Raw genomic sequence first — 144,179 nt, 5'->3', positions numbered from 1 at the left:
ATTTCTGTCACTGGTAATTTTAAAATAAAGGTGAGATTTTTTTTCCCAAACACATGCTATAATTCAAACAGGAATTAATTCATGGAAATCCTATACTTTGATTTATACAGGTGGTCATACTAGACAATCACAAAGGGTCCCTTCTGGTCTTGTAATCTGTGAACATTTAAAGGATCTCAAGAGATTTAAACCAACCTATTTCCAACATTGCTGCTCCATTTATGATCCATATACAAGTGAAAGTAATCCAGCCCAGGACAACACTTTGGGAATTGGAAGCCACAGCACTTTAATCAGAGGGTCCCAGACAGGGAAGTACCTTTCTGGAAGACAGAAGAACCAATTTAACCCAAGAACAACAAGAAGCCCTGTGGCACCTTATAGACTAACAGATATTTTAGAGCATAAGCTTTTGTGGGCAAAGACCCACTTCATCAGAAACCCCCTCAACTCATGAATCTGATGAAGTGGGTCTTTGCTCACGAGAGCTTATGCTCCAAAATATCTGTTAGTCTATAAGGTGCCAAAGGATTTCTTGTTGTTCTCGAAGATACAGACTAACACGGCTACCTCTCTGATACAATTTAAGCCTAACCATTTTTGGTGTCCAATGCAAAACCCACTACATCACAGTCTTTTGTGCATTATGGAAACATGAATAACATATAATACAAAACATAATTATTAATAATAATTGTGCTTTTAAATTTTTGATCAATACAAACCATCTTCATTAGGAAAGGTGTCTTGAAAAACCTCTACAAAGTTTCCCCAACTATATTAAAATAAATCCTCCAGTGGTGCAATAGGAATTTCTTCATGAAAGTCAGTGGCGTACACCAATTTAAATTAACTGAGGGTATCACCCACTAACTACTATTCTGCTTTAATTTATGAGAAGACCACCTCTAAGCAATTAAATAATTGATTTTTGTCATTCTCTTGACTTGTCATTTATGACTGCTTTCCTTGCATACAGATATGATTGATTTGTATACTGTCGTTTTGGCTCTAAATGTTTTGCAAGACTGCTAAGCTTCTTTCAGATCTAAAGCACAAGAAATGTGAACACATAGTTGCTGTTAGGATAGGCATGGGGCAATTCTCCAAAAACAGCCATATGTTTGAAATTTAGTGTAACAACACTACACAAACCCAATTTGATATCAATTTAGATGAGAAAGATGGAAAACTGTCAAGTGGGGCTGTAAGACTATAGGCCTGATGAAACAATAGTACTTAAAACTGAATAGTATGTTTTTTCATGGTTCCAGAAACACTGCCATAATGAGTGATTACAGTTTTAATTTTTTAAATTAATTTCAGCACTTGAATGTGGTCAGAGGAGCTACCAAGGAGCAACATGTTAAAAGATTTTTATTGGTTTTGCATGCAATGCTGGGTGTTTTTGTTTTTCCTAGAAATGGGGCAATAGCTAAACACGTGACAAAAATGCCAAACATAAACATTTTGCAGTATTATACCAACATGAAGTTACTGACATCAAGTATTCTTAATTGTCAAAATACTTCATAAGTGATTACAATAGTTTTATGCATTTTCAATTGACATTTGCTGACCTGATCAGCCTCATGCTAAAAGATGGGCACAGTAGCAATACATTGTGCACAAGTTTGTACAATTTGCACCTCCCTGGTCCGGCGTGGTCAGAACCTGACCAGCCCCAAACAAGAGAATTTGCAGGACCGGGGAGGTCACAGCAGGCACCCTGCCCTGCCCCCCACCCACTGGGCTACTCAGCCAGATATTGTGGAGAGGGCAGCCAAACTCCTGCTCTGGCCTGTGCTGCTGCAGGGAGCCCTGGCCATAGCCCCATGCTGCCCTGCTTTTTGCTTGCCTAGGACACTGGCTCCAGCCCTGGCCTTGGGTGCCCCACAGGGCTGCTGGGAAATACCAGCCCTGGATCTGGCCTGGCCCCGGCCTCAGACTGCTCCCTCAGGAGCCTGACGCGGAGCATTGGCCCCAACCCCATGCTGCTCCCGACAGGGCAGCTGTGGATATCAGCCCGGGTCATGGGCTGCCTCCTGCAGGACCATTGGGGAACACCAGCTCTAGCTCTGGCTCTGGCCTGGCCCCAGCCCCAGGCTGCCCTCCATAGGGCTGTTGGGGGACACAAGCTTTAGCTCTAGTCCCACAGTGCCCCCTCACCAAGGTTCTGGGGAAAGCTGGCTACAGCCTCACACTACCCCTAGCCAGGCTGCTTAGGCTGTTGCCCACAGCTTCAGCTGCCCCTCCTGTCCAGACTCTCTGCTCCAGAAGCATCTGTGGTTGCCAGACCAGAGAGTGCTGGGTTTAGGAGGCACACTCTGTACTGCATCGTGGGTACATGTGAACTTATGTGAGTTCCTAACGTAATGCTTCTCTATTTGTAAGCTTTTGTCCATACAATGTAGCATCCCATCTGCCTGGTAGAAAATTTTCATTTATAAATGCCTCTACATACAGAACTTAGTTTTTTATTTCAGTGACACTTATATTCATGTCAGCATTATTGTAAGAAAACACACTTTTATATTGGTCATCAATGAAAGTGCTCACTAAATAAAATATGGCAATTTTGATACAAACATAATTTATATCTAATTTAGAATCAGGCTGTACACATGCAAAATGAAAAATTGTGGTAGTGCAGGTAGTAAAGCTAACAATATATTTTTTAGAAATCTGACCTCTATGGGGAAATTTTGATATCTGGAGATGGAGCATAAAAGCTCCTCAAAGCTTACAGAAAAGAGAAAAAGACTGCTTACAAACTTTGAAAAAATGTGTTATTTGTCATGAAAATCAATGGAATACAAAGAAGTCAAAAGCTATCGGTGCTAGACAGAATTCGATGATGTTGACAACAGAAGCCAGAAGAGATTAATTGTACTGGCAGATACTGCATGATTTTTCTAGTTTAGAGGATGTGCCACCAATACACTATTGCAAAGGTTGCTTCAGAAATACACAAACTAATGGAATTTGGTGCATGTCAGAGTTGTATTGAATGCAGGAAAGAAAACTCACTGAATTTGATAAAGCATCATGCTCACCTGTTTCTATGTACATGAGAACAAGCATAACCTTCAGTGATTGGTCCTTTCACAAATGTTTGCTTGAGGAAAAAATGCTTGAGAAAGATAGACAAAAAACTTCATGAAACAGAAGCATCTGATAGAGCAACCAATCTAAAGGAGGCAGCACTTAAACGAGGAGGTTACATATTGCACTGAATATCTGTGAAAAACTTGATTGCTAAGGATTCAATTTATTACACAACATGTATTTCTTCCTATTTGAGTTAAAAAGAATCTTATGGCAAAACCATCTGGTTACACTGCAACACTATAGTCACCTTATGACACTGTATTTTATCAACTGATTGAAAAGATAGACAATTATCTTATGTCTTATCCTCTTTAAGCTGCTACAAAGATATAAAGTTCCATTTTCCTGAAATGTAGCAATTGCAAGTCCTTCCAGCAATAAATTACAGCCAAGATGGGAAGGAAAAAAAAAACAACATGATGGGTCTGCAGTTTCATTCTGTGCTCAGCAAGGACAAGGCTTTTTATGCAGTGCCATAATATTAGCTGATGCTATTCAAGCTGCTAGTATTATGAAGCAGGAATTTAAGTCACCCAAATATTTTGTGAATGATCATCTGGCGCATAAGCCTGATTAACAGCTCAGGCCCTGAATCACATCGAGAGTTGCTTATCAACTTATCTGCTGGACTGCCTGCCACATCAAATGCACAAGAATCTCTACTGAAAATAGCAGATGTTGATAAAGAACAAATGGAAAGATTTCTGAGAGGCACACTTGATTCTGATAGCACATGTGACTTCTTCAGCCCAGTCAAGAAATTTTGCATCAAACGTATGCTGATTTGGACAAAAGGACAAAATTTACTCTGGTAAGGAAAACCACAGCAGCTGGCAGATAGGGTTAATGTCAGGCCCAGAGTTTGCCACAGAGCCGTCTCCTGAGCAAGGTGCAGAGATTATGCTTTAATGACAATTATTCTCAGTCACTCAGTAAGATATATTAACATGCCCGTCTTCCCTGCTGCTGAAACTGAGAACAAACTACTGAATTACATCATCAACTGGATGCTCAAACTGGAAGAATCCATGACCTAGAAGAGAAGTAGAGGAACCAGAGAATTCACCAGAGACAGCATGGCTGTCATACAAATGATGGCTGGAAACAATTCCACATATTTGATTAATTGAATGAGACAGGTCCTAAAAGGATTTGATAAAGCTAATTTTATAATCAAATTTGTTTGACAGATATGCCAACAGTAACTGTGAAAACTGCACAAAGACAGCAGCAGACAGAATCTAATGTTCAGTGAAAAAATGCCAGGCGATTATGGACAAGCCATAATTTCTGCATCAAGGAAGCTGAGGGACAAGGATACCCAAAGAGACCTGACTCTGAAGAAGCTGCCTTGCACCGGTCCTTCTTACCCCACTTTTAACTTGACACAAATCTCCTAACAAAAAAATATCATTCTCTGTTTTCAGAAGGCTCCTTGTCTCACACTGCCTCTTTGGATCCATTAATTGCACCTTGTTTTCATCACAGCGGCTTTTGCTTCTTGACACCTTGCGCAATCAGTCATGCTCCCACTGCTCAATTTTGCAGGAGATCCAGAACTCCTGTATTCAAAGAACCAATCCCAATCATAATTGACAGACCACAAATGGCATTGCTCACTACTTCCCTGTCCCCAAAACATGTCCTATATGAGGCTTACTAAGTGGTCATTAATTTCTTAATCCATCCTGAAGTGCAGTCTTCAGAAAAAAAGAAAAAGAAAAAGAAAAAGAAAACAAAACAAAAAGAACACCCCTCTTTCTCATCTTGAAGCATCCCTGGCTCTTTGGGTTTGGTGGGTGTACCTGATAGTAGCCAGGAACTGACTTTGCCCAGGGTAATATTCTAATGCACAGTGTACATTAAAAGAAAGGCCAGGGCGATGATCACTACCTAATCAATTACTATTTTATGTTGAATAGTAACAGACAGGGAGCCATGCTAGTCTATATACTATCAAAACAAAAAGCAGTCAAGTAGCACTTTAAAGACTAGCAAAATAATTTATTAGGTGAGCTTTCATGGGACAGACCCAAGTGGGTCTGTACTACTTGACTGCTTTTTGTTTTGATACTATTTTATGTGTTAGGGTTCTATGACAGGGAATCTGCCCTGTACTAGCCCTTCAAGGTCTAACCCCACCCCTGAGAGAGGGATAAGATTGGTGAACCGTGCCACTGTGGTCAGTATCAGCAGGGAAGGGGATGCTTGGGAGGCTGGGGTAACCAGTTCCCAGTGACCAGCAGGAGGCACCGTGGTACTGAGTCACGTCCCATTACACATTCCCATCTAGCAAAGCAATTAAGCATTTGCTTAATTTTCAGCACATAAGTTGTCCCATCCAATGCATATAGTTCAGTGTTTCCATTTGTTACACTACAAACTATGATTTTGCATGATATACTACCATGAGTTCCATGTGCATAAGAAAAGGCAGTGTCAGATTCAAACTGTGATGGGTTAGCATGAGTCCCCTGTTTCAGCATGCAGCTGACCTAACCATTGTCAAGGTTTTGAAGGCAGCCCTAGAAAGGAGACTCTTAAGCAGAATTTTAAAGGAGGATTTTGCATTTTGCAGGCTGCTCCCACAAGGTCTCAGGGACAGAATGGGAGAAAGCACGTAAGTGTTGGTTGGCACTGTTGACAATGGAGGCTTGCCTCTCTGCTTGATTGGAGGTAGGATTTGACTTCCTAATATTGAATGGGAAATGGTAGGTAGTTCAAGGGAAGGTTGTGGAAGGCCTTGAAGCTGACCATACATTATATTTGGTCCTATAGATAAGTGGAAGTCGGCAGAGGGATGCAAAGAGAGGAGTGATATGAGTGAAAGCAACAGGACTGGAAAATGATCTGTGCAGCAACATTCTTAATGGATAAGAGTAGGCCAAGATTGTCTTTGTCTGAACCAGAAAAGGGATGCTGCAACAAACAACAGGAGGTGGTGACAGCCTGGATTAGAGTGTTAGCTATGCAGCTAGAAAGAAAAGGTGATATATTAAAGTGCTAAGAAAAGAATCTGTACGTTCTATACATAACCTGGATGTGTCAACCTAGAAAGAGGTCTGAGATGAAGATGATACCCATGGTATGGACTTGGTTAAAGACATGATAGTGATGTTGTCCACAGCGACTGAGCCCTAGCCCTAGGAGGTAGCTGGGAGGGCTTGCGGGGAAACAGAATAAGAACTTTGTTTTAGCAATGTTGCATTTGAGCTGATGGTTAGAAATGCATAATATGTCAGAGACAAGGGCAAAGATTTTAGTTAAGGCAAATGGACACAGGGATAGAGCTGAGACAGATGGCAGCCGAATTTGTATTTGTGAACAACTTTGCCCAGAGGTGAAGTGTGGTGGTAGAAGAGAATGGAGCCCAGGACAAAATGCTGTGGAACCTCCCTGACTACACATCGGATGCTACTGTTGGTCTTGCACTAATTTGGGCACATAGGCCCTGATATAGGAACACAATAAAGCACATACATTTTTCTTTAACATGCTTCATATTTTGCACGTTTTGATTCACAGTTCCAACCAATGGCAATCTTCTGTGCACATTCTCCAGTTAAAAAATTAGCATGTTTAAATCCACTTTCATCTCTGTAATGGAAGTTAGAGCAGAGTTTATGACCCTGATTGTCCAAAACTATAGTTGATCAAATACAGAGACAGGGCAAGAGCTAAACACCTTAAGTCAGCAACCGTAGACCTGCCTGACAGAAGAAAATGTTACTGCACTGGAGAAAAGTAATCTTCCAAGCTTTACATTTGTGTAACCCTGGAGTTTCAAATTGTCAGCATTAAAAGTGCGACAGTAATTCAGTATCTCTATTCATGCGTGCCTGTGTGTGTGACAGAGAGACTTAATTTGTTCTTCAGTAGTTAGTTCAAGGAATTACAACAGCACTTGAGTAATAGACTGGTGTCACAGTATTTTGCCCATTCAAGTAGAATAATCTTGGGAAAGGCCAAAATTAAAGTAAATATGATCGTTGCTCTTAAACATTTGATTTTAAAAGTTATTCTAGATTTTAAAATAAAAGACTAAATCAAATTAACATGTCATTTTATGCCCAAACATTTTTATGTTGAAAACACATTGAAAAAAAAAACAAAAACAGGATTAAATAACTGCCTAATCTCTTCCTGGGTATTTCTACTCATGACCTGTACTTGTGTAAAGTTAAATACACTCATCCCTTATTTAACTACTTTACTTTCGAATACTCACTAAAACAAGGGACACAAACATCTACCTTTGTTCACTAAATGAGTGAACTTCCCCTGCTTATGTGAGCCAGCCGCAGGGTCCCTGGTCGGGGGTGCAGAGATCTGCAGCCCCTTGGGTGGCTCAGCTCCAGCTGCAGGGTCCCAGGCTGGGGGGCGGGGAGATCCACAGCCCTGGCCTGGCCCGCTCCCACCACGGCCCCAGTCCGCAGCTCCATGCACACCCCCTGACACAGCCCTCTCCCAACACTCCCCCAGCCTGCAGCTCCCTGCATATGCCCCAGTCTGGCCCATTCCCAACACCCACCCCAGCCTGGTCCCTGAACCCCCCGTCCTCCACACCCTCCACGGGTACCACTGGTACAGCCTGGAGAAATGGGCTGCCACCTCCTCCACCAGAGCCACCACCAGGTTTTAACCCTCCCTCCCACTCATGGGCCCAAACTGCCCCCAGCCTTTAACCCTCTCCAACCCTGCCCCCAAACCCAAGGTTCACTTACCTTTCAAAAGCAGAGCCACATGCTGCCACTCTTTCCCCAAGTTAGGAGCATTAAGAACCAATCAGAGACTTTAACATGTATTTAATGGTAATTTAGTGTCCCTCTTATGAGTTTTCACCTACGAGCAGAAAGCTGGGAACCAATTGTGCTCATATAGTGAGGGATAAGTGTACTAATTTGGACTTATAGCTCAGCGATTAGATCCCTGAACACGGCCAGTACTTTACTGATTTTACTGCTGCTTTTTGTGATGGTACTCTATCTCTTGGGAATCGCTCGATAATGAGTAGGAAGTTTTCATGTCACCCTCCTATTTGTGACTCTGTTGATGCTGATCAGCCCAATTCTGGAGCCGCAGGTCTTATCACAGAAGGAGCAGGTTTTGATAGATGTTGAAGAGGTGAGAGAGAGTTTTTGCTGCTCTTTTCTTTTTCTCCACCTCTCCTCATCTACACTGCAATAGGACCTCTCAAATTGTGCCACCCCCTCACAAATTACCATTCTCCACTGGGGACAATCCTGGGTTCTCACAAGTATCCACACCAATGCTGCACTTTTTTATTTGTACCATCAGCACATCCGTATATCACTTCCTCTGGGCCACAACACTCCTCCATCGTTCCTTCAGTTCAGAAAACAGAATCTGTTTTGGGAGATAAGACATCTGAACCACGTGACTAGTCCAACCAAGTTGTTGGTAAATGATAATGGCTACAATGCAGGTCATGTTCAACTCTTCCAGGATGCTAGTGTTCATGCACCTATCCTCCCAAGAAATATTTAGGATTCTCCTGTGGCAGCATTCTCCTGAGGCAGATATTGTTCAAGTGATTTCAGATGATGCTTGTATGTTGTCCAGGTTTCACATGTGTACAGATGCATTTCAATCAAAGTGATGAAGTACATCAAGGCAATTGGACTAGATGGAATCCCCACCAAAGTCTTCAAAGAAGGCAGGTCAGAGCTCCACAAGCAACTCCACCTCCTGTTTCTCAAGATCTGGTATAGGAAGCAGCCAGGGGGGGTTAAATTTTAGTTTTTTTTTCTGAAGGAGAGGGTATTTGTGATCATAAACTCATGTTCCACATATGTTCTACAAACTTCATAAGCAAGAGCACTCCATCAGAGTTGCTGTTGCCAACTCCTTCTTTCCCAATGGCAGTCTATTTTGCTGAGTTACAGATTTTCTGAGTCAAGCACAACCCATGCATAGCTACTACTGTTGATGTGCTGCTAATGGAATGCCTGCATTGCCCTGAAATGTGACATACTCACTACAGAACAGTGTGAATTGCTTAAATTTTGCCATTTCCTCATTCTACTTTTTAGACACATGCTATCTTAATATGAAGGCGTCAAAAATGTTAGGGAATTGAGAGTTAGCTTTGCCTGTTTCAGATAAGGGTGCAGTGGAACTTTTAAGTCAATCCTATGAAACAAAGACTTGTCAAGCAAAGATGGAAGGCCATCAGCAGGATGGTTGATGGAGTTTATAAATAGTGATGTATAGTAGCAGTCACTAGAGTTTCTAGATTATGGAGTCTACAATAATTATTTGTTACTTCTGCACACTATACTCATTGGAAGAACACAAGGGCGTGTGCATTCACCCTTGGAATATCCATGTGTACCACACTCCTACCCACCGCTATTTAAATGCTCCCCAGAATCTCCCACTCCTTTCCTCATACCAGAATCTCTATATTCTTCATTCAATACCATCATCTCTGTGTTCCTCCCTTTTCTCCTCATGCCAGGGGTTTTGTGCACACATACCCCATTCCCACTATTTCTTCCTGGGTTCCACTTGCACCCCTTTTCTACATGCTCCCACTGGCCCCATATTAGTGGTCACCATTCTGCCTCCACACAAACCCCCATGCCAGAAACTGTATGCACATCTCTTCTTTCTTCCCCACCAGAATGGAAAGAATCGGAAGGCAACTAATGAGTTCATTCTCTTTCTGTCTCCCATCCCCCCACAAAGTAACCAGCAGGGTTTGGGGAGATGAGGATCTTCCCTCTGGCTACCCCTGCTGACTGAGCATCCATCATACAGCTGTTAGGTAGCTCACAACAGGAGGAGTACAAAACAATATTTAAATTGCTAATAGCTTGTAGCCATGCCAACTGCTCAGTCTCCTTCTTCCATTTTTCCCTTTCCCTACCACTGTCCTCCCCTTTTTTATTTATTTCTTCTCTGTATGGGAGATAAAGCATTTGGGTTGCCCACATTTTAAACTTAAATGGGATGAAGGGCAGAGGTGAGAAGGTTGTGTATTGTTTTTCTGGACGATGTTATTGGTGCTATCAAGTGATTCTTTAATCTATGAACTTGTGCAGACCTGATAATGGCTGACAGCTTTGCTAACTAGATGTCAGGGGCTATACAGGTCCTCCATTTGCCAATGGCATTTTGCCTATTGATGACTAGAACATTCCATGGTTAAATATGGTGTTTGAAAACTATGGTACTGCACCCAAGTACACAAACCAGTATAGAAATGACACTAAGGTGTGAGAAGGAAAAATTAAAAAGCCAAGTTTATGCAGTCCAGAGAGGTTTATTAATGGCTGGAGGATAAATGACTGTTCTTTTTTAAAAATCACCTTGGCATTTAACTTCATCTTTAGAAACCTACAAATATTTTTAAAAATTCAACCTTCACTAGTCTGTGATATATTGATACAGAAGTTTTGCCTTCAGTTTTATGGGAAACAAGATTTTACCTTGATCTTAAGATCTTCAGGAAAAAGGATCTTGTTATCCCTCATAGAACTGTAGACAATCTTTATTAGAAGTTGTCCCCTCAATTCAAGTCCATCAGTCAACCCCTGTATCTCAGAATTGCCACCTATGATGGGGCTGCACTTCCTTCTGAAAATGATGAGGTACTTTCACATGGAAAATACCCAGCACTGGGCACATTCAGCAATTTGTCTCTTCAGAGAATGGAAAATTCGCTTTCTCAGACACTAAAGAGTTATTCTAGGTTATTCATGCCCCAATAAATACTATCTAACAGTTAGTCCCATATAGATATAAAACAGACAAGACAAATATAATTGGGCTTGTTGGCCAAAGAGAATTTTGCCATATACCTCAAAGGGCAGTCCAATAAGGCCGGTATCTTGAAAGTATTTTGTAACCATGATTTCATCTATTATTTAGCTATATGTATCTATTCTTGCTGGGCACAGATAACCTTGTGCAGGAAGGAATTTAAGACATTCAGCATCTCTCAGTTAGTTTAGGCCTAAAGACAGACTGAAGGTTCAGGTTTCCTTAATTAAGATAAACGTCTTAGAGGATCTAATATTGTGAGGTACTGAACAGCTCTGACAAGGCTGGGAGGGCTCACTTGCCATCAGCAATAACAGCGTATAAAACTTACATTAATGAACCAAAATTATAATGTGGTGAGACCTCCAATACACTCTTGAAGTTGATTCTTTTCTGTAAGTGGATCATAGCTCAGCCATGTATAATTACTAATGAGAACAATGGAACAGTTTGCAAACACATTTCAGCTTGCATCTGAGTTAGCTGTTAATTGGTAAAAGTTGTACTATAGCTCCCTTCATTATGCTAGATCTAGACCTAGCTGTATAGCTTTCTTGGCATTTGTTTCAGAAGGCCTGCCTAATACCAGTTGTGAATCATTATTGGATTCATATGCATGTGTTTTGATGATACAGAGTATCTGTGGCTTCAAAAATTAAATGCCAAACCAGCAAATCACTGTAGCTTATGTACCCTAGTTCAGTCCTATTGGACCAATTGTTAAAGGCTGTCTGCAGACTCCAGGTGCCTATCCTTGCATTAGATTATATTTAATTCATGATTAAAGTTTAGCTTTACCACTGAACAGGTGAGAAAATTAATTTTGTTTTCACTGAAACAGATTCTGGACTCTGGAGCTTTAGAGTTATATATAGTTGATGTTGAAATGATGCACTGATAATCTTCCTGAAATGGCATAACATAAGAAGGTGACTTACAGCCTGTGATTTAAAGCAAGGATTGAAGACTGGGTCAGGCCTCAGGAGTAAAGCTGTCCAGGATGTGGGAAAATGAGGTGCTGGTGAATATATCAAATATGAATAGTTTAAAGCTTTACACTCCAAGCAGAGAAAGCTTTTACTGATGCTCAAGCTTTCACCTCCTGCTAGTCTAAGCTTTTTCACATTCTAGGCTCCTGCTGCTTCATAATAAAAGCATTCAGCAGCACAAGAAACTGAAGATTTGTTTTCAGCCTTGTCTGTGGCATGACCAAAACTTTAAATGAACAAAATCTCATTTGACTAGCTTTGCAGCTGCACTTTACAATTTCTAGCCTTGGGTTCTCCTTCCTTGCATGTATGCAATGCATGTATGAATCAGAGAGCTCCATAATTACAGCCTGCACTTTCTGCTGCAATGTGGCTTCCAATGCATGGCTCTGCTGAAATAGTCGCCTGGGCCCAATCTTGTTAACTGGAAGGTGCAGTTAAGGATTGACATTACTGTGTAATATTTAGCTTCATATGGTTGAAGGGCTCAGCACTATGGGATCCTGAGTTGGAACAGAACTGATTACATATGGGCTCAAAATATCATTTTCCCCAACACATGTGGGCTGGTACTTCTGTGGTTAAAAATGGATTCTAATTGAAAATGCAGCGGAGTGGCTGTCAAGTTAAACTTATGATAAAGGTAACTGCTTCTCCAGGTGGATTTTCATGTTGCCAGCTGGAAGTAAAATTGACACCCTAATGTATAACTAAAAATTCAATCTGATGAACTTTTAAAAATATTATACAGCTGGCCTAAGGTGACTAAAATGAAAAATATAGAAAATAAATAAAGAATAGAATTTTTCTGCAAGTTTAGACCCTGATTTAAAACCACTTACGTGCTGAACTGAATAGACTGGCCTATGCACCAGCTTAAGCACATAAATCTAATGATATCTAAGTACACATTTAGATTTAAGCCTATATTTGAATGTGATTCTGTCAGTAGATAACTTCCTGAGTTAGACCCTCACATATCTCCTCCCCCCACCCTGCCTCCTGTGCTAAAGGGAAAGGCGACAAGGAATGTTGTTAGAATTTGAAACTCACGGGGAATACTCAAGTATCCAGAGCAATGCTGCAGCCTTCAGATGCAGTAACATTTACACTTTGTTTCCAGTCTGATTTTGTCTAGATTTGGCTTCAGCCATGGATCATGCTTTACCTTTTTCCACTAGATGAAGAGCCCATTCTCAATTATTTATTCCCCTTGTAGGTACTTACAGACTATAATCACTTCACCTCCTTATCCTTTCCATTGTTAAGATAAATAGACTGAGATTTATTTTCCTTTTTCATTTGTCACTATAATTTTATCTGAACTATCTCCAGGTTATCAACATCCTTCTTGAACTGAGGGCAATAGAACTGGACACGTTATTCCAGCAGGGGTTACAACATTGCCAAATAGAGAGCGAAAACTGCCTCTCTATTCCTATACAAGCTTCCCCTGTTTATGCATCCCAGGATCACATTAGCTGTTTTGCCCCACACATTGCAGTAGGAGCTCATGTTCAGCTGATTATGACAACAGCTCCCAAATCTTTTTCAGAAGCTGACGGAAAGTGAATGAGACATACTCCAAAAATCTTTGGCTTTTTAAAATTGCCCTTTCATTTTTAATTTCCTAAAACCATTCCCAGAAAACAGTGTAATGGTATGGGGGTGAGATTTTTTTTAAATAGAGAATATAATAATCAGCATTTAGTAAAAGTCAGTACTTACCCAAGGATATCAAAGAATTATTTAAAATACCATGGTCATTGCCTTGTTCCAGGTAGACAGAAGTAGTATAGAATTGTGTCGGGGTGATTGGGTTGCACATATGTAAATAAGATTCAGGATGACAATTTACTATGGAGAAATAAATATCTAAGATACGACATAATTCAGAATAATCATTGAATAATCATGCTTAAACTGTCTTTCCCCAACTAAGATGCTTAGCTGAATGAAGCCCAAACATTTACTGCCACCTCCACTGCTCAAAAATTTACAAGCAAAAATAGTGATGATGGCAGTACACAGTTGTTTGTGATTGTGATTTCTTTAAAGAATGTTTGTCTTTCCTTATTTGAGAAACTCAGACAATCTCTCCCATCTATATTTGCATTGTTAATAGGCACAATAGAGCATCTCTTTAAAAAAATGTGCCCCTGGACATATGACCACAGGCAGTATATTATCATACATTTAATCTGATTAATTAAATTGTAGATCTCAAATAACAAAGTCTGGAACTTCTTAATGTCCATCGTATTCTGCCTGCCAGAATAAAAACACAGTTACTTCATGTTTTAATGATGTATTATTAAATTAACATATGAACAAACCAATCAAAAATATCCCTGATTTCTGTACCCAGTCATACTGTATCTGGTCCTTAAATTAAGCACTGTGTCATGAAAACACACTGCCTTAACAGTCAGTCTCCGGAAAACAAACAAACTCAAAGACTTCATAAAAAATATTAAAGTAACTCATAAATTATGTAAAAGTGATACTAAAAGACCTCACAATAAGTGAATACATTTGACACCAAGCATTTTCCCCGAGGGTGAGTTGCTACAAAGAATCACAGTAGAACTTGAAAAAAAATCAACCAGAAGTCAGTTATAAATTCCCAAAGTAGTGATTAACCAAAAATTGTAACAGGAGATTAAAATAAGTGGCTATTGTGCGCACTGAGCCTTTCCCTGTCATGCATTTTAAAGAGGGCATCGGTTGTAGTAGTTACTGTATGATGTACATAATAAGGAGCTTTATCATTCTAATAATCCATAACAGCAATTTTACAGTGGAGTGGCATTGAGTCATAAATATCTGCACACAACCTTTCTGTTGCACTTCATGAAACACCTATTTACACCACCTGAAATGTTAATAAAAACATAAACACTTGCAGGGGAACATTTAAGTGGATTGTAAGCAGAAGGATTGTTTTAATCATCTATGAAGTGTCATCTACCCCTAGTCTCTGATATATACCAACTTGATTTTTAATCATTTTGCATTAATATTTTTTTTTTAAAAATCACTGAGTATATCCATTGCTGATTTTTCCCCCAGAGTATAGGGATACAGGTGAGAGTATCAGCTACTGCCGTGAAGGCATAAAGATATGACATCTTATACCTGCTGAGGATCTAGGACTCTTCTTAAGTGATTTTACCTAACTGTTTCTGAAAATCTCTGTTTAGGTTAATATGCTAGGCATATGCTAAAATACAAGCAATAAATACAAAATAAAGAGCCTGGTTCTGTGCTCACTTACACAAATTTTACACAAGGGTAACTCAACTGACTTCATCTTTGTTTTTCACCTGAGGAAGTGGGTTTTGCCCATGAAAGCTCATAACCTAATAAATGTGTTAGTCTCTAAGGTGGCCCATGACTGCTTGTTATTTGTGAATTGCTTAGGCGTATCCCTGATTTAGGGTCTGGTATGCTCACACAGGGGAAAGACATAATGCAGTCTCTTGGTTCCTTGTATCATCACAGAAGAAAATAGCTTCCTCAGAGATGCAACCACTCATCGGCCGTTTCTACACAGGCCACTTTCTTCCAAAGTGGCGTGGTAATACATGGCCCGAAATATGCTAATGAGGCATGGATGTAAATTCCCTGTGCCTCATGAGCACACGGTCACGTGATTTGGAGTCCGGAAGACCGGACTCCAAAACTCCGTGTAGAAGCGTGGCCCCTGGGGGTCTTCTGGAAGGAAGTCCTTCTTCCAGAGGCCCCTTCTTCCCAAAAAATTTTCGGGAAGAAGGGGCGTCAGGAAGAAGGACTTCCTTCCAGAAGCTCCCCCAGGGCCGCTCTTCCACACGGAGTTGTGGAGTCCGGAAGAACGGTCTTCCAGATTCCAAATCACGTGACCGTATGCTAATGAGGTGTGGGGAATTTGCATCCTCACCTTATTAGCATATTTTGGGCCATGTATTACCATGCCACTTTCAAAGAAAGTGCCTGTGTAGAAACGGCCATCCTGTATAGGTGGGTGGGTGAAGAAAAGGAAAAGTCCTGAATCTACTCCAAAGATGAGCTGGCAACTCAAGGGCAATCCTCTGTACCAAGTGATATAGGTGTAGGGAAGAGTACCTTCCTTTTTTCCCCACAGACTGTAGCAAGGATGAAAACAACACTCCTACTTCGAGTCAACATCTGTTTGTCCACTTGCTTCTGGAGCAGTGTAGCTACCCACTGTGCCTGAAACAGAGCTGGTGGCAAAGCTGTAAATCAGTGTAATGGAACAGAATCAAGTCCACTGATTTGGCACATGTACGTGATAAAACAGCAAACTTCAAAATACCTTTAAAAGGGCCTATTTATAAAAACAACATTCCTATAATGATATTTCTCTGGGGAAAATATTTAAATTTAAATAAAATGAGCAATTTTGAGGATAATTAAGTAACATAGCTAATAAAATCATAAAATTCAAAGTTAAGCTACAATAAGCTGAATAAAATATGGCACAGGAGCTTGCATTTTTATTAAATTAATCAATCTTTCCAATGACTTATTGAATATCTTGGGTTTTCTGCACATGATAAAAATGGATCCCCATGGTTACATTGTTATATGCTTCAGCACCTCCTCTAATAGTAGTACTTCACTGACAAAGCATTATTCTTTCCCCCTCCCTCCTTTACCATTTCTTAAATATTGCAGCACATGTGATTTATGACTAGAAACAGTTCAACTGATTTAAACACATTGCTTTGAATACACTATTTTACACATTTTCCCTACATGTAATAATATCAGCCAATAGAACAACTTCTATGTCCACATAAACAATCTGCTTTGCATGAGCTTTTCCTGATATCATGATGTAGACAATACTCCCATTTTAAATTTGCACCCCATAAGTACGTCTTGTTCTGTATATTAAAGAAATGAGAAATTTTGCTTGCATGTACGTTAAGTACAACTTTCCCTTGAAAGATTAATGTGGTTAAATATATGCATTACACAGATGTCAAGTCTCACTTTGGTGATGAGCCTGAAAAACATATGCCTCCTTCATTTTTATGAATAGAAATTGAGTTATTTAAAGGCTGCATCTACACTAGCAAGTTCTTTCAAAGGATTTTTAGAAAGAAGGGGGCTCTTTCAAAAGAGCCCAGGGGGTGTCTACATGCAAAAAATGTTCTTTCAAAAGTAAATTGAAAGAATGTGGTGCTCCTTATGAAATCACTCTTCCTTTCCTGTTTCAGGAAGAGCATCCCCTTCTTTTGAAAGAAAATGTGTGTAAATGCTCCACAGGGCCCTTCTTTCTAAAGAACAGTCTTCGATCTCGATTCTTTCGAGAGAGTGGGGGCTGTCTGGACACTCTCTTTTGAAAGAGCAGACCACTCTTTTGATCTGCTTTTTTGTGTGTGGACAGACTCTTTAGAAAGAAGCTTTTTTGGAAGAGATCTTCTGGAACAGCTTCTTTCGAAAGATCTCTGCAAGGTAGATGTAGCCACAATGTTTGTATGTATGGGTTTTTTTGTAATATGCCTCAGTTACTCCTACGCAATCGTATTGCATTCAAACCCATTGGACACCACAGGGGAAAAGGAGAGCAGAATTTGAAAATGATGCTGAGTATATAGTGTAACTGGAGGCACACTTTTGCCTGCAGCAGTTCTACCACCACCACAAGTAAAGAGAGGCAAGAATGAGTTTAAAATCACATCAGAACTCATAAGAGAACTGGGGGGCAGCGAGGAGGAGAATCTCTTAGGCTATGTCTACATGACTGCCTAAATTTGAAGTAAGCTTCACATCCTCACATTCTAAGGAAAATACTGGTCACAAAAAGTCTTTATTGCTTCCATTTTGAGAGTGAGATGCTTGGGCCACATGCACTGCTTATGACTCAACTTTGATATCATCCACTTGCATGTTATACCAAATATGATATTTTAAATACAATTAGTATTTATTACCAAGATGAATTTGAAATACTGGGTTATGAACAATTATAAAGAAAAATTCCCCTACCTGAATTGTTTGGTCTAAATCTTTCGGGCCCCTGGGTATTCTTTTTGGCTGTTGCATGTGTAACCAGATCATGTTTGTCAGGGAAGCACCTGAGCAGATAATAATAAGGAAAATCAGTAAATGCATGTAAATATAGGACAGAATCAGTCTATAAACAAAAACACTACTTTTCCCAATTTTCCAAATTTTCCCTGGATTTAAAAGCCATTGAGGATAGTTCAATAGTTAAGCATATTTGGACTGGATTCGCCATTTGAGGTTCACCTCACAGGAGCAGCTGCACCAGTAGGGACTCCCAAATGTGGAAGACATGTCGCAGTACTGTCAGCACTCCATGGGGTTTAACCAGGGCACAATATTTTTGATCTATATCTGAGCCACCACATGAGGCTAACTTGAGTATATATAATAAATCATTGTCATTTGTGCATACCGATCTCTGTATCATGCCAGATAGTTTAGGCTAACTCAAAGTCAGACTTACTCTCCTTCAGTGGGATGAATCATGACCATCTATGTATAATAAAGTTATTTTGAAAATGGCTATTACCCATTCTGTATGTGAACAGAATTCATGGCAAAGATAAAGGGAAAGAACTGCAATACCATCCAATAATATAGTGGTTCAGGAAAACACTGAAGATGTAATAAAAAAAGTCTTACTTGAGATAAAGTATCAACAGGTGAAAAAATGTATACCTATGTACAGATAATTAACCATCATGGCATTGGGGATAAAATCTTCTTTGTGCCAGGCTGGTTTCAGATGCGTATACTCCTCTGTACTGGTGCCCCAAACATTCTTCCAGGCCTTGTGAAGCTGAACATATATTGGGTAGATCCCAGAATGGTATGGAGCAACCTTATAGCAAATGTCAATCAGAATGCCATGTTCCTGAAATATACAGAAAACTAACATTAAATTAGCTGAACTCTTTCCAGGTCCCTCATTCATTCCACTATCAGAATGCCTCAGAGCTGAGAGATCCACATGGCAGTCCTTAGTACAACCTCAATCTTCTTTATTCTTTCTAAGTCAGACTTCTGTTCTTTGGTTTTACAAAAACTTTAATCTGTGCTACACTCAGGCTGCCTAGCTCCCAAGTGATGCTGTTTTGTAAAGGTCACATAATGATTAGAACTAATAAAAACATTAGCTGTTTTGCCACTGGAACTTGTGAGCTATAGGTTTTCCTAGATGACAAGACAGAACAATCAATCACTTCATAAAAGAGAATACAGATTGATGCATTAAACAAAACAAATGAAAACCCAACAACCCCCAGCAGGTCCAGATTTCAGCTTCTTCCAGAGTCTTCTGCATGCTACAGAATATGTGAGCTTTAAGGCAGGTGATGATTCTCTGTTGGCTCCTGCTTTGGGTGTAGGTTGAGAAACCCTTGGGATTGCTCTGAAGTGTAGCAGCCCCGAGGGGTGATCAGCACTACATCTCCACCCATAACTGCTGACTCCTCCCCAACTGGAGAGGGTGGGGGAAGGCTTGCTCTCTCCTTCTCCCACCCCCACCATGCTCCAGGCCTGGCCCTCACTCCACACCATCCCCAAAGTCCCTGGCCCACCTCCTCCCCTGAATGTGCCCTGACTCTGTTACTCCCTCATCATCTTGGAGGTTTCTGAATGTCACAAATCAGCCATTTGCAGAGCTCCAGAAGCACAGGGAGGACAGGGGATGAGGTGGTAAGCAGGTCCAGCAGTGGGCAAGAAGTGCAGGGGAGGGTTGAGGAAGAGTTTGGCTGACAGGGGATGTCAAGCACCCATGAATTTTTTTTCCCCTGTGGGTGCTCCCTGCCCTGGGGCACCCATGAAATTGGTGTCTATGTCTCCACCCTCCCCCTCCCATTCTGACTGACCCCTTGTTAAGGCACATGTGAGGAGAGAAGACATAGTAGCTTGCTCTGTACTCACTAGAGACTCTCCTATATTAGGACAGCACACATGTATAGCATGCCAGGCACATCTGGTGCTGTCCAATGTAGCTAATGCTTTACGCCTGTAAGAACTGCCAAAATGCCGTCAGCTACAAAAGGGTCAGCAGAGAGGCACAGTGAAGAAGCTAATATGATAATTACAAAAATTCACAGTGGAGCTGATTCTGAGGGATAAACTGAAAAGCACAGCTCTTCAAAAACCAGGATATTACAATTTCGTTTCTTCCACAGAGCTGGAAACAAATTTTGCTAGGCCCTGGGACATGGCCTTGGTTCTGGGCACGCTGGAAGGGGCAGGGTCTCAGGCAGAAAGAGTGGGACTAGAGGCAGGCAGACCTCAGCATCACCCAGATTGTGTCCCACCTCCCCTAGCCAGACCTCGGCAGCAGCAGGACTGCATCACATGGAATGTTGTTGGTGATTTTAATGGCCTGGGGCTCTGTCTTTGGCTGCTGCAGCAGGAACAGCAGCCTAGAGCCCCAGGCCCTTTTAATTTGCTGGGCAAAGACCTTGTCCCCCACTCCATTCCATGGCCCTGCTCTCTAATAGGAACTTTAACAAGCAATGGAACATTCTAACACACACATGCACTTTCCCTTAAAATGTGGGGAGAAAAATAACTCCCTAAAATCAATTCTGAAAAACTAGTTACTCTGAAGGAATTCTTTGACTTTTTGGCATGATTACACCTCAGTGTGTCATTCACTTGTAAAATAAGACAAATAACTGTTTTATTGTTATGGGACCTTGGGAAAGCCTGCAGAAAAAATGTGTAATACTGTAATGCGAAGACCAAAAATCCTAGCTGTTTCTAAAAAAAGAAAGAAAAAAAGAACATATAAAGGATTGTGAAAACAAATTTCCCGAGGCACTGGAAAATACTTGCTGCCAATAATTAATACCACTTTTATTTACCTGTTGCTTTCAGCCTTGGCCTCATTTTTCATTTGATTCATTCATCACTGGGGCCCTCAGAGCTGAGTAAACTTGATGAGCTGAGTATCCCTATTCGACAGGATCTGTTGACACCAGAGTATACCTGAATCCTTATAAGAAAAAGATATACATTTTGCATGACTGGTTTGTAGCAACAAATGATTTCTGAGCACTTTGTAGTCAGTACCCTGAGGGCTGTGTGTTTCTCCTTCTTTAAAAGAAAAGGATAACAGAACAGAGGAGTCATGGTAATCTGAACCAACAGTTGCAACCATATTCTGAGCACCTACCTGAATTTTCTTTACACTAAGATTTAGTAATGTAAGAGGGTATTCACACAGGCCTAAGGTATGCTCAGTGTAAATAAGAATCTACCCCTAGATTTTTAGTTCTATCAATATACACTCAAGGAATATCTAAATGCAACTGAACTGCCAGCAGCTCCATACTAATGAGCAGACTTGCAATTGCAAATGGTTGTCATTAGCATAATCATGGAACTAATTAGCATAGCTGTGCAAGATCTCGCTGAATTCAGGCATAAGGGGCTGGCGACAGATGGGGGTGTAGCAGTCAGAGGCACATACACACGTCTTGTTTACTGCCGACAGCACCCTGTGTCAACAGTATCAAAGAGGTAGCCGTATTAGTCTGTATCTTCAAAAACAACAAGAAGTCATGTGGCACCTTACAGATTAACAGATATTTTGGAGCATAAACTTTCATAGGCAAAGACCCACTTCATCAGATGCATGAGTTGCAGGTGGGGAGGGGGGAGTTAAGAGGAGGATTTAAAGATGGGCGGGGTTTCAGTAAAGAGGAGAGCCGGAGTTGACAGGAGCTATTTAGTCAAGGTGAAAATGGCCCATCGTGGGCCATTAATGTGGAGTTATGGACATGAAGAGAGGAGAGAACAAGTCAGTTCATTAGGGGGGATGTGGCCCATTGTCAGGTGCTAATGTGGAGGTGTGAACATCAAGAGCAGGGAAACTGATTTTTTAATGGGCAATCCACTACCAGTCTCTGTTTAATCCTTGGCTGATGGAGTCAAATTTGCAAATAAATTGCAGCTCTGACATTTTTTCTTTGCAGTTTATTTTTGAAACTTTTTTGTTGTAGGACTGCTACTTTTAAATCTCTTAGGCCACGTCTACACGTGCACGCTACTTCGAAGTAGCAGTGCCAACTTCGAAATAGCGCCCGTCACGGCTACACGTGTTGGGCACTATTTCAAAGTTGAAATCGACGTTAGGCGGCGAGACGTCAAAGTCGCTAACCCCATGAGGGGATGGGAATAGCGCCCTACTTCAAAGTTGAACGTCGAAGTAGGGCACGTGTAGACGATCCGCATCCCGCATCATCGAAATAGTGGGGTCCGCCATGGCGGCCATCAGCTGAGGGGTTGAGAGACGATCTCTCTCCAGCCCCTGCGGGGCTCTATGGTCACCGTGTGCAGCAGCCCTTAGCCCAGGGCTTCTGGCTGCTGCTGCTGCAGCTGGGGATCCATGCTGCAGGCACAGGGTCTGCAACCAGTTGTCGGCTCTGTGGATCTTGTGTTGTTTAGTGCAACTGTGTCTGGGAGGGGACCTTTAAGGGAGCGGCTTGCTGTTGAGTCCGCCCTGTGACCCTGTCTGCAGCTGTTCCGGGCACCCTTATTTCGATGTGTGCTATTTTGGCATGTAGACGTTCCCTCACAGTGCCTATTTCGATGTGGTGCTGCCCAACGTTGAAGTTGAACGTCGATGTTGCCAGCCCTGGAGGACGTGTAGACGTTATTCATCGAAATAGACTATTTCGATGTAGCGTGCATGTGTAGACGTAGCCTTAGTGCGTGTCCAGGGAGATTGAAGTGTTTTTATATGTTACCATTGGTTTTTGTATGTTACCAGTCCTGATGTCTGATTTATATCCATTTATTCTTTTACATAGAGACTGTCCAGTTTGGCCAAAGTAAATTGCAGCAGGCAGTGAGATCTTGCCCTTAGTACGCCACTATTATCCTAAGCTCCATGACTTCAGATTTGACTCCTACAGTATAAAACTTAATTCTTTCCATTGTTGAAGGGTTAACCAGCACAGTTTCTCCCCTTAACAACTGTTTGTTTCTCTGTCCAGTTCATCTTACGTCAAATGGGTAACCCAACGCCCATAAACCCTGTAGGGGTCAACTGCAGAAGAACTTTGTACATGAAAGCTTAGGGGTGATGAGGCACACACTGCTTTCCCACCCCCACACCATGTCTAAAGAGCCAGGAACAAGCCTCAGTGGAAAACTACCAAACAACATAACCAGTGGCATTGTAGCACAACAATATGTAGATAGCGATAATAGGAAGAGCGCAAACATGCAACAAACTTGTATGATGAGATGTGGTAAACGCGTAAACAGGGTTAAAGGACAAGAAGTAACAGAACCAATAACAGATCAATAACTGACAGCTAAGGAAATACTGTAAATGGTAGTGAGTGACCTAATGGAACTGTAGGGGAAGAAGGGTTCTTTCCAAGATGGGGTTTACTTTCGAAAGAGTCGCGTCTACACAGCTTTTCTTCTTGTGAAAGAAGCTCTTTCGAAAGAAGAATATGCAAATGAGGGGAGGATATGTAAATCTGCACCTCACTTGCGTTTTCAGTTTCCCCCATTTGCATGCCTCTTTTGAAAGAGGAATGCAAGTGTACATATAGCTTAGGGGGGTGTGTGTGACACATCGGTGCTAGAGAAGATAATACCAGTAAAACTCATTTTTCTTTGAGTTCCTTTTCAAGTCAAAACCTCTGAATGATTATTTATGAACTATTGGATAATACCACCAAACCCCACATTCCTGAAGCTACCTAGAAATCTACCTACTTTGTCATTTTTGTGGCAAAACCTTTATTAGGTTCTGATTTTTTCTCTGATTCTTCTTCCAAACCTAGATATATTTTTAGACTAATAAGACCATTAGTAATAGAAGACCTGATTGAGAAACAGAGTAATTATTATGTCTATCAAACAAGAATGTTAATCATTCATTACCTAACTTTCTACAGTTAGCATTTTCACCACCGCAACTCTTTTGTCAGCTTAGCTACTTTAGTTCCTAAGATACACAAAACACTCATTTCATCAGTAATATTACAGATGCCATATGTTTGTATTTGAACAATTTATTACAGCACCTTTGGGCTGATTTTGCTTTTATATATACACCACTTCTATAGTCACACTATTAAAGTAAGTGGAATTATTCCTGACTTTAACTGGTAAGTGTGGATTGATTCTTTTCTCTCACTCAGGTGGGAAGCTTCTGACAACTGGAGTGATCACTAATTTCAATATATTAATGTTTACAATAAAATGTAGATATTGGCATATTAGTAGTAGTAGTAGCATCCTTCAGTCTACGTAGACTATGGATCGCACCCTTCGTAGTTCTGTTTGGCATCCTCATTTGCAGCGTCGGCTGTGACTGTGAAGACCCACACAAGAGTGACAGTCCTCGCTGCATCTGTTGCATATGTAATGGGTGTCTGGCAGGTCCTTGCTGTGCTTTCTGTGGGCTTGCTTCTCCTTTGCTAGCTGTCTGATCCACAACTCACCCTTCTGAAGGCCCTTGTATAGTTCCTGCCTCCATCAGCTCCTCCCAGCTGTCTGGCTTGATGTCTACTTCCCTTCCCTTGTCTCTCTTGCAAACATCTTTGTAGCGCAGCTGGGGGCATCCGAGAGGTCTTTTGCTAGAGGCTAGCTCGCCATACAGGATGTCTTTTGGAATCCTTCCATCATTCATCCTGTGGACGTGGCCAAGCCAGCAGAGCCGCTGCTGCCTGAGGAGGATGTGCATGGTTGGGATTCCAGCTTGCTCAAGGATGGTAGTGTTGGACACTCTGTCCTTCCACGATATTCCAAGGATGTGCCTGAGGCAGTGCAAGTGGAAGACGTTCAGCCTCTTTTCCTGGCGGGTGTACAGGGTCCAAGTCTCGCTGCCGTAAAGGAGGGTGCTGAGGATGCAGGCTCTGTAGACTTGCATTTTGGTGTGAGTGTACAGCTTGTTGTTAGTCTACACTCTCTCGCTGAGTCTGGACAGAGTTGTGGCTGCTTTACCGATCCTCCTATTTAGCTCAGTCTCCAAGGACAGGGTGTCAGTGATGGTGGACCTGAGGTAAACGAACTCGTGGACTACCTCTAACGTATAGTTGTCAATGCTGATTGATGGAGAATCAGCAACGTCCTGAGCAAGTACATTTGTCTTCTTTAGGCTGATGGAGAGCCCAAAGTCCTTGCATGCTTTGGAGAACTGATCCAGCAGCTTCTGAAGCTGGTCTTCTGTGTGTGACATGACAGCAGTAACATCTGCGAACAGCATGTCTCTAATGAGGACTTCCCACACCTTAGATTAATCTTTCAGCCTTGCAAGATTAAACAGTTTCCCGTCAGATCTTGTGTGCAAAAAGATGCCCTCTGTTGAAGATCCAAAGGCGTGTTTAAGGAGGAGGGCGAAGAAGATCCTGAACAATGTCGGAGCAAGCATGCATCCTTGTTTGATGCCGCTCCTGATGTTGAAAGCATCCGATAATGTGCCATCGCATTGGACGGTTCCTCTCATGTCTTCGTGGAAAGACTGGGTCATCTTCAGTAACCGTGGCAGACAACCTATCTTGTGGAGCAGTTTGAACAGTCCATCCCTGCTGACCAAGTCGAAGACCTTGGTTAGGTCGATGAAGGCAATATAGAGTGGCTTCCTCTGCTCCCTGCATTCCTCCTGCAGCTGCCTTAGAGAGAAGACCATGTCGACGGTAGATCTCTCTGCATGGAATCCGCACTGTGATTCAGGATACACCCTCTCAGCAATCTTCTGGAGTCTGCCAAGGGTGACGTAAGCGAACAGTTTACCAGTGATGCTTAGGAGGGAGATTCCATGGTAATTGTTGCAGCCGCTTCTGCCTCCTTTGTTCTTATACCAGGTTATGATGTTAGCGTCGCGCATGTCCTGTGGAACCTCTCCCTCTCTCCAGCACAGGCACAGTAGCTTATGTAGGGATTCCAGGAGAGTGTCTGTGGCACACTTGATTACCTCTGGTGGTATACCATCCTGGTCCGGGGCCTTTCCTGCTGCAATGTTGTCAATGGCTTTCTTCAGTTCATCCACATTCCTGATCCAGTTCATCCATTACTGGTAGGAGTTCGACGGCATCGAGGCTGAGTCGACCACAATGTTCTCATATGAGTACAGCTCGGAGTAGTGCTCGACCCAGCGCTCCACCTGTTTGGCTTTGTCAGTGATGACATCACCAGATTTGGATTTCAGAGGTGCCATCTTGTTCTGGGTGGGTCCTAATGCCTTCTTGATGCTCTCGTACATTCCCCTGAGGTTACCAAAGTCAGCACTGGTCTGGATGCTGCTGCATAGCTCAAGCCAGTAGTTGTTGGCACAGCGCCTGGCCATCTGCTGTACTGTTTTTCTGGCTGCTCTGAGCACTTGCAGGGTATTCTGGCTTGGCGAACGTTTGTACTCCAGGAGCGCAGCGTGCTTTTTTTCGATGGCTGGAATCATGTCATCGGAGTTAGCTTCGAGCCAGTCATTTGTGTTTCTAGCTCTTCTTCCAAACACCGACAAGGCCATGTTGTACATTGTATCCCTCAGATGCTGCCATCTGGATGTCACATTGGCATCCCCAAGGCTGCTGCACAGATTCTCCTCGAGGGTCGCTCTGAAATTTTCAGCTCTCTCTGAGTTAGCTGTCTTTCTGGCATCGATGCGGGGCCTTCCAGTTGGTTTAGGGCGGTGCAGCTTCTTGGGAATCACCTTGAGTTTGGAGCAAACTAACGAAAGATCTGTATCACAGTCAGCACTATGATAGCTGCGTGTCAGAAGGACATTTTTGAGGTTATCACATCTAGTGATGACCACGTCTAGTTGATGCCAGTGTTTTGAGCGTGGGTGTCTCCATGACACTCTGTGCTGTGGCTTGGTTTGGAAAAATGTGTTTGTGATGCACAGATTGTGGTACTTGCAAAGTTCGAGAAGACGCTGACCATTTTCATTCATTTTTCCCACACCGAAGTGGCCTAAGCAGGAAGGCCACGAGTCACGATCGGCTCCAACTCTCGCATTGAAGTCACCCAGAATGTACAGTTGTTCGCGAGCAGGTATTTGCGCTATGGCAGCACTAAACACATCATAAAACTTGTCTTTTACTTCCGGTGTGGCGTACAGGGTTGGGACGTAAGTGCTGATCAGGTGGACAGGACCAGCGTGAGTTTGAAGTATGACCTGAAGGAGTCTTTCTGATCCACCCTTGACTAATTCCACCATTTGTAGAAGGGTGTGTCTGATGGCGAAGCCAACACCATGCTCCCTGGGTTCTTCTCGGGCTTTACCTTGCCAGAAAAAGGTGTAGTCCTTTTCCTTTAGAGATCCCGAATCTGCGAGTCACGTCTCTTGCAGAGCAGCAATGTCAACTTGGAGCCTCTTCAGTTCCTCATTGATGACAGTGGTCTTTCGGGTGTCCCTGATGTCCTGAAGATCTTCAGTCAGACCTGTCAGCATGGTCCGCACATTCCAGCAAGCAAGCTTAAAACTTTGATGGTTTCCTTCTCTTGTTGATTTTCTTATTGGTTTCCTTGGTGCTCAAATTTCAGGTCACTTGTCAGGTTTGAGAACCTTAAGCCTCACGCACCCAGTGAGGCAGGTGAACTGTGGAGGAACAGTACCCTATTGCCCAGCTTGAGGCAGGTAGTGACTGTCCAGTGAGATGTGATGATCTCTCCCACCATCGGAGGCAACACCTGGCGTTCGTTCTCTATGCCAATCGAGCAAGAGCTTATAACTGGTATCTGTTACCTCCTGTGTTGGTTCAATGCTGTTAGTGATGTTGGACTACCTCTCCAGGCGCTTGCTTGGGTGATTATTGGGACGCCAGTGTTCCTCTCTCGGCTTTACTGATATAGTCCAAAGGAGAGGATAACCTCTACGTCTGGTACCAGCTCAGCTGCAGGAGTTGCCGGGTCAATGCCAGAAGTTGGCACAGAACCGCCTTAGGACTCCCCTCCGGATTTTCTGTCAGGGTTTACTCCCTTAGCCTTGCTCCTTTCCAGGATAACCCACAAGGCAGTGGGGTATGGAGAACGTGGATATGGTCCCACTACCTCTTGCACTTCCCTGGTGCCACATGTCCCCACATGTGACGACCTCCTTGCCTCCCCAGGACCCTCCTCCCCACCCCTCTGCCTCTCATCGGCTACCATCACCCCCAGATCCTCCCTCCCTGTCCCCTTCTCCCCATCCACTCCCATGTCTCCCGACTGCACCACACTGCCCTCTATCAGTTCTCGTTGCCCCCAGGTCCCCCTTCCCCTGGCCTCTCTGCACCTGGCCACAAGCTGCTGCAGCCCCACGTCCTCCAGGAAGATGTCGATCTCGCAGCCCAGCTGCACCCTGGGTCCCAGCCAAAGCTACCAACTCTTCATCTGGCTATGGCTGTCCCTGGAGCCCCACAGATCTGGTGTGGTGCATGCATGCAGGAAGAGCAGGACTGGGCCTGGAAGCCATGCAATCTGAGCCAGCACGCTGCAAGCAGCCTCCGTGGGTGCTGCCATCCTCATAGCCATACCAGACGCCCCCAAACCACTTGCCCACCACTGACATCCCTCGATCTCGCCCCCCCGCTCCTCATGCTGCAGCGGGTCCCTTAGCTCCCTCTAAGCTCCCCCTCTAAACTCCCCTCTCAAAACTCCCTCCTGTTAGCAACCACCCTGGTCGCAAGCACCCGATCGCATGCTCCCTGGTCGCTTGCCAGCAGGGCTTTAGAGCTCTGGCCTACCTGAGAGAGCCCCTCCCTCTGATTACCGCTCAGTCAATCGGCACGCAGCCTGAGCACATGGCCAGCCTGAGCTCATGGCCTCTCAAACAAACAAACAAATAAACAGCTCAGCACTCCAAACACCAAATAAACAGACAAACCCAGGCCCAGAACCCCCAAACCCAGGCACCCACACAATCCAGAGCGCCACTTACCCAAAGGTGCTGTAGTTTGCCCCCTCCTTCCCCAGGAGAGCCCCTCTCAAAACTCCCTCCTGTTAGCAACCACCCTGTTCGCAAGCAACGGTTCGCATGCCATATTATAACATCCAGGTAAAGTTAAATAGGCCAGTTTATGCAAACGGTACTTACTGTCCCCTTTACCTCTTCTGTATCAACTCCCTTCCACCACTCTGAATAGGCATCCAAGAGAACACTCCTGCATTATTCCGTTTTACAGGAAACAATTCCAATGTCCATGACAAAGAATACAGAAATTCAGTCTAACATTTTTCTGTAAGCAATACAGGTGAAAAATACTACCCAACCAGGTCTCCATTAGATAAACCTAACTAGAGAGATTCTTCACTTGAAACAATTTCATATATTTTATTTAACTTTCTCCCATGTGACAGTCACAGGTAAATCTGGGTTTAAGTGCTTTCCAAAATATACACTATTAAAACTATACTTAACTTTTTGGTAACTGAACCAAAACAGGAATTAAGAAGAGAAGTGATGCAAACAGGACCTTAAATGATTAAATAACTCAAACAGGTGGCACAACATTTCACAATGTTTTTGTTTTTCCTTCTTCCTTTTTTCCAGGTTATGGTGATCTAAAAATATGACCCTTTCATTACAGAGGTAGGACTGCCCAGCAAGGCAAACTTCCCTGACTAGCTGCAGCAATGAATTTTAACCTTAAAATGGAGAAAAATAAAAATGTGGGGTTTTTTCCAATTAAAATGACATTTAAAATTCTGGAATGTTTCAAATAATTTCACCTACATTGAGGCTAAACATATATAGCTCCTGTTGTCCTGAGTGCTCTGAATTTCTGAAAGTCAGGGCACTTTTTTAGGTGTTGGGATATGGACTTAGGATCATAACTACAGTAACTTTTTTTTAAACACTTAGCTTATGTTTTAGTCATGTTACATAATCCTGAATTGATTGTGATTATGATGTTTAGTTCAATATACATGCACCATAATTCTCTGCACACCAACTGAAGGCACAAGAATGTTTGTGGCTAGCTAATAATCATTTAACCAGACACGTGTTTCTAACTTGTATCTATGTCTGAATATCAGGTCAAATTCAACTTTCTTCCCAGGCTTGCCTAGAATGTCTATGCTGACTGCAGGTCACTGGGAGCTGCTGTGTTTACTGTGTTATGGAACTTTTATTGGATGCTGCTACCACATGATAAACTAGTTATTGGAGGAAACAGGCAACCTCCTGCCCTGTCACAGCCAGCAGATGCTGAAAGCGTGTTGTACTTCTGTGATGCACCTTGTCTCTGTGGCAGAGTGCCTCTCTGCTCTCCCAGGGGCAATGAAATTTCACACTGCACCTGAAGCTGGTCTAAGGCAAACAGCATAACCGTACCCACAATGATTTACCCATGTGCAGACAGCAGGAGTCCTGGCTGCCATGTCTCTTTTGTAACCGTTAGATCACGCTGTATAACCATGAAGTGAAAACCAAGTTTTACCAACTATTAAAAATCGCTGGACCAACAGGAATCCAAGAGTAAACATAAATGTCTTTCCATTTTTAGAAACCACTTTACATGTGGGTTACTTCAGAGATTAGCACTGAGGTCAACGTTATTCAATATGTTTATTAATAACCTAAAGGATAACCTTGGTGGCAAGGTGACGAAATGTGTTGCTCACATTCTTTTATTCAGATGAATGAAAATTTCAAGATTATGAGGAATCGTAAAAGGATTTCATCAAAAGATCTGTCTGTATTAAATCTGCTGTAATTTTCTCCAGTGACAAGAGCAAATTAATTCATATTGAAAAAAAGAAGTTGAACTTTTCACACACATTAGGTGAAACTTCTAAGTCAGAGATCTAGAAGTCACTGTTGAAAACTCAATGAGGTCACAGACTCAATGTTAGGAAGTGGCTAATAATGTGTTTCTGTGGGTTAATACATGTTGAGACAATATAAATCAATGGTGCCTGCTCACCTCTGAAACAGCATTCAATTTTAGTTATCACACCTGAAAGATCGTTTTATTTTTCCAACTCTTAGCTTTTTCTATTTCACCTATGGCTATAATGGATATGGGAAAACACTAGCTGAAATAGAAAAGATCCAGACATGGAAAAATAAAATACTTAGAGGTATGGCGTAGGGGAGAGGTGAAAAACGTGCTCCTGGGAGGTACCCTGCTGCAAACTGAAAGAAGGGACATACAAAAGTTATACAAGTAGTAAGGCTATGTCCACATTAGAGGCTTTTGTCGACAAAACTGGGGTTTGTCAACAAAACCCAGGAAGGGTCCAGATTACTGAATGCGTTCTGTTAACACTAAATCAACAGAACCCAGCACTTCTGTTGACACCCCTAACCGGCTTCCCAAGAGGAAGAATGCCTTTGTCAATAAAACACAGGTCTGGATGTTCCAGGGTGGTGGTGCTTCTGTTGAAAGAAAAGGTGTCCAGGGCACCACGCAGGTGCCCCAGGGGACACCCTGTCCACAGCAATCAGAGCTCTTTGGCCCTTCTTAAAATCACAGGAAGTCCCAAAAACACTGTGGCAGGAAGCTGAGAGCGTGGAAAGAGCAGAGGTACCATCTGCAGACCCCCCCACACCCATGCAGCTACTCCTTTTGTCTGAGCCTTCCCAGATGGCAGACAGCCATCCCGAGAGTCTCCTGGACCCTTGAGGGAGCAGACTGAGGAGTCCCAGGAGCCAGCATGGAGTTCAAAGAGGAGGCCCACCTCTGGGACCAGGCCTGAGGTTCAGGTCCTCTTGGACCTGTGGGGCAAGGAAGACATACTTCAGGACCCCGAGGTGAAGGACTGCTATACCCCTGCCTATGCCCAGATGGCTACAACCATGGACGAATGGAACAACCTCCTCCCCTCCCCTCCCCCCAATTCATGGAGCAGATCTGGGCAAAGGTAAAGGAGCTCCAGCAGGGCTGTGTCTAGGTGCAGGATGCTGCCTGACACTCCATAGCAGGACCAGCCACCTGCCTCAGTTACAAGGAGTTCCATGACATCTTGCGGAGGGCGGGGACAACACATCACCTCCAATTTCCAGTTCTAGAGGTCCTCCCATCACAGCTGGAGCTTCCAGAGGAGGAGGAGCAGGCATCCAAGTCCCAGCCCCCGCCGGACCTGGACATACACACAGCCTCCCAAGCCAGCAGTAATACCCTTGTGATCAGCTTGGAGCTGGTCCTCACCAGCCATGCTCCCTCCCAGGCATCCTTGAGCTGGGTGAGGTGCTCTCCAGTGAGTATCCAGTGCATCATACACCCCAGGGCATGCTGCAAGCATCACCAGGCTGGCTTGGACAGGACCTCATGCTGTGGTCCCAGCACATGGAACCATGTGCAAGGCTGGGTTCATGACACAGACCCAGCAGACAGCCCGCAAGCACAGGCACCAGCTTGCTGTCAGCCTCACGGGAGGTCAGATGAACCCCCAGGCACTGGGGGGCAAGGTTCCCAGCACCCACCATGACTGGAAGTGGGCTAGCCACAAGGGCAGTGGACTGACCCCAGACACTCCAAGTAGTGTGGCACCCAGCAATAGTCTATAAGCAAGAATCAGCAGCTGCTTCTGCAGAAAGCCATGCGAGCTGTAGGTATGTGGTGGGGGCCAGGGAGGGCAAGGCTGCTCCCAGTTCACCCACCACCCATGAAGGGACCCCTTCATGGTCAGACACTCCCCTTGGTGACAAGCCCATAGAGCAGGGGAAGGGCATTGTCATCAGCCCAGTACCAGAAGCACCTTGGAGTCCCTGTGTGGCAGGGCCCATTATGCAGGTTACAGATGGCTTTGCTCACAGGTTATTCCTATCCCTTGGCTCACGGTGGTGTTGGTTGTTGCTCACAGTTGCTCACCATGTAACTCACCATCTTTCCTCCTTACAGCTGCACTTACACCAGTTGAGAGATGGGCCAGCCCCACCACACCACCACCTTCCTTTGTTGCCAGCCATCTGAGGTGGAGCAGCCCGTTTTCCACCCCTTGTTTTCTGTGCACCTGTAGATGGTAGGTTTTTGCCTTTTAAGCCCCTCCACCTCCAGACAGAAGGAGCCTTGGAGGTGTACTGTATTAACAGGCCCAGAAGAGCTCATTAGTCTCTGCTCTACCAGTGTGAGCGCATGTCCTGTCATATCACCCAACAGAATTTAATATCAATTCAGCTGTAGAATGTTATAGGATATAGACTAAAAAAGTGATATAATAGAATCATAGAACAATAGAGCTGGAAGAGACCGAAAAAAAACCATCAAGTCAAGCCCCCTGCCCTAGGCAGGACCAAACCCATCAGATCAGCCCAGCCAGGGCTTTGTCGAGCTGAGATGTAAACATCTCCAGGGATGGAGACTCCACTACTTCCCTGGGTAGACCATTCCAATGCTTCACCACTCTCCTAGTGAAAAAGTTTTTCCTAATGTTCAACCTGGACCTTCCCAACCACAACTTGATACCACTATTCCGTGTTCTGCCATCTGCGACCACTGTGAACAGCCTCTCTCCAGCCTCTTTGCAACCTCCCTCCAGGAAGCTCCGTCTTCTCTTCTGCAGTCTAAACAGACCCAGTTCCTTCAATCATTCTTCATAGGTCATATGCTCCAGCCCCCTAATTATTTTGGTCGCCCTCCACTGGACCCTCTCCAGCGTGTCCACATCCTTCCTATAACTGGGGGCCCAGAACTGGACACAGTACTCCTGATGAAGCCTCACCAAACCCAAATAAAGAGGAATAATCACTTCTCTGGATCTACTGGCAATGCTCCTCTTGATGCAACCTAATATGCCATTAGGCTTCCTGGCTACAACAGCACACTGTTGACTCGTGTCCAGCTTCTCGTCCACTACAACTCCCACGTCCTTTTCTGCAGAACTACTACTAAGCCAGTCAGACCCCAGCCTGTAACTATGCTTGGGACTCTGCATTCTGCACTTGTCCTTATTGAACTTTATCAGATTTCTTGTGGCCCAGTCTTCCAATTTTGTCTAAGTCACTCTGGACCTTATCCCTACCCTCCAGCATATCTACCTCTCCCCCAGCTTAGTGTCACCCACAAACTTGCTGAGGGTGCAATCCAATCCCTCATCCAGGTCATTGATAAATATGTTAAACAGAACAGGACCTAGAACCGAACCTTGGGCCACTCCACTAGAAACCGACCGCCATCCTGACATCAAGCCGTTGATCACTACTCGCTGGGCCCAACCTTCTAGCCAGCTTTCTATACATCTTACCATCCATTTATCCAATCCACATTCCTTTAACTTGATGACAAGAATATTGTGGGAGACCACGTCAAAAGCTTTGCTAAAGTCAAGATAAATCACATGCATTGATTTTCCCCTATCCATAGAGCCAGTTATCTCATCGTAGAAACTAATCAGATGATCGGCAACAGTGAGCTTAAGTTCCTAATAAAGTATTTCTCTTACAAACAGAAATAAGGTAACAAAACTACTGTCCCCTAGTTGCAGACTGTCCTGGTCTGATTTTTTTTTTAATTATTATAATCCAGTATGCAGGGCTTCTCAGAAGAATAAATGGACTGAATAAAGAATAACACTGATGCATTTCCTGGAGGACTTACTTTGTGGCACAAAAAATGCCTGTGGACAAGACAACCAAATGTTACAGGAAACAAAGGACACCTAAAAACCATTTCAGTTTATGCTCTTATAAAAAGCCATTCATCCACCTCTATGTTGATCCTCACATCATAAACAATTTTCTGGAACAGGCTCTGAGCTTGTTGACCTCTGAACAAGTTGAACAAGGAATTAGCTTTTTTGTATTCTTAAACATCTAATTGAGTCTGTGGTTCCTAGTCAATATAACAGTAATTGGAATTATCATGACTAATGCTGAGATCATTTTACAGGTTTTCTTATTTACATACACATCTCATCTCCTGTCTCACTTTCTCTTCCGTCCCACATAATATTTTCCCTACTTATATCTAAATTAACTGTGATATGCTAGACAAGCTCCATATTCAGTATATTATCTCTTTCCTAAATTTAATATCTTCTTTCAGCTGTACCTCCACTACCACTGTGACAGTTTTTCACTGTACTGTGTTTATGTGCTCATATTTTAATCTTCTAATTTATATCCTTAATCTTAGTGAGACTTTCATAATCTTTTTTGTTCCTAATTGTTATTAGCTCTTCTACTGCATATGTAGTACTTGTCTCCTTAGCAATTAAAAAACCAAACAAAAAACAAAACAAAACAAAAACAAAAACAAAAACCATTGGTCCAATGATATCTCCCACAGTCATTTGTGTGCATGTGTAATTTAACAATTTATCTTTAACAGATTTGTGTTTCATGCACATTTGAATTTTGTTTACTTGTATTTTTATGTCCGTTTTTATCTACTGAATCTCATTTTTCTAAGTCACAAGTGGACAAGATTTTCAAAAGTGACTGCTATTTTGGGGTGTCAAACATGAAACACTTAGGCTTGGTTTCCTGAGGTCCCAAGACTCCTGATCCAACACATATGGAGAACTAGGTGCCCTTTCAGGCAGCAGAAACACCTTGCTCTTTCTTGCAAGAATATCTGCCTAACTGTACATAAAATGGCTGGAAGGGAGGACAATGACAACTCTTCCCTTATAACCTTTAACACAGAGTATTCTCTCAGGTTATAGGAAACCATGACCCAATTTCCCCCTCTGCTAACTAAGAACAAGAGATTTGTACAGGAGAGTAGGTGAGGCACTTTGTACCTCTCAGATGAGTGCACTAACCACTGGACTGCAGTATTCTGAAGTGTGGGTCTCTCAATCTTTCCTTCTGAGCCCATTCCATTTTGAACAAATAATTAAGTATACATAAAAGCAATGGCAGAGTGAGAATGATTGAATAGTCCTGTGGGAAATGAGTTCAAATCCATGTTTTCATCAGCCAGAGCAGGAGGCTAACACAGAGTCTCCAACATCCTGGCTGTGTCTACACTAGCCAAAAACTTTGAAATGGCCATGCAAATGGCCATTTCGAAGTTTATTAATGAAGCGCTGAAATGCATATTCAGCACCTCATTAGCATGTGGGCGGCCGCGGCACTTCGAAATTGACGCAGCTTATAGCTGCATGGCTCATCCAGATAGGGCTCCTTTTCGAAAGGACCCCGGCTACTTTGAAGTCCCCTTATTCCTATCTACTCATAGGAATAAGGAAACTTCGAAGTAGCCAGGGTCCTTTTGAAAAGGAGCCCCATCTGGACGAGCTGCACGGCAGCGATCCAAGTCAATTTCGAAGTGCTGTGGCCGCCCGCATGCTAATGAGGTGCTGAATATGTATTTCAGAGCTTCATTAGTAAACTCCGAAATGGCCATTTGCATGGCCATTTTGAAGTTTTTGGCTAGCGTAGACATACCCCTGTGTGAATGCTCTACCCACTGAGCTAAAAAATGTATCATGGAACAAGTACCACCAACACTTCCTTCTCAGATATGGGCAGTCTTATGTGTGGGGCTGAGTTTGCTAGGTGTCCTCAGTAGAGCTCTTGAATTAGCCCCTATAAGCAAAATGAAAAGGGTGACTCCTAGATTAAGGATCCTACTTGGCCTCAGTCTTAGACCAAGGAATGAGAATTGCACTCATGCTCTGTAGTGGTTTTTTAGGTAAGTTTCCACTGATGAACTCCGTCACGAGGCTGGAATAGTTTAGGTGATGAATGAGTGGGGTTTTGGAAGATTTAATTTTGAATTTCTGTGCCAAAAGTGTCAGATAGGCACATAACTCCCTTTATAAATGAGGCCCAAAATCACTAGTCACTTTTGAAAGTGTTGGCTGTAATACCAAATGTTAAGCTCTGCTCTATTCAGAAATTGACAGTATCTTGTCTTTTGCAGCTAACCATAGAACATACATCTTCCTCTGAAGATTTCTGAGATTATCATAATGACCACAGAATTATTCATGAGAGCAGTCTGTGTTTCTGTTTTGTTGCCTTCATGCTTATACCTGTAAAGCAATAGTGATTCAAGTTGTATTATGGTTAAATATGCATTTAATAATTTCAGTAAGGCATGATATCTTACCCATTATAGATTGTAAACAATTTATGTCATTAGGTAACACACTGGGGCTTTTTTACACTATAACAGCTTTATTTATCTACTGTTTTGCATAATTAGCTGGTAATGAGGCTTTAACTTGCACTGCTGTAAGGTCTAGATATCCTTTCCTTCTCTCAATGAATTCATTTTTGTTGTCTCATTAACACACTAAAAAACCCTGAAAATAATATTTTAATTAAAGGCTAAACTACCTCTAGCTGAAGTCATTAAATAAGCTAATAAGTTCCAATGAAAATACCAGAACTTTGTCAGTCAGTGGGAGAACATGAAAACTAAATATCCCTGCCTCATATGGCAAAAGAAAAGATGATATATTATTACTCCCACTAGTTTTTCCTTCTTAAATTATTTATTTTATAAATACCTTGCAGCCAGGAAAGGAACAACCACAAAAAGTGCTTTTATGTAAGAAGTTTTTTAAATTGCTTTTTTATTTAAATAATTTAATTCAGCGTCTTCCACTTGTAAAATTACATTTGGTGTCATTGAGAAAATATTATTTTACCTCAGAAGTGTAAAAAAAACCATCTAGTTTCATATTCCTTAAACTTCTCCCTCGGTTCTCAGTAATGTTGGCAGCCCTAAAAGTTAAGAAACTATAATGATGCACAAATATCTTGAGTCTGGGTCTTTTTATTTGCCTTCTGTTTTTTGCATCTCCAGGATTCATATTTCCTAACTTTTCTACAGAATGAAGAAGGATAGAAACATACTTTAGATGATTCACATTTTAAATACATAACTTGAAGACACATGCAATAAAATAATAAGTTTGCAGAACTTCCACAGATCATGATCTCTGCAAACTCTTTAAGAAACTAATACTGGTACACACTTAATTTTATAAATTTGTGATCTCGAGAGAGCAAGCTACTTTGCTAGACATACACTAGAAGAACAAGTCCTCCATCTTAGTTTTACATAAGAAAGATAAAGAAATTCATTCGTGCATTATTTTTGTGGGAAAAATGATTATTTAGGCTTACTCAATTTTAAAGTGAGTCTCATAACAGGATATTCACTAATAAGAAGTGATAAACTGACCATGAAACCAAATAATGCATAAAAAAATCAAAACACAAAATATTATTTAATACCAAATGTGTTTGTATAGGCAAAATAATCTATTTGTTTAAGGCTTGTCTATGTAGTGGCCCCACTAATACAATCTAGAAGCGTGTGATTTCTAAAACACAATAATGTGCTATGCACTAATTGATGGGTGTAGATCTTGCTGGCACATACTTTAGGTTCCCTACTGCTTCTTAATGTAATACTGTGCAATACATAACAACAGTCTAGGGAACCTTTCAAATGCACCAGCAGAGTTGACATGGAGCATTTAATATGCATGGCATTGCATTTTAGAAGTTGCAAACATACAGTGCATATCGCTACACCACATAACACTTAATGTGCTTCAGCTACTACTAACAAGATTTGAAACCTGTTGTATCTCTCTCTCTTGTGCATGCTATGATGTAGCATGAATCATCAGCAAGCATCCCAGCTAGACTCCTCCCTGATTAATTTAAAAGCAAAGAAGATGGTGCTAGGATTCTCTTTTTTAAGACTGCTTAGATTTTGCTTACCTTTGCCGAAAATGACTCAAATCCTTCACTTTCAGGATGGTCTCCATGGCCCATTTCTGTTGCGCAATGATTGATAAGGTGTATCATGATCAGTCGAACTGGAGTCAAAAGGCTAAGTTCTCTGGCAAGACTGTAATTAAGGGGACATAAGTGCAACAGGGATTGGTGCTGGAAGCAATTCAGCCACATGGACAGAGAAGTCCACAGGGTTTAATAAAGTGCCACATACATAGCTTCATGGAACTCAAGACCAGAAGGCATTACAGTGATCATCCAATCAGATCTTCTGTAGAACATATACAATAACATTTACTTCAAAATAATTCCTAGAGCAGATTTTTAGAAAATAATCCAATCTTGATTTTAAAAACCTGCCTATGATTGATCACCCTCCATCATCATGATCCTTGATAAATTGTTCCAGTGATTAATCACCATCACATTAAAAATTGGCAGATCACTTCCCTTTCAGGTGCCTGACCCTTCTTTGCGCCCAACTCACAGTTATTACCCTTGGCCAGTGCAGATCCAGAACTCAAGGGTGCCTCTGCAGAGTTGAAGGGAGTAAAGAAGAGTCATAGAGTCACCTTACTCACTCCACTGCTCTAGTACTCACTCACTGCTCCTCTCTGCCAGCCCCTCTGTAGCCACTCACCAGCAGCTCCAGCAAGCCACCTGCTCACTGCTCCCACTGACCACCTGCTCACTATTCTCACCATGCCTATCCACCAGCCTTGATGCAGGCTGCCTGCTCTCTATGCCTCCCCACCACCACCTTGCTGGCTGTGCGTGCTCTGGCATCATCTCAACACTCTCCTCCCACCCTTGGGTTTCCTAGGCCACCTCCAGAAGTTGGTTCTGGGGTTCTTCTGGCCAGGACTGCACTGGGTCCTTGCAGGGGCTCTCCATCTTCCTCTGGAGGAAGTGGGTGGGCAAGGCCTGATGTGTTTGCACACACAGGTCCATGTTTTCCATCTCCAGGCCCTGCAGTAGTGCAGACAGTCCAGCATGGAACGTGTTGGTGCACACTTTCCTCTGCCACTTCCGAAGGCTCTGATATGACTGGCAGCTCCTTTATGTTCCCCTGATAGGTTGTCTGGGAGACCTCTGTGAGCTGCCAGTCTTCTACCAGGAGCTCCTCCAGACCTGGAAGCTTCTTTCAGTGACCAGATCCTTGGGGGGCCACAGTAGGGGCAGATCTCCTTGCAAAGCACCTGCTACACAATCCAGAGCGCATGGCGCTCTCCACTGTCTGCATTCTCTGGCTGTCTTTCAGGAAGTGAGGGACGCTTTAACATCCACTGCTTGAGTTTACCAGATCTTGCCAGATGGTACACCCCTGCCCCCATCCTTGGCCTTCTGGATCTCTCTGTATGCCCCAGCCCCATGTGCCTTTCCTACCACCTCCAACTCATCACCAGATCAGGATACATGCACTGCAGCCAGTACCCTTCCAAACCATGCCAAGACATCACCTGTACATGCTTGTGCATCAAATGGTCCATTTCTCCACTCTCATGTCCTGCCAAACACCAAGCGGTTTGGGACTTTTTGCCAGCCTTGGAGGGTATGAAGCTCCAGTGGGCCAGCCTGTATTCCTCCTTGGTCCCATGGCCCACTGGGGACATCAGCCAGAGGATCCTCCATGGCACAGTGGTTCACCCCTGTCCCCAGCACTTGTTGCATGAGATAGACCCTACCTTGCATGTGCCAGGATACAGCCCTTCTTCCAGCTCCAATAGAACCTTCTATTGAGGTTCTGGCTGCACTTTTTCCCCAATATCTCCTGATCCTTTCACACACTATCTGTGGTCCCACAAAGTTGTGGGACCTCCTTGTCAGCCTTCTCCTGGCTATGCCCAGCGTGGCAATGTACAATGCATTGACAATTTTTTCCAATGATTAATCATTGTTCCTTGATAAATAGCTACAGGAGCAGAAAGAAAAGGATGGGTGAGTGGAGTAATATTGTGATATTGTAGTCAAACCACAAATTCTGAAAAAAACAATCCTACAAATCCTCTTCTTAATGCACCAAGGAGAGTGCAGTATATAGTGATGTGATTCTGAAGCTACCAGGTAGACATTCTCCAGAATGATTACTGCTGTTAGCTGACCCCTAGAACTGCAGGACATATTGACCCAGTATCAGGGAGTTGGCAGCAGTAGAACATGAGACTGAATCCATTGATATGTTTCACTAACCCGCAGTTTCAACAGTCATCATGAACACATGGTGATTGAGACATAAAGGGGTACATGAATCTTCAGTATATCTGGCATGTAAACATCTTGCAATCCCACCTAGAACCACGTCAAACAATCACCTGTTCTTTCTTTCGGGTAACATGTAAATAAAAAGTGGTCAGCATTATCTCCTGTAAATGTAAATAAATTTCTTTATCTAAGCAACTGGCTGATCACAGAGTAGGACTGAGTGGACCTATAGGTCCTAAATTTGTATGTCTGAATGCATTTTTGTACATAATTCTACATTTGTAAATTCAGTTTTCGTGATAAAGAGATTGCACTACAGTATATGTAATGTGGAACTCAAAAAATGCTATTTCTTTTGTGTTTTCAGTGCAAATAGTTTTAATCAAATAAAATCTAAAGTGAGCCTTGTCCATGTGGTATTGTGTTCTAATGACAATCAATGTATTTCAAAAATGCAGACAATATCCAAAATAGATAAATAAATGGTATTAAATTATTGCTTAACAGCACAATTAATTATTTGATTAATTGCAGTTTTTTATTACTTGACAGCCCTTGTTCAAAATCAAGCTGATGTGGTATTTATAATTTGCTCTTTGTCAGCTTGAGCATAATGTTGTTAATTGAGTCTCATTTCCTTAAATCCTGTAATCAGATTTAATCTCTGTTACTTATTTAAAAATGAAATTTTGGCTGAGTACATGTATCAATATTACTTCTAACTATTCTGAATAGTCATCCACTAGTTCTTCAGTCTGCAAATGCACAGCTGTTGGGGTACAGCCAAAAGTAATTCCATGTTAGTTTTACTATCTCCACTTAGTGGCTGCTAACCTACTAAAAATTCGGCATTTCCGAGCACTTTCCTCAGATGTGTCCGTCTTTGATTCTTCATTCACAGCATTTATTGTAACTGACAGAGGGTGCTACTTTCACCATTGGACTGGCGCCTCCTCCTGGGGATTAATTTAAGGACAATACTCCCTCTGCTCAGTTCACACACTGTCACTTCATCTCTGCTCTGGACTAGTAGCCCCTCTTACATTGTCAAGAACCTCAGCATCCTCTTCATGGCTCATCCCTTCAACTGTGCCACAATCAGTGTTTCCCTTCTGGGGGCAGGATTAGCTCTTGAATAGTCCCAGGTAATTTTTCCCACTCACTGCCTTGGTGCTTGGGGTTGCCTGTGTTCTTGAGCAGATGCCATTGTCCAAATGGCATCCAGCCCATCCAACTGAGAGAGTTAGCAATGCCACTCACTCAGTGGCTGGTAGAGCACTGGGCCTTCTCTTTCCAGCCTCATTGTTCTATCCCTGGGCTTTTTCTTATGGTGGGGTCTCCTTTTCTTTCTGGGTCTACCAGTTCCAAAGGACTTTTTGTTCTTTCCAGAGCCTGACTGTAATCTGCAGTCTTCATTCATTCCTTTTTTTCCCTTGGAGTGCTTGCCTTTCACCAGTAGCACTTCCTCCTTTTAGCTCCTGAGCTTTTATTGGCCCCACTTATTCCCGCCCAGCTGAGCCTCCTTAATTCCTTGACAAATTGTTTATTTGGGGCATTTGGTCTGTATTAAACCTTTGTATGGTATGGGGTGATCATCTCACCACGTGCAACCTTACCCTAATAAGTCTAGCAGCAGGTAGAATCATATCCAATCTTTTAACCAACCCAACTATGGACTTAAATGTAAATGTTCGGTGAACTGCATACAACTATTCCAATTAGAATGTAATCGGCAAAAGGCAGTTTACCTCCTCCTTTGTACTCCATATTTTTTGGATTTCTTTATATAGGAGATGGTATAGCCAGGAGCTTTTTCTGAATTATTTCACTCCTAAACTCACCTACCAGTCTAACCTGTCTCCTCAGAATCATAAGAGAAAAGCACGTGGCTGTATATTTTAAAATTAAAAGAATAAACTGAGTTGCAATTGTTCCCATTTTAGTTCTGAAGCACAGAACTAGTCACAAAATACGTTGAATTTTTTTCCAGAATAATGTTTTGTGAAAATTCCTCTCCTTTTTCCATTTGGTGGAATTTTGTCTTTGTTTCTTTGTTTTTTAAATTTTCAGTGAGCAGTAGTAAAGAAATTAGTTTCTTTCTTGTTTTTCTTGGATGGAAGCAGAATTACATTTGAGCAGAATATAATTAAAATTAAGGGATAAATTTGTAAAAGTGTCAACTGATGCAGATATTTGCCTCATGGAAATTAGGTGTCTTGGCAAGCTTGAAAAACCCATTAAGCACCTATCTAAATCTTTAGACAACTAAGTGCATTTTAAAATATGGCCCATAGGAACATACCAAAACATATGTAAGTTTGTTGATATAGAGTAAAAGCTGCATTATCTGGCACTTGGATAACCTGCAAGGTCTGTTACCCAGCACCACAGCCCATTGGGCCACTTGGCTGCTGGCTGCAGGGTGGCTGCCCTGCTGGTTGCAATGAGGCCAGCACTCAAATAACCAGAAGATTTGATTATCCGGCAATCCCCATTCCCTAGGCAATGCTGGATAATCAAGCTTTTACTGTATGCCTTTTTTTCCTCAGCTGATGCTACTTGATTTGTAGAGATTCACATATTTATTGCTCAAAAATTATTCAGAAATGTATCATTATATAATGGCGCAATCATTTGAAATACCTATTTAAATCTTTCCGTACTAATTTTTAGGCTATTCTTTTTCCCTCTTTATAATTGGGTTAAATCTCTTTGAAAAAGAACTGGAACCAGTGCCCTTCAATTAAAACAGTATGTAAGAAACCCCTTTACATAATGAGATAGCTTAAATAATAGCGGCCTCCCCAAAAACAATGGCCCATGCAAGGCACATGTCATGAAAGGGTTTCACTTGCTATTGTCTTGTGAAGTTTGTATGCCTGAAAGACAAATGTCAAGAAGACCAGATAAACTGAGAAAGAATCCCATATGGAAGCACCAGACACCATCTGAATAAATGCATGTGCCTGACACTGAGAATTTTTGGGGCTGAGTGCTGCCTAAGAGGTGCTAGAACAATGCAACAAACTACCTTCTGCTATTTGATTCCTTCTATATTTAGGGATACAACATATACTTTTTTTTTTTTTTTTTGTAAATAAAGAGGGTTGCATCAGAAGTGCCTAACTATATTATCAACTTCTCCTAATAGAAGCAACCTGCACAACTCCCATCTGGTCCAAAAAATAGCATTGTGATCATTTCTGTGTTGTGAAGCAGGTCTGAAAATTAGCACAAAAATCACTTTATTAATATGGAACAGTGAAGAAGGATAAATCTGACTACAGAATTTAAGGAAGTAAAACTTGTCCAAGAAGTGTTTGCAGTGCCAGTAAAAATAAATTAAAATTTGTGGCCATTGTGTATAGTATTTTGAAGATGAAAATGTACACTTTCTGGAAATTCATAATAGAACTATTTAAGGAAAACACCAAAGAGCAGTTCTCCATACACCAGAATTTCTTTTGAACTAATTCTCATTTTCCTTCATGAAGACAGACTTCTGGACTTCACAGCTTTATTTCACTCTTTGGCATAACTTGAGATTAACCCAGTTCAGTGGTCATTCTGTAATACTAAAAAGTATCATATATGAACCCTTAAATGTCAATATGAATTCTGTTCCAACCTTAGAGTCAGGTACTTCATTCCAATCTATTTAATGTGCGAAATGCCTTAAATCTCTCACAAAAGCTTTTCCTAATATTAAATTAAGTGAAGATATCTCAAATGCTTAGCTGCTGATTTTCCCTAAAGATGAAAAATCCAAAGTAACCCAACTTAATTAAGAATTAATTCCCTTTAAACCACAACCTGAATTGTTCATTTCTACTTCAGTCCCTGATCAATTATTTGTGGCATGAAATGATCTACCAGACATGGGTGCAAATTAATTAAGATGAAAAAAGTAATTTCACATCTCTCGTGAGATTCTATTGTTTTTAAATTTCTATGTGTTAATAAAATGTTAGCCTCTTAACAAGGCCATTTGTCAGGACGTCGCCATTTCTTTATATAGCCCAACATTACTTGTTTTTTTTTTACACTGCCAGCACCTATTTCTTATTAGCTGGCTCCAAGGTATGATATTTTAGAGGACAAGGTCATTCTATGGAACTTCTCCCACAGTAGTTGCTGAACCAAAGCTGAAAACCTTGTAGGATTCAACATCAACACTGTCAAAGGGGAAAAAAAAATCACTCATCAAGCACTCTTTTTGCCCTTGAACAAAAAGAGAAGAAACTTCTTCAACCAGACGCTAGTCAGTTTCCTTTTTGAAAGTGAACATGGTGTTTTGGCAGCTGAATACACCAGGAAAATTAGCAAGCCATCTTGGAAGATATTCACCACGCAAGGTTCTGGAACCAGGGTTCTAACTGCAGAAGTAGGAGCACAGAAAGATCACAACAGTAATATGCTGCCAATACTTTAACAGGTGTTTTCTTTGTTACAAACCAACGTAATTGGATACATGTATTTGTAGAGAAGATGAGAGAGAATGTGTAGGAAATCAGGTATTTTGTGTTGTTGTTACTGTTGTTCTATTAAAAGGAGAAACATTTTTTCTCGTAATCAAGGAAGGAGGCAGTATCACTGGACAAACAAATATATTAAGCTACTCTTTTTACTAAAAGTGTTTTTTGCTGCATTCTTGAAAAACATGTTGAATTTATTGACAATATGGCAGTGTGTTCTCCATATGTAACTTAAAGAGAATCCTTTTGGAGGGATATGGGACTTTTTTCCACCAGATTTTTTTTTTCAAGGTCCAGCATCTGACACAATCTGGTACACTAAAAAGACAACAAAATGGCTTTTTTTTAAAAAAAAAAAAAAAAAAAGAGTATTTTTATCTTCCTGTATAGTTACAAGCTCCAGGGTATTTTAACAGTCCACAGAACAGGATGAACTCCATCACAAGCAGGGAAAAATTCTAAACTTCCGTTTAGCATTTTTACAGATTTTTAGCAAAAGAGTTATAGAAATCCAAACAGTCCCTTTCAGGATTTTTCCATTCCTGAGTGTCATTCTCTTCCACATATATGCATCTAGTAACTAGTAATGAGAAACTAAAGTACAATCAAAGACTCTTACTGGAGTTTTTCATTGACTTCGGTGTAAGATGTCAATCTGGAGGTCCAAGCCTAAAAAGCTACTTGGCCCGTGATAAGAGTTTCTGCTTGGTCATGTCACATTATAAGGCCTGAGGACTGCAAGTCAGATTCTAACCTTGCATGTAGCCTTATATAGAGTCAAGAGGCTCTGAAATGGCATAGGGTCCTGTCCATTTAGTATAAGATCATTTGTGACCAAGTCCACAGGCTGCATTGGGACTCTCAATATCAGCAGGCTTCTTATTTTTATCTGGCAGAGGGAAAACTGACTGATTTGTTGAAAATACTTTATACAATTCTTCAAAAGCTGACACTGCCATTCATGAGAATTGGTTTTGTTGAATTAATCAGTGTTTGAGCTGTTTTATGATCTTAAAAATAACTGAAAAAAACATTGATGATCATCTCTTAAGGACTACAAAAAGGAAGGGCAGATAGGACAAGGCCTGTCTGAAGAAATTGTCTTAATAGTCAGGGCTTGAAAAACGTGCCTGAAACATGCTAACACAAATACTGTGTCTACTTCCCAAGGTGAAAAAAATCACTGTGCCACTATGCTCTTTTCCAGTCCACATCTCTTCCTGTCCCTAGTCACATTATTTGAGTCTTACTGAATTTCAGGGAATAAAGTGAGCACTTAGGAAAGTATTCCTCTCTGTCCACTGTTAAGCACCTCACATATAACTATTTCTGATAATAGAAAACAAATTAACACAGAAGAGTGAAACTGATAATTTTCTAGAGTAATTCTTACTCATGTCACATCTGTAGGAGCATTGACCACACCTCTCCACAGTGACATTCTGGAACAACAATCTCTACAAGATTGATTCTACATACAGAACAAGATTGAACATTACAATTTATCAGGAACTTTACACTATGTATATATACAGAATATAAGCAAAGTCATATGGCTTCCTAAATTCTACGTAGGTAAGCAAGGACCACATCCTCAATCCTTAAAGGTGTAAGTTATAAAGGCTTAATTAAAAGTCTTTTACTTGGACAGTAAACAAACTGTCCTCATTGTCTTTATGAAAATCACTTTCTGACCAAAAGTGCATATTTTCCCCTTCATTTACTGGTAAGACCTTACCAGGTTAGTTGCTGTCTCCAAGTTACATTGAAATCTACTCAGTTCTAGGATTGCAATAATGTACTGTCCCTGTTGTGAATACTGGTTGTCCACCATCATCAGGACTACAAGTCACTTCCTGAGTCACCAATAGGTTGATTTCTTTTGATTTCAGGTAAAGAGTATGTTAAAATCTTCATGTCTCCACATCCATTTTTAGGACAGTCTTGAAACTTCTATTTCCTGCTTGTATCCATTGCACTAATATTAAATAGAAACAGCATTGCTTGCCATATAAAAGAAGATCAAATGACTAATCCATCTCTGAAGACATTTAGTACAGTGCTTTCGAACTCGGTATGCGGACCTCTCTCGGCCATGTCAAGCTCACATCTAAGGCGCTGCATGTGGCCTGAATTTTAGTTTATTTAATTTTATTTTATTTTGTGGCTCGTGACTAAGTGTTAGTAAAATGTCTAAGTGTGGCCTGCCTGGTCACACACCCTTCTCTGGCATGCATGAGCTGCACAGGGCAGAACAAACATCAATCCCTCCTCCTCGGGCTGTCCATATCTGGTACATGAATATTAAAACCCCAGGTATCCAAGGGGGTTTAATGTGCATGCTCGGGACATGGACAGCCTGAGGAGCTGGAATTGGGTTTGTCCCTCCCCCTGCTGCTTGTGCGTGCCAGAGAAGGGTGTGCTGGGGTATTAATATGCATGCATTGGACACGGACAGCCCAAGGAGGCAGGATTGGTTTTTGTCCTGCACCCTTCTATTTGTGTGTGCCAGATTAGTTTTTTATACCAGGAAAAAGAGAGAGAGAGGAAGACTTTTGCATGCAGCAACTATAGTAACTGTATCCTTGCTATATAAAATCTTTTTTCACAGAGCACATTTAAAAGACTCAGCCAGTTGCGATGATTAACAGTGCAATGCATCTCAGCCTGACCTAACAATTACACCAGGATACAATGCCTAGGAGAGAGGGAACTATTTCTCTGCTCTGAAATCCTACAGCAGCTGCTCAAAGCAGTGACCACCCATCCTCTTCAGACTGTTCTTTTTCTCAGCTTGGCTGTATTTTAGGCAGAGACAAATCATGTAACTTTTGAAAGTGCTAAAAAGCACCAACTGAAAAGCAAATGGGACCAATCTTTTTAAAAGAAAGTAAAGAGTACACAAGTGTGTATGCAGTCACACATACATAATTATTCCAGCCTTTACACAGATAGAGCCATCACACTGGAAAGGTAGTTCCTTGTTAGTGGTTTATTTGAGCCCTGGGAATGCTAGTACATAAATTACCCTGTTGAAGAACTGGATCATGGTTTGATAACGTTTCTATCTGTGCAAATGTGGACTAACTTCATCAAATTAAACTGAGTCATACCAGCGCTGCAAGTGACGGCAAAATTTGGTCTATGAGGATGTTGTTACCTTTGAATATATTTTGTTGAAAACAAATTCAGAGCTCATCTGCATTCCTCTCATACCCATGTGATTGATTAGACAGTTTCCATGCATCTACTGAGTCTGTCATGGTACTGTTGCACCATTTGTTCTCAGATTTAGACAACTTCTTAGCAGAGACCTACAAATGTCATTTGCTACTACCAGGAGAGACAGCTAAAGATGTACCCTGAATAATGGAGAGCCTCAGTCATCTAAAACAGTGAAGCAGTAATTCAAGACTGATATCTAACTAAGCAAGATAAGGCCTGCAATAAATCTAACTCTTTGCTAATTCATGAAGGCTTTTTCTTTGTTTCCACACTAGTAAAGAATATATAATTACCCTAAAATTGTACATATTTTTCTTTATATTATGGTAAAAAGCAACAAAATGGGATTTATATTTATAAAGAAAATTACAAATGGAGTATTGAAGCTTTGGCGGCAGCACTTACAGTTCTTCTGTTTTACGTTATGCTATTTGTTGATACTATAGATACTCCAATCAGATTTTAGCAGAAAACGGGTTTGGCATGAATGGATTTCATCACCAGTTTTGTGCAAACAGAACCTGTCTTACATGTTTAAACTGTTGGTGGACTTGTGTAATAAGATACAGGGAATGCTGCAAGTGAGTTCTGGCTGGTGTAGAAAAATCCTCTTCTGAGGTGATTTATATGTCCCTGTCCATGAGCTGTGGTGTCTGTGTGGTTGCCCTCCATCCTGACCAAACAGCCTTTAAGCTAAGCATTTAAATTTTATAATCTGCTTTGTCAGCAGTGGTGACTTATTTCCCTCACAAACCACATCAAAACTAGATAAATTGTAAAATGTATTTACTGTTAAAATGGTGTTTAGATACACAAAATGGCTGCTGGAAAATGACAGTTAGAGAATGACAGTTGCAATTAATATTCATAGGGCGGTAAATATTAATTAAGCTTATGTTTGAAATATTTCAAATTGATTGGTTAACTTAGGATCCTCATACATATGTATTAAACAAATGCCGCCTTGATACATTGTAACTCCGGAGAGGACCTGGCAGGGACTAGTTTCCAAACAGGTCCATCCAGGCAGCATATATTCAGGAGAGCAGCCCTGCTGGGGGCATTCCGGACCTGACCTCGGAGGAGAGCGGACGAAGAAGAAAGAAGACTACAGAGAAGGACTGAGCTAAGAGCTGGACTGAGCCTGTAGCTGAACATCGCTGGCGGAAGAGCCAAAGCTGACCTGCGTGTCAGTCATCGCTCGCTAGCCACCGTGGGCCGACGAAGAACAGAAGAGTTCCAGTCAGAAGACCAGAAGAGCTCCAGTCTACAAAGAGCAAAAAATCACTAGTAAGTCTCCGGTTCTTTTATCCGGAGGGTTTGCCCAGCAGATCGTGCCGCCTAAACAACGGTGCCCTGCACGGGGAAACCGCAGCAGCGACCCTGCCCTTCCAGTCACCGACCTTAGCTCGGGCCAGTGTCTGAAATATCACGGTTGTTCCTGAAAAAATCCAGGAGGTTTTTGTACACCAAGCCGGTTTTTCCTCCTGGCTCTCCTTTTCTTCCTTCCTCCTTTACTATCTGACCTGACATGGCTGCCGTACAAGCTCGCCGTGAGGGTCATAACTTCCTAGCTCGAAGAGAACTACAGGCCCAGCGCCTGGATTACAGAGCAGGAATAAGGAGGTATTTGTGGTCTGGGTTTAAAGCCAATATAAGTGGTGAGCAGTTAATGTAAGGATAGCTTTATATAGTTTTGTAACAGAGACTGGACTGGGGCTTCCCCAAGTCCATGATCTGCGTCTTATATTTTGTACCCCTTGTCTCTTTGTAAAGGCACAGGAGGCCAATGCTATTGGTCTAGCCTAAAACTATTACATGCAAACAGAAGAGTAGTTAGGCAAACTGCTTTATAATTATAATCCAGAGCTATAAACTCCCCCCTATTTAGGAGGGTAGAGCGGCCAGGGATAACCCTATAAGGGGAAAACCCTGATGTTTTTTGTAACCCCTTAGGGGTAACGAGGGTCTGCAATAAAGGGCTACCATAACAAGGTGGTCGAAAATAGGCAGCACCATTTTAAGGGGATAACCTCTCAGAAGAAAACCCCGCATATACTGGGCTCTCCCCTGCTTGGCCAGCAGGGCAACCCACTTAACTAGAGAATTGACCTAGCTTAGCGCAGGCAAATTCCTATTCTTTGTAAGATCTGTTCCCCCCGGTAGTCGGCCAAGGGTTGAGTGACCTGGTGAACCTCAGGAAGATCCAGGAATAAATAAATACAACATTCAGCTCTGAAGTTATCCTTTCCATTTTACAGCACGCATCAAAGACTGCACGGCCCGTCCCGGAAGCGCAGTAAGTAGCTAAGGGGTGAGATAGCAGTGCTGTTATAGCAGTTATCTGTTGTTTAAGGCTATAAGCCAATTAGTATTCAAATCCTGTGCTTATTTCAGAAAAACAAGGGTCCATATATTTTGTGTCACCTAGCTTACCATAATCCACACTTTTGCTTTGTTAAATAAACCCTTTCTCCCTGTTTGAACCTAACACCTTGTCCGTATTTCTTCCTTGGGTAAACACACCGTAGCAGCGCACTTCACACACCCTGAAACCCCGTTGTGATTCGACCCACCGTAGACGGCGAGCAGGGTCGCGAGGTAAAATCCTGGGAGCATTGGTAAGGACTCAGTTTTAGTCCAGTCCATTGCTCTGGTGTGACTGACTTAGCCTAATCAATATTCAAATTTATTCTTACGTCACTCACATCCTCGATAGCTGGGTTTAGGTATAGGTTTACTACTGTGGAGCCCAATTTTTAAACTTCAACAGGAACTCAGGAACAGCGGATGTATGTCCCTTAGAAGATCTTCTTAACATTTCTGGGGATGGAGTGCTTATCCTTTTTGGGTTTCCATATAGATCTCAGTGAGGTACTCTTATTTTTCACACAGGGTTTTTGGGGAGGCCGATTTATTGCGGCTTCCATGATAGCTCACCTTGCCACACCAGGCAACCAATAAGTAATCTGTTATCATGACACCACACAGTATTCTGGCAAATTTTCCAGCCCTGTGCCCACACAGTATGAACATATTTTCTTTTTCACTCTCTGTTATTCTTGGGAGGTTGATGTCTCACTTTGCAGTCTAGAAGCAGCACAGGAAATTTGATTAGAGCTTTTTTCACTGCTTCCTGTCCATTTAAATTTCCCACAACTGCCCTGCCACACCACGTGGCTAGTGGGCTCTTCATCTCCCCCACTCCACATGGCTGCCAGGCTCTCCTGGCCTTCTCCCCTCCCACCATGCTGCTGGCTTTTTCCATGCACAGGGTTGATGAGGAGATGCCAAGAAACCATTTTTCTGTGGTTTACGATTTACAGAGATGACCGCCCCAGCACCTGCCATTTGGCAGGCGGGATCAACCCCTCCCCACTCCCATATGGCTGCATGGACCCTGCTCCTAGACACCTGCATGTCCAGGTCTCATTCTGGCATCATTGCACTTCAGGGAAGATCACAGCAAATCACAAAGTTCCACAAAAGTGGCCTTGTACATGCAGAAGTTCTGCAACCACTGCTGGTCACCTCAAACCTCCAAAACGATGTGGTCTAACAGTGTGTGCTGGTTTCAAGTCTCCAGAAACTGGTGCTCCACTGTAAGCAATGCATCCAGGACAGCCAGCAACTCTGCATTCCTGGTCTCTGGTTCTTCAGTTTCATCACCCAAAGCATCCTCTTCCTCTTCAGCCAACTCATCCTCCCACTGACTTTGTCTAAATAAACACTCCACAACACTTCAGGAAGTGGCCATAACACACTGTGCAATGTCTATAAGCTGTTGAGGTGTCATGCTTACACCATGCAGTGCTGTGAACCAGTGGCAGGCTTTGGTAAAATGGCACAAAAAATGGCACAAAAATCACTTGGGTCAACCGTTTGTTTTCCAGTGGTGATGGGAGAGGACGCTTTGCCCTCTCGGATGATGTCAGACAGCCACAAGCAATTATGGCACTTTTTTTTCCCCATAAGCCACTGACAACAGGGCGACAGGCACTGTGGAATAGGTATCCACAATGCATTGCTCAGACAGCTGACCGTAGGTAAGACAACGGAGACATGTTAAGTCAACATTCTGAATATTTGTGGAAAGTCAAATGTGACTTTATAAAATCTAGTATTAAAAAGCTGACTTTATTAAATTCAACTCTATTGTAAAATATAGTGTAGATGTTGCCTTAGTGATACATAGTAGACTCATATGATACATGGAATTATAGAAAATTGGGCTTGGAAGAGAAATCAAGAGGTAATTTAGTCCAACTCCCTGCTTGAAGCAGAACCAACTCGAGCTAAATCATTTCAGCCAGGGCTTTGTCAAGTTCAGCCTTAAAAACTTCTATGGTTGGATATTCTACCATCCCCCTAGCTTATCTTTCAAGGTGACATATCCAATGGTTTCTTTCATTGCAGTTTTAATATTAAGGGACTTCAGGCATAAAACAAAGAGTAAAAGGAGAAGAAAAAAAAAACTTTCTCATCTCCTTCTTTGGAAGTACAACATAATTGTTAACCATCACATTTATCTACAAATAGACAGAAAGATGACAATATAATGAGTATATTTGCTTAATAAAAGGATCCTGCAAACTCAGACTACTTTTAATTAAACTGCCTCATTCATCATGACCAAAACTAGGCATTGTAGTTAGCTAGCAACTCTACCACTTGACTAATTCAGCCAAAGCTGAACCTAAAGATTCAGATTCCAGCCTGAATTATGGACATCTACACCCAGGATATTGGAAAGAAAGGAATCGTGCCCTCCTCTCTACCCCAACTATTCCTGGGTCATTGAAAGGCTGGAAAGCTTCTCCTTACACCAAGGGCCAATAAGCAAACTATGAACTGGAGACAGTTTGCCCCCGGCAGGATTCTAGGCACTTTATCTACCTGAGCATTAACAGGTAAAGTCACTTGCAGCTGTTAATTGTAGTTCACCATTGTCAGACATTCAGAGCTGTGGCCCAGCTTGCGTTTCTTTTCACAGCTCCCATAGGCTGGCAATGCTGAACTGCAGGCACTGGGAGCTGTGAGTGGCCACACCTGTTGATGTTCAGGTAAATAAAGTGTGTGTTGATGATAGCCGGTGGCCGGGTAATGTGCGGTGAGGTACCAACTATGCCCTTGTTACCATCCGAGTCTTTAACTGCGAGAGCGCAGGGCTCCTTCGCAGCGGGCAGCCTGGGCCAGACTGACGGATGCCCCAGGGTCCTAAACACCCGAGTCTTTTACTGCTAGAGCAGGGAGCTCCGTCGCAGGGGGCAACCAAGATTGGCTGACGGGTGCCCCAATGGTACCACTAAGAGCCTTTCCACACCCGAGACTTCAACTGCTAGGACACACTGTCCCATCACAGCGGGCAACCAGGATTGGCTGACAGGTGCCCCAGGAGTCTGCCCTGTGGAGGCGGCATGACTCTACGCTAGGCTCTTAGCACTCTCACCTACAGCCAGGCTGTGGTAACCAAACGGTTAATGTTCTTTTTATTGTGCCGGCTGTGTTGGAGTGACAAAGAGTAACAGCAGTCAGGCTTAGATCTTAACTAGCTGCAAGTTTATTAAGCTACAGTTATAAGCGTGTGGTTACAAAAGGCTATCGTCTACTTCTTATATGCTAGCAGAGTACAGGTGTTAACAGGTTACATTACAATTCGATACCAGGATGTCTTAATGCAACATAATCTATCTATAGAGCTCTCATTCTTTAACTGTGCGCACCAAAAGGAGACCTTAATGTGGGTACATCTTACCCTCCTTGAGTCTCTCGATACCAGCGTAGCCAAGCCAGGATCGGTCACTCAATTCCACGGAAAGACGAATACGAGGTTGGGCATCCCCAGTTGCAGACCTCGGGAGGCAATCACCTGACCTGACCAGCAGGTAGTTGGTGAAGATGCACTCAGAGTCAGAGTGCTGCTGGGCCCATTTTTATACCCCTTGGGTCACGTATCGTCTTTCTTATCAGTGGTGCCAGATCGTACTGGTCTGTCTTTTGTGACACCAGTTTTTACAAGGGCAATTCTTACTTAATTTGCACTTGTAAGACAGGAGATAAGCAACTTTGGGAGTACAGGATATTCTTTTACAAGGGCGGAGATTCCTCTTCTGGGATGGCTGTGTCCGCATCAAATCCATCAATGCCAGCTGGGGTAATTTCCTGAGGCCCCCTTATTGACAGTTGGCCTGTTAGCCTTTTATCTGTACTTTCTGTTTCTCAGGGTCATGATGAGCTAGCACATCTGGGCCTCTTTGGGAGACATCAAAGAGCTGTTCTGTGCCCTGTGTGCAGCTGTTCTGTGCCCTGTGTGCTTGTGAAGCACCTCATGGGGGGCAGCAAGCTGGCTTGTAAGGGGGAGACCTTTGTCTGGCTACAGTTGATGTACCAGAGGTTAACCCTGGTGAACCATGTCTGGCCCACAGGTTGCTTATAATCCACCCCTGCTCAAGATGGTACTTCAACTCAATAGTTGAAATAGTCCAATCATTCCCTGTCACAGGCTGCTAGGGTTCTTCTGCTGATGCATCCTTTTAGCAGGTGTATGATTGATTCATACTGCCTCAGTGTGGTAGATGTGGCTCATTAAATTCATTGATGTAAGGTAGATGGTAATGGCTCTTCTGACAAAAGCAACTGAACATTTTATGGATTAGTTTTTAACCAGGTTATTGATATGGCCAAACTGCTGGAAGATCAATTGAGGACAGAAGGGATCATTTTAGTCATTTCATATGATTGTCTGCATTATACACAGGCCAAACAATTTCCAAATAATTTCTGCTTCATGTCCAAGCCCTGCTGTACATTCTGGTTTTGGGTTCTCTTTTGCCTGAAAAAAATACAATTTCAGTCTGGTTTGCTTGGTCTGCAAACACTTTGTTAATATGAAACCTGAAATTTAATTTCCGCATTTTATTTGGGTTGCAGATAACATGTTACCTTCTCTACTGCCAAGGATAAAGTTAAAGTAATATTTCAGTTTATTATTTTCAGAGCTAAATAAAGTAATCTCTCATTTGTTTTCTCATTTTTTCCCTCCCTTTCATAAATGTTTTTGTGTTATCAGCTATAAGATGTTGACTTCACAGCATCCTCCCTGCCTCTCAAATCTTCTTTATGGAAATCTGTGGATAAGAGTCTCCAGGGGAATTTGATGACAGGGCTGAAAATGAAGGTAGTGTGCTAAAAAGTAGTTGCTTTCTGCAATATGCACCCAGCGTATCTTCCCTGTTCCTCCACAGATTTCTTGTGTAAACATGGGGGAAGAAATTTAGATTGTTTGGTATGACTACACTGCATTGAAAAATCCACAACTGTGCTGTGCCAGCTGACTCAGGCTTATGGGCTGAAGCTAAGACCATGCTTATTTATGGTGTAGGTGGTTAGGCTTGGGATGGAGCTAGGGCTGCCAACATTGTATTTCAAAAATAAGAGACTGGTTTCTCAGCATCATTGCTCTACCATGCCTGTTGATATCATCATCATAATCATCATCCTCCATCATCATCAATAATAAGCAGTAATCACCTACATGCATCAAGGTGTTTCATGCTGTCTGGAGCCCAGGTTTTTGGACTCTGCAAGGTGGGAAGATCCCAGAGCTCAGGCTGCAGCCTGAACCTGAACATCTATACAACAACTGAACAGCTCCTTACCCTGAGCTCCATGAATTTGTACCAACTTGCATGGACCAGTCACATTTTTTTTTTAATTTCAGTGGTGCCAGCCTTTGTCCCTCAACATTACTGTCTCAGATTTACCAGGCTATAAAAGATAAAAAGTGATTTCTGTTGACGTAGGCCTCTCGTGTAGCTGTAGCCATGGAGTTTCCTGCCTACTATACAAGAATCTCAAAGGAAGATAAAGCTGTAAATTACTGTTTTTAAACAAAATACAACAAATTCTTTGTAGGTCCTACTTTGTGTTCTGAAAAGACATCCAGACTTAGGCTAATTTGGTTTTCTTAAACTGATAATAAATCTTGTAGGCATGTTTTTGTTTTCTCAGAGAACCCTTTATACTATATTAGAACAGAAATAAATCTCTAGTGCTGATTAACATAAGAACATAAGAGTGGCCATACTGGGTCAGACCAAAGGTCCATCCAGCCCAGTATCCCATCTGCCGACAGTGGCCAATGCCAGGTGCCCCAGAGAAGGAGAAAAGAAGACAATGATCAAGTGATTTATCTCCTGCCATCCACCTCCTGCCCTTGTTCGGAAGGCTAGGGCACCATACTTTACCCCTGGCTAATAGCCATTTATGGACCTAACCTGCAAAAATTTATCGAGCTCTTTTTTAAACCCTAATAGAGTCCTGGCCTTCACAGCCTCCTCCAGCAAGGAGTTCCACAGGTTGACTGTGCGCTGTGTGGAGAAAAATTTCCTTTTATTAGTTTTGAACCTACTACCCATCAATTTCATTTGGTGTCCCCTAGTTCTTGTATTATGGGAAAAGGTAAATAATTTTTCTATATTCACTTTCTCCACACCATTCATGATTTTATATACCTCTATCATATCGCCCCTCAATCGCCTCTTTTCCAGACTGAAAAGTCCCAGTCTCTCTAGCCTCTCCCCATATGGGACCCGTTCCAAACTCCTAATCCTCTTAGTCGCCCTTTTCTGAACCTTTTCTAATGTCAATATATCTTTTTTGAGGTGAGGAGACCACATCTGCACGCAGTACTCAAGATGTGGGCGTACCATAGTTTTATACAGGGGAAGTATGATATCTTTTGTCTTATTATCTATCCCTTTTTTAATAATTTCTAACATCCTATTTGCTTTACTAACTGCCACTGCACACTGCGTGGATGTCTTCAGAGAACTATCCACTATAACTCCTGACAGTGCGGGCAGAATCGCGGGCGATAAACCCCCCGCTGACCCCGCACCAGCAGTCCGTCCGGATCCCCACGGGGCCTCAGACGAGGGCAAAGAGGAGACGGCAGGAAGCCCGCCGACTGGCAAAGGACCACTCCGCTCCTCAGCAAACCAACCCCACCCACCTCCGGCAGGGGTCCTAGAGCGCAGTGCAGTGTAAGTGGGGAGAGACTGGGGAGAAGCTAATCCCTGGTAGGTTAGGAGCTGGCTTGTTTGTTGAGGGCAAGGGTGAGATACGGAGAGGAAGGTTGGATTAAATAATGATTATATTTATTAACAAAAACAGTAACTTATAAACGAACAGCACAATAATTGAACTTGTAACGATATATATATATTAACTTATCTACTTCTAATTATACTTTAAACACTTACAATAAACAGCAACAAGGGTTCCATGAGGGAAGTCTGTATGAGACTCTCCTTGTAAAACACAAGGACACAAAAATCTAATAAGTTTTTCCTCCGGGTTATAGGGGATAAATTAGTTTGTCACCCCTATGTACCCTGAGTGACTAATAGTGCCACGCTATTGGACACCTTGAGGTCCACCCTACAAGGGTCGTTCCCAACTGATTTTTTCAGTGGGGATTGGAGAGAAGGGAGGAAGGGGAAAAAAGGGAGAAAAGGGGTTATAGAAAAAGAACACAACGATAAACAGTTAATTAGTAAAACTTCTAGTTATGGGCTTGTTAACCAGGTGTGCAGCTTTAAGCCAATGGTTATAGCCCCAAGTAATAATAGTTCCCAGTTAGAGTTACTGGCTTGGTAAGTATCCCCACACAGCCCAAATTAAGCTAGAAAGTTAGTGTTTAGGGCGTAGGGGGTTTTACGTGTCTGATCCGGTGGTCTAATCCGATAAGATGGTCACGTCCGGTGGAGAAAGGCTGAGGCGCTGGCAGCGAGAGCGGTGGTGCTGCGATGGTGGCAGACCTTAAGCCTCAATTGGAGTGGACGCAGTACCCCACCCTAGGGATGGGGCCAGTTCGACCCACTCCAAATCCGCTCTCAATCTGTTTGTTGGCGGCGAGATCGGAGGTGCCGCAGTGATTTTTGGCAGGCTCTGGGTGCTAAGGGGTGAGGGCGCAGTACCCCACCCTAAGGGTGAGGCCAGTTCGTCCCTCACCCAATTTACCTCAGAGCGGAGACTGCCTTAGCTCTTTTAGTATGTGTGATTTCAGCTATGCCTCAGCAGAGCGGACTCTGCTGGGCGGATGTAGAATTGCAGCTGAGGACCTTCAGGGAACAGGAGCTCTTCACAAAGTCAGGAGCACTTCGCAAAGTCTTCTTTCAGCGCCGGCTGCCGGTGGATAGTGGAACCCCCCAGCGCTGCGGGGCACTGCCTTATATTCCCTGTTTTTATGAAATATTCATGAGGTCATTTGCATATAAGCATTCTGAGGGGCCCGTTTTCAACCAGGTCCCTTTCCAGGAGCTACCTCATCTCCGTCCAATGAGGAGCCTGGATTTTGAAATTCATGATTTGAAATGTTTGTGAGTTCAGGTTACCGGTAAAACCAACCGACACAGAGTGACCGTTACGGGGGCTGCTAACTGGCAGCCTATGTACCTTTTAGGGTCTACCTGCCCCTGTAATAATATTAATGGCCCAAGGCTTGTTTCCCCTGGCCCACGGGGACGATTATGCCCAAGGGATGAAAAATCCCTGACAACTCCAAGATTGCTTTCCTGATCTGTCGTAGCTAAATTTGACCCCATCATGTTGTACGTGTAATTTGGGTTATTTTTTCCAACGTACATTACCTTACACTTACCCACATTAAATTTCATTTGCCATTTTGCTGCCCAATCACTGTTTGCTGAGATCTTTTTGTAGTTCTTCACAATCCCTTTTGGTTTTGACTGTCCTGAACAACTTGGTGTCATCTGCAAACTTTGCCACCTCACTGCTTACCTCATTTTCTAGATCATTGATGAACAAGTTGAACAGGATCGGTCCCAGGACTGACTCCTGGGGAACACCACTGGTTACCCCCCTCCATTGTGAAAATTTACCATTTATTCCAACCCTTTGTTTTCTGTCTTTTAACCAATTCCCGATCCATGAAAGGATCTTTCCTCCTATCCCATGACCGCCTAATTTACATAAAAGCCTTTGGTGTGGGACCGTGTCAAAAGCTTTCTGGAAATCTAGGTATATTATGTCCACTGGGTGCCCCTTGTCCGCATGTTTATTAACCCCTTCAAAGAATTCTAATAGATTAGTTAGACACGACTTCCCTCTGCAGAAACCATGCTGACTTTTGCCCAACAATTCGTGCTCTTCTACATGCCTTGCAATTTTATTCTTTACTATTGTTTCTACTAATTTGCCTGGTGCTGATGTTAGACTTATCGATCTATAATTGCCAGGGTCTCCTCTAGAGCCTTTTTTAAATATTGGCATTATATTGGCCATCTTCCAGTCATTGGGTACCGAAGCGGATTTAAAGGATAGGTTACAAACCATTGTATCTGATTTCTATCTGATTTCCATTAATTTAAATTTATATACACATGTGAATAATTATATACCACTATAAAATCTATGTAAATATTAGCCACCAAGGATCTAATTTTAAGTGAAAAAAATATTTTTTTTTAGAATAGCTTTATGGAGTTCCACAGAAAAAATTCTGAGGTACCATGCCAATCTCCAGCTCCCCAAAACATTTGAAGAAATTTCTTGTAGATAATACTTGATGCTTGTATGGGGCTTATGTAATTTTAGACCTGTGATTTATTTTTACCTCTTCATCATCATCATCAATAACCATGGGCTCAGCGCCCATTGGTGTCTGATGCCTCTCTCACTATTTCCTTCCACCTTTCCCTACCCAGTGCAGACTGGCTTCGTTTCTGTAGACTAGCTCCGCACCAATCTACTACATCATCTACCCATTCTCTGTGGGGTCTGCCTCTCCTATTTGAACCATCCATTATGCCGAATACTAGGGTCTTGATTTTTCGTTCATCGTTCATTCTGCAAATATATCCAAATAGTTGTAGTTTCCATTTTATAACCTTCTGCAGCAGGCTCTCTTTTGGCTGTATCTTCCTATATAATTCCTCGTTGGTGACCTTCTGCATCCATCCTATTCTCAGAGTCTTTCTATAACAACTCCTTTTGAACACCAATATTCTTGTTTTTGAATCTTTCATTATCACTCATGTCTCACATCCATACAACATGCTCCTGAATACACATTTTCAAGATGCCCAGCTTCATTCTTAAGCTAATTGCTTTGCTTTTCCAGATCTTATCCATTGCCTTCAACTCACTCTTGCTTTCACTATTCTAGTCACTATTTCCTTCTTAGAGTCTAGTTCATACATTATGTTGCTTCCAGATATGTGAACTTCTCTACATTTTCTAGTTCAATATTATTTTTATAGTAAAGTAAATCATTTATTAAATGAAGGCCCTGGTATCACTGGTTCATCTCGTTATAGATTTTATGGCTCTGCCCTAGGCCACCTATTGTCTGCCATCAAGCTTCACCTTTCAGCTCTCAAAGCTTTTGGAAAAATACCAACCATCATCAAGTACTTAATCAAGTTCTTAACACAAAGGGGAGTCATTATAAGGTTAGGTGTAGAAAGAGAAAAACCATGCACACTTAATAGTTTCAGCAAACACCTCTTCTCAGTGAGTATCCTGAAGTTGAAGTATATAGCAAGTTTCCATAAGAAACACCATGCTAGAATAGCCCTTTTAACTGTTTCCATCTACCACCCCAAAAAACCCAACTGGACAAAATGTTAAATAACATCCAAAGTGAAAAATAAACTTATCCAGACATGGCATCTTTGATAATGCTAACTAAATCTAAGTTTCCTCATTTAACTTTGTAGTTGCAATGGAGAAATTTTATTTGCCAAAGTGGACTGTTCTACAGATCATACATTTTCATTGAGAAAGTAACCTAGAACCTATTAGTTGCAGAATCCAATCTAATTGAAGAATTCTTAGTTTGAATTGCATTTTTCTCAGGTAACTGGTGGTATCCTGAATGTCTCAGTGAGAGAGGCATGAGCGCAGGTTGCTGTCAGAATTACTTTTAGGATACTGTAGTGGGGTGAGTGCTGCACTACTGTAGGTTGAAATAAGCTTGTGCAGCACCCGCAGCCAATTAGAAAAGGGCATCGAAGCAGCTCATCAGAGGGCAGCTTGCTGGATCAGTCCTGCATATAAGAAGCTGCTCCAGCACAACTGGATCAGTTGGGTCCTGGCCAGAGAAGGTACAGGATCAACTCCCAAAGAGCAAACACCTTAGCTGGGCAGGCTAAGGGGAACTTGGGGAAGGCTCCAGCCTGACTCCCGTCAGTCTGCTGGCCCGAGGTAAAGACCCAAAAGGTGCAAAGAGTCACAGGGGAAGTGGCCCAGGGAGTGAAAAGTGGTCAAGTAGAAGAGAAGAAGGAAAGGACAAACTGCAGTCGTAGGGTCTCTGAGCCAGGACTTAGAGTAGTGGGTGGGCAACTTGGGTCCTGAAGAGAGCACAAACCAGGTGGGGAGTGGTGGTGGATGACACGCCAGGCAGGGGGAGGCATCTTGCTGAGAGGAGTAAACTAAGTCCCTGAACAACTGGCAGGAGGTGCTGTGGCAGTGAGTTCACACCATGATAGATACCCGAGGGGCTTCAAATAAGCAGTACAGGAGTAACTGATAGAAAAGAAGACTGTAATGTGCACCCTTTCTATGACCAATTCCCTATCAGCTTCAACCCCTAGTAATTTGTGGATCAAGTTTTCTTCATACTCAGTTCCTTCTTTGCCCTTAGCACTCTCTTTAAACCCCACACCCTGAAATACTCACCAAGAATATGGTCAAGATATTCTTTGTTTTCGAAACTCAATCACATTAGCTTCCAAGATGCCCCATCTTTTTTTTATTAGAGAATACCAAATCCAGAACATTCGTATATCACATTACTTTTCCTACTTCGATTTAAATGATGGATTCACTGATAGTATTTTGAGATAAAATACGTTCAATTGCAGGCCCAAAATTTAATGTGTTAGTTTGCTAAGTTTATTTAAGGTTGTCATGTGAACAAGCAAGCGTGTCTGAAAGGAGACAGAAAACACCTGGGCTATTCACTCAATTACTGTGTTATTGCAAGCCTTATAATCAATGCTAATACTGCCCCTATGCATGCATACAATACAGTTCACCCATTATGCAGACTTACACTGCCAGACAGGAGGTTGTGGCCTCTATTTTTCCCATGTGTTGAGGTCCCCGCCATGTACCTGCTAGTCTGAATGGTTCAGCTCCTTTGAGTTGTTGCCACTAACAAGTTATGTGGGGGTATCTTGCTCAATTCCCTCCCAATGACTATGTGACTTCTGCCTATATTTATACTTAGCTTGACTTGCTCATCTATGACTAAGGTTAACCACACATTCTACATAGCTACGCTAGTTTCTTATTCCCTGAACTAAATTACACTACCTTTCAACTTATCTATCACTATGCTTGCCTATACTGGGCATTTTTCATAGGCTTTTGTGGCTAATGCTTTTATGGCTGGTGAAGCTTTACACTTCTTTGTACTTATCTGACTGGAAATTTCCAGCACAGCATGCTATCTTTGCAATGTTTGTGGCAACACTGGGCCCTCCTACCGTAAGCACAAGGAGCCACATTTCTGCACACCTGCTTTAGGCCTTGGTTGCTTGTGCAGAGTGCGCCAGATTTTACCCTGGCTTAAGCTTGCCTTGTCACATGCCCATACTTTGGTCAAGACAGAGATGTGCAGGCTCCCCGACAAAGGATATGCAGACAAAATGATGGGCACTAATTTAGCTATAACCACTCAAGAGAGAGATCTTGGGGTCATCGTGGATAGTTCTCTGAAAACATCCATTCAGTGTGCTAAAGTAGTAAAAAAAACCAAAAACAAACAGAATGCTAGGAATTATTTTAAAAAGGGATAGAGAATATTTTATTGCCCCTGTATAAATCCATGGTATGCCCATGTCTTGAATATTGCATGCAGATGTGGTCACCTCATCTCAAGAAAGATATATTGGCATTGGAAAAATTTCAAAAAAGGGCAACAAAATGATTAAGTATTTGGAACGGGTGCCATATGAAGAAAGATTAAAAAGACTGGGACTTTTCAGCTTAGGATAAAGGGGACTAAGAGGGCTACGATAGAGGTATGTAAAATCATGACTGGTGTGGAAAAAGTCAATAAGGAAAAGTAAGTGTACACATATCCCAAGAAAGAAGGACGTAAGCAAGCTGCATGTGACACAACGGAAGCAGAAGTCCACAGAGAGCACTTATTCACCACCAGGGAAGATACACATACTTAACTTTACATACTATGATTAGTCCCATTTAAGCCAATACATATAGTTAAGCATATGCAAAAGTTTTTTCAGGATCAAGGCCCAAGGCGGCAGTGATATATAACAGTGAATAATAATAATTTTACTGCTATTTGCAATTCTGTCCTTAAGGCTAAATTTGAGAAGCTGGAGAGTAGATAGAAAAGTTGAAGAGCAAATTATCACAGTAGCAAAGCTATTAAAAAATATGAAAAAACTGTCAGGTAAACAAGATATATATCTAATATGCTTTCATTCTTTTTTTTTTTTGCCTAATTACATTCTTTATCAATAATGCTTCAGCTAACCAAACCACAAGATTGTTTTTCAGAAATGAAACAAATAATTCTGATACCTATGGTGAACATATTTCGAACAAGCGCTTATTTCCATGGCACAAATACAGACCTGTCTATGGAGTGGGGCAAAGGAGGCAGGTGTCCGTGGTCCCAGCATTTCAAAGGAGCCTGGAGCTCTGGATGCTGCCACTGCTACTTTGGTAATGGCGATGCCCACAACTCCAGGCCCCTCTCAAATGTTGCGCCAGTGCTGCTCCAGGTGCGTATGGCTGTGAGGGAGCGTGGGAGGGGCCCAGCACCAGAGTCTGGGTGGTGCTGAAAGCTGACAGTTGTTGGCCCCACGCTTCCCTCCCTCTTTGCCCTGTGGCCCATGGTGGCTGTCAGCACTGCTGCACGCATATAGCTCCAGAACTTTTTGCACTTTCTATAACCTGAATATTCGTATGTATTGTTTCCTTTGGCAAGGATGGGAAGGGGAGTAAGGAGAGGATGGGATCATCACAGTTACGTTTCCCTAACTCTGTTTGTTTCCATGTTTTTGAAAAAGACTTCACTAACAGTCTCCAGGGATTACATTACCCATAGCATTAAAATTTTTGAGAGCCTAGACCATGCATCTGTGAAGTTTAAATGATCAAATATAAAGAGATATCATTTACTGGCAAAACTTTTACTCGGCAATGGAGAACACATGCAAATCTATAAAAAATGTTTGTGAAACTAGTTTTGCCTTTTATGGGGGGTTCAAAATGTCAATAATTTTTTTAACTTTTTCCCATTAGCTATTAAACAGCCTGCATTCAGTAAATTACTGAGTATATAGCTGCTGCCCTAGAGACAGAAATAAGGACCAGCCATAACAATTTGGCTCTGTTATGTGGATGCACACAGGCAAGATAAATAGCCTTCTTGCTATGCAGCTTGCATAAGCACCCACCACATTGGCAACCTGAGTGTTCTCTGACAAATAGGCTGCGTCATCCTAAATACAAACCTATGGTCTTCTGTGTTTAAATAACACTCTGCTTCTATTTTGAACACCATTTCTCCCTTCAATGTGTTTTAAGTGATTAGAGGAGGCCTTTGGGCATGGATCTTCTCTTTTCAATATGCAGTGCTTATCACTGCCATCATGTCAACTTGTCTATCATAGATGAAATTTAGTAGGAGCTCCATACAGAAGGTGATTTAGATTCCGAGGGTGTGAGTTTGGAGCTTGGCGTATTCTGTGGCTATCTGTGTGTGGAAATTCAGGCAAAACATAGAGCTGAGAGCTGTTACTTTCCTGGGGGTTCTTTCTGTGGCTACACCTGAACCTTTGCAAGTAGATTCATTAATTATCATGGAAAGGAAGCCCAACATGACAGTGGCCATACATATGGGATTGACAGGGAATGCCATCTCCAAAACCCACACCTACTAAGCCATTCCTTTTGAGGAAATCTGGAAATATGTGACCAAAAAAGGAGGAAGTGATTGTAGCCCTTTATTTGCCAATATTTTTCATTTTCACTTACTAATTCATTCAGTAAACTTTGGGTTCTTAAATAAGGAGATTCTTAAGGCAGAATGTTAACTTGGCAACCTTCTTTCATCAATGTTTGGAAACAGAAATTCTCTGAACGGTCTATTTTTAAAACACTCTACTGGTAGTGATGGTGTTGTGCTAGCTGATTGGGGCCTCTTGTGTGCTTCTATTCACAAAGGTCAAGAATGAGTCTAACTGTGAAGCTAATGGGCTCTGAGTTCTTGGCTGATTTCACATACTGCTTTTGGATACAGTCACCTTCTTTGTGCTAGTTGCAAATAAATTCTTTTCTTAGAAGGCAGGGTTAAGGCTCGCTTGAGGGCAGAAGAGAGATGTGATTGTGTTTTCTCTTCTTTCTCTCTCTCTCTCTCTCTCTCTCTGTTTTCTCCTTCATCAATCAATTTTTTTTCCATTTAGATTATCTCTTTGCAGACCAAGTACATTGAAGCTGACACTGAGCTGTCACTTTCAGCCAACACTTCACTGCAAGAGCCTTGTCTCCAGTCAGATGTTTTCACTTCCATTTCACCACTTATAACACAATTTGCTTTTTTTTTTCCCAAAGAAAGTTAGTTCTCAATTAGTAAGAGGTACAGCCAATCCAAAATCCTTTTCTTCAAGTGGGCTAGGAAGGCTGCAATGACTTTAATATCTTACATGGTTAGAATCTCAGCTGTTGCGTGAACAGACTTAGAACCAACTTTGCTTTCCTCAAGCTAATTTGCTCTAAGCACCTTTGTATTGCAGCACTGTACAGGCAGGCAGAAGTCATCCTGGGGATCAGTCTTGCTCTGAATTGCACTGGCTCTCTGCAGCAATCCAGGAATGTTTTGGCAACTGTAGAGCACCCCATTCCTGCCCCACCCTCAAGACATGTCTTGTGAGACTGGAAGAAGTGTGGCCTTATTGCTGCAGTGGTGGTCTACATGGTTATCTGGATTTTCTTGGAACCCTAAACAGTGATAACTTAAGGTTTCTCTACAAGGTGATGTCAGGAGTAAATCAGTAGGTCCACAGCATGTCTGTCTGATGAAAGATTGATATAAACTATAGTGCTTTCATTTAGAATGACTTTTTATGTGACCACAAGGACACACATATATGCTGTCATAGTTGGCTTAGAACATTTCAAAACAAATATATTTATTTAGTGTTCAGAAATGGTTTTGATGAATTACCAGCCATCCTTCTGGTCAGTGCCACCTTATGGCTAGATGCTGGGGAACTTGGCAGTCAGATCCTTCCTGAAAAGCTATCTCAGACTGCTCTACAGCATATTCTTTCACTTAAGCAAATAACCTAATGAGTCCTAGTGGATCACCAATTCTCCTAACTTCAGCAAATTTACTCATCTCTTCTCAAAATATTTCTAGTCATAGAAATAGCAGGTAAGAGGCATTTCAAACCAAAGTCACTATTCCCTCACTGTCTTTCATACTTGTTAACTTTCTGTTCCATCTTCCCGTTCAGACTAAAGCTTGCCTCATAGAGGCCTAAGATTTTCCAAGCTATGTGATATTTGGTTTTCATATGGCAGTGGAAGAATATACACAATTGCTTGCAGTAGTATCGTCAATTTCTGGGGCACAAGGAAGTATGTCAAATTCTTGCATAACATGCCATTCAGGAGATTTCATCATACACAAGGAAATGCTCAGACGCAAGTGAAATGGCTTGCTAGGGGGCCTTACATACTTAGAGCAGTTCCAAGAAACCAGAGCTAGGCCCTTAACATTCCACTGCACTTACTGTTAAACTTTTCATTTAAGGATCTCACAGGGATTTAAATAGTACTGTAAAGAACATAATTAACGTAATCAGGACTCATATTAACTGTAACTCAATGATTTTTAAGTAGCATGGGAGCACTTACCACATTTAGAAGGTAGAGATTTGATTAGTAAGTTTATTCAATTTGCAAGAAAAAAATTGCTTCTTCTAATAGCCAAAAATGTCTCTGGAATTGACAGTCAAATTGGTTTCATTCCAACTCATGCTGCATCACCAGCGTGAGAGGCGCTGCAGGCCATGGTATACCTCTAGAGGCACCCATGCAACACCACTGCTGTCAGACAATGTCTTCAGCAACACTTTTTTCCACCAGCATGGACAGCTAAAGCATTTGACCAGCGTTGCTGAAGGAATAATCTGAAGAAAATGATGTTTAGACGTTGCTCATGGCGTACTTTGGTTCTGTTACTGGCAATGACACAAGAGATGGAAAGAACCCAATTTTGTAGTTGGAGCCTGGGTTGTGTCCATTGGGCAGACAGTTAAAAACATATCTGGCAATAAATGTGATGCCGTATAGAGTAATAAAATTCTATTTATTGTGGGAAACACATATTGGCTTTTGTGCTGTTAAAACTGCAAACACAACACTGATTTAGCGTGCAATTTGCATTTAAAATTATTTACCTAGATTTCTTAAGGCTGTCCATCAGTGTGGTCCTATTTAGCAACCACATATCAGGTAGTGGCAATAGAGAAAATATCAGGTATGAGGGACTTTGTTATGGAGCATTGTTCCAATCAAGTTTTATGTTCAACATAATAGCAATATACCATATTTATAACAGCAATATGACTGCAAGAGTTATTATAATATACAGTGACTGTACTATGAATAAGGCTATTATAATGTAATTTGCATCTGGTGTAACAATAATGTTAATGCTAATTCACCTTTTCTTTGATGTCACTGTAATGTCACAGTAAATCTTTGTCTGGTGTACATGCATAAATAAGTGCAACAGAAGCAATAATAAATGCTCAGATGTATAAAGCAAAGCAATTCATCAAGCAGCCCTGCTGGCAAAGTAAATCTAAATGAGCTATGTCCATTTGCATATGGACACTTGTTCTTTGGTGACAGAAAGCAGGTTATGAATTTAGGAACCCAGATGTTTGCCAGATCAAAGGAAGGCTATTCAATTGTTTGAGTTTCCTGAAAGCAAAGCTGTCCTCAGCATTCCAGTACTAATTTATTGCTTGCAGAAAACATTTGCCTAAAAGTGAATGAGTGTAAATTTTGCTCTATAGTTAGTTACTACTCTTTCGATATAGCCATGGGAAACATGAGGGAGCCAGGGACCTGGACCTCTGTGGTTTGGGGCTAACACACGTTGCACTCTGGACACCCAAGGTGGTGCTTAGGATTTATGGGGCCCTATACTATAGAGTTAATCTAGTGTCCTATGTCCAACGGCAGCCTTTGAGCGGGGGCATGAACATTTTTTAGACGTGATTTTATAATCTTCAGCAACACACCAGTGAACTTTTCAAAGCAAATTTTAAACTAAGATCCTGTTGACTAACACAGTATATTCAGAAAATGTCAGTCCATATCAAGGGCACATGACCTTTAAATGGCTTCTTTAGCACTTGAGCATCTCTTTCACAGGTTTAGCGTTCTGCTAAGTGGTTTGATAAGCTTTTTAACTTTTCAGTTAAAGAGATCCTGTCTGGAAAAACCAGAACCACAGAAAAGGGAAAGGAAAGGTGGGAGGGTGGACATTAAGAAACAGCGATGCCCCAAATTTTCAAGTATCCTATGCACCTCTATCTTCTGTGTATGGGTAAGTATGGGCCTGTGGACACACGTCCAAGAATCAGGACGCCTGGTTCATTTCTCAGGGATACAGCCTGAGCAAAGAACCAATTCCTCCTTAGCTGCTTCTTTTTGTCAGGTTTTCTTCAGCTGGAAAATGGAAAACGGAAAACGACTTGAGCATACTGCAGTTGTCTGAGGAATATGAGTTAATGTCTATAAATTTTTATGTAGATGCTAGAGATATGATGTATGGATTAGACCTTTCTGCCTAAAGGGAACAACTGAAACACAGAATCCAAAGAATCCTGAACTTGGAGGTTGAAATCAGGAGCCAAATGCTTCAGTCTTTGAGGATGTTAAGATAGAGACTATTGTAAAAAGACATTTGAACAAATTACTATACAATTACTATTACCATAACAAATTATTATACTCAGAGCAAGAACCATGACCCAGGCCCATTGCTACTGTTAACTGTACTGTTAGTTACATACTGGTGACAAAATCATTGGTAATGATATAAAACAACACGGCTTTTTAAGTTTTAAGATGAATAGTTCGTTTTAAGTTTTAAGATGAATAGCTTGAACTTTTACACTGAGCCAACACACATTGGCTGTCTAGAAGAAAATACAGGGGACATCTGACATGTTTAATCAGGGCACAACTTTATTCCTTTATGTCTGGTGGATAAATGTGAAGGTAACTCCATGTTTATTCTGTAGGTACCTGAGGGGCTTTTACCAGCTGTTCATATTTTTCCATTCTGGTCTCTCCAGCAAATCCATTATCAGACCTCACCATCTGCCACATCTGGTAGGAGGGGTCAGGTTGGCTATAAGAATGTGGGGGGGGGGGTCCCTGTCATATCAATCATAGGCATCCTCAACAGACCCCAACCCCACCCTTGTTCCTTTAACAGCATTTTTAAGTCCTTTTCCAAATCATTTATCTGGTCTCTACATTCCATCCCTGCGAAGTACCTGCACCGGACATCTGCCTTACACTGAAATAACAAATTGTGATATGCAGCCTGCCACCCTTCATGTCATGAGTGAACAGGGGCCTTCCTAAACCCCAACGTAGGGAAAACTAAAAAATGCCAAACTGTACCCAAGCCAATGGCAGTTAGTGTAAAGACCACAGCAGGTCTCGTATTTTACCACCTAACAGGAGGGAGGGTCATCTTTCCTAAACTTTCATGTGAAAACGGAAACCTCAGGTACCAAGTGTTTTAAACCCTGCATTGCCAAGGAATGAGTCAGGGACCACGCTGACCCCTTTGCAGCAATTTTCCTCTGTTTCCTTCATTGGGTCATCCTATCAAATAACACACACCCTGATACTTAAAAGTACAGTGTGATCATTATTATATTTCATGTATAGATTAATTCCCTTACCTATTTGAATGTACACAGTACTGAAGTATATTGCAAATAATACTATGCGTGGACAATCACAGTGAAGAAATAGTAAGAAGCTAAAATTCTTCATATTTTCTTTACAATCTTGACATTGACTTTAAAGTACTCAATGAACAAGACCTTTTACTATTAATTCCAGGGTGTATTTTGGTGTGTGTTTGTTGTGTTTTTGTTCTGGTTTTTTTTCATTATAATTGGGAAAAATTATTTTAAAAACTTAAGACTTCGCCACAATTCCTGATATGACATGTGATTCCTGAAGTCATGGTTTCATGTAGTAAGCATAGTAACTTTGTTAAAATCACAGTATCACTAATACAATAATGAAATTAAGGCAAATGAGATAATGATATCACAAAACATATCTCATCTAATCAATCAATCCATAATGATTTTGTGCCAAAATTCAGTCAGGTAATACATATCTGTGGTTGTCAGAAAAGAAAGGATACCTACGTGAGTCATAAAACAATCACTAGGAAATAGGAGTAGTTTACTAACAGAACAAGAGATTCTATGATAGCTTTCTGCACATCCTTAACTAAATATATTACATATTGTGCATTAAACATCCTCAAATATTTGCTTTTAATATGAACAACGGAATGATATGCATGAGAAGTATTAGTTCAAATCATTGTTCATAACAAAAATCACAATCCTTAATACATTTCAAATTTGAAATGACTACAACAACATATGTTTTAAACATGGAGGTTGTGTCTGTGCATAGATACACTAAGGCTATGGTTACACTAGCGAGTTTTGCTGACAAAAGTGGTGGAACATCCACATACAAAATAAGTTTGGTTGACATTTTGACAAAACTCATCACCTTGGCCAGCAGCGTTCTGCCTGTCCAGCATGAGGGATAGTGCTGCTGTCAACAGTTTCTGTTGAAAAAAAAGATGTGTGGGTGTTCAGTGGGGATGGGAGGAGGGCTTCTCTCAACATATAGGGCATCCAGAACAGTGGGCAGCCCTGTCTGCTTTGCTTCTGGGTGCCTGTTTTGTCAAGAGAGTGGCGGGGCAGTCTGGCCGCTCTGTCAAGAGAGCAGAGCATTCTTCAGATTGGCTTTTGTGTGTGGCTGTACTCTGTGGACAGAAGTTTTGTTGGGAAATCTCTTCCAATAATGACTTCTCTCGACAGAGTTCTGTAGTATATCTGTAGCCTACATGTTTTGGATACTTATGATGGACAGACATATGGACAGAAGTAAACTATGGAAAACTAGCATTCAGCACTAAAGCTCAGTTCTGTATTAAAACATGATACCTCCTTACTCAACTGATTTGCTACCCAGGTTCATTCAGAATTACACTGGAGTAATTTCACAAGTAGCAGTAATGACTAGTATTTTCATTTTGTGTTAACAATACAAAGCTAATAGAGTTCTCTGAACATGAAGTGGATTTTATTCTGATTTCACATAATTATTGTTAACTGTGTGCTTAATGAAGAATTTTCAGGAACAGTGATGCATAAATAAAACAAAAACAAAAAAACAACCAAACCATTTTAATGTTCAGATTTTTAAAGGCAGAAAGACCTTAGATATAATCTTTCAATGTAATAAATTCAACAGATTCTATATGAAGTCACTGAAAGCAATAAATACACAAACCCTGAACTCCATTTTGAGTAAAAAAGAGAATTACAATTCAGTTGAATAAAGCACAAGGAGGGAAATTCCAGATAAGACGACTGATTTTACAATTTTAATATAGCCATATTACACATCATATCAAGTTTATTAAATATCATCTGCTATCTGATCACAGATAAGATTCCTGACATGGTATGAATCACCAGGACATGGTTTTATGACACCAGTAACCCTTCTGCTGTTCATGAGATGTTAGAGACCTAAAGTAGCCCAGTAAGACAATAGATACATAGTTTCCCATGTGATCAAAAATGCAAGTCATCAACATAAAAATGAAGATGGGAAGAAAGCCATAATGGGAGAGGTATGAGACAGAAATCTGAAATCCAGACTCTACTGAAATAAGTGACAAAGCTCCCTTTGAATTCACTTGGGACAGGAGTTAACCCCCCCGTTTTTTAGCTCTCCTCTTTCTGTGCACACACATTTGTATGCATGATTCTGAAACTCCCTTAGTCTTGGAGGTTTGAACCACAGTCATTGACCTGCTTTGTTAATTAGACTTCACCTTAGCTTCAGGCTTCAAAACTGATTAGTATCCTTTTAACTAATACTTATTTGCCTTTTTCTCTTAGGTTATCGTTGTCAGATTGACTATCCTTACCAAGCTGGAAAAACAAATTTTGTAAAATAAGGACTTAACCTCAACCTGGCAGAAACTCAGCAAAATGTAATTATCAGTAACAAACAGGAGACTCTATAAAATTAGTATTTAACGTTAACTATTACATGTTAAACTGCTCTACTTCAATAAAATTAGGAGCCCTGAAACTTATATATACTTTAACATAAAATATTGGCAAGCATTGCTCATGTAAATATCTATCAAGATATCCAGCTGTCATAAAAAGCATTGTACTTAACAAGAGTGGCAAGCAACACCAGCCTTATCTGACATGTTGCACTATAATGCAAGAAGAAGAGGTAGAGATAAAACACAGACTAGACAAGAAAATTCTTTCACAAGCTTATAAACACACAGTAGGTCTGGTTGCCTGAGTCCACTGTCAAGCAATAATTAATGAAATATTATGTATATTATAAGTGACAGAGTAGCTGTTAATTGCTTGAAGTGTGAATGATTAATCAGCTGTGAGCACTCAAATCTACTCATTTTGTTCTTGTAAACTCTGATTGACCTCTGTATTACCATATGTACAAGGAGTTTGTGTATGTGCATATATATAAAATAAAAGAGCTGTAAATGCTGGCTACACAGGATTATCTTCCCAAACCTCCCTGGCAGGGGTCAGCAACCAAAATAGCAAGATCCATTTTGTGCAATTTGGTAAAAAACTCAATAATTCAAGAGCTGCAATGCATGTAAATATGAGATGATCCGTAACAAATAGCGTCATATCATATTTTTGTAACCCCTATTTTAATAGCGGTGCACACACAATGACTGTAATGTGATACACCTTTACTACAGGATGTTCACAAACTTTTTACATATTCTATTCCCTCTTTCCTCATACTTTACTTTTGTACCACTGTCTTCATGACTTTCACTCCAGAAACTTCTCTCTCTCTCTCTCTCTCTAGAGGACATCAGGGGAAGTTATCCAATGATTCAAGATCACATACCATTTGCTATTTAGATATGAGATGTTCATTTTTGGACTTTTAGATGTTCACTGTATTTTTTTTAAACTTTGCAATTATAGCATCGGGAGCCACCGAGAAGTCCTTAAACAGATGCATGTGGCTCCAGATCCACAGGTTGCAGACACCTTCTCCCTGGAGTCCTTCAGAAGGACTTCATTTGGAGCACTATTGAGCAGCTTCCATGGATTTGGAGGTGTGAGAAGGTGCAAATGAGGTGGAGCTTTCACTGTCTGTGTCCCATCATTTGCAAGAAGAAGGGCCATGGGAAAGTGTAAGGGGGAAAAGATATAATATGTTATTTGAGAAATATGTGACTATGTTATGAAATATTATCATAATGCATGCTTGCTCTGCAGTTCCATAATCTTAACTTTGTTATTTCTTAATCTGAGTGCTTAGTTCTGTGACCTAAATATCATCATATGAGATTTCATTCATTTAAATAAATACCTAAGATGATTCAAGAGTAGACCAATTAGATATTTTCAATGTACTGATAAATTTCTAGTTGTCAGATATTAAACAATGTAAGAATACTATGTTTGGACATCTGCCATTGAGGGGGTTATTCCCGCACTCCTTCAAGGATTTTACTATATGGGCTCTTATTTATAAAATTAGTGCACTCCAAACTTTTAGTTTACTTTATGATACCCTGCCAGACTCCAACCAGGACATGTGAGATTGCTAGAGGTCCTAAAATTTGCAGCATTAAATATTCCCATATGGAATCATTAGCTACTATTTTGTATTCCTGCTACAATGTTTTGCACATGAATTACTTTAAGACCCTTCTGACATTCATATAGGAATTTGAAATGGTGCAAAATGTAGTTCCTCTCATGAGTAATTTAGGCATGTCATAAACATAAATTGTTACCTTATTATTTTCTTTTTTATGATTTGTGACATTAGAATGAATTACATGTGACAGAATGGATTGCATCTGTACTGTTTTTTGCTTTGATGCTGATTTTTGTCATATGAATGAAGATGAGAACCAGAAAGAATGAAAATCAATTCTCATTCTTCATTGTAATCTATCTGCATGACAATCTTAGAATTGAAATGAGTGGAAAAAACACAAAACACACTCAGTTCTAGTAACAAGAATTGCAGCCTTAATGCAAAAATCATTTAAAATTAACTAATTTATTTGACTTCTGAATAATCTTTTAATTCCATCCTACAACATCTGAAGACAAGCAAAACATAATAAGCCTGAAGTTGTCCAAATAATGACTGAAATTTATATCTTTTCTCCCCTTGTTACAGTCAGCATGATTACAATAAATTTTATTGATGCCACTTTTTGTTCCAGTTATATTCCTTGACAGAAGAATGAAAAATCTGAAAGGTCATTTTTAACATAGTGCATTTGGTTGTGTTGGCAATTCATACAGCTGCTCCTATCTATGGGCAAAAGTGCTTGAATATGTGGCCACAGGTTCACAGAACCAGCCAACTACAATGTGGAATATTAAGATCATCAGACCTCTTCCTCTTTGTTGTCTGGACATTAAACTGAAAATGCAAACATTCAAGTTCTGGTAAAGCATAGGGTGATACATGCAGCAAAGGAGTTTAAAACTAGCATAAACATATCTTTAATGTTGTTTTAAATTAATATCAGAGTCATTCTCAGGTGCCTATCAATGCCTGATTCCTATAAATGATAAATGCTCAAATTGAGATTAGAATCCAATACTTCTATTTATTTCAATAACACATGACACACATGACTTCCCAGCATTCTGATCTAAACTCAGCACCTGCACTTTAGTTTTTCTTTAAGGTGTTATGAAAAGGGTATCAGAGAACCAGCCAGCCAGCCTTCACAAAGCAAAGAACACTTATTTTGAGGAAATAAGCATTACATATTTTATAAAACAATACAAGGTCTTCATGCATGCTATATTTACTACATTTTACCCATCTTCTACATACTGAAGTCCTTCAAATGCTTTCAGCAGTGCTTGCCTGCCATTTTGGTTACAACCTCATGCTGGCTGTTGATCACAAACTCTTTCTTTACACAAACTCTTCATCTATCTCCCGGTCTTCTTGAACCTGTATATGCAATCTCTCTTCTTTTCCCCACTTCCTTGCCCGCAGATACCAGAACTTGAGTTGTTTGCCTGTTCTGGATCTGCTGTAATTATCCCTTTCTGATTTTTACACTTAGGGAAAGCTCAGTAATCCTCCCCCCCATGAAGCTAGTAAAGAATTCCTTCTTCACAGAGTGCAGATAACATTTATAAAGTTCATACAATAGTCTCAAAGATACTGTATTTGTAGTATCTCTCACAAGAGCTGTAGATGCGTTAAGGGAATCTTCAAAACTTCTAAAATTTCCCCCAAAAGCAGAGTTACCTGACTCCTTTGACAGAAGAAATAAAAAGAAAAAATTGAACTGTTGTGAGAAAAATATGTTCCTTTTTTCCCTGTTTCTGGTAATGAGGTTATTTGCATATACAATGCTGGCCATTAGTCCTGCAAGACCTCTAGATTCTTAGGTACAACTGACTTAATTTGCAAAGAGGAGCAGACACGACATCAGGCTCCTCATTGTAAAGCACTCCAATCTGCAGACCAGAAAATCACAACAAAAACATCATATATTATTACAGTTCTTTTCGCACTTGTTTGTTAGTATGCTAGAGGAGTGCAGCTCCTTGAAGAGAATACCCTAAGAGAATCAAGTAATTTTATATAAACATTGTATAACATATGTACAAAAATATGTACACATTACATTAAAATATCCACGTTAATAAAAATGTCTAAACATTGTCAATTAAATGCCTTTTTCAAATATTATACCGAATTTACAAAATGCCATAGAGAATATGAGCAGTGCATAGAAAAATATGATGAGAAGATATTATGGTTAATGAATGAACGAAGATTGTCTCAGAGTAGGTTTCAAAAGGAAGAATCTGGCAGACTCAGTCAGCATGCCCACACGGAATCCTACGCAACAGATTCTATAGCAATATCGTCTGTCATCCTGGGTATCACAAATCCATTTTTGCATGGCTAATGCAATCACTAGGTCCCACAGCCAACGTGGCTGGTCTTCATAGAAGGGTGTAATGGGGCAAGTAGAACCCTTTGTACTTCTGTGCATGGTGAATCATGATCTGCCACTAAGTAATGAATAGAAAGTAATAAAAAGTGCACACACAAAAAATGTTAAATTAAAGGAATGTTAAGGTCACAAAGTCAAGCACTCAAAGGATAGGGAATGCCATAATTAAAGATGCTTTTCATGCATATGCATGAAAACATCTTTGATTACATCATCACAATATTTTTTCCCACCAAACCCCTACCTTACACAATGCATGAAATGGATAGTACTCAGTTAATTACTGTGAATTAATTATTTTTGGTATGTTGTGTTGTTTTTTTTTTATCCTCATTACTCTGTGTGCACTATGGCCTTACTAATTACACACTGTTCATGATTCTGCTCTGCATACAGAATTATATTTTCCTCTAGGAATGTCATTACTATAGTATCTGTTGTTGCAGAAATATTTCTTAATGTAAATGAATGATGAACTGCACACATTTGGGAGTGCATGGATGTTTGTTGCAATTTTGTTTTCAGAGAGCTATAAAATGCACACTTTAATCACTAACAGCGGTGAATCAAGAGTTCTGCCTTTATTCCTGCAGAAAGGGGCGGTGGTCTGGCCCGCTGTTAGAGGCAAAAGGGACAGTTGCCCTGGGGCCTCGTGTTACAAAGGGGCCCAGAGCTCCAGCCACCACCACTGCTACTTTGTCAGCAGTGGCAGCTGGAGCTCCAGGCCCTTTTGAAATGCTGTGGTTCTGCATGGCTCTGGTTGTGGGGGAGATTGTCTGACTGCTCTAGGCCCTGCTCCCTCCCCCTTGGTCCCACCCCTTATGGAGCCAGGCCCTCCTCCTGTTTTTGTCCCCAGAACTGCGGTGGCTGTCTGCCCTGCTGGTGTTGATCTCTCCCCTTTGTTTAATAAAAATGATTTCTTTAGGTTACTTATTTCTAGGCTTTGGCCACTCTAACCTATGCAGAGGCATATACAGCCACCCTGGAAGCAAGCAGGTCATGGAAGTTATGAAACCCCTTCATTGCCTTCCTGCATTCCTGATTAGCTAGTTGTATAAAAAATAAAGTGGTCACTAAATGTACAAAATTAAAAAACAAACCCACAATCAGGCAAAAAATTAACATATTTTCCATTTTTATCATAAGCTGCATTTTGTGGATGTGCTTCTGAATATATTTTCCCAGCACTTCCACATTTCTACTTAAACATTTTTCTGTTAGTGGACTTTCACTCTGCATTGAGTGCTATCAACGACAGATGAATCTCTCAAATTTTTCTGCTACATTATGAATTTGTATGTGTGATACACACACCCCCCATCCTGAGGCATAACTTACACAAACAACTAATGTAGCTAAAATCTGTTAGATTTCGTGATATCAGAAGTTCCTGACTTATCCAGAATGTCTCTGTTAAAAAAAAAATCACTCCCTGAGCCAATCAAAATCATAACTACTTTTTCTTGGTCAAGAAACCAAATTTAGTAGGTCTTCTTGTTAGAAAACAAAAATATAAACTTGCTGCTGTATGTGTATTCCTTTTTTTTGTTTTTTTGCAGTCATAAAACAGACTCATAGCTTGGAAAAATAATTTCTTTTCCTCTCCTACATATTATCTTTACACTACAAATAATGTCCGGTGTTTCAAAATAAAACAGAATAGATGTGCTACAGTGGTGCATCTGGATGCTAATCCATTTGCCATGTGTTCCATCAACACTATTGCATTTGGATTTTGCTCCTGGATAAACTAGGTTATGTCCATCGTAATATATTTTAAACTTGAAGTTCACTGCACGTTTCTCGCTTCTTGAATTTATATGCACAGGGACTTATGACAAGAAAAATCTGTTCTGAATAGACTGTTTATAATCAACAAGGTGGTCTGCAGCGGGTTTCAATAACAGACATTTGGGGCTGAATTTGGACTGTTACTCAGCTTGTTCAATAATTAATTATCACAACATTCATTCTGCTTTTGCACAAAATTTATCAGAAAAGACATTTTCAAACTTTAACAACTAAGTTGTCTTACCTACAGGGACCTACGAATGAATTGTTTGAGTGTTTTGGGAAACAAAGTTTTGTTATATTTTAGAGACAGAAAAACATGCTGCTTTGAATCCTTCAAAACAGCAAAGGTGCTTGGAAAATTTGTAAACTTGTGCTTTGTTCAAGTTTAGTTTTCTCCTCAAATTACTGCCTTTTAAAAACAGCCTCCCCAAACATTTGCTAATGATGAATTGTGCACATTCACTGAATTTAGCCTCAACTTAGCTGTGGCAAATAAGCAGGCCAGGTGATGGGGCAAGGGGACAAAGGGGGCCATTGCCCTCAATCCTCCTTGATATGCTAAGGAACGCTGTTCTGCTACTCCTTGTGTGGCTCTGAGGGTGGGGGCTGACTATCCTAAGCCCCTCCCCTTTTGCTCTTGGCCCCGCATCTTCCGGGAGTGGTAAGCCAGCCTCCCTTTCCACGTTGCCCTCAACATACACATATTTACACTCTCTTCCAATATATCCACCCCTAGCCAACATCTCTTCTCATCTAAGAATATATCCATTCCTAGCCAACATCTCTTCTTATCTAAAAATCTTTTCCAACTGCTGGTTCCAGGGATATATTAACATATAGATCTAAATTGTAATTTCACTGATAAGCAAGGTTTGTTTTGTTTTGTTTTGTTTTTCTGTAGGATAACTAGCAAAATAGTTGCCTTGGGATAAATCCTACTGGCTATCAAGCACTTTAGTGTTACAGAGAGATAAACTAAGCAAATTCAACCATAGGCAAGTAATATAACAAAACTCACCTAGTTACCTCACAGAAAACAGTACTAGTAGCTTGAGCTCACTTAGGATTTACCAGTGAGCTGTTAGCTCACTGTCAATAAAACAATTTTCTGTCAATGAATATAAAGTCTATCTTTATTTTAGGATTATAACTCTAGGGAGAGTGGTTTTTCTTCATCCCACTCTAATTAATTCAACGTCCTGGGCATGGCAACAGAGCTGTTTCTGTAACCAATTGTTAATGAGTCAGTATGGCCCAGGGGTCTGCAACCTGTGGCCCTACAGCTGCATGTGGCTCTTTAAGGACTTCTTTGTGGATCCCAATGCTATAATCACAAAGTAAAAATTTTTGGGAAGAAGAGGCCTCTGGAAGAAGGACTTCCTTCCGAAAGTCCCCCTGGGGGCCGCACTTCTACACGGTGTTTTGGAGTCCAGAAGAACGGTCTTCCTCACTCCAAATCACATGATGTTATGCTAATGAGGCGTGGGGAATTTGCATGTGCACCTCCTTAGCCTCTTTTGCTCCATGTATTAATATGCTACTTCCTTCAGAAGTGGCATGTATAGAAACAGCTCCTGTGTTTTAAAGAATCCACGTTTAAAAGTGATCATATGCACACGAAAAATAAAGAATGTTTCCCAATTTACTTGTAAACAGTGCTCTTGCTATCATTTTGCCATGAGTATGAAAAGATTGAAAATAAAAATAAAGATACTAGGCACTGATGGCTGAAGGGTCACCCAAAACTATTTCATAATTTTGTTTACTTCCAAAAACATTTTAACGTAAAATTTTCCATTAAATTTTCATGGTAAAAAATTTGTATATTCCTGGTATTATTTTTAAGCAAGAAGTCAGTTAAGATTCAGAAAAAAATGTTTACCATTCCAAAGCAACAGAACATAACAATGAACTTTCAACAAAAGTATGGCAATGTATTTTAAAGTGGACCAACAACAGGCAGTACTGAAATATAAGAAACTGAGCCCACAAAATTTACAGCTTGGCTAGACTTGGGAAGTACCAAAAATAATGTATACAACTCAGACCTGGTGCCAGCAAATGGAAATCTATTTACTTAAATGATCTCTACACAGTTACTCCTAGTTTAAATTTCTGTTTTTTCTCTGTTTTTACATACACAAGAGGTTTGTATAGTCATTCCAACATCCAGATGCTTTCCTAAACAGACCCACCAGAACATGAGAGGTGACCATATTAAAAGGGTCAGTAATCATATTTTGATCTTGTGAAGTTATCCATTAGAACAGACCATTATGTCCACATAGAGACCCATTAATTTTAATAGGACTTTCACCAGCATAACGCTTTAGCTGATCTCATTTTTTGGAGCACAATAAATATTTTATTAAATGCTTGCAAACAAGACCAAACTATGGAAGTCAGTTAAGTATTAATTTATGTTTGCTATGGTAAACAGCTATACATCTTTTAATTATTTCTATCAATGATTTTCTGTTGTGCCTTAAGCATCAAATCCTGCTCACCTGAGAAATTTTCATTTTCTATGGGCATGAGTAAACACAGCAGAATTTGGATTTGGCCCTATGGTTATTTTACTGGTTTTTGTTAGTGTTACCTAACTCATAAATCACATCAACCACACCTGACAATTTGCGGCAGATAAACGAAACCTGACTGAATGATGATGAATGCTTTTTGTATTTGCTGAAATGGCATTGGCAGTCTGTTCTAGCTTCCCAGAATGATACCTCCCTTAGCAATGTTGTGATAAATTCTATGTCAGTAAAACTGCCCTCCTGTAATTTTATTTATTGTCCTTCATAATTTTGTTATTTCAGTCTAACACATTTATATTCAAAGTGCAATGGTGATTTTAAATTCATGTCCATCTTGCATTATCAAATTTCTTTTAATGGGAAAGAAATTTCCTTTTTAATATCTAATGTTTTCCTCAAAGACAAAACTAGGTCTTTTATTTCTAATTAAATAACAGAAAAACATATAAAGGGCACTGTGGTGTTTAACAACAAAATTTAAGGGACGAAAAAAAGAAAAATGAAAAAGAAAGCCATTCCCACCTACCACTTTATTTGTAAAAAAAAAAAAGAATTAGAAAAGACTTTCATTATGTTTGGTTCATCTTTCAAAGGGTTTCAAGAAATAAGGGGTTTTGTTGTTGTTGTTATTTTTATCTTAGTACATCCAGGTAGCCTGAAAAATAATTATATTTGGCAGATTCCTAAAACTAAAGCAATACTTAGAAGTGACTAAGTAGACCTTTGCCCATGAAAGCTTATGCTCCAAATTATCTGCTAGTCTATCAGGTGCCACAGGATTTCTTGTTGTTTTTGAAGATACAGACTAAGTCAGCTACCTCTCTGATACTTAGAAGTGTTGTTACCCTTGACTTTGAAGATCTCAAAGCACTTTATCAAACACCCAGAGATGGTAACTGATTAATATAATTATTATAATAATTATAATATAATTATTGTAATTACATCCAATTGAGCAGAAGAGAGGTTAAGCGCTTGGCTCAAAGCATACAGTATGTATCAGTGGCAAAACCTCTGAGTTTTAGGTTCCAGTTCTAAATACTAAACAAAAAGCAACTTAAAATCAAGTACATTGAACATAACAGTAATTAGTCATAGTAGCACATCTAAGCCTTGTCAGTACTGGTGAGTACTCCACTGGAGTATTGTGTCTCATTCTAGCACAAAAGTTCAGAGAAGATGTGGACAAATTGGAGAGAGGCCAGAGCAGAGCTAAATAACAATCAAAGATTTAGACCTGGCCTATAAGGAAGGATTAAAAAAAAAACTGAGTATGTTTAGTCATGAGAAAAAAATGTCTGACGGGGAACCAGATAACAGTCTGTTAGCCGATGGCTGGGGGTGAGGTACCACGTGTGTCCTTATTTCATCCTATTTCATCTGCTAGGACAAACAGTTCTTTCACAGCAGGCTGCCAGGGGTGGCTGACAGATGCCCCAAAGATTTATCACCCGAGTCTTTAACTGCTAGGACAGAGAAGTTCCTTTGCAGCGGGCAGCCAGGGACGCTGATGGGTGCCCCAGAGTCTGCCCTGTGAAGGTGGCACAACTCAGTGCTCAGCTCTCAGTACACCTCACCAGTGGCCATGCTAATAGAGCTGAAAACCAGCTGGGGTTCTTTTATTTGTGTTTGGTTTGCACAGTAACAGGAGGAGTCAGATTAAAACTTAAACAGTTACTATTTATTTGATAAGAAAGCTTAACTCTTATGGTTACAAGGTTTATATTTTCACTTCTTAGGTTACAAGCAGCTAGCATATAACAAAAGTACTTTAATTCATAGATCTATTATTAAATGTGCGCAAAAGCAAAACACATAACAAGTCTTATTCTCACCCCTGCGTTACCCGGCTTGGCGTGGCCAGCATCTGTCACTCAATCCCTCGGGAAGAAGAAGTACGAGGAGGGCGTCCCCTGGGACCTCGGGAGGCAAAGACCTTCCTGACCGGCAGGTAGAGGTAATTGGAGCTCAAATAGAGGGGGCTGCCGGACTCTTCTTTGTACCCCTTGGGTCACGTACACTCTTCCTTATCTTAAAGATGCCAATTGTGTTAGATCGTCTCGTGATGCTAGTTCTCACAGGGAATTTCAGGAACTTAATGTGCACCTGCGAGGTGGAGATAATTTAGACATTCTTTTCTTATGGGCGTGAGATTCCTCTCCAGAGACGATGTGTAGGTGTATCAATCACCGGTACTAGCCAACGGCAGCCTGAGGCCCTGGTCATCTGCTAGCCCGTTTGTCTTCTGTTGCCTGGTTTCAGTCCATTCAGGGTCATGATGAGGCAGTACATCTGTGCTCTGAGGTATCAAAGACTGTGCTTGAGATTAGTGCATCTGTGCTCTCAGGCATTCCAAGACTGGGCTGTTTCCTGTGGTCCTTTGTGCTCTGAAGCACCTAAGAGGGGCAAGATGGAGTAGAGCAGGGGGATTCTGTCTGGCTACACATTCTTCATGTATGTGAAAGGCTGTTAGGGCACGACTACACTACAGAGTTATTTAGAAATAATTTTTCTACCATCTATACTATGCACATACTATTTTAAAATAAATTTGAAATAGCAGGTGCATTATTTTGAAATTGGTAAACGTCATTGCAGGAGGAATAACTGCCATTTTGAAAAAGGTATTTTGAAATAGGCACTCTTCAGACATGGAATAGAGCTATTTTGAAATAAGCCACAATGGCATTTAACAGCACTATTTCAAAATAGCGCTATGTGCTTGGAAGACTGATTTCCAAACAGCTGGGTGCTATTTCAAAATGCATTTTGTGTAGCTGTGATATTTTGAAATATGATACAGGTTGAATCTCTCTTGTCCGGCACCCTCAGGATCTGCCCTTTTCCAGATGAGAGAATTTGTTGGACAACAGGAGGTCAATATTTTCTAGCACATTACCAACACTTCCACTGCTTACTGGGCTTTTAGAAGACATTTAAGGCATATTTACACCTAAATAACAACATAGAACACTGAGAGCTGTAAATAAACTTTATGGGACCGTGGGAAACTTGGCCACACCCATGATAAGATGGTAATCTGGCTAACTAAAATAATGCTGGTTTATGCAGTTTGCCAGAGGAGAGAGTTCTGGATTAGAGAGGTTCAACCTGTATTTTGAAATAGCTGTTTCAAAACATGTTATTTTGAAATACCTCTGTAGTATAGATGAAGCCTTACAGAGGACAGGGACCATTTGTTCAGAAACAACAGATAAGCGTTTCAAATTTCTTACCTTTTTATGCTTATGCATTCTTCATTCAGTATACAAATCTAATTCCCACAGTACTCTTACTACTAGGACTTACTTTCCAAAATAATTATTTTAGTGCTATATTGATGTTTGGCCTGATCTTAAAGGCAAGTGGGTTTGGATGCAGCTCTGAAATTAAAGTTTGGAGGATTATACTGTCAACTTCACAGAGTAAATTATTTTGTTACAGTTACAGTATCATGCATTCATTGAAGAAAATAGCAATTATTATTAAATACAAAAAAAAATCCTGCAACTCTAAATTAAGCCCTTTGCTTACCATACCTTTCTACAACATAACAGGGATGTCTTTAATTAGAAGCTCAAAATAGTTTGACAAGTCTATGTGATGTTAGAATGTGAATGCAGTGTAGTCATAAGGACACCAAATGAAATTAATGGGTAGTAGGTTCAAAACTAATAAAAGAAAATTTTTCTTCACACAGTGCACAGTCAACCTGTGGAACTCCTTGCTGGAGGAGGCTGTGAAGGCCAGCACCCTAACAGAGTTTAAAATAGAGCTTGATAAATTTTTGGAGGTTAGGTCCATAAATGGCTGTTAGCCAAAGAAAGTATGGTGCCCCTAGCCTTTAGTCAAAGGCTGGAGACAGATGGCAGGAGACAAATCGATTGATCATTGTCTTCAGTTCACCTCCTCTGGGGCACCTGGCACTGGCCACTGTCAGCAGACAGGATACTGGACTGGATGAACCTTTCGTCTGACCTAGTATGGCCGTTGTTATGTTCTTATAAAGGCTAGGTCTACACTAGCAAGCCCTTTCAGAAAATCAGGCCCTCTTCTGAAAGAGCAAGCAGAGCATCATACACAAAACGCACTCTTTCGAATTCCTTTCCCTGGGGCTCGCACTGGCCCCACACAGAGATCCTTCAGCACCCGCTTCACTTCCTCATGGCAATCCTCCTCTTTCCGTGGAAGCACAAGCATGGCACCAGCTTTGAGGAACTCACCATTGCTGCCACAGAGTCCCACCCACACTGGCGCCTCCCAGCCCTGGGTGCACAGGTAGATCTGGAGGCACTCCACCCATTCCACCTTCAGGGTCATGGGGCAGTGGGATGACCAGCAGTGGCTCCAGAACTTCCACATGCATAAGCATAAACATAGTCCTGCATCTCTAATTCCTTTTTGTGAGTTTTTCTTCTGAAGTTCAGCTTTCTTCTGTATAACCTTATAAATTGTGCTCCTTTTAAATATCTTCTGACTAGAACTGCAAAACCAAAATTACACATTATAAAAAAGCAATGTTTGCACTTTTGGCTAGCAGTACTAATGGATGGAGGGAACTAGCAGCTGAAGGAAGTGGAAATTAGAGCTTGCAAATTTTAAAAGAGCTACTGGGGAAATAAGATTAATTTTATAGTCTGATTGTTATATTATAATGTAGCATAATGTTTGGAGTTTAGACACTAGGTCTTCTCATGACAAGTAAGAATGAGCCATTGAATTTTCACATTGTATCAGAGCACAGGTATACTCAGACTTTTGTGTAATTTTGATATATTGGAAGAAGTCTTACCAGTTGTTCTATTAGCCATAAGGTGTTGTTGTCTACCATTAAGCCCCTCCAGAGTAATATAAAATACAGGATGGGGGAAGTCACAAAGGAACAGCTGCAACCCCTTGGAGATATGTGGACTTATAAGTGGGTCTGTGGCACCATAACTGGCTCTGTTGTGAAATCTCTGCTGTTCTACTCACTACCTCATGCAAGAGACTTACTGAAGCTTTTTTAAAAAAACACGTATTTAGGAAGTTGTCTATTCTTCTGTGGTTGCATCATGTCTGCCCTCAACTATATCCAAAACAGATGGATGTTTTTTCAAGTGTATGGATGAACAGTGTCTGTGGGATTTAGTTTGTGCTGATTTAGATTTATTCTGCTGCTTCTCTCCATTACTATATCAACTGTTTTTTACTTTAGTGCAAACAGACAATTTTATAGAATCCCCTTGCCTTCCTACTAGCTTTCATGTCAATGAATGCAGAAAACACTGAGGATGGTACAAATCTTCAATAAATCAAAACATTCGACACATAAAAACCTTTTAATAAACTTAAACATGGTGCAGTTGTAGCCAGACAGAACCATCCCCCTTTTGCTCTACTCCATCTTGCCTTCCCTAGGTGCTTCAGATCACGCAAGGGTTAAAAGGAATAGCCCAGCCCTGGAATGCCCGAGAGTGCAGATGGGCTTATCTTAGCCATGGTCTTTGAAGCTCTGGAGCAAAGCTAAGAAAAATGGGCTAATTATCAGCCGGGCCTCGGACTGCCCTTGGCTAATTACCATCAGTTGATTCACCAGGAAACTTGTCCCAGACATGAGGAAAAATCTCCGGCCCATTAAGACACAAATGCCATCAATTGTCTACCTCACAGGTGTGAACTAAGCCCTTGAACTCCCTGTGAGAACCAGTATCAGACAGTCTAATTCAATTGGCATTTTTTTAAACCACGGAAGAAGCCTACATGACCCAATGGGTATAAAAGAGGGGTCCGGCAGACCCCCTGTTTGAGCTCCAATCATCTTTCCTGCCGGATAGGAGGGTGGGGGTCTCCCCAGGTCCCCTGGGATGCTCGACTCCTGGAAAAAAAGGACAAAGGACTTCTTCCCAAGGGATTGACAGGAAACTGCCCAAGCCACATTGGTAATGCAGGGGTGAGGATAAGACCTGTTAGGTATTTTACTTTTCATTTTTTTTGCGCGCATTTAACAAGTATAGATCTATGAATTAGAGTTTATGCTAGCTATGTGTAATCAAAATATAAACCTTGTAACAATTGTAACCACAAGAGCTTAACTCGCTAAGTAAACAAACAAAGCAACATTGTAACAGTAAGAGATTAATTTGTTAGGTAAATAAACAAAGTAATTGATTAAGTGGTAACCTGACTCCTCCTATTACTGTGCGAACCAAACACAAAACAAAGAACCTAGCTGTTTTTCAGCAGCTCTCAGCCTGGTCACGAGTGAGCTCTGCCCTGGCAGTTGAAATCTCATATTAATACAAGGGCATAGTGGCATCTCACCTGGCCATCGGCTAACAGAAAAAACATTCAACACATAAAAACCTTTTAATATAAACTTACACATGTTGCAGGTTAGCAGTATGCCATTATGTGACAGTATTCCAAAACATCAACCAAAATAGACCAGGGAAAAGTGACAGTTGTCAACCCTTATTACCTTTCAAAAAGTCTCCAAAATCTTTATGTCCTAGAAGACGTCCTCTGGACTCCTTGTGTACATGTTTAATGACATCATTGTGTTGCCCTATGGAATTTTCATTTCTTCCTCTTTTTATGTAGATATTGTATTTACTTGCTCAGTTACTATCTGTGGGAGACAGCAGAATAGCTTTCTTCACAGCTATCGCCATGTTGGTAAGAGTACACACTCTGCCTAACAGTCATGGAAGTATCGCTAATTTCACTAATATTCAGTCTGGCTAACTAAAATCATGACAGAGAGGTAGCCGTGTTAGTCTGTATCTTCAAGAACAACAAGAAGTCCTGTGGCACCTGATAGACTAACCCCGACTCATGCATCTGACAAAGCAGGTCTTTACCAACGAAGGCTTATGCTCCAAAAATCTGTTAGTCTATAAGGTGCCACAGGACTTCTTGTTGTTCTCTAAAATCATGACAGATTACGGATGTTACTGGATGGGAGAGTGATGGATTAGAGAAGTTCAACTGTACTCAGATACCACGTACAGGCTTATTCATCGCCTTGCCATAACTGAATAATCAACAGCTAGATCAGTGCATGAGACTATTGGAGGAAAGATAAAAATCCCAAGACAACATCCTAGCCCTCACCCTTTGGGGGTACTCTACACAACGGTGTTGGAACTTGGACACACATAACAATCTGTCATGAAGAACCACTGCATGCCGCAAAAAGGTCAAGTCCTGTGGGACTGCATAGTAGGCCACTTGAGTCAATACAAGCTTTTGAAAATATTAGCAGGTGAATTCAAATGGACAAGGATATGGACTTTTTAATAATTTTGCTTTAAAGAGAGTGGATAATACTGCTCAAACTCTGCAAGCTCTCCACTAAGACAACTGAGTTCATAGACAAGAAGTTCATAATCTAAGTTTAATACATTTACTTCCTCAGGCAAGGCAGTGGTAGGAGACTCTTTAAAATGGTCTTTTCTCAGCACAATCAATAAAGCATTCACAGAAAGATTGGTTCTATTCCAAAGATTTCGTTAGCAATTTCCACCGGACTCTCAAATGCCAAGCAATATTTTAATCACACTTTCTTATTTTGTAACGCCGCCCACATCTACTTCCCCTAAACTAAACTCTATCCAAAGTTAATGAGCTTATTCAAACTAAAACGGAGAAGAATTCTGAGTTAAAGTTAACAATCAGACATAATACTGCATATCAATGCATTAGTGTTTTGTTGTTTTGTGGGATGGTGGAGTGAAGAGATTGTTTCTTTTACACAGAGACCAGTCTGCAGCTAGGTTGATAATGACAAACAATTTCAACATAATTACAATACTTACCATATCATCATCATTATATTTGCAAAGTGTGCAAGCACTGGTTACTTACCTCTCGGATGACAGGATGAATATTAATCTCTGTTTCTTCCAGGTATCAGGTGAATCCCATAGCAGTGTTTTCCTAGTGTTAAGGCTCCAGACTCTCGTATTTAACAAGTAGATTGTTTTTTTCTTAAAACCATTTAGATAATGAGCCAGAACAATTTGGCTATGAGAAAAAATCCACATTCTTCAGCAGCCTGCTCTGCTCCTACAGTCCAGGACCCTGCTTTGCATGCCTATCATTCTGAGGTAAACAAAATCCCAAAAGAAAAAGAAAAAAAAAAAAAGAAGCCCTCACAAATCCTCTCATCTCACACTATGGGCCCCAAAATGTGATATGAAGCTCTTCCCTGGGGCTGTCATGGTCATAGGTCACTATTTCCTAATGCTGGTAGTAGGCCTCATCCTTCCTGACTGAGCTAACCTTGTTATCCCCAGCCTTGCTCTGGTTTATTTATACCTGGCTCTGCAGATTTCCATGACCAGCATCTGATGAAGTGAGTCTTTGCTCACGAAAGCTCATGCTCAATACTTTTCTGTTAGTCTATAAGGTGCCACAGGACCCTTCGTTGCTGTTACAGATCCAGACTAACACAGCTACCCCTCTGATACTATTTCCAAATGGTGACACCTAAAGTATCTGGGAGCCTATATTTTTGCAGAACCGAGGTCCTAAACATCAAAGCAGCCCTCTGTTCTAGTTTCACAGTCTCCCACTGCTCTGTGCCTACCTTGCCTTTGTTTGCCTGCCTACTTGCTCTATTATTGTTCCCATACACCGCCTTTACTAGACCACTCTTGTACAGATCTTCCCAAAATCTTTCTTTGCTCTCTCTGGCAGCAGGCACATGATCGATTTTTTCCTTTAAATCCAGTTGCTGAAGAACCTGCCCACAGAACTTCAGATGCTGTTTTGACGACAGGAAACTTACTACATCTCTAATCCCTCTCCAGTGCACACACACAAAACAGACCAAATTGGCCTAGCCTCCAAATATTAGAATTCTTCTGAACTAATATGCTCAACATGCTTTGAGTTGGGTGCTGAATTCGATTTAAGAGAGGGCAAGGCCTAGGACTGCTCTCTGAAGACCGACACATCCTGTTATTGTGTAGAGGAGAGGGTTAAAAATCATACTGAGATATATGGACAGCTAATATTTAAGGAATAAGGTATCAGTGCTACAAACAATATTCTCAAAGTCTTGGTGTTAAGGCAGATAACCAGGAGGCAACATGTTTTAGATAGGCTCTATTCACATTGGAGGCAACTTATTTCTACATTTGGCCATGTACATTGAGCAAGAAATGAAATTTGCATCAATCAATGAATGGCAAAGAGGGATCCTGTTTAAGAGTCAAGATGTGAGAATAAAACTAGGAGTGCAGAGGTACTCACTAGTGCCTTCATCTAGAAACAAGCTATACATATCTGGTCTCATATAAAAAGAATTGCAGTCCTCCTGGCCACAAAGCAGATGTACGCAATACTTTATTAGACATGAAAATATCATATTGATAAAGTCTAGGCTGTAGAATGCAAGTTATGATTTGATTTTAAATGTAACCCTTTATTTCCAGTACTTTTGCTTGCTATCACTGGAATCTCTGTATTTGTTAAAAAACCTTACTTGTTTTTAATATAATCAGTATGTTAAGTGCTGTACGTTAAGTAGAGCATGGCCTGAGGTATAACTGATAACAGTGTACAGGTATCATCAGAGCCTGAAACAAGAATTTGCCCCACTGAGTATGAGTTTTAAAATTCAATATTATGTGTTCATTTTATTACAGTAGCTCCAAGAATCCCCACTTCTAGGCGAGAAGACCATTGTTCTAGGAACTGTACAAGCAGAATAAACAGCATGTGGCCCAAGGGTTTTTTGTTTGTTTGTTTGTTTTCAAAATACCAAACTGCATACATCACAATGAGGATCACTTTGCTTTCAAGGACTCATGTCACTCGGGCTGAGATCATTATGCTAAATTTCACCCGGGAAAATAGTCTAAAAAAATTACTAGATATCTTAACCTTTATTCTGCCGTGCAGTTAATTACCATAAAAAGCTGACTTCAGTGTTTTTTTAAAATGAAATAAAAGGGGAGCTACACAGAACTAGGGCTAGTTAATGTGCTAACCTAACATTTGGATTTCCTCACAAGTCAAGTATTTTACCTATTAGAACAGGGTGCCCAACGCATGGCTCTCAAGCTGCAAGCGGCTCTTTGAGACATTAGATGGAACTCTTCCTCAGAGCCGTGCGCTTGGCGTCCCACTTGTTGGGAGCGGCAGCAGCTCTGGGGCAGTGGAGGTGGCACTGGCAGTGGCTCTGGTGAGTTGCAGGTATTGAGTTAGAATGGAGAGGGAAGGCTGGGGGTGCCTGGCTCTGAGGGAGGAAGAGGGCAAAGAGTTAGAGCTGGGGGGGAAGGGTCTGCGGGTACCTGGCCTAGGAGAGGGGGAGGGCATTAAGCCACATATTATATATTTATTTTTATCAATCTATTGATCGATCCATCTATCTGTTCATCAATAGATAGAGGCTCTTTGCACTCTATCTGTGGCTCTTCATACCTCACTGGCTAGCCATCCCAGTACTAGAATTGTAGCAGATTCAGTATTGTATTGCTTTTTAAACAGTCTTATTGCAGGTACTGGACACTAGTTTGACAGTGAGTCATATAAAACCATAAGGGATCAATCCTGCAAGGTGCTAAGTGCCCTCAACTCCCCTTGAAATCAATTAGTTTCTACTTTTTGACTCAGTGCTTACTTCAGCAAACACCTTTTGACTTCACTGGAAGTTTGCCTGAATAAGAAAAGAATAAAACCTGACATTTTTGCACAAGGGGGCGTGAACTTGCTCAGCATCTTTTGGGACTGGACACCAAATTCTACTCACATCTCTGGGAGAAGTCAATGGCTTGAGAAAATTTGCCCCAAACTAGTGTGCAGTTGGCCCATAGCAAAGCTAAGGATAGCCTCAGTGAAAATAAATACAGGACTTCTTTAAAAAAACCCAGAATGGAACAAAATAACTCTATTACCTGTGTATCAATGGTGGACAGGACTCTGGGTTTAGTTTATGTAATTTGAATAGAAAGTGACATATTAACCAAGATTCCAGTTTTAACCTCAAATAATTAATACATAGCATAGCATACATATTTAAGGGACAGATACTGCCACACTTCCTCAGAATGAGTAATATATCACTCTGAAATTACTCCCACTAAAGTGATTTGAATTTTCACTAGCAATAGGTAAACTGGTTACCCAGAGTTCAGGCTCCAAACCTCCTTTACCATCCACAAATAGAGAGGAAACAGCATCCATGGAAGTGAGCGTCCCTCCTCCACCCCCAACACTTCCCAAACCCTAGGTTTGGGTTCCATAGGGCTGGGGCAGGAGTTCTCCTCTTCTGAAACTTGAATACTCTGGTCAAAGAGACAATTGCAGATAATGGAACCGCAACATATGCTTTCTAGGAGCCAATGGGAGCCGATTATTTCAGTTAGGAAAGATATATCTGCATAGTCTCTTCCCTAAGACCTATGAATAAAAGGAATAAAATCTTTGACTTCTATAAAGAAAAAATCATGCTGCTAGTGGAAGGATTCTCATGAAACTGCAAGTTCAGACACAAGGATTTCTACTCCCTTATTTGGATTGTCTCATTATACAGTGCTTATCATGATACATTGAGCACTGGATTCAAAATTGGTATACACATCTTTATCTGCAAAAATGAGCAACTGATAACTACATCTACATCCATGGATGCACATACCTGCAGATATAAAGGATATCCATGAATTTGCAGGGTTCCTATGATAGGGCTCTGAGTGTGTTGAGGCCCCCTGACACTGCTGAAATACAGGTAATACTGATACATCCAGACTGGGAAAAAATAATGCCATTAAAACTGATTCTCTCTCTTAGTTTTGCTGGTGAGAGACTCTAGCTATTGAGTTTACACAGAGCCTTTCTTCCCATGTGAGAATGTCCTCAAAAGTTTCTCTCTCTCACCAAGAAAAGTTAGTCTATTAAAAGATATTACCTCCCTCAGAAAGTCTCCAAAATCCTGGGACCAAAATGGCCACAGCAATGCTTCATATATGTATCAGTAAGGAGTATTTTGAGTATAGAAGAATCAGCATGTGCTGGGCATCTACTTAATACTGAAGATTAGCTAATTTACTGTTTCTAATTATCAGGTTTTGCATTTCAGTGTGTGTTTATTATATTAACAATATCTACAATACAGTGCATGTCTGCTTGTTGGGGGAACGGGCAGGAGTGGCCTGTGTTGGTAGTTTGAATGTATTACAATAATTGATTTAGAAATGCATTTCAATACTCAGGAGGTGATGTTAATATTTTTGACTTTTTAGTAAAAAAAATCTTTGTTTTTGACCTTCAAGCTTACCTTCACTTATGCCTTCTAATTCTGCTGTGGGTGGGGGACACTAATATCCACCTTTAATGTGGATGTTTCAATATCATTTCATTTTAGTGTACTGCAACACAGTGCTTAAAATGCACAGAGTCGTTATTATATTTCTATTGTCCATGAAAATGTTCAGCAATGCTGTGCTAGGTTTCTATAATGCACACAATATTTTGCAAGTGCTAATCTATTACATAAATCTAATGTGCACCGAAATAGAGCATTAGGATTTGGTTAATAAGCCATAGTTTCACATACTTTGCATTCATAAATGAGTAGATAAATGTTTTCCCCATTAAAGTTGAAGTACTAGTGTATGCTATAATGTACACTTAAATTGACTCAACACACTTACTAGGTACAACTATTACATTTGCAAGTGTTGCACTCTGAGTAGGAAAACACATACATGCACAAACACAACTGTTGGGTAAGTGGAGTGGCACTTCACTGCGATAAGACTTGAAGTAGCCACAGTAGCTTCCCTGGCTACCATTGTAATTTCCCTGAATGGGACTTTCCCTCCTGTCAAATCTTCTTAACTTGATTGTCTCTAAATTCCTTTTGGACTGAGTTTAACTGTTTAAAAATTTACTCATTAAAGAAGAAAAGCTCCTGCTCGTAGTCAAAGACCCAGCTGACCCATCACACCCTCCCTTGGCTCTTTTGTTTCATTCCCTTTTCATATTTCCTAGTCAGCTTTCCTTCCCCCACATCTCAGTTCCCAGAGTGGCACAGATGGGATCTACTATCAAACAGCCATCAGGTCTGAATTACTAGTACCTGTAAACACGACACTGACATTGTTTCAAATATCACTCTACCTCAGTGATTCTCAGACTTCATTGTATTGTGTCCCATTTCTAGCAACATGGCCCCAGGAAGGGGGAATGAAGCCTGACCCCCATTATCCCCGGGAGGTGGCAGCAAAGTCCAAGCCCCAGTATTCCAGGAGTGAAGGCCAAAGCTGTAGCTTCAGCACCAGGAGGAACTGGAACCCGAACCCTGGCACCTGGCTTGGACTTCTGCTTCAGCCCCTGGCACCAGCAAGTCTAATGCAAGCCCTGCTGACTGTTAAAATAGGGTCATGACCTACTTTGGGGTCCCGACCCACAGTATGAAAACCACTGCTCCACAAGTAAACCAAGGCCAGAATAGCAAGCTGGCCTTACTTACACAACACATAGTTTTGTACAAACCAAGAGCCATTTGAAAGAGCGATTTTTACTTTGGTGTGAGTTTTAAATAAGTATTATATAACTGTACACTGTATTAAAAATTGCCTAGCTAATTATATTCAATCCAATTGCAAATATTTAGACTGAAGTACTGACCAAGCAGTAGTACAACAAAAGCATGATATGGGCATGTCTACACTTGGCTGTAATTTCGAAAGGGCCATGCTATATGAATATTCAGTGCCTCATTAGCATGCTGCCGGCCATGGCACTTCGAAGGTGCCGTGTTTCAATTCCGCATGTCGTCTACATGGGGCCTTTTTCGAAAGGACCCCACAAACATAAAAATCCCCTTATTCCTAGGGATACACAAGCCGCATGCGTGCAATCAAAACACAGCACTTTCAAAGTGCCACACTAGCAGCATGCGAATGAGGTGCTGAATATTCATTTCAGCATACCATTAGCGTTCTCTGATTTGGCCATTAGCATGGCTTTTTTGAAATTCTGGCCAAGTGTAGACATGGCCTTGGTAATTCTATAGCAGCTGATAAATTGAACAAGGATCAATGAAGAGATGATTCTATTGAACACGAAAAATGTTACACTGCATGATAGTAAAAGAAAAAACATATCTCAAACAAGTGAGAAAATCATTCTGCTCTGTTCAGCAATACTGATGCTTCAGTAGGAGTAGGGATTAGATTCAGTTTAGGATTCATTTTAAAAAAAAGACAAATTGAAGATCATTCAGATGAAAGCAACAAAAATGATGAAGTTTTGGAATAAGATCAATGAAAGAAGGGTTTATTGCTATTTTACAATGTTATAAAAAAATCAGGAATATTCAGTGTAGCAGTCAGACTGTGGAGAGTCAGGGAAATGGAAATTTTGGTTCAGTTTGAACATTCCTTGTTTTAGTTTATATTTAATAACTTTACAAAAATATATTAAGCAGTAAACATGTTGCAATGGATGTCTAAGTTGTTGTAACAGAATTGGATAAAGAATTCAAAGTATCACTATTGGCAAATCAAATCCAATTTGCATGAACATTTTATCAGAAGACTGTGTGTATTCTATCAGAGGCCAGGGACACCATTCCTACCCTTGGCTAATAGCCTTTTATGTACCTAACCGCCATGAATTTATCTAGCTCTTTTTTAAATTCTGTTATAGTCCGAGCTATCACAGTCTCCTCTGGCGAGGAGTTCCACAGGTTAACTATGAGCTGAGTGAAGAAGAACTTTCTTTTATTAGTTTTAAACCTGCTACCCATTAATTTCATTTGGTGTCCTCTAGTTCTTGTATTATGGGCACAAGTAAATAACTTCTCCTTATTCACCCTCTCCACACCTGTCATAATTTTATATACCTCTGTCACATCCCCCCTCAGCCTCCTCTTTTCTAAACTGAAAAGTCCCAATCTTTTTAGCCTCTCCTCATATAGGACCTGTTCCAAGTCCCTAATCATTCTAGTTGCCCTTTTCTGAACCTTTTCCAATGGTAGGATATCTTTTTTTAGGCACTGAACTTTTGACTGCATGACATCTTAATAAAAAGCTAGCACAATATAAAATCAACCTGGTCCACACCATAGGACTCAACTGTAAATGGGAATAATAAAATAGGTGTGTTTCTAGTGGTGCCTGATAGGGATCATTTCTTGGATCTGTGTTTTTAACATTTTTATTCATGACTTGGAGGAAAACAAAATCATAAATGATAATATTTGCAGATGATACAAAAGCTGAGGGAATGATAAATGACGATGCTAAGTCACCAATACAGACCAATCTGGATTAGCTAGTAATCTTGGAGCAAACAAAACCTAAGCATTTTCATTTGGCTAAGTGCAAATATACACATCCATGAAAGAAAGTAGGCCATAATTACCCAGTGTGCGTTGAGGTGCTGAAGTGAGAGGGGTGGGTTGCTGTATTAATTTAGGTTGAATAAATTAACCAAATGCATTAACACAACCCACTCTCTGTTGAAAATTAAACAGAAAGCAGGCTCTGTTTACAGAGACCTCAGACTGTTTAGAGCCATGGAAAACACATGATTATTTTAAAACAAATCTTTTATTTAAAGATAAAGATTTTTTATTTAAAGATAAATATTTATTTATTTTATTTAAAGATAAATCATCTTGCCTCACCTCTCCTGTTCCAGCTGCTTCTTTGTGCCTCATCATTAAGTTTTTGTTGCTTCAACTATGACTCTTCATTTTTCACCTAACCTTCAGCTATATCTATCCTCCATTAACAGCTTTTTTTTCCAGTGCAGCCTCCAAATCCCTGCACTTCTCACCATTGCCTCTGCTGGTGTCTCTGGGGAACTGTCTGACTGGCTTCCTGAATGGCATAAATTAAGCAAGTTACAGTCTCTGCCAAAGTGTGTCCCCCCCACCTAAACTCAGTTTGTAGAGGTTTCAACCTCACTGAACAAAGTATAGAATGTTCTGTGATTTCAAGAGTTTTGGCTCCTTTAACCCTTCCAGGTGATGATACCAATGTATTTCTGTTTCTGCTTATATCTACCAGAATTCACTGACACTGTCATAAGAGGCAGGAAGGTGTCCTAGTGTCCCTTCTTTCCCTACTGTCCTATCCTCCCTCTGATTTATTTACATATGGAATGCCCATTGTTTTGAACCCAAGACTCTTAATTTACACTGAACAGTGGCAAATAGCTGCCTTCCCTTCTATCAGGCAGAAAACATGTTTTTCACTGTTTAGTCAATATCGTCATGGAGCAGCCATAATTCCTCATTAGTGTTAATGCCTACATTTCACAAATATATTAATTACCAGTATGTCACATCCGATCAAGCGAGTCTCTGCTCATGAAAACTCATGCTCAAAACTTTTCTGTTAGTCCATAAGGTGCCACAGGACCCTTCGTTGCTGTTACAGATCCAGACTAACACGGCTACCCCTCCGATACTTGACAGTATGTCACAGTCATTCATAAAAACCCTTTGTCACTATTGTTTTATTTTTCTGTGGTACTGTAAACCATCAGTTGATTCAATTGCTTATCATATGAGGTTCAGAGCCCCTGTCGGTATAACGCAGAAATCCTTTCAAATATATTCTTTCAAAAAAGTAACCACACCAAGCTGCTCTCTCCTGCTGGAACATAGCTGCTATGCTATCTTCCCAACATTTACTGGCACTTCTTCAAGAGGCAGATGGGCTCTCTGCAGATGCACTCTTCACCCCACCATCAAGACTATTAAGAATTCTTCTTTTCCACTCTTGATTTCCTGATGATTTTGTTTGCCTGGCATGTGAATGTGTTTTTCTTTGTCTTTGGTCACAGCCTGCTTATTTTACATCAGAGATACATTCCTTTGTTGTGAACAGGAGAGGCTTAAGCACTGTTTGCCAAACACATTTTAAGTACATACTTTTAGCACATAACCCTTCAAACCCACACCACACAGTGATGTTCAGGACCCTCATGGTACCTGTCTTCTTCTTAGTGTACGCAGAGCATACTTCAGGTGGCACATGACCAGGATTTATCACTGAATTTGATCCAGTGGTTGGATCATTAGCTTCTCCTGCTTGGGCCAGGAACTTACGGTGAATATGATGTGAACCCTGATCCATGCACCTATGTCACACGACACGTTTTAAGAGTCTGAGAACAGTAGATTATGAGTATGTCAGGCCTGACAAGAGTTGTTGACAGAGCAGAAAATGACTAATGGACCTCACAGGCAGAAATGTCAATATTATTTGAATTCCTGTTTTAGTCCAGTTTTACTGAGACATTGCTCATTCAGAATAAGGACAAGGACTGGTTGGGATCTCAGAGGACTGCAACAGCCGTGATGGCAAACTTTGCTTGAGTAGCCTCCATTTTGTTTCCTTTACATTTTTTCCCAAAAGGTCTTCAAAGACCTCAAATGGGAATGATGGGCAGAAAAGTGTATCCTCTCGTTATTTTGCCCTCCAAGTAGGACTAACATTTGATGCACGCATTCTTGTTTATTAATTTGTTTTAAATTCTCTTCTGTACCAGCCACAATTTTAACAGTCTTTCAATAAATTAATGACTTGTTTGTTTAGACTATTTCATTTTTTCCCTTTTTTATACCTTTTTATTAACATTTGTTGTTATAGACAACTGTGATATTTTGTGAACATTTAAATATCTTTTACAATCAAGGTCACAATTAAGATAATTCCTCAGACCAATTAATTATACACTCTCATCCTGGAAAGCAATGATGCAGAAAAAGATTTGGGTGTTCTTTTGGAAAATCAGATGAACTTGAGCTCCTAGTGCAATGTTGCTGCTAAAAGGGTTAGTGCGATCCTGGGATATGCAAACATGGGAATCTCAGGTAGGTGCAGACATATATTTGGAACTGGTGCAACCACTATTGGAATACTGTGTCCTGTTCTGGTGGCCACAATTCAAGAATGGCATTGATAATTGATGAAGGGTCAGAGAAAAGCCACAACAATGATCAAGGATTAGCAAACATGCTTTATAGTGATAAATTCAAGGAGCTCAATCTATTTAACCACGCACACACAAGGTTCAGGGGGTGATGTGCTTAAATTTATAAGAACAGTGACAACTGCTGGTGAGGGATTCAAGGTGGGGCACTACCTCCTTGACAAGCTCCGTACATGACTACTCCTTGAACATCCACTAGCCCAAGGGAGGGCCCACCTCTTCCTGACCCTGAGCTGCCCCCATTGCACCCCAAGTCCTGCCTCTTCCTGACCCACACTGCCCCTATTCCTCCCTCTAATTCCACACCCCTGCTTCAACCCAACTCCACCTCTTCCTACAAGATCCCCCCCACAACCAAGAAGGCCCAGGAAAATAGAGGGCCAGCGCTGCACCCCCATGAACTGGTGGTGGCAGAAAACAGACCAATCCAGCCCCAGCCTTCTCGACCCTCCTCCACACTTCCAGCTGTGTCATACCACTTCCACCTGCCAGTGAGCATAGGGTGTGATTTGACTCCTTCCCCTGAGCCTCCGCCCAGGCAACATGACTGACAGCTGGGGAAACAGAGTTGACTGGGGCCGAGTTGCTCTGTTTCCCACAACCGGTGGTAGACCCAACCCCAATTGCCAGTTCCAGGCCCCCTCCACAAGTTTATCCACCTTGCTTGGCCCATGCAGGACCCCACAAAGCACAGGGCCTCTGAATATGATGGCTCAACCAGCTGCTTTCCCCTTTTCCCTCCCAGCCCCTCAGCATTTGGGTTGAAGAGTAAGGAGCCAGCAGAGCCATCCTATGCAGGGCCAGCCCTACATCCCCTACCAAGCATTGCCTCTGTGCAAGTAATTAACTGGGAACAAATATTTAATAAAGAGCTCTTCATTCTAACAGAAAAAGATTTAACATAACTCAATGGTTGAAAGCTGAATTCAGACTGTAGGAAAGGGGCAAACTTTTAACCATGAGAATAATTAACCACCAGAACCATTTGGAAAGGCTTGTGGTGGATTATCCGTAACTGACAATTTTTTAATTGGGATTGGATGCCTCTTCTTAAATAAAAATAATAATACACTGAAAGAAATATTTTGAGGAAGAATATGATTTGTGTTATATGGAAAGTCAGCCTAAATGACAAAGAAGAACAACATTCAAAGTTTCAGGCATAATTTCTGGAAACCAATTTTTAATTTTGCAAATGTTAGTAGTTGACTAGAAGAAGGGTTATTAATATGTGATTTATTTAATCAATTTAAATGAATGAAAATATTAAGAAAAATATAAAGACAAGGGATTCATTCAAACACTTATTGTTGAGTGTTTTCATCCACATTAGTCTACTCTGTATTCCATGCTATTCTGGAATTACAGTGTCTTCACAGTGATGAACAAATCAGGGATTACTACTCCAGAATAGTTCCCCATGTAGACAAGCCCTAAACAATAGATTTTGATTCATAAATTACAATATGCAATATAGTATTCACAAGGCTGAATTTGCCCTAGTGAGGCATTATAAATATTTTATCTTGTTCTTAGATAATAGTTTTACAACAGCAATATGACACTGTGTGTGTATACATATATTTGTTACCAAAAAAGCACCAAAGGCAATAACATTCAAATCTCTTGGTAGCTTCAAATGTTAATACCTCTTTTACTAGTTCATTCTGTTACCCAAGTTGTAAGAGGATAAAACACATATCAATAGTATGTCACATATAAGTTATTTAATGTGATTCTATTTTATATTTCAGTTCAGAGTTTGAAAAGTCATCACTTGAGCAAAAGTCATTTTAATTTAATCTTCATTATAATTTGGATAAGCGGAGACGATATTGAACCACAAGCCAAAATCATACTGCAATATAAAATTTCATCGGTCCTACTCTGTGGAAAATATTGATCCTGCTGCATAATTATTCCATTATGAGAGAGAGCAATGCTATTAGATTCCTCCACCATTCAATTAAACTAATGCTCATTTCTTCTTTATTGAGGCTGGAAAGAGAATCTGGTCTAATCACTCATAAATAGAAATAAATAAATAAATATATAAATAAATTCCTGCCGAAAGGAGATCCAGATAATTTATAGGGGGTGTGTGTGTGTGTGTGTGTGTGTGTGTGTGTAATATGTGATGTAATATAAGCAAGATTGCTTTCAGCTAAGTCTACATTAAGAATTCCTTTTCATTGCCACATGCAAGTACTGTGAAACTGAAATAAAAAAGAGCTTTGAAATAATCAATGTGAACTATGAGTCAAATTTATTACATTAAACATGCAATCCGCCAACTCCTTAATCTTTTCATTCTTGTATCCCTGCCTCAAAATGGGGTGACAATTAGATGTAACAGCGGGAGAACATAAACTGTAACAGGAAGCTTTTCAGGGTTTTCTTTATATTTAGGGACATATATTGTACTTGCTCAACAGTTTTGTGCAAGTTTGGAGGGTAGTAGTTTGCATTATGTTAAGATTATTGCTAATTTTCAGTCCACCTAGAGCCAAGTCCTTAGGTGTGGCATAAGTAAAATGCAAAAGATGCCATGAGACGTCATTATTTAACTCATTCTTTATGTTGAATTCTGAAGACATTTTCTTTAAAAATATTTTCCCTCCCATTGTCGTAAGGTTCCAGGGAAATGAATGAAAACAACAGTCTGGAAGGTTTTTTTGGATTTCAGAAGTATTTTCGCCATTTTTCTCCTTCCTACTAATAAGGGGAGGAGATTTCCTTGTGTAGGTGGCAGTTTTCTTTCCAGCGGTATCTGCAGTTTTGCATTGTGACTACTGACTTATACATGCACAGTAGTCTTTATTGTTACTTTGCCTAATCTTCCCTGCCCCCCATTGGTGTATAATGTCTAATTTTAGACTGTAAAAACTATGACACCCGCCCTGCCTGCTCCACCAGCCCCACCACCAGCTGCTCCGCCCGTCTCCCCACCACCCAACGCGGAGGGCCGGATCGCCGAGGGACCCCTGGAGCCAGCTGAGACTCGCCGGGCATCCTATCTTCCGGTCCGGCCCGCCCCCAGCCAGCCCCGGACAGGGCTGCGACCGGGGCGGGGCTCCCGGCCGGCCACGCCCAGTGCCGGGCTATAGGGGCGAGGGGCCCGGGACGTGGCCCCCCCCTTGTATATAGTTGGACCCTCTTATTTGTTGCCCCCCGTTTGCCCCGTCCCCCCCATGTAAATAGTTCTCCCCTTTATCCTCCCTGGTTTTCTTTTTATTATTGAGGACACTTGTTTGTTAGTATTGTTTTATTTTTGTACATATTAGTTTGTTCCCACATGTTTGTATATAGTTTGTTCTTGGTTCATATATTTACAGTTAAAAAAAAAGGTTCTGAAAGAAAAAGAAGTTTAAGTTCAGCCACAAGTGCGTGCTGTCATTTGTCCAGGAAAAGTGGGAGGGGGGTGCGGTGGGGTGCTCCATGGTGTGGGCATTGGGGCAGGAGTGTGGTGGAGGAAGGGGCGGGCAGTGGGGGGCCTGGGCTGAGTTCACCCCGTGGCCTCATCATTGAAGTGGGCCCGCAGGGCCTCCTGGACCCGGGTCCCTTCGGGGTCCACCTGCCGACTGGGGGCAGCAGGTGGCTGGACGTCTGCCCTGCCGGCCTCCGCAGCCCAGCCCTGGAAAAAGGTGTCCCCCTTGCTCTCCACCAAATTGTGCAGGGCGCAGCAGGCACCCACAATCTGGGGGATGTTATTGGGGCCCGCATCCAGGCGGGTCAGGAGACATCTCCAGAGTCCCTTCAGGCAGCCAAATGAGCGCTCCTCCACCTGGTGCGCGTGGTTCAGGCGCTCGTTGAAGCGCTCCTGGCTAGCGGAGAGATGGCCCGTGTACAGGTGCATGAGCCACGGCCGGAGGGGGTATGCCGCATCTGCGATGACGCAGAAGGGCATGGTGGTGTCCCCCAGAGGGATCTCCCACTGGGGGATGTAGGTCCCCGCCTCCAGCCAGCGGCACAGGCCCGAGTTCCGGAAAACCCGGGCGTCGTGGGTGCTGCCAGGCCAGCCCACATAAATGTCCTGAAAACGTCCCCGGCTGTCCACCAAGGCCTGGAGGACCACAGAATGGTAGCCCTTGCGATTCAGGTATCGTCCTCCACTGTGATATGGGGCGCGGATGGGGATGTGAGTCCCATCCAGAGCCCCGAAGCAGTTGGGGAAGCCCAGGGTGGCAAAGGCCGCGATGGTGGCATCTGGGTCCCCCAGCCTCATGAACCTGTGCAGGAGCATGGCGTTGATGGCACGCACAACCTGCAGAGAAAGCACAGGGGATAGCACCAATGAGGGGTGAGCAGGGTGTGCGTGGCCCTGCCCTGCCCTCCTCCCCTGCCCTGCCCTCCCCCCGTGGGTTCTCTTACCTCCATGAGGACAGCCCCGACGGTGGCCTTCCCGACACCAAACTGCTGTCCCACGGATCGGTAGCTGTCGGGAGTGGCCAGCTTCCAGACAGCGATGCCGACCCGTTTCTGCACTGTGAGGGCACGCCGCATGGCCGTGTCCTGGTGCCTGAGTGCGGGGGTGAGCCACTGGCACAGCTCCATAAATGTCTGCCGGCTCATCCTGAAGTTCCTGAGCCAGCGGTCATCGTCCCACTCCCCAAGCACCAGCCGCTCCCACCAGTCGGTGCTGGTGGGGTAGCTCCACAGCCGCCGGCGTGTGAGGCGAAGGGCGGGTAGGGCGGGGTGCTGCAGGGTTAGGGGTTGAGCCCTGCTGCCCTGGGGGCAGCTCCTCCTCCGGTGTACCAAGGAGGTGCTCAGCTGCCTCCCGCATGGCATGGAGCAGGGCAAGCCCTGCTCCTGCCGGGAGGGCTGGGTGGACCTCTGGCTGCTGCTGCTGCTGCTGGGGGTCCATGACTGCGTCGCCCGGGGTCTGTGTGCCTATGGCTCCTCAGACCGCGTGCTGTGCAGGCTGAGTGTGTCTGGGAGGGGCCCTTTAAGGGAGTGGCTAGCTGTTGCCCCGGAAGCGCTAGTCCGCCCTGTGACCCTGTCTGCAGCTGTGCCTGGCATCCCTATTTCGATGTTTGCTACTTTGGCGTGTAGACATTCCCTCGCTGTGCCTATTTCGATGTTGGGCTGCGCAACGTCGAAGTTGAACATCGACGTTGCCGGCCCTGGAGGACGTGTAGACGCTATTCATCGAAATAGCCTATTTCGATGTCGCTACTTCGAAATTAGCTACTTCGATGTAGCGTGCACGTGTAGACGCAGCCATAGTGCCCATACCACACTTTGGGAAACATTTATTTAATGGAAATAAGGGAACAGGCTTTGCAATAAAAAATCTGAGCAGTTAAGTGATGGCACAGACAGATACAGCCCAGTTAGGTTGGGAAAATATTTTCTAAAAGTTTCTCTCACTTTCTTTCTGTAGTATTCCAGGATTGCTTCAGAACTGAAGAGTCAGGAAAGTATGAGCTCTGAAAACTCAATGAATTTTACCACAGAAATCCCACAACAAAACATATAGGAAATGAAATTATTTGCAACTGTATTTTATGTAAGTCATTATATAAAACATATTTAAGCTTGATTATACTTCCCTCCTGCCTTTGACATATTTAAAGTCTAAGGCAACAGCATAGGAATATGGGGTGAACATATCCTTGTCTTGTATCAGATAGGTAGCCGTGTTAGTCTGTATCTTCGAGAACAACAAGAAGTCCTGTGGCACCTTATAGACTAACAGACATTTTGGAGCACAAGTTTTCATGAAGTGCATCATTGCACACGAAAGCTTATGCTCCAAAATATCTCTTATTCTATAAGGTGCCACAGGACTTCTTGTTATACCCTTGTCTTGATTTCATTAAGGCTTTGCCCTACGGTGAAATACTGACATCAAGGAAAGTCAATGTGAGTTCTGTCATTGACTTTAAAGCAAAGATTTTACCTACAGATCTTATCTCCTTGTAATTCCTGAATCTCTCTCCTTTGGAGCTTGGTATAGCAAGAGTTATTTATATCACGCCATTTATTCATACAGCATCTTACTACCAGAGTAAGTTTGCTCCACCAAAGAGCTAACAATCTAAGGTCACACCATACAGCAGGATCTGTGCATGTGGACCCACTGTCCAGCACAGAGTCCGGTTAAGTTTAATGGGGCACATGCAGGTGCAAAGATCTACCCAAGTCATTCTATTTGCAAGGTCAGAGCTATATTTTGACTAAGCAAAACCTGGGACAAGAGTTCTGCCAAATGTGGGACTAAAGAGGTCAGTGGTTGTTGGAGAAAAAAGTATGTTTTAAACTCAAGAAATAGGACCATGGCAGTTAGGATGCTGGTGAGTTTTGGATTAGAAAGCAATATGGTACCTGAACTATGAGGAGAAAAGTTGAATACTGATGTAAACATCAAGAGGGCTCTGTGTAGTACTAGGCATCCAGACAGGTGCAGGCTAGTATGACTTGGGAGATAAACTTGGAATCTATCATATTTCAGTTTTCCTACCTAGCTAGTGGTCATAAAATGGCCTATTTTTCCTGTGTTCACAGGCGTGCAAACTATTCACTTGATAATATTGCCCATTCTTCTTGCTTTTTGCACATTGATTTCCAATCCACAAAGCTTTGGACATTGTCATTTGTTTGCCAAGGGTAAATCCTTCAGGAACATACTTGCTCTCACAGTAGAGGAAAATCAACTCCCATGTGTTACAAAGGAAAAGAATGCAGAAGCAATAGACAAAACAACTAACATTAACCACTCAACTGTTGCTGTGTACATGCCTGGTCTTAAAAGATGTTGTCTTTAAAAATATCAAAGAAAAATCTATGGATTTCTAATTCCATCACATACTCACTGATCCCACAGGAATATCTGGCAGTAGGAGAAGAGCTGCAAAGGAGATAAGGGATTAAAGGAAGGGTTCTTAATGGGAAAAGAAAAGAGGGACAGAGATAGGGATAGGAAAGGAATAAAGGCTAAGCAGAAAGGAAGATATCTGTTCCTTTTGATAGTTATAGCAACATAGACCCTCATGGTTCACTGTCTTGCACTAGTTTCACACTGACATAAGTTTATTGACTTGAATGGAGTTCCACAGGCACACCAGTGTAATGAAATGGAAAATCAGGCCTATCATCCTGATTCGTGTTTGTTGCTTCTTTGTTTTAAGGGTTTCTTTCTCCACTGTGTTGCACATTGCATCACTTCCACTTAAGCAGAGTTTGTTTTAAGAGAATATTATATGACCATACTTCAGCACAAAGTTTCTTCTAACTTACCTCAAAAGGTATATAGTTCAAAATTTCTATTTTCTTTTTGGCTATAGCACTTTCTAACATTTTAATTTTAAATTGCCTTGTAAAAATGTAGTATCTTCTTGTAAATAACAACATAGCACTGCTCTTGAATCTTTCCAAATTTGTAAATAGCATAAGTAAACAACACATGCTGATTTAATGTATACTTTGGGGAACTTTTCTTCAATGGATACAATGATGATTCAAAGAAATATTTCAAAGACATCAGACTATTTACTGTCTAATCCCCACTGATTTTTTGTGACTTCACTGCTCTTTTTGCATTTGAGAAATGTTGTGAGTTACTTCACTAATATTCCCACTCTTTAATAGTCTGTTTTACATTAATTATTTTAAATTATTTATAAACTCATTCTAATTTCTCCTAATTCAGTGGGGAACAACCTGCAGCCCAAGTGGTCAGTGTTGGGTATTGTGAGACAGCTGCTGGAGGACTATTAGGATGGACATAAGAAATGCACAATTTACACTTGTACTGCATCAACTATCAGGGCATTTAAATATGGGGGGAGACAAATTTATGTATCAATACATGCACACTTCTGTCAATATAAGGCAGCTTAACTTCAGGCCTATGATTCAGCGTAGTTCTTCATCCCTCTAGTGAACTTCAAAGCTGTACACAGTTACTAAAAGCTTTCAGTGGTTATTGGGAACCCTCCCCCTCCAAGCACACACACTTTTGTTTTCACTGATTATGGGATCCAATGAGAAGGAGCAACACAGTTATGTGAGAAAGTGGGGCTATGGAAAGCAATGCCAAGGGTGAATTTCTGGTGGGGTACATATGAGTCCTGAAATGAGGGCTGGATGAACTGTTGTTCCTGAACAGTGTAATGCAAGCAAAAGATCAGAATAGAGTCATTTCATATTGGATTAAATTTAATTTGCATTCAAAGTTATTCAAAAAGTCAGAAAAATTTACAGAATAGGTTTAGTTGTCATTTTGCACAGTTATCACAATTACCTCCTTTTCTCATGCTCCTTTGGAAATCCATTAGTAATTTACAGCACTGTCCTTTAGGTGCCTCTAATTGCATCCAGTCATGCATGGAAATTAACCATAACCAATTACAGAAGGGATTTAGATGTATAGATGGGAAGCATTCAGTCTCATTTTCAATAGAGAAGATTGAAACACGTGTTCCCATCAAGCCTTACTTCATAGTTATGTTGGTTTGCCTAGTACAAGTGAAAGGGACTTAAAGGTTCTTTTTCTTTTTTAAAGGGAGGTGGGGAGAAAAACAGAATAATTGAACTGAAATTCCTGGAGTGTATTTTTGGACAAATGTCTCTTCATATGTTTGGTCAGAAGTCATATTTTACTCAGTGAAAATTTGTATGCCATTTACTTGCATATATGTTCCTACAAGAATTAATAAATATGTGCTCCATTTTGAATAATGCATCATTAATCAGAAGAAGAGATGATAATCTTTAGTGTAATCAATGACAATTTACAGATGGAATCATTACATGGTCTTAATTATGCACAGCTTTTTCATATATTTATATCTACTACTTACCCCTTTGCCTGTGAAAACCTGTATCTATCAAACACAAGCTTTTAAGATACAATTTCTTTTCCCAATTGCTAGTCTTGATACCTCTGAAAAATCAAGTTTTGCTGCTGGTATAAGCAAGGGAACAGCAAAGGATTTGAAAAATGAATGAGGAAATATCTAGGAGAGAGATTTAGGGCCTAATCCAAATCCATTGAAATAAATGGGACTAGTCTTTTTGTTTTCATGAGGTTTCGGGTTAAACGTCTATAGCATAACATTTTAATTGGTGGTGGGGGGAAATACTCTATAAATAACTTGCTGCAACATCTGTAGCCATAATTATAAATGCATTCAATTTTTCAGGGTGAGTTTCAGATTAAACACCCAGTTGTCAAATAAAAGTGAATGGTGGTGTCAGAGAAGAAAACGTGCACTTGGCATGAAAGTGCATGCCAGCTTTTTTTGCCTCACCAAAGGACTTCAGCAATCCGGTGCTGCATCCCTTTGTTTACGAAACACCCCAGACATAATAGCCTCTTTTTTCCTATGTTCAAAGGGAAATGCAGAGATTGCATGTGCTCTGGAACAGCAGCCACAGAGGATGCATGGAACAGCTCCGCACACCAGCTAAAAAGTGTGGTTTTAATTTTGTTCCCTCAATCTCTCCATTTACCAGTATTTTGAACTGAGAAAGGGTGAATTTCACATTTCCATAGTGCTAGAGACAATCTTTTGCCTAATTCCAAAACCAGAGGTTCAGATGTCATTAACTAAAGTGTTTGCAGCACAACACAATATTTTAAGGTAAAAACATCAAGCCAAATGCCCTGGCTCACCAAAAAACAAAACGAAAACCAAATAAAGCAGTAGCAGCATGCAATAAATTTCTCAAGATAAAAATAGAATTCTTAAGCCACTATTTTTTCTTTATGGCAGGAAAGAAAAACAAGAGCATACATTTAGCCAATATATGCAGCAAGAATGTCAACATTCTCATTCAAATGCATTTGGGACTTCAGTTCCTCTTAGCTCTTGGCTATTGACCTTTCCAAATGGAGTATTTTTAGTACAACCAAGTTGCAGTGGTCATAACTTTTGAAAGGTACAATTTAAATATCTCATTTTGAGCACCACAAAATGGATGCTTTTAAAAAAAAATCTTTCCTGAAATAATTTAAGACAAAGCCTTAGCAAAAAAAATCAGAGGAAGATGTTTTGGTTGTATTAATTTCAAAGGAATATATGAGTCTCCTATGGAGACAAAGAGACTTTAGTGACACAGAACTGTGTAGTTCCTCCTTCAATGATCCCTCTCCTTGCAGGTGATGTAAAAACAGGTAATATGGCCAGAGCAAAAGGGGGTTTGGTCGTAATTTCAGTGTGCCTCAGTACCCAGCTGCCCTTGGAAGCATTGCCATTTAGGGTAATTTAGAACAGCCTAAAGATTCACAAAGGTGCTGTCGGGGGCAGAACTTGTTCCACAGTCAGGCTGGAAACAAAAGACTGCAAAAGTGACATGATCAACTTTGAATGCTACAGTCACCACTCCCTGCCCCCAAACCCCCACCTCCCATTACACTGTGTACTCCCGAGCCACAGCTGAGGATCTGAGCCATCAGTTTTCAACCACCCATAGCCATTTTTTCTCCCCACTTCAGCTGTGTACCATGCTACACAGTATCCCAAAGATGCCTGAAATTCAGTGGTTCCACATGCATCACATTTGTGTAACCCCAGAAGCACTGAGACCGTGGGCAAAGGAAAATAAACTCTCCCTTGTCCACAATCTCATTGTCTAGAGTTACCTATGTAAGGAACATTGTGGTCAACAGGAGTTATTTAAACCCTACCTGAAGGCAGAAGGCACATCCTTACAGTTGAATGTTGTTTTACAGTACTACAGCCAGGGCTGCTGGTACAATATGTATAATGTTGGTATGAAAGCCATGGAATCAAACAGCAAATGCTGTATATAATGGAAACCACTTTTAAACCTGGGATGCAGCAGCAGCAGCAGCAGCAACACCCACAGCATGGCAAGTTCCAGCATCTCTGAAGCCAAAATTCTGAATGTTCACCTGGGGACAGACACCCTTTCATCCCAGAAAAGACACTATCACACCACTTTCTGAATTTATAAATGAGTAGTTGTAAATGTTCAACTTAAGTTAGGTTGAGCATTTATCTTTGCCTGACCAGAGCAAAACCTTATTCACATACATTCCCTATGTGTTTCATGGCAAAGATGGGAGCACAAGATTCTAAAGCAGACCAAAAGCCAACCCACATCTGTGCTTTATGCTTTTAATGTTTCACATAGTCTTGTGAATAGCCATTTTGTTCAAAAGAGAAAAAACCTTCTACTAACCTTCAAAGGCATTGTGGGCATTATGGAACCAAACCCCTTGAGCAATGATAAATAAATAATGAAAATTGCATGGTACTCTGCCTTGAGAGAGTTCCTGCTAAAAGCATCTCAGGGTGATCTTTGACCTTTTGTTATCCTCTAGGGTGTTACTTTTCTTTCTTCACAGGGATTCTAATATGTAAAACGCAGTGATTTTTTCCCCTTTCCTTCAGCATTAGGAAATGTGCTATGTATCTGCTCTTCTGTGAGAGTTCCTTCCTCTGTGCAACTCAAGCTTTCTATTACATTCAGTCTTGTCTTAAGTTGAGATTATTCATTTCATTAGTTCAGATTGCATTTCTTCTGTATTTATAGATTTTATATTTTATTGCTCTTCCCCCTCCAAAATCATCTCTAAAATGTAAAATGGTGCATAGGCACTTAATTGTAAAAATAAAACATTAAGAAAATAAGTTAAGAGATGGCATCCTTTTCTATATGTGGGAGGGAAAAGGTATTTTCCAGCATCTCTCTAAACCTACCTGATTGAGTGGCATCTTGAATGTCTATAGTATATAAACGAGGAGCCAAGGACTGTTGGTGGTGTCACCTCCATTTAAGTTTTTCATAAATTCCTGGTGTTCTTACTTGGCAGTAGATGAACTGTCATGAAAACCAGCTGTAGTAGTCAAGCAGCACTTTAAAGACTAACAAAATAATTTATTAGATGAGCTTTCATGGGACAGACCCACTTCTTCAGACCATAGCCATACCAGAACAGACTCAATATTAAAGGCACAGAGAACCAAAAACAGTAATCAAGGAGGACAAATCAGAAAAAAATGATGAAGGTGAGCAAATCAGAGAGTAGAGGGGCAGAAGGGTGTGGGAAGGTCAAGAATTAGATTAAGCCAAGTATGCAAACGAGCCCCTATAGTGACTCAGAAAATTCCCGTCCCAGTTCAAACCACATGTTAATGTGCCGAATTTGAATATAAAAGACAGCTCGTCTGTCTCCCTTGCAATAGTGGTGCGAAAATTTTTCTGGTATGGGTATGGTCTTTAAAGTGCCTTAAAGTGCAACTTGACTGCTTTTTTGTTTTGATAGTATATAGACTAGCATGGCTCCCTCTCTGTTACTATAGCTGTAGTAGGAATGCCTCTGTATAATGCTTACCTTGGGGCAAGTAAGTATAGGTATATTGAAAACCAGCTGCCCAGGAGGGCAACAATTTGGACATTTGCAGGCAACCAAACTGAACATTTTCCTTACCCTCAAACCATTTATAACTGTAGCTTTTGAAGGACCTGCTTAAGTACAATGTTTAACATAAACTAGGGACTAACCTTTCGGCTCAGGCTAGGACAGAGTGACAATGTTCATTATCTGGACTTGTAAAGGAGAGCTAAAATTGTATGGGGGGAAACTGGGGCCTGGACTAATGAAAAAGCTGGGGACCACTGCAATAAGCTAACCAGAAGAGCCTCCCTGCTCAATATAAAATCCCCCAGTCAACACTGACAAAATGGCAAAATGGATGACTAGCTAATGAATCAGCACCCATATGCAAAAAGGAAATGGGGAGGGTAAGGGCCCGGGTTTCCTTTAACGAATCCTCCATGCAGATGAATTCTGTTCAGTGGAGTAACAGCAGAAGTTAAATAACAATTGAAACATGGCTTAGCCAGTTGAAAGTCAAAAGAAATATTGAGTTTAAGAGTTCATGGTGAGAAAGCAGTTGCTGACCTTGTTGCATGCCAGGCATAGAAAACACAGAGGTGCTTTTTTTTTTTTTCCTGGTCTTTGGTGGAACTTTGATAAAGGAAACATCCACAGTTGTGATGTGATTGAGTTGTTTTGGTCCACTTCAGGAAGTGGGATGCTAGCTTTTAAAGATTCTCCTATCAGGGGGCGGAGGTGGAGGGAGGAGATGAAAGAATGAGTCACCGTGTTTTTTTCTGTTGCAACTTCTCTGGCATGAATAAGTGTTGTGCTTTTGTGACAAGAAAATCTGCAAAACCTCACATGTTTTCATAGGGTTAGCAACCTTTGGTGGGGTACAGAAAACAACTGCATTTTCAGAATGAATGCTGCTATGTTTAATAACTTACTTTGAATATATCTTGGAAATCTGTAAGAGAGACAATGCTCTTGTACTAGAGATAGGGAGAAATACCAAAATTTCCTTTCACAATATAAAGCACACAAATAGATTATAACAGCACCTTTAACAGGCTTTGATGAAATACGAAGTAAATACATGACTCATTTAGGCAAACAAATCCACCTATATTTATACAAATGGAATTTGGAAAATCTGAATTACTGATTATCGTGGACATCAAGAGACTTGTCCAACATCAAAGTGCTAGGTCTGTAAGACAGATGAGAACAAAATTCAACTGCTGTGCTTTAACAGTATCATTTGTCATTCCTTAAGGCAGAAGAAGTTAGCCATCTACCAGGGCTAAAAGTTTAATGTAATTGGAGATGGGCAGCATTAATGAGGGCTAAAAGATTTAAACCTTAAGATAATCTCCCTAAAGAGCGCGTCCACATAAAACAAAGCATATCGAAAGAGTAGTCTGCTCTTTCAAGAGCATCCACACAGTCCCTGCGCTTTCAAAAGAACAGGGAAGGGATCAAAAAATCAGGTGCTGTGAGGACTGCTTTTTCAAAAAAAAAAAGAAATAAAAAGGGGGGAGGGCATGGATTGTCTACATGTTTTTTTTCAAAAGAAGCTTTCAGAAGAAGGCATTCTTCCTGAAACTGGAATGGAATTGTGCTTTCGAAAGGAGAACACATTCTTTTCATTTAATTTTGAAAGAACACTCTTTGTGTGCAGCTGCTCCAATGGATATTTTTTCAAAGAGCCCTTTCTTTCAAAAAAATATTTTGAAAGAACTTGCTGGTCTAGACGTGGTCTATATGAGTAGAGCTGACATAATTATCCTCCCTTGCTCTTGTTTCTGGCCACCTATTTAAGTCCTGACTAAGGCTACGTCTACACTAGGCAAAGTAAGTTCACCGCAGATATGCAATTCTAGTTCTGGCAGTCACGTAGCTACAATTGACCTATCTGCCCTTGGCTTACTTGCTTGTACAAGGTCGACGGGAGAGTTTCTCGTGAGGAGTACAGGGTCAACAGTGACCTTTGAGAAGTTGATTTTGCATAACCCTACTAGACTCACAAAATAGATCCCCAGAAGATCTACCCTGAGTGGATCAATTTTCTGGGCTAGTGTAGACATAGCTTAAGCCCTTTTTTCTGAGAAACCTCATCAAGTACAACACTAATCTCTCCCACACCTCTCCTTTTTCCTTTTCTTGACAACAACTATGTAGTCAGGCTGATATTCAAAAATGTGCTCTTCCACCAGGTGGAAAGCATTTAGATGCTTTTCTTCTCACATTCTCCACTCCCTGCCCCACCACACACACATCTTTTATAGCAAGAATGAACATTCATTTCCAGAAGCACCCTAAAGCTCCAACTCTCCTCTGCCCTGCTCTTTTCCCCTCTAGTTGTCTTGCTGTGATATCAATAGCTTTTCCCTGATTGCTCAATGCCAGATACAGACACCTTCTAAATTCCTTACTAAAGATGACTGTTTCTGACTTTCCATCCCCTCTTTCTATATTTCAGCAATGATTTACCTCAGGGACATTTAGCATACTTGGCTCTGCATACTACTTCTGCCTGCCTTAAGTAAATAATTTCCTTAATACATAATTCCCCAATGCCTATAGCTCTCGAAAATCTCTCTCTTAGCTATGCATGCAGAATGTTTTCCTGGAAGATAAGTGTGTAGTAAAATCTACCACATAATTGATGACATAGGCCGTGTCTACACTAGCCAAAAACTTCGAAATGGCCATTCAAATGGCCATTTCGAAGTTTACTAATGAAGCGCTGAAATACATATTCAGCACTTCATCAGCATGCGGGTGGCCGCGGCACTTCGAAATTAATGCAGCTCTCTGCGGCGCGGCTCATCCAGACGGGGCTCCTTCTCGAAAGGACCCCGCCTACTTCGAAGTCCCCTTATTCCCATATCCTCATAGGAATAAGGGGACTTTGAAGTAGGTGGGGTCCTTTCGAAAAGGAGCCCCGTCTGGACGAGCTGCACGGCAGCGAGCCACGTCAATTTCGAAGTGCCGCGGCCGCCCGCATGCTAATGAAGTGCTGAATATGTATTTCAGCGCTTCATTAGTAAACTTCAAAATGGCCATTTGAATGGCCACTTCGAAGTTTTTGGCTAGTGTAGACGTAGCCATAATGGCATATCTTGCCTCTGTCAGTACTTCAAATAAAAGCAAAAGAAAGTTTGCAGGATGTGTAAACATGGGCTGCCAGTGTAGATGTGCTGAGGAATGTCTTCTTGATATGCAACTGAATCTTAGGCCTCATTTTTCTCAAACAAATAATACAGGGTTTTTTGTTTTGTTTTGTTTTTTTAATGGCATGAGTTTTTCACTGTTTTTTTCTTTTCTTGCAAAAGAAAGCTGCCTTCATTAAAATGTTGATGCATTTTTCTTTTAGTTAGCTCATATAAAAATATATAATAAAATATTTCCATGTATTTACAGAAAGCTTACTCTCTTTAATATCATTGGGTATGAAAATATCCTGCAAAGGGGCATTTTTACAACATGACTAAACCCCTGTGCCTCCTGTTGCAGTGAAAGTAATATTGCTAGTTTGAGAGGCAAATTCCTTACTATTATCACAGGTGCAGCACATGGGGAGGCAGTTTGAATAATTTGACTGGGTTAGAAAAGCTACTAAAATGAAAATCTAAAAAATAAAGATGATGTTGTTTCTTCTTTTGAAGAACCTCAGAGTAAAACAAAGCTTTCTATGTCAATGTTCTTAATTGGTACAAGAAATTATACATATTTCATCTATTGCCTATTAGTTGAACTTAATTTTATGGAATGATTACATGAAAGTTAGTCCATTTTGCAAACAATATCGCTGGGTCTACATGAGCCCCTTCCTTTCAGAAGGGGCATGTTAATGAGTAGGTTCGAAAGATGCTAATAAGGCACTTCCATGAATATGCAGCACCACATTAGCATAATGGTGGCCACGGCGATTCGAAAGTGCGGCTTTTCAAATCACACACGGCCTGTGGAGACGGGGACCTTCCGAAAGTAACCTGCAGTTTCTGAAAGGACCCCCCTCCCAGATAGGAAGAAGGGGCTTTCAAAAACTGGGGAATCCTTTGTTAAGGTCCCTGTCTCTACAGGCAGTGCACAATTTGAAAAGCTGCACAAAAAGCCTAAAGCTTTTGAAAGCCCCTTCTTCCTATTGGGGGCGTGCTTTCGGAAGGTCCCCATCTCCACGGGCGGTGGACGATTCGAAAAGCCACACTTTTGAATCGCCGCAGCTGCCATCATGCTAATGAGGTGTGGCATATTCATGGAAGCACCTCATTAGCATCTTTCGAACCCACTCATTAACATGCCCCTTCCAAAAGGAAGGGGCTCGTGTAGATACAGGGTCTCAGTATTACAGGGTTTCCAGGTCTCTCTCAATGGTTTTTTCCAGACACTACATCAAATATTTCAATACAGAGAGGAAAATAATGTATGAAATATCACTTAGATCCCTAAATTTAAAAAATCCACACTTCTTATATAGCAATCCCAAACTTTTAAAATTTTCTTCTGTCATATAAAAGTCATAAAAGAAGTAGAATAGAACCAAAGATTTTAAAAGCTACATTCTGTGGTGGCTGTTGTTTTAATAAATCAAGAGATAATTTGTTTAAAAAAAGGAATGAGTGAAAGTAGGTTATTGTGGGCTGCACAGTTTACATCAGCACCTTATATTCCCTAAAAGGCTTTTACATCTGTTGATCAGAGTGCAAGACAAGAAAAATATAGCTGCCACAGCAGAGCCCTAAAGCTATCAGGATTCTGCAGAGCAACTAATCAAACTCCAAAAATAACAGTAACTAAGGGTTGTTATTTTTTGTTTTTGTTTTTATCTCCTAGGGCTCAAGGAATGGTTTTCCAGCAGTTCTTCTGCTCTCTAACCAAATTTGTGATTTCCTTTGTATGTGCTTTGATCGCAAATGAAGTATAGCTGCCTCAAATGATTAAGTCCTCAATAGGATACATCTCAGCTCCCTTGAAATCAACAGAGAAATTCCACTGAGGTCTAAGCTTCCCCCAGAGATCTTTGTATATTACTATTGTTCATGTTGCCTTGTTCAGTGACACTTCCTGTTAGTAAGGAAAACAGCAATGTAAAATGCTATGAATGAGACAGTCCCTGTAACCCTGCACACAAGAAGTACAAGTATGAAAACAGATCTATTCGAAAATCATGATGTATTCTTTTAGACAGTTCATAAAACATATGTTCCTCGATGAGGGCTCTAATACTGATAGAAATATACGTTTAGTGGCTTGGTTTGGGACATTCAGAAAAAATGTTGCATGAGAAATAACCGAGCAGTAGTTTGGGGAGGAAAAGAACAGATGACCTAAAACCATAGCCTTTTCTCTCTGCAGTTATTAAAGGAGATCCTCTGAAGATCAAATAAGTTGGCTCAAATGGGCTGCCAAATTCAAACAGCACAATTAGGAGCCAATCACAAAACTGCCTTGCAGTACATGAGAAGATCTGATCCCATTGTGCTTTTCACATTATCTATACATTTGTGAACTACTCAGAGTATATTATTATTTAAAACATGGTTTACAAAGATGTAATTTGTGCCACAAACCTGGTTCACCTTTCTCTGCAGGGCACTCACCAGATGGCTGATAGGGACCCAAATGCTCAATCCCACATGTCCTTTCGTTTGTGGCTGCAGTGTAGCATTAAGCATTTGCCCTGGGTTCAGGCCTTTAGACACACACTCTAAAGTCAGATGTTCTACTTAACACCTGTTTTGGTAGCTGGGACTTTCTGATTAAATTGTCAAGGACCTTACACCAGTGCTTTCTCCCCCAGTAGGTTTTCCACATTCTTCGGAATCCTCCAAAAGGTGCTAGTTTTGTCATTTACATTTTACCTTTTAAGGCGCAAAGAATAGCAAAAGCCAACAGACAAACAGGTCAACTTTGAACAGGACTCTAAAACACCATTACTGCTCCATTAAGAGACAATACAAGAGAACATAAATCTTTTAGAAAACAAACACCCTGAATGCAATGGTCTTTGATGTAGCTTACTCCCTCCTTGGGAGTCAATCTGTGAACTACCACACAGGGTTCCCACATCTTCTCAGTTTTCTGCAGCAACTCCCTTCACCGTGCATGGGTGAAAATTGCCAAAGACACCTGCCTTTTATAATCTTCAAATGTCTGCTATCAGGTGACTTCCTGATCAGCTTCCTCAGGGGATCAGACACTAACCAACTGACTTCATTTGCGGGACAGTCTTTCCTGACAAAGCTGTTCACCTGAACAAGAGCAGATCTTTGGCCTCAAGAGTGTTTCTTTCTGAAGATGGGACCTCTGGATTTAGTAACACTCTATGGTTACTTCCTACCTGCCCATTTATGTCCCCTCCTCTTAGAAAGCATTGTTGACAGATATTAGGTGGTTCCCAAGCACAAAAGAAAAAAACAGCTGCCAATAAATGCCAAAGAAATAAGATATAATTCCTTTACTATACTTAAAAATATAAAACCATTTCATCAATAGTGGTTTCTAAACTACTAATAATAATGCATATCCATCATACAGAAAGGATTGACTTATGCACAGATTTTTCATTTTCTTCTTTTAAAGAACTTTATTTTGTGCAAATGGGAGGACAAGAAATCTTTAGCCTCTCCACAGTCATAATAAAAAACCCTCATTATCCTTAGATACTTGGAGTTTATCTGAAAACACTGTGTGTGGAATTCTAAAGTCTAGATCAGGGAACTGCAGCCTGTCCAGGATGGAGTGGTAAAATTTGACCTTTTGACCTCTATAAATGGGCTGAGTGCTGGTGATACTTTTTAAGTCACTAAGGCTATGTCTACACGTGCCCCCTTCTTCAAAAGGGTCATGGTAATCAGCCGGATCAGAGAATATGAATGAAGTGCTGCAATGAACATGCAGTACTTCTTTAGGCTAATTCTCCCCACGGCAAATTCGAAGTGTCAGACTTCAAAGTGCTGGCATGCACGTAGCCTGCTCACACAACTTTGAAGTGCCTTCACTTCCAACATTTTTGGGGAGTATAGGCACTTTGAAGTAGCGCAGGAGCTTCAAAGTACCTGCGACTACACAGCAAGCCAACAGTTTGATGTCTGACACTTCGAAGTTGCCACAGGAGAATTAGCTTAATGAAGCACTAAATATTCATTGCAGCACTTCATTAGTATTCTCCAATCAGGCTGATTATCATGCCCCTTTTGAAGAAGGGGCTAGTGTAAACACAGCCTAATAGTCCCATTTACAACAGGTTCCTTAATAAATAAATGGGTCATTAACAAAGATGCATATGTGATTATTTAAATAGATATTAGCCTGATATGTTCTTGGCCCTATGAATTGAGCTGGGTGAAGTTTTTTGGATGAATACTTTACTGGCTGAAAAACATTTTCAGCGAACCCAAAGCTGTTTATGGAGTTGAACTATTTAGCTTTGTAGAAGAAAAAGTTTTTCAGAGGTAGCTTCAGAAAACTGCATGGATGCGCTCATCCTCTGAAAACTTTGACTCAGTGGTTAGGACACTTGCCTGTTCCCCCATTTGGAGCAGGAACTTGACTTTAGATCTTCACCTTTCTCAGTGAGCCTCATAACCACGAGGGTCTAGGTTAGCATGGGTTCTCTAAATCTCAATCTCTTCTGTTGAAACTCTTCTGTTTTGTATAAAAGTACTCAAAGAAGCAAAGGATCAGGACTTGAACAAGCTTCCCCAATTAGCTTCCCCAGCTAGGTGAGTGTCCTAATCACCAGGATATAGGCAGTGTTGTCCTGTTCAAGCTATTTCACTTTGTATAAAAAGTCATTGCCCCCCCGCCCCCATGAAAAAAGAGAGAGAGAGAGAGAGAGAGAGACTCTATTGACTGAAGATTGAAGTAGTCATTTAGGAGGCAAAATAAAAAGGATTCTAATCTCCTCCCTGTCTCATTAAGAGAAAGGCTTTGAATCCATCTCTCTCTCCCTGACCCACTAAGTACTGAGTCAGGAGTTAACATTCTCAATTGTCTTCCTTTTTTCATAAATAAAATAAAAACACATATTTTAATTGCATTTTCTCTTAGACTCACTGCTCCCTTTTATATGGAGAAAGAGGGAAAAAAAGAAGAATGTGAAATATCAACTTTTTTTAAAAAGGCTTCCTTATAAAGTTTATTGAAAAATGTGTTAATAAGGACTGGAAAGAAACAAATGAGAAAAAAAATAGTAATAATGTAGGTTTTTGAGGGTTTTTTTTTTTTTTTTGGAAAACTAATTAGTCAAAAATGTCATTTTGAAGTGATGAGTGTGTTACCTCAATAATTTCCATAACAATTTTCCTCAGCTTAAAACCTCTTCAGTTGACAAGACGTGTTTTTCAAGTTGTCTATATGGAAAAAAATCAGTCAGGAGTCTTGTTCTTTTCACATTTTGCATAAACACACAAACATCTTAGTGAAGAAATCTGACCACATTCTGTCATTTGGAGGAGCCAATAGTGGTGCATGCAAAATTATGAGCACAAATGTAATACTTGGCTGCTTTGCAACCTTTACCCAAAAATATATTGCACGTTAGTTTTGTGAATATGACCCAGGACTGCTTCCTTTTGTAGCATCGTATATTGTACACAGCTATATACAAAAGTTCCATTGAACACAATGGGGATTGTTTGTGCATATTATAAGAGTAGGATTTGGCCCACAATGTATGAAAAAGTTGCAATAGATCAGAAAGGCTGAGTTTCACCTGGCTGCTGAGAAACAGAGCTGACATGTTTAGAGCTGGAAAGGTGTACTGCAATCATGACTAAATTGAGAATGGAGAGAGAGAATTGAACTCTGAATTTCAACAGATTACATTCTGGATGAAAGTAAGAAGTGTCAGATTGAATAAAATGGGTAAAGGTAATGGGAAGGGCACAGAGGGGAAATGAAAAATGTTCAAAGAAAAATGCCCCAGGCTTATGGATGGTAAGGAACAAAAACACCAAGTAGACGAAAGCCAACGTAGGTAAACTAAGCTACGTGAAAAGAAATCAAAGAATAGGAAAGACATCCAAGTTGTACAAGCCATGAACAGAGGAGGATAGGAAAGTTTACAGAATAAATCTGAACGAGGAAAAAAATGAGAAAAGTGGAGAGCAAAATGAAAATTACTCAAAAAATAGAACAGATCCTGGCTTCCAATATAGCTTGTTCGAAGAGGATGTCAAACTACCTTTAAAAGACAGCTGAAGTTTTCAAGACGTCATGGGAAGCATATTGCCCTGTGTCAGCTCTGTGCCACTCCTTCCCACCCTGACATTTATTGAGGCCTTGGTGATGGAAAGGGGTACTCTTTGCAGGTGCAGCCCAAAATAGTAGGCCCAACCCCTCAACAAAAAGTGTTGTGGGGAACCACAGGCAAGTATGGGGAACAACAAAGAAGAAAACAGGAATGGGAATGAGGTCAAAGGATAAATATCAGGAACTAGAAGGAAAACAGACCAGAGAACTTCTATTAGTTCCCACTCCTCTTCAAGACATCTAAGAAGCTATGCTGTCAAGCCACAGTACAGTACAAACTGGTCCCCTAGGGTTTCTGACTCTCCACGGGTGGAAATAGGTCCTGTCACTTGGTGCCAGGCAGGACATGAGGGCTTTCAAAGTCTGGGGGTCCTTTTTAAAGGCACCTGTCTATATGGGCACTGCACAATTCAAAATCAGCACTTTCAAATTGCATGTGACTGCTGTTATGCTAATGAGGCACTGCATATTCATAGCAGTGCTTCATTAGCATCTTCCCAACTCGCTCGTTACCATGCCCCTTCCAAAAGGAAGGGGCTAGTGTAGACGTTGCCTATTTGAGCTTCCATTAAGGAATATGCCTGGTGACCTGATAAAAATGCATATCCCTTCACAGTACATCTGGCAGATATGATAAAATGTAGGTTGATGTTAAAATCAACAGCTGCAAATTTATTGGGCAATGATTAATATAGATAAATTCCAAGTCTAAATGCATATCAATGATTTGAAAAATAGAAGAGAGAAACACTGACTAAATTGTGTCTGAAGTGGTTGGCTGGAAAATGGCAAACAGAATCCCACAGTTTAAAAAAAAAAAAAAAAAACCCTGGGAGTGAGATTAAGTCCATATAACAAACCAGGATTTTGCAGTTTCAGTACCTTAAGAGAATATTTTTCAAAAGATATTTTTAAATGGCATTGTTGCAATATTGAAAACTATTTACAGAGAGCAGCAGTGAACTCTATAGACCATTTCAGAACCTTCATTTCAAACATGGCACAAACTGTTCTCCCAGGCAAGAATCAGAGGAGGAAAAAGTCTCCTTCCTTTCAGGTATCTAATAATGCACAGTTCTGTAACTTAGTCTCACCTATTTGGAACCTCTTAATCTTCCCAATCTTTTTTTTTTAAAGGGTTACAAGATAACCTTTTTATTTCTCTACACCCCCACCCCTGCCACATGCACACATTTCAGCTGTTCCTACTAGCAGCGTCACAAAAGGCAACCTGAAAAGGTCGAACTGTCAGCCACTAAAACATAAACACCTATGGAAAATGAAGGTGGAGGTAGTCTTGTCATCGGGAGAAAACAGCTATTCCATCAAATTTCACAGATAATGAGTTATCCTATTAACATTTTTTAAAAATAAACTATGGCCACAGACCCTCACAGTACTAAAAGGAAAAAGATTCTTTTAAAGATGGAATTCAGATGTGGGTCTAGAGGATATTCTGCAGTTTATTTGTAGCAGTCAGTTATCATTGTAAGTGTCATATTAAACATTAACTGTAGTGTATAAATAAAGAGAAATCTCAAATGAGAATTTTAGTTGGTTTGCAATAGCTTAATATCTGGTAAATTGACATAAAAGACTATTTAGTTCTCACTGCAGTTAATAGTGTAGAGAGATCTAGCCGCACAATAATCTAATATTCTCTTTTCTTTTCTTTCTTTTTTTTTGTATATATAATCAGCTATATGACCATTCACTCACCACAGCCCTATCCGTGAAGTTAATACATGGATTTACTTTTAAGGAGTTTTTCACGTCCTTCAATTACTCTCATCGGCCAGAGAGACTGCAGAAAAATGGCCGTTTGTTTTCACCGGGAGGTGAAGCAGAGTAATGCATTCTGCGAAGATAACATCACCAACCCACAACCACTTGTGGGTCATTTTTGTCCCATAATGTGCCAGCAAGAAAGCTTAGAATGCCATGGGCTATGGGAACTGTGGGATGGATTCCCAATATCCACTGCTGCAACAGTCCATCTCTGGTGATTTAGTGGAAATGCACTAAGTCAACTTTGTGGGCAGGTGCAGAGACAACTTCAAATTTATAAAACCCAGTTTTACAAAACTGACTTTAATAAATTCAACTTTATTTCGCAGTGTAGACTTAGCCTATGGGTAACTTCATAAAATTGTGGAGAAACTATTCTAAAGAACTACATCAGCCTACTAACATATCACTGCGCATTTGCTCCAGGCATGCATTTTTAAATAGGCAGCGTGACAAACAGACTGGCAACACCAGCCTACTTCAGAATTCTAAAATGCAATTGTCATTAATCATAGTAATATTAAAGATAGATATCTGGTTTAAATATGACATAAACCAAAATACTGAATCTTTGTGGGATGGCAGCATAAACAGAGTTTCAAGCGTTCTTTATCATTTTTAATCAGTTGTGGGGAGGGTTAAAATAAATAAATCTACATTCAAATTACCATTAGAAAAAAGCATTTATGTTTATCTTTTTAGTTTTAATAATTGCCCATGTGACTCTCCACTCTAATCTTTTCTTTATGGTATACAGCACATACTGCAACTTTATATGACTATTCAGGGATTTAAAATGGACTCAGATATGACATACTACAATAAATCATTTCATTAATTTGCAACAAAAATTTAGGCTTTAAGAAGCTTGCTTCTATACAGTTATACTGCCTACCCACCAGCAACACCACATGTCCCGGCCTTCCTCTGAGGTCTCTGGTTTTGGCCAGACCATTTAACCACACAGTGTTAGAGTTGTCATAGAACAAATTATAAGAATGAATTACAAATGATTATGGCACCAAAAATAGCATTATTACCCTATGCCAGGGTCTGCAATCAGTGGCTCTGGAGACACACGTAGCTCTTTAAGGACTTTTTTGTGGCTCCCAATGCTCTAACTGAAAGGTAAAAAAAACTACCCTCCTGATTATTTTTGATATTTTGGTGAGCACCTAAAAGCCCAACTATGAACAAAGCTGTGTCTACACTAGCTCCCTTCTTCGAAGGGGGCATGGTAATCAGACTGAACGGGGAATGATAATGGGGTGCTGCAATGAATACGGAGCACCTTATTAGACTAATTCTCGCCACGGCAACTTCAAAGTTGCAAACTTCAAAGCGCAGGCATGCCATATAGCCATGGGCACTTTGAAATACCTGTGCAACTACTCTGAAGTGCCCTTACTCCCAAAAGATTCAGAATTGCCCCCTTTTACCAATTCCTGCCTGAATCTGCAAACTGTCTGATACAGTAGCTCAGAGAGGTGCAAACTTCTCTGAATGTTAGACTCATGGCTCATAGACTCAGATTCCACATTTTTCACAGACATCTAGAAATTCAGTATTGTTTTCCACAAAGTTCAATAATTTGATGCTGTTAACAACCCATTTTCTTTTGTCTCAGACCACACCAGGATATACATGCAGCTGATCTTCTTTCTTCAGCATTGTTTTTTTAATTACAACTCTTTTCATTTAAAGGTCTCAAAGTGATTATTATCTCTATTATCTCAGAGAAACTGAGGCATAGAGCCATTGAGTAATAGGACACATCACTGTCATCAGTGACAGAGTAGATGTCCTGAGTTCCATCCTACATTGATACTTTGGGCATCTAGAAGTGTGTTACTGCCACTAGACTATACTGCCATGCAACTGAGAAAAAATATTTGGGGCGGAGGGAGGTTGTTTTGTTTTTTTCTTATCTGTGCCTAACCTGTCATTGAATATACATAAGAATTCAGATGTTACAGAGGTCCTAAACAAGGAATATTGTTTTCGAATGAGAAATTATCTTTTGCTGCTTTAGTCTCAAGATACAAATGACTCAGTCCTTTACATTCTGCAATTTCATGCTCCAAATTATGCATAGATTTTGCCAGGATCAGAACCTTAAATAGAGTCAGCTCCTGGTTATGTCATTTTTAATTTTCATACACACATATGACACCTACCTACCCTACACGAGATGAATTATGTGTAGCACTGAGAGACTGCTGTAGTTCACCTTGCACTGGGGTCACTGGCCGACTTATCACTGTGGGAATCACTTTGAACAATGGTGGAAGGAAAAGCATATCAGAAGCAGGATAAACAAACATTTACCATAGCCTATAACAGAGAAGAAATCCAAAGAAATAATATTCCATCTGAATTTGAGTAATTTAGAGTGAATATTTTATACTTATTTAGTAGTTCTGGATCATCATCAGCAGCAGCAGCAGCCTAAATTTATTATATGATAATTGTTTACAATATTATAGCATGTGGGGTTAAGAATATTATAAATAATAGAAGTATTTAATCAAAACAAATTAAGTCACACCAGTGCGCTTTTTAAAGCCCACTTTGAAACTGCTTTCATTCCAAATAGATTTATCCCCGTTAGCCAACCTAGCACCTGGGGATCTTGCTTCATGAATATTGTATAGTGAAATTGGGAGTTTGCAAGTTTTGCCAAATGAACAAAGCAAATATTTGCTCAATTGTATGCAGTGGACTGGATTTATAAAACAGCTGCAATCCTTTATTTTACTGTTATGACTTTATGACATGGCCTCTGTAGCAGAAATAATCAGATAAATAAGAACATAAGAATGGCCATACTGGGTCAAAGGAAAGGTCCTGCTAGCTCCGTATCCTGTCTTCCAACCATGGCCAATGCCAGATGCCCCAGAGGGAGTGAAAAGAACAAGTAATCATCAAGTTCTCCTATTATCCATTTCCAGCCTTTGACCAACAGAGACTAGGGAAATAGTGTCAGAGGGGTAGCCAGGTTAGTTTGTATCTTCACAAAACAAAAATAACAGTCACGTAGCTAGGATTGTGGGGGGGAAGGGAGAGGACGGGTGAGTGGAGGAAGGAGGAAAAAATCTCTGCAAGGGTCTATTAAATTAAGTGATGCCTGCGATCACTGCAAAAATCAGAAGTGGGGAAATTGTCCTTGTAATGCATAAGATAATTGAGGTTTTTTTTTTCTCCTCACTTCCCTGGGTTCCTTCTCCTCCTATCTAGCTGATTCAGAGGGTTCTCTCTCTCTCTCTCTCTCTCTCTCTCTCTTTTCTGTCTTTTTTAAAATTCTTTTTCATATGTGGTCTCTGAGGGCCAGGAAGTCATTACATTGAATGCACACATATGCCACCCTTCGATAGTGAAGGTAATCTTACACGCTACATTGGGTTCAATAAACATGATAACATCCACTCTGCTGTTGGGCTTCTACCTGCATTCTCTTCTACAGATAATTAGACTGTTGATAGGGTTTTTATTTAAATCAGGTAGTTTTGGTTTTAGTTTAGTTTCAAAGAAGTTTCAAAGCCTGCCATATGTATCTAGCTCCCTACAAACTCTTCCTGCAAACTCCCACATGAAACTCCCTGTTAGGTGCTGCTGGTTGCTAAGCTCCCGGATCACTTACTAGTGGGCTTTATGTAGCCCTGTCCTTCCTGATAGCCCCACTCCCCAGTTAAGGCTTGACCAATGAACAGAGGGTTATAGATTTCAAATCCTCATGAAGAAGCTCACAGTTTCCAACTGACAGTCCCCGCATATGGCCTTTCAAACCGTTCACCGCATGGATTTCCAAATAAGCAGACACACACAAGCTCAGCACACAGTATCTTTCGGACAACCTGCAAGTAACCCCCAAACACAAACACACACATTACAGAAAGCCATTTACCATATGGGCCCTCTACTCTCTCCTCCTTCAACTGTAGAACTCTCACACAAAACTCCGTTAGCTGCTCCTGTTTGCTAAGTTGATCCCATATACTGTCCAAAAACTGGTATTCTCAGTCGGGCTCCGGGGCAAGATAATGCCCAATATAGTTTATGCAAATCAATAGACAGGTAACTAGATGATTTCTGGCTATTGTAGGAAGTTCACTAGGGTGGGGATTTTCAAATTCATGACTATCTTCCATGGACTTCCAATAGAATTTGAGAGCCTTATTATCCAATATGGCTTTGAAAATCTCCCTCCAAAACTATATAATCTCTAGAGCTTAAAATATAGCACTGCAAGAGAAGAGAAATTAGAGAATTATTCAGCTGCACAGATGTAAAATTAGGTCAGTCTTGACATAGATTCATTTTTAGATACCACTAGTCACAAAACAGAAAGTCTCAATATAGAAGATTTATTCTTCACATTAAATACTGTATTCACTAAACCAGAATTATCAAGGCTTCTAAGAAAAATAACAATAATTATTCAAGTCCTGAGTTTAGAAAGGTGAAGTTTGTCAATAGGGAACAAGATTTAAAACAAATAATTTTTGTTTGTTTGTTTGTGAGGGAAAATTTAGAGGTATTGTTTTAAGGAATGCCATTGATATATTTCACACACAAAACTAAATAAAAAACACATTTTAAAACTAATAGAAGGAAATAGTTTAAAGCGATATGTAACTCATTCCAGCAATACAGATGCCAAAAGCTTAATAAGATTAATAAATTAATTAAAAATGTATTTAATCAAAAATAACATTTTGTAGTTAACATTTTTTAATTCTAGCTCACTTCATTCCCTATGCCTTAGGGAATACGATAATCACCAGAAAAGTTCAGGGGAAAATATCACCTGGTTATAATACTGCACAATTACCCAAGTATGTTATGATTTTCTTTTAATTTTCCTTTAAAACACCAAGGACAGGAGAGGGATCCTAAAGTAGGTAGACCATTTTTCAGTACAAGAGCTCCTCTCTAGGCCTGGCAAGACCAAAGTAGACAGTGAGATCAGAATGACCCAGAGAAGCTGGAGTAATCAGGGAGGGAAGAGAAATCACAGCAAACCAGTTATCAGGCGACACTGAAGGTGTATGAGGAAGAAGTCAGAAAGGCACATAGTGACGGGAGAGGGACAATAATGTGTAGATTGGGAATCCATGTATTTTGAGCTCTTATTTGAAAGCCCATAGGACTGATTCATGGGACTAGTTACCTGAACTTATACACGACAATCTTTTTAGGCTGATATGAAGTGCTTAGCTATAATATGCCTTATGTTAAATGATTAAATATTTTCAAAGAAAACACCTCTGTAAAGAAATTCATGGTGAGGGGGTGAACTTGTATAGCAGGTTACATCTACCCTACAGTGATCTTCAAAAGATGTTCTTCTGGAAGAGCTCTTCCCAAAAAACTTTATTTTGAAAGAGCATGTCCACACACACACACAAAAAGTGTATCAAAACATTGATCTACTCTTTCAATAGAGAGCATCCACATGGGCCCTCCCTACATCCCTGGCTCTTTTGAAAGAATGGGCCAGGGTTCAAAAAATCCTTCACCATGAGGACTGTTCTAGTGAAAAAAAGGCCCGAGGAGTGTCTGCACACTTTTTTTTTTTTTTTTTTTTTTGTAAAGAAGCTTTCAAAAGCAGGCACCCTTCCTGATCCAGGAAAGGAAGAAGGCTTCCAGAGGAAGATCAGTGTTCTTTCAATTTCAAACCAAAAGACCATATTTTGTGCATAGATGTGCTACATGTTCTTTCAAAAAAGGACCTGATTTTCTGAAAGAACTTGCTGGTATAGATGCAGCTTCAGGGTTTCAAACTTAATTGAACTGCAAAACCCTTCTGGCAAAAGGCAAATACTTCATGACCCTGAGAAGAGTAACCAAAGACCAAGAACTGCTGCTCTGGAAGGTGAGGGAAACAGAATTAAAATGGGGTCATGATTCACTTTGGGGTCCCAACCCAAAGTTTGAGGACTACACCATTTTTCACCTATAGCTTTCAAAGTACTTTAAAAATGGTCCTTATTATTTCCATATTAACAATAGGGAAATCAAGGCAGTCACAGTAAATTGGCTTGACCTACATTACAAAATGAATCAAAGACAGAAGTGGTAATAGAATCCAAGTGTCCTGGATATTACTGTACATTGCAGGAAAAAAGCATCAGGGGATTAAGACAAAGACTATGGGCACATCTCTAGAGCTTCAGCTCCTGCAATCCTGATTACATCAGAACATGATATTTGTATTAAATAAAAGTTAAGTTTCTAGCATTGACAGTTGTTCAGAAAGCCTTGAACACCAGATCAGAATGTAAGCAAAGCAGAAATATCTAAGTTTGCAGACAACTTGAAACAATAGCTCAGGGGTAAGACTGATATTCAGTTATGCATCACAATGGGATATTAATTCCAACAGCTACTGCTCGGGGAGAAAATGACTTACCCAAACATACAAGGAGGTATACCCATTTTGATGGAGTAAGTGCTGTCGGGATGCCCAATTCGCCATGCCTCCTTCTCTAGATGTGAGGTGGACAAAGCCTATGCTGCTTTCGGAGATTGAGTGGACATAGACCAAGATACTCCTGGGTAGGAGAAAGTAGACTCTCTGTCTGGAAGCAGATGGGAACCCCATGCCATCACTATAGCCGTGTCTACACGTGCACGCTACTTCGAAGTAGCAGCACTAACTTCGAAATAGCGCCCGTCACGGCTACACGTGTTGGGCGCTATTTCGATGTTAACATCGACGTTAGGCGGCGAGACGTCGAAGCCGCTAACCCCATGAGGGGATGGGAATAGCGCCCTACTTCGAAGTTGAATGTCGAAGTAGGGCACGTGTAGACGATCTGCGTCCTGCAACATTGAAATAGCGGGGTCCGCCATGGTGGCCATCAGCTGAGGGGTTGAGAGATGCTGTCTCTCCAGCCCCTGCGGGGCTTTATGGTCACCGTGTGCAGCAGCCCTTAGCCCAGGGCTTCTGGCTGCTGCTGCGGCAGCTGGGGATCCATGCTGCATGCACAGGGTCTGCAACCAGTTGTCGGCTCTGTGGATCTTGTGTTGTTTAGTGCAACTGTGTCTGGGAGGGGCCCTTTAAGGGAGCGGCTTGCTGTTGAGTGCGCCCTGTGACCCTGTCTGCAGCTGTGCCTGGCACCCTTATTTCGATGTGTGCTACTTTGGCGTGTAGACGTTCCCTCGCAACGCCTATTTCGATGTGGTGCTGCACAACGTCGATGTTGAACATTGACGTTGCCAGCCCTGGAGGATGTGCATCGAAATAGCCTATTTCGATGTCGCTACATCCAAATAAGCTACTTCAATGTAGGCTTCACGTGTAGACGTAGCTCATGTGAAGCATTGTTAGGGTCATTAGGGTGGAGTGATAGAGGATTCATGTCAAGGTATGTTTACAGCCCTGGAATCAAAATTACTTTGGAATGTCTTTCCCCACAAAATAGCAAAGTACTGCAGAGTGAAAATTGTCATTTGAAAGCATTTTTGGTGCAAATAGAAATTCTCCAACAAAGATTTGGAAATTCACATCACTTTTGCTGAGTTGTTCATGTTGCTAAAATAAATTTATTTAATTTATGACGTGTTACATTTAAATATTCCATTTCAAAAATTTATGAATGAAATTTCTCTTATTCCAAAATGACTTTCATTTCAAAATTTTCTTTTATTTTTTAAAATCAAGAAATGCTTGAAATCTGAACATAAGCTGCATAATTATTAGTCCTCCTTTTTTTTTTTTTTTTTTAGTAGCAGTATGGCAAAATAGAAATGTTAAAACCTATCCCAAGGGAAGACCTGAGAACTGACAGAAGATGTCAGAGCCTGATGTTATGAACATTTCATTCTTTTTTGCCATTAACGAGAAGAATGTCTGCAACCCATATACTGCACAACAGTATGGTCTGCCTTATCTGTTTTAAATTTCCTAGCCGTTGTTTTCCCCCAATCATTTGAGCATAATTTGATACCAAAAAGAATATAAACAACAAGGGGGAGATTCCAGACCATTGCTTTCATATAAATTAAAGTGGTCTGATTCCAAACCATGCTGGAATAGCCTAGGCTTTGCCCCAGAATACATGGCTCTTAACCATTACAAAAGCAACAAGTATCCAGTTCCCAACCTCTCTAAAACTGTCAAACTGGTCTCCATGCCACCAAGCCAAAAGCCTTCTCTCCCTCAAACAATTGCACAATGAATATTTCTTATTAACAGAAGAACTGAGAGAAAGCCAGCATTCATCATAAGAGGCTGGAAGTAGATCAGAATTTGGATCAACACTTCCAGTCACCCAACGACTTCTTCAAGCATTTTATGCAGTGAATTTATCTGTCTTGTACAAATCAGAAAAAATAAATGAAGGTTTTAATTCCATACAGAGTCAAAGAATTAGTCACATAGGTGAAGAAACCATCTGATCCCAGGGGCTTGTGACAAATCCCTTATCAGTTCCTTAAGTGTTTTGCTCTTCTGGGTGTCTCCTTGTGTGCCGCAGAAACTCACAGAAGCCCCCTTAATTACCCTTGGACTTCCCGAAGGTAAGAATCTCCCTTTACTGAGCCATTTTCATCACATGCCAGGCCTAGTTGTGGGGGACGGGGTGGAGTATGTCTCTCTCCACCAGTCTCCAGCTGCTCTGGTTTTGCCCTGGTTGGGCAGCCCTCTGGGGAAATGGTGGTGGGGAGTCCAGTCCCACCCCATGCCCTGGACTCCAGCGCAGGGAAGGAGAGAGCTGGTGGGGCTTTGCCCCTGCCACACGGCAGTGACCTTCCCCTGGTCCTCTTCAACTACCACTTCCTTTTGGTATCTTCCCCACTGTACCTTGTTGCAGGGGCTACCCGTTCCGTTCCGTTCTGTTCCATTTCACTCTCAGCACCGCCAGCCTCCTTCTCTCCAGTCATCACTCCACACACATCCTGCTGCCTGGGGAAAGGCCTTTATAGGGAGCCTGGAGGCCTTAAACAGTCACAGGTGCTTTGATTACAGCCTGTTGCTGGCTGACTCCTGACGAGCTTAAGCTGCTTCTCCAGCCTGCAGGACTGCACACTCTGTGAACTTACAAGGGGAACAAAATGGAGTTCATCCAGCACCCAAAATGCTCCCCCTCCATCAGGCACTTGTCAGCTGAAGTCTGTGATCTGCCACAGGCCTGAAGAGTGGTGTATTGTGTTACTCAGACAGACTTCAGGATGTGGTTTACTGTGAATTGTCGTCTTCTTAGTGTCCTTCCACCACACTCGGTTTTTGTCAGTCAGCACTTTATATGGCCCAGTCTATAGCCCTGCTGAGCTCTTCCATGGTGAACAGTTCCTCTAGGAGCTGGCGGACCAATAGGCATTCCATGGTTTGTGCTTCTCTGCAGCCATAACTGGGAATAGCCCAACTAATGCTCATTATATTTTTTGACCTGTCAACTCTTGACTAAAAGAGATTTTAACATCCCTAGATTGATCAGTCCTTTCTCCATGCCTGTGGTAACCTGTCCGATGTCCCTCTTCAGTAGTTTGACCTGTGCGCATCACATTGCTAGTCACACTTCCTTGGGCTCCATTGCAACTATGAAACTTCCTTGCTATTTCAGGCCACTAACTGCAGTGATGTGGCTACGTGGCAGAAGTTGGGTATCTTTGACCTGTTGAAATCATTCTATTTTGCTTAGGATTGCTCCTTTAATATATAGTGGGGCAACTCCAAAAAGCATATAAAGCTTTTCACTTTTTTTTTGTTTTTGACACCTTGTAACGTAGAAGCAGGTATTATATGTCAGATATTGCAGGTTCCAGTGTTAAATGTTCAGCAGATTCACAGATTCAGGGAATCTGACTGGGGCTTTGACAAATTCTTTTGCTATGCCCTCCCACATTTACTACAAATAAATTAATATCACCTGTAGTTCTTTAATAGATACTTCCTTTCGAGCTTATTGAAGGACATGCGGAATTTTATAAAAATCTCTCCAATTTCATAATCAATGTTACCATGATTTTTTAATGCTCAGACTTATCTTCTACAAAATCAGTTTGTAGATCAACACTTTCTTCTTCTGCCCAGGAAACATCCTGCAACTAAAACCTCTGATAGCCACACAATATGCTGCAGACTGTTCTTACTTTTTGGGTAATTCATTTCCCCTTTTTTTTTGTTCCTACACACTGTAGCTGCGTCTACACGTGCACGCTACTTCGAAGTAGCGGCACCAACTTCGAAATAGTGCCCGTCGCGTCTACACACGTCGGGCGCTATTTCGAAGTTAACTTCGACGTTAGGCGGCGAGACGTCGAAGTTGCTAACCTCATGAGGAGATAGGAATAGCGCCCTACTTCGACGTTCAACGTCGAAGTAGGGACCGTGTAGACGATCCGCGTCCCGCAACATCGAAATTGCTGGGTCCTCCATGGCGGCCATCAGCTGGGGGGTTGAGAGATGCTCTCTCTCCAGCCCCTGCGGGGCTCTATGGTCACCGTGGGCAGCAGCCCTTAGCCCAGGGCTTCTGGCTGCTTCTGCGGCAGCTGGGGATCTATGCTGCAGGCACAGGGTCTGCAACCAGTTGTCAGCTCTGTGGATCTTGTGTTGTGTAGTGCAACTGTGTCTGGGAGGGGCCCTTTAAGGGAGCGGCTTGCTGTTGAGTCCGCCCTATGACCCTGTCTGCAGCTGTGCCTGGCATCCCTATTTCGATGTGTGCTACTTTGACGTGTAGACGTTCCCTCGCTGCGCCTATTTCGATGTTGGGCTGAGCAACGTCGAAGTTGAACATCGACGTTGCCAGCCCTGGAGGACGTGTAGACGTTATTCATCGAAATAGACTATTTCGATGTCGCAACATCAAAATAAGCTATTTCGATGTTGGCTGCACGTGTAGACGTAGCCTGTATGCTATAAAAGAGTGTATGTAATTCACATATGACTCTCATAGAAATAATCGTAAATAAATTATACCAATTTAGAATATTCTAGAAGCTTGCAATTTTAAACACTATTCTAAGTTTAATCATACTAAGAGATACTTACATTCTGAAATGTACTACTGTGAGGAAAATGTCATGAAATGTATATTTCACTTACAACAGTATGGCTACGTCTACACGTGCACCCAACTTCGAAATAGCTTATTTCGATGTTGCGACATCGAAATAGTCTATTTCGATGAATAACGTCTACACGTCCTCCAGGGCTGGCAACGTCGATGTTCAACTTCGACCTTGCTCAGCCCAACATCGAAATAGGCACAGCGAGGGAACGTCTACACGGCAAAGTAGCACACATCGAAATAAGGGAGCCAGGCACAGCTGCAGACAGGGTCACGGGGCGGACTCAACAGCAAGTCGCTCCCTTAAAGGGCCCCTCCCAGACACACTTTCATTAAACAGTGCAAGATACACAGAGCCAACAACTAGTTGCAGATCCTGTATATGCAGCACGGACCCCCAGCTGCAGCAGCAGCAGCCAGAAGCCCTGGGCTAAGGGCTGCTGCCCACGGTGACCACAGAGCCCCGCAAGAGCTGGAGAGAGAGTATCTCTCAACCCCCCAGCTGATGGCCGCCATGGAGGACCCCGCTATTTCGATGTTGCGGGACGCGGATCGTCTACACGTCCCTACTTCGATGTTGAACGTCGAAGTAGGGCGCTATTCCCATCCGCTCATGGGGTTAGCGACTTCGACGTCTCGCCGCCTAACGTCGATTTCAACTTCGAAATAGCGCCCAACACGTGTAGACGTGACGGGCGCTATTTCGAAGTTACTGCCGCTACTTCGAAGTAGCGTGCACGTGTAGACGCAGCCTATATGGAGGAAAACCTCACCATTCGTGGCTTGTGGTTTCACTTATTCACAGTTTGCCATGCTACAACTCATCTTGCCACACTGTGCTACACCATGCCACACTGTCCTGAGCACATGATTCAGCATGCTCGTGTTTTCTCACAGCTCCCTTACAATCACATTAAGGCCGCTAAAGGAACAAACTGCCTTAATTATGGCCCCAAAAAGGAAAGAAAGTGATGGAGACAGTGGTCAATACGATAAGAAAGGAAAAAAGGTAATGAAATTAAGTCACAAAGTTAAATAATTGAATATGCTGGCAAGTGGGCAAACTGTGGCCTCAGTAGCTACATTGTATGTCACCTACTGTGTGTTTATATATATAGAGAGAGAGAGAGAGAGAGAGCGAGAGAGAGAGCAAAACATAAAGGATAGTGTTGCTGCAATGCTGTCATTCCAGGACTTAAAAAGCAAGACTAAACAGCTTCCTATAGCAACATTCCTTTGCAAACCTACCCCTGTTAACCCACCCCTCCCAAAGGAACAATAAGATCACCAGGCAGCAAGTTCAAAGAACTGTTTTGAGTGATTAAGGTTGAAGCTGATAGCATTACATTTCTATTCCAAAACAAAAAAGCAGTCAAGTAGCACTTTAAAGACTAATAAAATAATTTATGAGGTGAGCTTTCATGGGACAGATTATTTTGTTAGTCTTTAAAGTGCTACTTGACTGCTTTTTTGTTTTGATAGTATATAGACTAACATGGCTCCTTCTCTGTTACTATTTCTATTCCAGTTTGGCTGTTAATTTACTGTTTTTAAGTTAAACTTGCTTGTTGACTGTTAAACAGGAGGCAATAAAACATTCTTTGCAAAACAAACAAACAAGCAAGCAAATTGACAGGGCCAGACGAATACCCAGAGACCAGCTACTCCAAGATAGGCCCTAAAAAGCCAATAACAGAACACCACTAGTCATTACCTACAGACCCCAACTCAAACCACTGCAATGCATTATTAAAGACCTACAACCTATCCTTAATCAGGATGCCACACTCCAGAGGGCCCTAGGTGACAGGCCTGTTCTCTCCTACAGACAACCTCCCAACCTTATGAGGATTCTCACCAAAAACCACAGCCTATACCGCAGGAATACCAGTCCTGGAACTTTTCCTTGCAACCAAGCCCACTGCGAGCTTTGTCCACATATCTATTCTGGAGATACCATCACTGGACCTAACCAGGTTATTCACAGAATCACGGGCACATTCTCATGTTCCTCAACTAACATCATATATGCCTTCATGTGCCAACAATGCCCACATACTTTGTATATTGGACAGACTTCAAACTCTCTTAGACAAAGAATTAATGGGCATAAAACAGACATAAAAACACTCCTGATTCACAAACCTGTCAGCCAGCACTTTAATGGCCTTCGTGTAGTATATAGAAGGGTTATGTCTGCCATCACTCACAAATTTTTGAATTTTCTCCTGCAATGTGATTTGTACCACAAAGAGTCTTTTAGCAAAGATCAGATTGTAAGATCTACGCTTATATTTGCATAGACCTATATGTGTTCTGTATAAAGATATAGGTTGCAAGGTATACCAGGGATGACTGAAGGTACTAAGCTGCCCATTTAAAATGTTCATATATTAATATTACATTAATAGTGCTTGTTCTTTTAAAAACTGTTCCAAAGAATGAAATGTTTGGAATGCTACCAAGGCTACACTACAGCAATCTGTTGACAGAAGTCACTGTCAGAAGACATTTCCCAACAAAACTTCTGTCAACAGAATGCAGCCTCACACAAAAGCCAGTCAGAAGAGCGCTCTGCTCTGTCAACAGAGCAGTTGCGCTGCCCAGCCGCTCTCTCAACAAAACAGGAAACATGAAGCACAGCATGCAGGGCTGTCCATTGTCCTGGATGCCCTGTTTGTTGAGAGAGAGCTCCCCAGAGCATCCACACAGACTCGTTCCTCATCTGGAAAAGGCAAAAGGTTGTCAACGGAAGTTCTGACTTTTGTTGACACACTGTTAATAAAACACATTTTGTGTGTGGAAGTTTTATCAGTTGTATCGACAAAATCTGGGTTTGTTGGCAAAACTCACCAGTGTAGCCATAGCACAAGTGTGCACATATATCTTGCCAAGGGACTGCTCCAAAATGTAACAGAATTTAATGGTGTATGGAGTTACTTCAGTATTTCAAGAGGAGCCTTATAAAGAGGGAGCCCTAGATTTAATTTTGCTGTGAAGTAATTTGGCATTTCAGCATCACATCTAATACCTGGATCAATAACTCAATTCACTGCATAGAAGACTTAAGCAAATGGGAAGACATTTTTGTATACATTTGTTTAGATACCAAGTTGTCATAATAAGAAACTCTCTTATTAACCCGAGTTTGGATTTCTTCCCCTTCTTTTCTCTGCTTTTGATCAAATCTACAATAATTTATATAAGATAAAGTAAAAAAAAAATGCTGGAAAAATACCTCATCTGAATGCAAGTGAGGTTGTCCCAACTTTGAAGGCTTAGCTTTTTATTACTATCTCAGAAAGCAAGACAGTCTGGTCAGAGCCAAAGGCTAAATCAGAAATAGCTTGACAATCCACTGATAACATGGCATTTTCAGAATATATTCTCTGCACTAAATCCAAGTGACTAGGGCTGAATCTCAAATTGCACAAGTCAATCAGCCAGGGATTTGTTTTTCACAAGACAACTTACAGGAACTCAAGGATAATATATCATCTGAAACATGAACTTTCATTGGGAATATCTATGACACAAGTGTCACAAATCAGAAGAAAGATTGCAACAAAATTCAAATGAAATTAGAGCTTTGATGGTTATTTTTAAAAAAAAAAATGGCTTCGGCTCTACTATTCTCTGTACAGTTGAACCTTAATAGTCAGTCTGACTTAAAAGGAACAATGCCAACTTAGTTTAGAACGTAAGTTGTAGGTGAAAATAATAACACTCATGCATTTATATGTAGTGTTTTCATGTTTGTAATGCAGCCGTTCCCCTCTCAATAGAAACAGATCATAGAACTTTAAGGAACTTACGATGTCATCTTCTCCAGTCCCCTGCATTCATGGCAAGACTAAATATTACCTAGACCATTCCCGAGAGGTATTTGTCTTACTTGCTCTTAATCTCCAAAACTGGAGATTTCACAACCTTCCTAGGGAATTTGATCCAGTGATTTACTACCCTGCATGTCCTTGCAATGTTTTAAGTTCCATCTCTTTTTTGTTTTATTTAGCCTGTAGGTGCTGGGTGATGTCCTGTGATACACACAATATTGGACTAGATGATCTAATGATCCTTTATACCTGAACTGTATGATTCCAAAGCAATATGCCAATGCACAAGAACAAAAATAAGAATACTCAGTCTAATGTCATTTTCCAAGCAGGAAAATAAACAAACAAACAAACAAATAGTAGCAGTGTTGAGTAAGAAGCTGTTTTATATTTGTGCAGCGCGCTGCACCACGGGACTTTTATCCCAGCACAGACACTATAAATGCTGTAATATTAATGACAGTTAACTGCTGCAAACTTGTCTAGTCAGTCTCCACTTCAATGCATATGCTTTTACTGTTGCTTTTGGTATATTCAAACAGGAAAGCAAGGCTAAACTTTGACGTGCTAATCATGAAGATAATTTTTTCTCTGTGTGTGAGCCACTGAAAGGGAAAGTCATCTTCATTAGCATCAGCAGTAACCTACCATCCCAACCAATTTAGGACAGTCATTATAAATAACTGCAGCTGCTTTATCAATCCCCATGATACTCTTTTTCCTTGATCCCACACTGCCTAAATCTCTACTTTCCTCACTACTGCATTGAATGTCATAGTGTCACAGCTGTTGGCTGTTGTCTATGCCCATTTAGGAAGGAGATAGAAGAATCTGGTCCTCAGTGAGTTGTTCAAGGTCAACAAATTCAGATTGGAAATAGGGTGTAACTTTTAGAGGTGAGGGTAAGAAATTATCAAGGGATATGACAGATTCCAGATAATGAAATTTTGAAGTCAAGACCGGAAGTTTCTTTTAAAAGGTATGATCTATGATTGGTTTGTTGGTGTGGGGTTGGGGGGGAGTTTTGTTTTTGTTTTTAGTTTTGGAGAAAGTTCAACAACCTGGGTTATTAAGGCTGATCACATGGGCTGTGTCTATACTAGCATTCCTCTTTCAAAAGAGGCATGCCAATGAGGGAAATCAAAATGCAAATGAGGTACTGATTTACATGTCTGGCACCTAATTTGCATATTCTTTTGAAAGAGCTTCTTTTGAAAGAAAAAAAGCAGTGTAGATGCGGCTCTTTCGAAAGTAAACCCCATCTTCAAAAGAACCCTTCTTCCTAAAAAAAAAAAAAAATAGGAAGAAGGGTTCTTTTGAAGATGGGGTTTACTTTCGAAAGAGCTGTCTGCACTGCTTTTCTTCTTTCGAAAGAAGAATATGCAAAGTAGGTGTTAGATATATAAATCTATGTCTCATTTGCATTTTTGATTTCCCTCATTTGCACATCTCTTTCAAAAGAGGAGTGCAAGTGTAGACACAGCCATGGGGTCTACAAATTTGTGAGATAAAGCAACTGTTCAAGTGCTCCTGTAGACAACACTGCTTTATTTAACAACACACGCATAGTGATTCCTTTGAAGCATCTTTACCTCAACAGTTAACTTTTAATTGCTGAGGACCTGTTTTATCTCTTGTGTAGTATCAAGAATTTTAATTACACAAATTACAGCTCTTGTAATTTGTTTCTAATAACTATGTTTTTTCTATTTCTGTTTGCCCCTGAGCTCTAACCAAGCTTTAATTAAAAGACAAAAATAATAAATACATTTCATATTCCTCATTATATCTTTTTTGGGACTTAATGATTTTGTTTTTTGTTTAAGTGTAAGGATAATGGAAGGTGACTAGAATTGGGTTCAAAGCAGGCAGTAGCTAAGGAACAGCAGCTAATGTCCAAACAGACAACCTCAAATGCTATACTATTCATGTCACAAAACTACTTCTCCCCATTTCCATGGTGCTTTCACAGAACCAGAAGAGTATTGGGAATGTGGTGGATGCAATTAATAAATAATGTTGAACCCATTTGAGGAAGCCGTATTGAAACATAATAAGATTTTATCCTAGAATGTTAATAAAACACTAAGGCTGTGTCTAAACTAGCCCTCAACTTCAAAGGAGGCATGGTAATTAGGGTGTTGGGAGATTACTAATAAAGTGCTGCAGTGCATATGCAGCACTTCATTAGGCTTAACCTCCCCTGAGGCAACTTCGAAGTGTGAAATTCGGAAGTGCCGGCTTGTGCGTAGCCACTGGTCAGCCGCAGGTACTTCGAAATGCCGGTATTACTTCAAAGTCCCTTTACCCTACTGTCTACTGAAAAAGTGAATAGTTTTTTTGATCCACTTTTTGTGTGTGGCCATGATCTTTTGAAAGAAGATTTTTTGGAAGGGATTCTGAGAAGTAAAGGGACTTTGAAATAGCATGGGAACTTCGAAGAACCCACAGCTAACCTGCGGCTACATGGGAAAGACTCAGCCTAATGAAATGCTGCATATGCACCAGAGCATTTTATTAGTAATCTCCCAACACCTTAATTATTATGCCCCCTTTGAAGTTGGGGGCTAGTCTAGACACAGTCTAAGCCTATGGTGACACTACAGCAATCCTTCGAAAGAACTTCTTCTAGAAGATCCCTTCCAAAAAACCTTCTGTCAAAAGATGACAACCACACACAAAAAGTGGATCAAAAGAGCTATCTACTTTTTCAACAGAGAGTGGCCACACAGCCCTGACTGCTCTTTTAAAAGAATAGGCCAGGAAATGCCTCAGACAGGGTTGCATGGCCAGCAAGCCCTTCTGGGAGCTCTGGCCAGGTGCTTTCTTAAAAGAACCCTCCCAAACATTACCTCCCTGCACATACTGAGTCCTGCCAAGATGACCAAAGTGTAGTAGAGCTAGTGCAGGGACCACAAGCTGGTAGCTCCCAGCTATGGACCCACAGCAGTTCCTGAGCTGGCACTGAATCCACACTCTGTTCGGGCTGCTGGCCACCATCACTGTGGCCACCCTCCATCTCCTTGACTGACAGAGAGCTCAAACAGGGGAGGAGCAGCCCAACCCCTACCCCAGGGCCCCAGCCTAGCTCAGATTGGTGGGACCAGCTAGAGATGTGTGAGTAGGATGACATGCAGTGGCTCCTGAACTTCCACTTGTGGAAGGAGACCTTTCTGGAGTGCTGCAGCTGCTCACCCCTGCCCTCTGACACCAGGGCACCCGTATGCAGCCCACCCTCCCACTTAAAAAGCACAAAGCCATTGCCATCTGGAAGCTAGCCACCCTGGACAGCTACCATAGGACAGCAATTCAGGGTGAGAAAGTCAACTGTCAGGGCTGTCCTCATGGAGATAAGGCATGCTCAGCTTGAAGGCCTGGCACTGAGACCCTCAGGGATCAGGAGTGCAAGAGACTGGGACAAGGGAGACCAGGGAGGCCTAGCCCCAGGGGATATGACATCCCACCCCCACACAGGCCCACTGCTGGAGGGGCGGCCTCACAGGGGGCTCTCCCTGGAGGGCTCTTGGGGGTGGGAAGAGGGATGGAAGGAGACAGGGGAGACCGCCAGGGCCAAGGGCATCTCTTCATGCACTCATGAGTGTGTTCACTCTCCGTCCCCTGCAGGTGGTGAGGGCAATCAATGCCATCCTGCTCCGGAGGGTCATTCACATCGGGGACCTGGACTTGCCCACCAACGGATTCATCGCCCTGGGCTTCCCCTACTGCTTCAGCACAGTCAATGGCACCCACATCGCCATCCATGCCCTGGACCACAGCATGGCCCACTACATCAACTGCAAGGGCTACCATTCAGTTGTGCTGCAGGCCCTGGTAGACCATAGGGGACGCTTCATGAACATTTACGTCGGCTGGTTGGGCTGGGCCCACAATGTGTGGGTCTTCTACAACTCCAGCCTCTGCTGGAGCATGGAGGTGGGGACTGACATCCTCCAGCAGGAGCTCACCGTCAGGGATGTCACCATGCCCTTTTGTTTGTGGGGGATACCACCTACGCCCTGCAGCCCCGAGTCATACAGCCAAACACCACTACATAATTCTTAACTCAGCTTAGCCAAAAAGAATAAGATATTTGCAGGACTATCCAAGCAAATGCAAATGATAAACATTTTCCGTTTCACTTTCTCTGTGAAGCGCTCATAATTGGATGACTTGCATATTAATAAAAAAAAAGTTTTTTTTCGTGTGTTATCCAGCCTCTGGTCTTACATTACCATACTCTTATTTCTTCCTAGTCAGAAGTTGCAAGATCAGAAGGATTTACATAATCCATTTTTATTCCCCAGTGGTATCCATCTCTGGCCTCCCAATCTGTATTTCCAAAGAGGTATGTATATCTGGCCCTTAGTGCAAGAAAAGCATTAAACAAGTGCACACTCACAAATTAGGAGCAGCAGTTCACAAAGGGGGAAGAGATGCATTAGAGTAACTAATCAATAGGTTAGCAAAAGGTTGGGATTAATATATCAATTCAGGTGTCAAGTGTCCCCTGTAACTGTCAAGGAAGGTAATGGATTGTACTATCATTTTAGAGACAGATTTTAATTGTGTATTATATCAGCACTGTTCACATCATTGCAGTTGAGATATTACTGTTTCCACAATAACTTGCCTTTTCACTCTAGGCTGAATTTTTGGGGGAGTTCAGGAGGAAATTATTTTATAAATTCAGCAAAACTATACACACACACGCACACAATGTTCATATTAAAAGTCCCTATTTGCCAACATTAACCACACTCTGGCACTGACCAGAATAAAAGTGTCCACAGAGGGATTTAATCAAGTATAGTTAATCAGGTACAATTCCATGTACAGACAAGTCACTAAATAGAAAAGATAATAGAGAGTCCAGCACATATCCTGATTCTCACCTGGAGTGAACAACTGTAGCTCAATTAAAGCCCATATAGGACCAGAAGAAAGACCTTTGAGAAAGAATCAGACAGGTAAAGCCAAGGGGAATTCCTCACTGACCTCTCTTCCCATCTCAAAATGTGCAGGTGGGATTGTTGTACACATAGACATGGATCTGGGATCCTACCAAAGAAGGATATGATCCCACTAATTCAAAATATAAGATCTCCAAAGTATCTCTCTCACTATACAGAGAAAAGGAAACACATGTGATCACCATTCACAAGTTTCAACCATAGTCTTTTCTTTTTGAATGACAGAAAAAGCAAAAATAAAAGAATGCTTGATTTTGCCATCCTGATGCATGTTGAGTAGCTCTTTACCCCAGCAATAGTCCAACTGATTTCAAACACCCATTGAAGTCAATAGGGTTGGAACCATTTACATAAGGTCTGAATTTAACACTAGATGCCTTCCCTGTTCTAAACAAAGCGTGGTTCATCTTATGTTAAAAAAAAACAAAACCTTTCTGCTTCCAGGTAAAACTTCTACATCAACAGACCAATTATACAAGCGTACATCCAGAATAAGTCTGTTGTCTCAATTATTAGGACAGAATATAGTCCCTATTAGCCAAAGCTTCTTAATCAGAGCTTGTTTCTTCTTTTTCAATATTTACCTTAGAAAACAAGCATCACATTTACAGTGTAATGTTGCTGAAACCTATGAGTTAATATTCACATCACTAATGAAAATAGAGGCAAACAGATTGGTTTTAACATTCATTGGTATTTTTATGGACTTTCAGCCTTCTTAGACAACACTTAGCTATAAATAATCCATGCAAACAGCAATTAGTCCTTTTCCTGATTTTATGGGTTTAGACATAGGGCCTATATCACAGAACACCTTTTTAAGCTCTACCAGAAAACAAGAACATACATCTTTTAAAACATATGTCAAAGAGCTATTGAACAAATTGGAAGTGAGTCATGTGAGAACTCATAAGGATGATATTCTGCAAAATAGATTTCTTATTGAGAGTCACAGAAGTGACCAAAAGCTAGCTTAGAAAAAAAGACTGAACTTGATGGGCAGATGGGCTTGCTGTTTCTGTGAAAATACTGAGAAGAGATACGTTAGTCTTATAATTGTTCACTGGTATATTTAATAGCATATTAAAAATAAATACCTCATATCAACAGCTGTCAATTAAAAGGAGCAATTGCACAGTAAAATGTTAGGAAACTATCTTTATGCTTTTCTATGCATAAAAGACTCTAAATTAAGCTTGATTTTTACTATTTCTCTCCAACACATTTGAATGCCTGTATGAACTAGTGAATGCAGTTGGTTTTAAAACCATGGGACCAATTGAATTCCCAACTCGCACCAGCTTCAGCATCCTTTGCATCCAGGCCTACATTTCCTTAACTGTGAGGCACAGAATGGAGAAAAGCTATAAATTAAATTGTCAGGTGAAAGATGAAGTCATCAGCTAACTTCAAATATTTATAATTAGTTTATTTATTGAGTTAGGTAAAATATTCATGTTTTGTTGTGTTTTGTTTTGTTTTGTATTGTTTTTAAAAATGATTTAGCTACAACTTAAATTCCCCATTTAAAAAATTGCCAATTCATACCATTAAAGGTTATATCCTTCTTTCAGTAGCACTAATAAATTTTAGGGAATAGTGTGTAATAGCAATTGAAGCCTTTGCTCTCTTCTATAGCAAATATATTCAAGGACAAAAACAGAGTGAGAAAGGGTCAGTATTCTAAACTAAATTTAGATTGTGAAACTCTGGCAGGACTATTTATCTATTTTATCCACATACATTTTCTTTTAAGACAAATTAATTCTGAGGTGCAAGTGTTCAGCATTAAAACACAAGCTTTGAAATGCCAGTGTTCAGCATATTATTGGAAAATGAAACTGACAGAAGAAAATTGAAAAAGACTAATTAGAAACTATCTTGGGGTTATTTGAAAGAGTGTACAAGGTAAAACACTAGGGTAAAACACAAAGAGGTTTTGCAGATTAACAGTTGTC

Source organism: Carettochelys insculpta, chromosome 4 (genome assembly GCF_033958435.1).
Source record: "Carettochelys insculpta isolate YL-2023 chromosome 4, ASM3395843v1, whole genome shotgun sequence".
In the NCBI taxonomy this organism is placed as follows: domain Eukaryota; kingdom Metazoa; phylum Chordata; order Testudines; family Carettochelyidae; genus Carettochelys; species Carettochelys insculpta.
This window is presented reverse-complemented; position numbering follows the sequence as displayed.